The sequence below is a fragment of the Hemiscyllium ocellatum genome, chromosome 26, assembly GCF_020745735.1.
Source record: "Hemiscyllium ocellatum isolate sHemOce1 chromosome 26, sHemOce1.pat.X.cur, whole genome shotgun sequence".
Lineage (NCBI taxonomy): Eukaryota > Metazoa > Chordata > Chondrichthyes > Orectolobiformes > Hemiscylliidae > Hemiscyllium > Hemiscyllium ocellatum.
The window spans coordinates 46,045,212-46,173,983 of NC_083426.1; the positions used below are offsets into that span (position 1 = coordinate 46,045,212).

Genomic DNA, 128,772 nt, shown 5'->3' on the forward strand with positions numbered 1-128,772 from the left:
CTTTCACATTCTGAGGTTAAAATTAATTTCTGTTTGCAGCACCCAATTGAGTTAAGCTAACAGAATACAGACTAACATACCTCAGATGCAAACACAAGATATTTACAGCCCACAGCTTATGTTTATGTTTAGGGCAAAGTTGCAGTCAGTGCAATAGGCTGAAATGTGTCTATTTTAGCACAAAAGGTGTCATGAATAAGGGTGATGAACTTTGAGCATGGATCAGTATTTGGAGCTACTATGTTGTGAGGCATTACAGAGACCTGGAAATCTAAGGGGCAGGAATGGTTGTTGGATGTTCCAGGGTTTAGCTGTTTCAAAAGGAACAGGGAGGGAGATAAAAGAGGTGGGGGAGTGGCATTGCTCATCAGGGACAGTATCACAGCTACAGAAAGGAAGGTCGTCAAGGAGGGTTTGTCTACAGAGTCAGTATGGGTGAAAATCAGAAACAGGAAAGGAGCAGTCACTTTATTGGGAGTTTTCTATAGACCCTCCCACCACCCACCCAGCAGCAGGGACACAGAGGAGTAGGTTGGGAGGCAGATTGTGGAAAGGTGCAGATGTAACAGGGTTATTGTCATGGGTGACTTCAACTTCCCTACTGTTGATTGGAACCTCCTCAGTGCAAATAGTTTGGATGGAGCAGATTTTGTCAGATATGTCCAGGAAGGATTCCTAACTCAATATGTAGAGGGGAGGCCATACTGGATTTGGTGCTTGGCAATGAACCAGGTCAGCTGTCAAATCTCTCGGTGGGAGAGCATTTCAGTGATAGTGATCACAACTCCCTAACCTTTGCTATAGTCATGGGGAGGGATAGCAGCATGGGAAAGTATTTAATTGGAGGAGGGGAAATGACAATGCTATTTGGCAGAAACTGTGGAGCATAAATTGGAAGCAGATATTCTCAGGGAAATGCACAACAAAAGTGTGGAGGTTGTTTAGGGAGCACTTGCTGCGAGTGCTGGATAGGTTTGTCCCACTGAGGCAAGGAAGGGATGGTCGGGTAAAGGAATCTTGGGTGACAAGGAATGTGGAACATCTAGTCAAGAGGAAGAAGGAAGCTCACTTAAGGTTGAGGAGGCAAAGGTCAGACAGGGCTCTAGAGGGTTACAAGGTAACCAGGAAGGTACTGAAGAATGGACTAAGAGAGCTGGAAAGGGGCCTTAGGAGGTAGGATTAGGGAAAACCCCAAGGCATTCTACACTTATGTGAGGAACAAGAGTGAGGTTAGGGCCGAACAGGGATAGTGAAGGCAATTTGTTCCTGGAGGAGGTAGGGGAGGTCTTTAATGAATAGTTTGCCTCAGTATTCACTAGTGAGGACAGTGTGAAACAGACTGACAAGCTCAAACAAATTGACTTTAGGAAGGAGGACATGCGGGACATTTTGAAAATCCTGCTAGGTAAGTCCCCTGGGCCAGACGGGACATACCCAACTTTACCAAAGGGAGCAAGGGAAGAGATTACTGCTCATTTGCCGATGATCTTTGCATGCTCACTGTCTACTGGAGTAGTACCAGATGATTGAAGGGTGACAAATATTATTCCTTTGTTCAAAAAAGGGTATAGGGACAACTCTGAGAATTACAAACCCAGTCTTACATCAATGGTGAACAAAATCTTGGAAAGGGTTCTGAGAGACAGGTTTATGATTATTTGGAAAGGCAAAGCTTGATTAGAGATAGTCAGCATGGCTTTGTGAGGGGCAAGCCATGCCTCACAGCCTTATTGAATTATTTGAGGATGTAGCAAAACAAATTGATGAAGGTAGAGTAATGAATGTGGTGTATATGGATTTTAGCAAGGTATTTTATAAGGTTCCCCAAGGTAGGCTCATTCAGAAAGTAGGGAGGCATGGAATACAGGGATCTCTGGCTTGTTGATACACAATTGGCTGGGCCCTAGAAGACAGAGGGTGATGGGAGATGGCAAGTATTCAGCCTTGAGCTCAGTGACTAGTGTGTTTTGAAGGGGTCTGTTCTGGGACCTCTGCTCTTTGTGATTTTTATAAATGACTTGGATGAGGAGGTGAAAGGGTAGCTTAGTAGGTTTGCCAATGATACAAAAGTTGATGGAGTTGTGGATAGCGTACAGGGCTGTTGTAGATCACATCGGGACATTGACAGGATGCAGAGATGGGCTGTGAAGTGGCAGTATGAAGTGATTCATTTTGGAAGGTCGGATTTAAATGCAGAATACAGGGTTAAAGACAGGATTCTTAACAGTGTGGAGAAATAGAGGGATCTTGGGGTTCAAGTCCATAGATCCCTCAAAGTTGCCACCCAAGTTGATAGGGTTGTTAAGAAGGCGTGTAGTGTGTTGGCTTTTATTAGCAGAGGAATTGAGTTTAAGAGCCATGAGGTTATGCTGCAGCTCTTTAGAGCTCTGGTTAGACCACATTTGGAATATTGTGGTCGTCCCATTATAGGAAGGATGTGGAAGCTTTAGAGAGGGTGCGGAGGAGATTTACCAGGATGCTGGAGGGCATGTCTTCTGAAGAAAGATTGAGGGTGCTTGGGCTTTTTTCATTGGAGCAAAGAAGGATGAGAGGTGACTTGATAGGGGTGTACGTGAGGATGAGAGGCATAAATAGAGTAGATGGCCAAATACTTTTTCCCAGTGTGGAAATATCTATCATGAGGGGGCATAACTGTACGGTGACTGGAAGAACATTTAGGGGAGATGTCAGAGGTAGTTTCTTTACACAGAGAGTGGTGGGTGTGTGAAATGTACTGCCAGCGTGATAGTAGAGTCAAATACATTTAGGGACGTTTAAGCGACTCTTGGATAGGAACATGGATGATAGTAAAATAAAGGGTATGTGGGTTAGTTTGATCTTAGAGTCGGATAAAAGGTCGGCACATCATCAAGAACCAACAGGCCTGTATTGTGCTGCACTGTTTGAAGTTTTATGTTCTAAAGAGGAATTCAGCTGTTTTTGTTCAGACAGAGCTAACCATTTTGAACAAGGTGTTGGCTCATTGATCTAGAGGTATAATCCCTGCTTCGGGTGAATGTAGGGAGTGTGTGAGAGAGGCCTGGGTTCAAATCCTGGATAAGTCCTTGTTATGTTTTGACTCTGTCCTTTACAGGTTTGATGTGCCAGAAGACCCACTCCTGCTCCTATTTCAGAGGGCTACATGATATGGAAGAAATCACTAATTATAAACATATCTTGTGATTTGGTACAACTATTATTATAATTTTAAGGTTTATCAGGAAGGCAAGGCTAATACTGTCCAGAAAGAAATAGAACTTCCTCTACAGAATCTTTCTCAACCCAAAAAGTCCCAAAGTGAATGTAATAGTTTTGATGCGTAGTCACTGTTCCTTATATAGGCTTACACACAAGGTCCCACAAGTTTCAGTAGGTTAATGAGCAGATAGTTTGTTTTAGTGATGGTTGATTAAGGGATAAATGCTGGCTGGGAGAACATACCTACTTTCTTGCAATTAAGCAGTGGGGTCTTTTACTCTTACCTGCGAGGGCAGTCAGTGCCTGGTTTAGTGTCTCATCTGAATAATATGGCCACTGACAGTGAGGCATTCAGTATAGAGTCATAGAGTAATAGATTTGTACAACATGGAAATGTTCAACTAGTCCATGCTGACCAGATATCCTACATTAATCTAGTCCCACTTGACCCTATTCATGTACCCGTCCACATGCCTTTTAAAAGTTGTAATTGTACCATCCTCCACAACTTCCTCTGGCAGTTCATTCCATACATACTCCACCTTTGTGTGAAAAGGTTGCCCCTTAGGTCTCTTTTTCCCTCTCTCACCTTAAACCTATCTTTCCGAAATGTTGATTTTCCTGCTCCTCAGATGCTGCCTGATCTGCTGTGCTTATCCAGCACCACACTCTTGACTTAAACCTATGCCCTTGAGTTTTGTACTCCCTTACCCCTGGCTATTTACACTATCCATGTCCCTAATGATTTTATAAACTCTCTAAGGTCATCCCTCAGTCTCTGACACTCCAGGGAAAATGGCCCTAGTCTATTCGGCCTCTCCCTATAGCTCAGATCCTCCAACCCTGGCAGCATCCTTGTAAATCTCTTCTGAACTCTTTCAAGTTTCACAACATCCTTCCAATAAGAAGGAGACCAGAATTGAATGCAATTTTCCAAAAGTGGCCTAACCAATGTCCTATACAGCTACAACATGACCTCCCAACTCCTGTACTCAATACTCTGACCAATGAAGGAAAGCATACCAAACACCTTCTGCACTATCCTATCTACCTCCCCTTCAAGGAGCTATGAACCTGCACTCTAACATCTCTTTGTTCAGCAACACTCCCCAAGACCTTACCATTAAGTGTTATAGGTCCTGCCCTAACTTGCCTTTTCAAAATGCAGCACCTTACATTTATCTAAATTAAACTCTATCTGCCACTACTCAGCCCATTTGCCCATCTGATCAAGATCCCGTTGTAATCTGAGGTAACCTTCTTTGCTGTCCACTACACCTCTAATGTTGGTGTCATCTGCAAACTTAATAACCATACTTCCTGTGTTCACATCCAAATCATTTATATAAATGATGAAAAACAGCACTGATCCTTGTGTACTATAAAGGTGAAGTCACCATAGTCCTGCTAACAGAGAGATGGTGTTTTAATCTAAGAGTTACCACATTATAGATAATGATCATAATCATTATAAGTAATCTAATCTAATCTAACATCTCAAGCAACAGGAGAGTTCTTCATGGTAACCTCAGCAAGGGCAGGAACTAAACCCACATTGTTGATATTACTCTGTATTGCAAGCTAACTGTCCAGCCAACTTAGCTAAACTACCTACACAAATGTTGCAGTCGGGTATCCCGCATTTGGGGACATCACAGACGTCAGCACACCCGGAGTGCAATGGGATAGCCTCATCCTGGGAGAACCCACCAGGGTTGGAGGATCTGAGCTACAGGGAGAGGCTGAACAGGCTGGGGCTGTTTTCCTCAGAGCGTCGGAGGCTGAGGGGTGACCTTATAGAGATTTACAAAATGATGAGGGGCATGGATAGGGTAAATAGGCAAAGTCTTTTCCCTGCGGTTGGGGAGTCCAAAACTAGAGGGCATAGGTTGAGAATGAGAGGGGAAAGATATAAAAGAGACCTAAGGGGCAACTTTTTCACACAGAGGGTGGTACGTGTATGGAACGAGCTTCCAAAGGATGTGGTGGAGGCTGGTACAATTACAATATTTAAGAGGCATTTGGATGGGCATATGAATAGAAAGGGTTTGGTGGGATATGGGATGGATGCTGGCAGGTGGGATTAGATTGGGTTGGGATATCTGGTCGGCATGGACGGGTTGGACTGAAGGGTCTGTTTCCATGCTGTACATCTCTATGACTCTATGACCTCCATTTGCTACTACATTGAGGTGTTGGCACAGATGTTTGGGTCCAATCTCTGGAATGGTACTTTAACCCAAGCTAATCATCTAACCTGGAGGCAAACACATTGCCTCTGAACCAAATCATTGAAATATGTTTAATTATTTTCTTGTCAACTTTGTAGTGTGCTTTATGGTTCTGATATCTTTAACCTAGGCAAGATAAACTTATTCAGTTATTATGTATTACGTTAAACCCCAATTGGAAATCAATCAACTTTACTAGCTAGATCTTAGAAGAAAATGTCTTCACGCCCAGGGATATTCAGATTCCCAAAGGTATGTCAGAATAAAATATACTCATCAGATGGTACACAGTGTTGTTACTGAGCAATAGTGGTGGAGGGAGTGGACGTTTGTGGATGTGGTGCCAATCAAGTGGGCTGCTTTATCCTGGATGGTGTCAAGCTTCTTGAGTATTTTTGGAGGCAAGTAGGGAATATGCCACCATACCCCTTACTTGAGTGTTGTAGGTGATGAACTGGCTTTGGACAGTCAGGAGGTGAGTTACTCACCACAGACTTTAAATTTCATTTGAGCCCTCAGAGGTCAGATTTTGCACTGAAAACACATTTAGGTGTGATTCAAAGCCAAATACTTCCAACCCTAACAATTTAAATTGTAGCTCAGGTATTAGAGATAATGGTTGCTTACGCTGAACTGTACATGCAGATGTTTTATGGCCTAGGCAAATGCCTGAGCTGCACTGCACCATTTTCAATACAAGTTGTTGTTGTTATTGTTAAGGGGAAGCTGGATGCATACATGTAAGAGAAGGAATAGAAGGATTACAGTGGGACAGTGGCTAGCTCTGCTGCCTCACAGCTCTGGGTTTGATTCCGCCCATGGGTGACTGTCTGTGTGGAGTTTGCACATTCTCCCTGTGTCTGCATGAGTTTTCTCCCACAGAGCAAGGACGTGCAGGTTAGGTGGATTGTCCATGCTCAATTGCCCCTAGTGTCCAGGGATGGGCAGGCTAGGTGAGGTAACCATGGGAAATGCAGGATTACAGGGTTATGGTGGGTCTGGGTTTTATGCTCTTCTGAGGGTCAGTGTGGACTCAATGGGCTGAATGGCCTGCTTCTACACTGTAGGGATTCATTGAATAAACTATGATGAAGGGGAACAATGCTTGTGTAGTCCATTGCACCAAGTGGCCTGTGATTTTGATGTAGGCTGTATGTATGAATCAAATATCCTTCTTTATCATCTACCCTTAAGGACTGCAGTGAAGTCAGCTCCAAATCATCAAACAGGGACGTCAGCTCATTCCCCACTGTGTGAGTTTACTCAGCATCCCGTGTTTATTTGGATGGACTGAACGATGACTCAGTTACAGATTCATATGTGGGCTGTGGGATCTGCCAACTGTTTAATTTAATCCTCAGCTTTGATAGATCACCAGCCAAGTGGAAAATTTTCTCATGAAAGCAGCTTCTATTAGGGTCCAGTTGTTAAAATGCAAGTTACGTCAACCAATGATGATTGGATCTATATTTGAGTTAAAGATTGCATCATTTTGTCCTTATCTATTTGTGAAGCACAAGGAACTCTTCTCGTTCTCGTACATCTCCCCCAAAAGTACACGCTGTCAATACTGTCTGATGGAACATATCTGGACTCAGAGTTCATTCTTCGTAGATTGAACAAAAGTTTACATATTCCTTGTGAATTTCTCTCTTTGGTATTTCATGTAATGTGGTTGGCTGATTATTTTTATTATCCATATTTTCCAAAGAGAGTGGGAAATAATTTGGAAAGTTTATTTGAGCTCCTTGGAGCAATGTACTGTAATCTGTGGTCGTAGAGTGAAAATGGAAAGTTGAGTATTTTCACTCTCAGGTCAGACTTTGAGTTAATAACTTAGAAATTCAATTAAATGGCAGAGGGGCAATTGTGGTGGTGTGGGGGCAGGAATTGGTTCAAAACAGGTTTCGATGCAGAGTGTCGCTGAAGTGACAATGGAATAGTGGAGCATGAGGCTCACAGTGCTGTATGAGATTCTCTTGGGCATGAGACAGGGACAGGATGTGAGACTAACCTGGGCACGATGGAGCATGGAGTATGGAAGAGGGCTAGACTGTGAGACATACGTGGAGATGGCAGACAGTGATGTTCAACTGGGTATGGAGGAGTGTCAGACTCACCTGGGCATAGAGCAGTGTGAGACTCACCTGGGCACAGAGCCGTGTCAGACTCACCTGGGCATAGAGCAGTGTGAGACTCACCTGGCCACAGAGCCGTGTCAGACTCACCTGGGCATGGAGGCTGAAACGTCAACTCTTCTGCTCCTTGGATGCTGCCTGACCTGATGTGCTTTTCCAGCACCACACTTTTCAACTCTGATCTCCAGCATCTGCAGTCCTCACTTTCACCTGGTCATGGAGCAGTGTCAGACTCACCTGGGTAAGGAGGAGTGTGAGACTCACCTGGCACAGAGCCGTGTCAGACTCACCTGGGTATGCAGCAGTGTCAGACTCACCTGGGCATGGAGCAATGTCAGACTCACCTGGGCAGGGAGGAGTATCAGACTCACCTGGGTACTGGGCAATGTCAGACTCACCTGGGCGCAGAGGAGTATCAGACTCACCTAGGTATGGAGCAGCATCAGTTTCATCTGGGCATGAAGCAATGTCAGATTCACCTGGGCACTGGGCAATGTCAGACTCACTGGGTATGGAGCAGTGTCAGACTCACCTGGGTATGGAGCAGTGTCAGACTCACCTGGGTACGGATGTATAAGATCCACTTTGGTATGGCAGAACATGAATGTTTGTAACTGGGGGGTAGGTCAGACCATGAGCTAACAGTTCTGTAATTCAATAAAAGCACAGAGAGGGAGGTGGGATAGATTATGGTATTGACCAGAAATAGTTTAAAACAGTTTTAACTGGTCAATTACTGAAGTTACAACAGCAGAGTGGAGAGTGGAGCCTGAGGCTCACTTGGGTGAGGTGAGATAGAGTGTGAGATTCACCTGGACACAGTATGGCAGCAGAGTGTGAGACTCACCTGGGCATGTTGGAGGGACAGAGTGTGAGGCTTAGATTAGATTTGTTACAGTGTGGAAACAGGCCCTTCGGCCCAACAAGTCCACACCGACCCGCCAACCACCTAGACCCATTCCCCTACCTAACCTACACATTTTATTTTGGACTGTGGGAGGAAATCAGAGCACCCGGAGGAAACCCACGCAGACACGGGGAAAATGTGCAAACTCCATACAGTCAGTCGCCTGAGGGTGGAATTGAACCCAAGTCTCTGGTGCTGTGAGGCAGCAGTGCTAACCACTGTGCCACTATGCCATTTACTTGGATAGATCAGAGTATGACTCCCACATGGGCATGCTAAACTCTGTGGCTTACCGGACTATGGAAATACTTGCGCTCACCTGGGCACAGTGGAGAGGCAGAGTCTGAAGCTCACTGTAATGGAGGACTGATTTCTGCATTTCTGAAGAAGAGTCACTCGACCTGAAATGTTAACTCTGATTTCTCCCCACAGATGCTGCCAGACCTGCTGCGATTTTCCAGCAGTTTCTCAGTTTTTATTTCAGATTTCCAGCATCTGCAGTTCTTTCAGTTTTTTTATCTGATAACATGCACTTTTCCATGCACATTGTAGTCTAGTGGTATAGTTACTGATGGGACAGGCTTCAACAGATCATATGTTTGGCCCAGAAATCTCCCCTACTGTTACTTGTCTGTTGTTGGTGTGTATTCAAAGGATTTAAACGTTGACACTCAACCTGTTTGGCTGCTTAATGAATTTACATTTCTGAGCCATCATATCCTGTGGGGTGTGGGACTCAAATTCAGAGCATGTGACTCAGAAGCAAAGCAATTCCCCATGTGCTTCCAGACCTTATATGAACTTAAGATAATTGTTGTACTTTGTACTCTATACCTTTACTTATAAAGTTCACATTCCCGTATACATTACTAACTCCTTTGTCACCCTGTACTAACAACTTCAAACATTTGTTACACCATTGTTTTATCTCTCTATCCTTGCAACCTCTTTTAAACTGCAACACGTAGTTCATTTTATTACTTCTTTTCCTGCCAAACTGTGCTGCTGTATGTTTCTCTGCAACAGGTTTTCCCTGCCATACATCTTTATGACAGAAATGAGGAGGAATTTCTTCTCTCACCTCCCCCCTCACTTCCATCCAAGGCCCCAAGGGATCCTTCCATATCCGTCACAAATTCACCTGTACCTCCACACACATCATCTATTGCATCCGCTGCACCCGATGTGGCCTCCTCTATATTGGGGAGACAGGCCGCCTACTTACGGAACGTTTCAGAGAACACCTCTGGGACACCCACACCAACCAACCCAACCACCCCGTGGCTCAACACTTCAACTCCCCCTCCCACTCCACCAAGGACATGCAGGTCCTTGGACTCCTCCATCGCTAGACCATAGCAACACAACGGCTGGAGGAAGAGCGCCTCATCTTCCGCCTGGGAACCCTCCAACCACAAGGGATGAACTCAGATTTCTCCAGTTTCCTCATTTCCCCTCCCCCCACCTTCTCAGTCCCAACTCAGCACCACTTTCCTAACCTGCAATTTTCTACCTGACCTCCCCGCCCCCACCCCCTCTCCAGCCTATCACCCTCACCTTGACCTCCTTCCACCTATCGCATTTCCAACTCCCCTCCACCAAGTCCCTCCTCCCGACCTTTTATCTTAGCCTGCTTGGCACACCCTCCTCATTCCTGAAGAAGGGCTCATGCCCGAAACGTCGATTCTCCTGCTCCTTGGATGCTGCCTGACCTGCTGCGCTTTTCCAGCAACACATTTTCAGCTCTGATCTCCAGCATCTGCAGTCCTCACTTTCTCCTCTAACATATGAGAGGTCTGTTCAAACGTTTGATAACAGCAGGGAAGAAGCTGTTCTTAAATCTCTCTTAGTACACGTTTTCAGACTTTTATATCTTCCGTCTGATAGAAGAGGGTGGAAGAGTGTATAACCAGAGTGGGAGGGGTCTTTGATGATGCTTTCCCGAGGGAGCAGGAAGTGTAGCAGAGGCAATGGATGGAAGGCTGGTTTGCATCACAGACTGGGCTGTGTTCACAACACTGTAATTTCTTGCAGTCCTGGGCACAGCATTTGCTGTACTAAGCTATGACGCATCCAGATAGGATGCTTTCTATGGCACATCTATTAAAAATTGCTAAGAATCATTGTGAAAATGCTGAATTTCCTTAGCCTTCTGAGAAAGTAGAGATGTTGGTATGCTTTCTTGACCGTAGCGACAATGTGGATGGGCAAGGATAGATTGATAGTGATATTTACCCCTAGGAACCTGAAGCTCTCAACCACCTCAGCATTATTGATACGGACAGGGTCACGTCCTCCAATCTGCTTCCTGAAGTCGATGACCAGCTCCTTCGTTTTGCTAACATTGAAGGAGAGATTGTTGTATTTACACCTCACCACTGAGCACTCAATCTCTTTCCTGTATTCTGTCTCGTCGTTGTTTAAGATCTGACCCACTACTGTGATGTCATCAGCAAAGCTGTAGGTGGAGTTGGGGCAGAATTTGGCCACACTGTCATGAGTGTATAAGGAATATAGTGAGGGGCTGAATACGGAGCCTTGCGGGATTATTGTGGGGATTGTTGCCTATTCTTACTGATTGCGTTCTGCAGGTTAGAGAGTTGCAGGGGTGGGCAGAGTCCTGGGTCTTTGAGTTTGGAGATGAGTTTGGAGGAACTATGGTGTTGAAGGCAGAGCTAAAGTCAATAAATAAGAGTCTGACACAAGAATCCTTGTTATCCAGATATTTCAGGGATGAATACAGGGCCAGAGAGATGGAGCCTGCCCACCACCAGAGATATATTTCCTTCCCCACCCCTATCCACTTTCCGTAAAGACCATTCCCTCCGTGACTCTTATCAGGTCTGCGCACCCCCACCAACCCACACACCCCTCCCGGCATCTTCCCCTGCCACACAAGAATTGCAAAACCAGCACCCACACCTTCCCCCTCACCTCCATCCAAACCCCCAAAAGACACATTATTTACTGTATCTGTTGCTCCCGATGTGGTCTCCTCTACATTGGGAAGACAGAACGCCTACTCGCAGAGTGTTTCAAACAACATCTCCAGGACTTTCACGAACCACTGTTCACAGGAAAAAACCATCTCCGGGACACCCACACCAACCAATCCCACCACCGAGCACTTCAACTCCCCCCCCCCACTCCACTAGGACATGCATGTCCTGGGCGTCCTCCATCGGCACACCCTAATCACCCAACACCTGGAAGAAGAACACCTCATCTTCCACATTGGGAACCTCCAACCCCATGGCATCAATGTTTCCTCATTTCCCCTCCTCAACCTTGCAACACAGCACTGCCCTCATGACCTGTCCATCTTCCTTCCCACCCTCCTCTCCGATGCATCACCATTACCCCCTCCTCCATCTACCCTGCACATTCTCATCTACCTTTCCCCCCCCCCGCCCCACCTCCCTCCCATTTATCTCTTCACCCCCTCAGCTCACAAGCCTCATTCCTGATGAAGGGCTCTTGCCTGAAATGTCGATTCTCCTGCTCCTCGGATGCTGCCTGATCTGCTGTGCTTTTTCAGCACCACACTCTCGACTCTGATCTCCAACATCTGCAGTCCTCACTTTATTTTATTACGACAGTAGGTGAGATGTAATGGGTCATGGCAATCTGGGAGGCTGGTGTCAATGTGTGCCATTATTAACATCTCAAAGCACTTCATTATACTCTGTAGCCTGTAACCCTTGATTCCCAGACTGACCAGGAACCTATCTATCTCAGCTTTTAAGTTCACATAATGACTCTCCCCCCACTGCTCTCTATGACAAGGAGTTCCAAAGACTCACAAAGCTTTGAGGGAAGGGATTTCTTCTCATTTCGGTCTTAAATTGGCGTCTGATCTCCCATCCTTCTTTCTCCATAGCATGGACCTCTGCTGCTGTACGTATTTCCACTCTGCTCCCTCCCCTGCAATGTCCCATGGCTTCGTCTCAGCTAATCCCCTGACGCTGTGTCCAGTTTGAGATCCTGAGGCACACTGGAGAGAGAGAAAGGCAGAAACGTGTCTGTGAATTTCCAATCCCAATACAAAGTCTGGGTCGAGCTAGGGTTGCCCACAAGGTTGTCGCCCCCCCCCACAGTCGATGTGCCCAGTGCTAAGCATTGGTGTGACTCATGCACTGAAGTGATGGAGAGAAGCCAAAAGAGAAAATGCTGGAAAATCTCAGCAGGTCTGGCAGCATCTGTCAGGAGAGAAAAGAGCTGGCGTTTCGAGTCTCCCTTTGCCAAAGCTGGAGAGAAGGATGATTCCAAACTGTTTTATTCAGGTTTGGGGAAAGATGGAATGATGCTGGATAAATAAATGATTGAATTGAGGCACTCGAGGCAGGATTGTTTCCACTTGAGCAATGTGGAAGGGATTAAGGCAAGAGAATGGTACTGCCATCAACTTCATTGAGAGACGGGCTGAAGGGTCTCTTTCAGCGCCCCGTTGTAATTGGTGCCTTGATTTTCTCAGTTGCTGACCGTTCAGCTTTCTGGAGTGTCTTGGAGGGGGCGGTGAGAACCAGCGAGTGAGCAGGCTGATGGAGTGCACGGTATTGCCCCCCCCCCCCCCCCAACACTCGCTCCTTCAGCTGAAATTGTGGCGATTGTCCTGTTGAAGGTGGCGGCGGCGGGGCGGAGAGTTAAACTGCTCCTGCTGCTGCTGGCCTTTGGTTCCCTGCAGCCCCTGTGTGACTGGCAATGCCCAGGATTTTCTGGGCTACTTCCTGATTGAGAGAGATCCCAGCCCCGCCCTGGATGTGCAGAAGCAGCAGCCGGTGACGTGAACCTCTCCTCCCGGAGCCTGTCAAAGTCTTGGCCAAGTGAGGGACATTGAACTGCATCTGTGTGTCTCTGTGTGTGTGGGGGGGAGAGAGAAGACGTGAATCTTGTGGAGTTGGTCTTCCAGCGTGACCAGTCTGCTTCCTTCCCTTCACCCCCGGGCCAGGTTATCCGGTAATGTGCTGAATCTTTAGTACTTTTTATTTTAAACAAACTTTTGGCACCGTGCTGCTTGCCTGATCCAGTAACCCTTTCGCTGTCCCTCGCTTGCTTGCTTTCTCGGCGGTATCTCACTGGGCTCTGAGCTCCCTGGTGCTGTGTCTGAATGGGATGAGCTGAGTGAGGAAGGCTGTTAACCTTCTCAAAGGATGTTTACAAGAAACGTGGCAATCAGCGAGGTATGTCAGACAGGAGCAAGAAATGCAGAGAGAGAGAGAGAAATAACAGGAGGATGTCATTCAGGCCATCGTTTTGGTTAGAATTTATCCAACCTAGTCCTACTCTGAGCTCCTAATTAGATTCCCTACAGTGCAGAAACAGACCCTTCGGCCCAATAAATCCACACCCACCCTCCGAAGAGTAACCCACCCAGACCCAATTCTCTCTGACTAATGCACCTAACTTTAGGCAGACGTTACACGGTGGTCTTTCCCCACCCGCGCCTTGGCGGCAGCTGCCCCAAGCTTCAGCGCGTCCCTCAACACATAGTCCTGGACCTTGGAATGTGCCAGTCTGCAGCACTCAGTCGGGGTCAACTCCTTCAGCTGGAAGATCAACAGGTTTCGGACCACCCAGAGAGCATCGTTCACCGACCTAACTAATGCACCTAACACTGTGGGCAATTTAACTGCTAATTCGCAGAGTACCTCATGTATTTTTTATTTAAATATGAGGGTTCCCCTTTTACCAACTTCACAGTCATTTGCACATCCTCTTGAGGGGAGAATATTTTTCATCTCCTCGCCAATCTTTCAGCAAAGAATGATTTTAGATCCATGCTGCCTGATTACTGGGCTCTGTGACTGGTAACTGATCCTTCCCATGTTGGGAAAACAAACCCCAGCCAATGGCCTTGTAACTTTCCTTTAAACCCTCTGGAGTACAATCACATCCTTCCTGTACTGTGGTGACCAGTCATCAGCCTGTAGCAATGCAACAATGTGACAATGACCAGATAATCTGTATTTATTTTAGTGATCTTGGTTGAAGGATAAATATTGTGCAGGATGCCCCAGGAGGATTTTATTGCTCTTTATCACATTTGCCGTTTAATGTCACATTTGGAAGAGAGCTGCTCCATCAGTGTTGATCTCCTTCAGATCTGCTTCAGCGCCTGTATACGTTCTTGTGCTCAAGTCCTCGGGAGTGGAGTTTGAACTCATGGCATTCTCTAACTTCGAGGCAAATAGCCTGTTGGATAATCTGAATGCAAAATCCTGCTGATGCTGGAAATAGAGAGATTAAATGCTGGAGTATTCAGCAGTGTCTGTGACGAAGCAATACTTCGCACTTGGTTGTAATGGTCATCTGGTATTGTCACTGGGCTAGGAATCCAGAGGCTCACGCTAATGTTCTCAGCAGAGGCTGTAATTTTAAATTGGATAAAATAGATCTGGAATTATTAAACTGGTCCGATAAGAACACTGTCAACTGTTGATTGTTGTAAAAAGAAATCAGATTTGGGTGGTATGGTGGCTCAGTGATTAGCAGCTACCTCACAGCACCAAGGACCTGGGTTCAACTCCAGCCTCAGGGCCACTGTCTGTGTGGAGTTTGCACATTCTCCCTGTGTCTGCGTGGGTTTCCTCCGGGTGCTCCGGTTTCCTCCCACTGTCCAAAGATGTGCAGATTAGCTGGATTAGCCTTGGGAAATGCCGGGATAGGGTCTGGATGGGATGCTGTTTGGAGGGGTAGTGTGGACCTGATGGGCCAAATGGCCTGCTTCCACACTGTTGGGTTTCTATGATTTATTAATATCCTTTACGGAAGGAAATCTTCCATCTTTACCTGGTCTGACCTACATGTGACTCCTGACATGTGGTTGACTCTTAACTGCTCTCTGGGCAATTAGGGGTTGGCAATAAATGCCAGCCTCAACAGTAATATCCACATCCCTTCAATGAATTTTTACAAACGTTGACATGAACCGGAACTCTACTTCCCCTCTCAGCAACTTTAGCAGAACTGAGAGCCGGTAAACCAAACAGCGCCTGGGTTGTAGGAATAGTCTGTCTAATAAACACGCCTTCACTGAAATTGCTTCAGGTAATATCAAGTTGAAGAATTGAGATGTAGATTATTTCATAAGTGTGGAAAGGCTTTGGAAATCTGAAACACAAAGGGATTTAGGATTTCTAGTTCAGGATTCTCCTAAAGTTCAGTTGGCAGGTAAAAGGGCAAATGCAATGTGAGCATTCACTTCAAGAGGTATTGAATTAAAAAAAAAAGATCTTGTTGCTGAGGCTATATAAGGCTTTGTTCAGGTTTGGAATATTGTGAGGAGTTTTGGGCCCAATATCTAAGAAAGGACATGTGGGCCTTGGAGGGTATCTAGTAGAGGTTTATAAGAATGATCCCAGGGATGAAGGGCTTGTCATATGAGCAGCAGTTGAGGACTCTGTGTCTGCGCTCAGAGTTTGGAAGGATGAAGGGGGATCTCATTGAAACTTGCAGGATATTGAGATGCCGAGATAGATTGGAGGTGGAGAAGATGTTTTCAGTAGGAAGAGAGACTAGGAATCAAGGGCACAGCCTCAGAGTGAAGGCATGATCCTTTAGAACTGAGATGAGGAGGAATTTCTTCAGATAGAGAGTGGCGAATCTGTGGAACTCATTGCTGCAGAAGTGTGTTTAAGGCAGAGATAACTAGGCTCTTAATTAGTAAGGGGATCAAAGGTTCTGGGGAAAATGTAGGAGAGTGGGGTTGAGAAACATGTCAGCCAATGGCAGAGCAGACTCGATGAGCCAAATGGCCTAATTCTGTTCCTGTTTCTTATGGTCTTATGGATTGTCAATTTTCAGAAATAGTGCTTATTCTCTTGCACACATGTCTGCAGAACTGGAATGGCTGCACATTTTTGAAAGATAAATGCAAACATGTACGCATGTGTTAAACGAGAGAAAACCACGTTTTGTACCTCAATATGCACTTGGGAGAGGCTTAAACAGACACTACATGTTTGTTCAAATTATTTTGGCAATGCTCAGAAGAAACTCAGCCCAACGTCACTGTTCGTATAGTGTTCTTCCTCTGGGACTGCAGGTGTGATCTGCAACTGCCTTCTCTTTACCAGAACTACGGGTCGAAACGAAATCTCACTGACTCACTTCTGTCCATGTGACATAATTCTGAATCATGGATATGTGAAATGGCATATGAATATGTCATTATACATCATCCCTGCCCCGTCCCATCTCCCTCTGTCCCTCTCTTTCCTGATTAGGAGGTCGCTGGTTCATTTCTAAGTTTGTGCTTTGTGGTTAAGGTCAGCAAGAGCAAGTGTTGGCTGCTGTAGTTTGCATCAATGTCTCTGGTTAGAGAAGCATTTGTTGCTTTCTGCTGCAATCCATTGATTTTCCACCACATCCCTGGTGTTGCAGACTGGCAAATTCCAAGGTTCAGGTCAGTGCTGAGGGACAGACTAAAGTCTGGGGCAGCTCCCACCAAGGTGCAGTGGGGAAAGACCACTGTCTAAGGCCTTTCTGCTGATGTTAAATGGAGGTCCCTTCAGTTATCAGACTCTCCTAGTGCCTCAAATACATGTAAATATAGTCTGGTTCAAGTAAGAGATGCCTTTTTTTCTTTGTATATAGTCAAATTCCAGTGTTTGTTTGTTTCCTGATATGCTACTGTACAGAGCTGAACTGGTTTGTGACTATACATAAAGATTTTTTCTGCATAAAGTATATTTTGAAATGAGAAAAAAACATATCCCTGGTTGGGACACCGAGGACCAGCTACAACAGCTATGGGGAATAACACTCTGGCATTGCAAGTATTCACTCGCAAAGGAAGAGCAGTAGTTTTTCTGGAATTAATAGTGTGTGGCTGACACCACCTGGCACTGCTGTGTGCTGGAGAATGGACAGAAGCAAAAGGGAAGTAGAGGGGAGGAAACTGGAAGGCAGTGGAATGGGTGGAGAGAGGGATTGAATAGGAGTTGAATGTTATGGAAATAATTTAAAAGGGATCTGATTGGGTATATGAATAGGAATGGGGCAGGCGCTGACAGGTGGGACTAGATTGGGTTGGGATATCTGGTCGGCATGAACAAGTGCAGTCTGATTCTGTGCAGTACATCTCTATGACGATGACTATAAATAAGTATCCAAGACATAAGTGCAGTTTTAGACCACACTGAGCATGCACACTCCATTCCCATTAGATATAGTGTTGTGTTCAGTTTTTCAGTGCTTGAGAGTTTAATACCTGATCTATGTACCCTGCATTTGATTTTCTGAATCTGGGTGTTGATTGAAAAAAGGATAGGAAGGATATTATCAAGCTGGAGAGGTTTCAGAAGGGATTTACCAGAATGTTGCTGAGTATGGAAGGTTTGAATTATAAAGAGAGGCTGGATAGATTAGATTAGATTAGATTTACGGTGTGGAAACAGGCCCTTCAGCCCAACAAGTCCACACCGACCCGCCGAAGCGAAACCCACCCATACCCCTACATTTACCCCTTACCTAACACTACGGGCAATTTAGCATGGCCAATTCACCTGGCCTGCACATCTTTGGACTGTGGGAGGAAACCGGAGCACCCGGAGGAAACCCACGCAGACACGGGGAGAACGTGCAAACTCTACACAGTCAGTCGCCTGAGTCGGGAATTGAACTCGGGTCTCAGGCGCTGTGAGGCAGCAGTGCTAACCACTGTGCCACCGTGCCGCCCCAAAGGCGGATAGGATAGGCTGGGATCATTTTCACTGGAGCGTAGGAGGTTGAGAGGTGACCTGATTGAAGTTTACAAAATAATGAGAGGTATAGACAGAGTTGATGGTAGTTGCCTTTTCCCTAAGATGGGGAATTTCAAGACTAGGGGAAAGTTTCTAAAATGAAGGGTCAGAGATTTAAAAAAGTCATGAAATAAATTTTTTACACAGAGGGTGGTTCGAGTGTGTAATGAACTTCCTGAGGAAGTTGTGGACACAGGTACAATTATAATGTTTAAAAGGTATTGGGCTGGATACATGAATAGGAAAGGTTTGGAGGGATATGGGCCAGGGACAGTCAGGTGGGACTAGTTTGATTTGGGATGAAATTTGGCATGGACTGGTTGGACAGAAGGGTCTGTTTCGGGGGGTGCTCTAGGATTCACTGGCTCTATGACATCACAGAAATTGGAAGTTACTCGAAGGGGGACGGTAAAGAATTTGAAGCATTGTGTAAAACTCTTGTACATTTCCTTCACACTTAGAGACTAGTGCCTTGTCTGCATTGTCTGGAGACTAGTTGAATATCTAAAATACACAGCACTGAGCACTCCCTTTCGTGGCTTACAGTGTGTTAGAATCACACTCTCTTATCTTGCCTTGTACAATCTTAGTCAATATCACCAACATTGGGAAACATTAGACTCACCACTTTGCTGTGTGTTTGTAAATGGTGAAACCAGCTTATTAACTCATGCTGGAGCACAGTTCACCAGAGTCTGTGGGTGTAAAGAGTGAATGCCAGCTATTCCACTATTGAGGCATCATAGCCAGTCAAGTACTGTGGCAGAGGGAAGACTGAGGTGGAGATTTCAGAATATCCCTGGTTGGAAGCACACCATCCCAGTAAGGAATGGTGCACGTTACTCACAAGAACATGGTAAGAATTTTGCGATGCCTTCCCATGATGACCTGGTAAATACCCACTGCTGGGAGTACGGAATTGACCTTTGGTATCTGTGGATGTCAGGTAAGACAGTGAGGCTCTTCACTGTTAAATGTTCTGCGCCCTCACTCCTCTGGGCTGATAAACATAACCAATTATGTTTGGGGTTGGTAAGTCTGGTTGATTGAACAGCTGGGTTGCAATGCAGAGTGACACCAATTCAATTCCCACACTGGCTGAAGTTACTACAAAGGTCCTGGCTTCTCAACCTCACTCCTAACCTTAAGCACGGTGACCCTTGGGCCAAAATCGCCATCAGTCATCACTTTGTAGTGAGAGAGCAGCTCTACAGTCTGTTCATTACCTTGCAAGTTAGCTCAATAAACAGTGCAACTTATTGTTTCCTTTGGGAACTGGCATTTCTAGGACAACTGAAATGTGTGTAGGCCATTCAACCATTAGAGCAGTTCCGTCATTTAGTTAGATCATGGCTGACCTGATCTTAACTGATTAAGGTGCTTTGGATCCAGAGCTCTTTTCGAACAGAAAGGTCAGACTTAGCATTCATTCTCAACTGTGAGAGCTCTGAAAATACTGAATGGACTCTGTCACTAGCTGTAACAGTTTTAGATACAGCTGACCTTTAGCAGGAGGTAAAACTAAACGCAGAATGCCTTGGGGTCACAGCTGGGTGACCTTACCACAGGACTGAGCTTGACTGCTGGAAGAGTTGTCCTGGAGTCAAGAATCATTCCCATGACTTGTGAAACATGGCTGGAAGAAGGACACATTTTGTCAAAGCGCGTTATCTCCCACTCGCCAGGACTACTAATCGGAATGGCAATTAGAGGGGAAAGTTAACAGTTATACCACAAGAGAGGAGAGTGTTGGCAAGTGGATTTTGACTGACAGAGACATTGTCATAGAGAACATTGGTTGGTCCCTTGAATTGATATTCTTGTGAATAATCCTGGTGAGTTCAAGGTAGAAACACCAATAAAACGTCTTTTTTCAGCAATACTGAACCCTGAAGCAATCTATGCCCTCCTCAGGAAAAGCTGCCAACTAAGCCTTGCAAGTTATATTCATGTTACAGGAGTGCCAGGTAATTACTATCTCCAACAAGAGAGAATCTAACCATCCTCCCTCGTAAAAGGCATCTGTTTGGATACCTGAATAGGAAGGATTTAGAGGGATATGGATCAAATGCTGGCAGTTGGGACGAGATTAATTTAGATTACTTACAATGTAGAAACAGGCCCTTTGGCCCAACTAGTCCACACCGACCCTCCAAAGAGCACCCACCCAAACCCATTCCCTTACATTTACCCCTTCACCTAACATTACAGGCAATTTACCATGGCCAATTCACCTAACCTGCACATTTTTGGACTGTGGGAGGAAACCAGAGCACCCAGAGGAAACCCACACAGACACAGGGAGAATGTGCAAACTCCACACAGACAGTTGCCTGAGGCGGGAATTGAACCCCAGTCTCTGGTGCTGTGAGGCAACAGTGCTAACCACTGTGCCACCATGGACAAGTTGGACTGAAGGGTCTGCGTCTGTGCTGTACAACTCTGTGATTATGCTTAACATTGCTGAATCCTCCAATATCAACATTCACGGGGTAACACTTTCTCTTTGTTACTCATTCATGGACGTGGTGTCACTGGCTGGCCAGCAACTGTTGCCTGTTCCTAGTTGCCCTTGAGAAGGTGATGCTGAGCTTCATTCTTGAACTGTTGCATAAATGTGCACTGAGTTGTCCTTAGGGAGGGATTTCAGGATTTTGACCCAGCGACACTGAAGACCAGCGAAATATTTCCCAGTCAGGATGGTGAGTGGTTCAGATGGGAATTTGCAGGTGGTGGTGTTCCCATGTATCAGCTACCTTTGTCCTTCTAGATAGAAGTGGTCCTGGGTTTGGAAGTTGCTGTCTGAGGAATTTGTGGTGAATTTCTGCCATGTGTGTTGTAAATTGTCCACTCTGCTGCTACTGCGTGTCAGTGGGGGAGGAATTGGATGTTTGTGGATGTGGTGCCGATCAAACAGGCTGCTTTGTCCTGGATGGTTGTTGGAGCTGCACCAGTCCAGGCAAGTGGGGAGTATTCCATCACAGTTCTGACTTGTGCCTTGTAGATGGTGGACAGGCTTTGGGGAGTCAGGAGGGGAGTTACTCGCCACAGTATTCCAAGCCTTTGAACTGCTTTTATAGTCACTGTGTTTATGTGGTGAGTCCAGTTGAGTTTCTGGTCAATGGTAGCCCCAAAGATGTTGACAGTAGGGGATTCAGTGATGGTAACAACACTGAATGTCAAAGAATGATGGTTAAATTGACTCTTGTTGAAGATGATTATTTGTGTGGTGTGAATGTGACTTGCCATTTGTCATCCCAAGCCTGGATATTGTTCGGATCTTGTTGAATTTGAAGATGGGCTGCTTCAGTATTTGAGGAGTTCTGAATGATTAGATTACTTAGTGTGGAAACAGGCCCTTCGGCCCAACAAGTCCACACCGACCCGCCGAAGCGCAACCCGCCCATACCCCTACATTTACCCCTTACCTAACACTACGGGCAGTTTAGCATGGCCAATTCACCTGACCCGCACATCTTTGGACTGTGGGAGGAAACCGGAGCACCCGGAGGAAACCCACGCAGACACGGGGAGAATGTGCAAACTCCACACAGACAGTCGCCTGAGGCGGGAATTGAACCTGGGTCTCTGGTGCTGTGAGGCAGCAGTGCTAACCACTGTGCCACCGTGCTGCCCACCATGAACAATGGTGCTGAACATTGTTCAATCATGGCAAATATCCCCTGACCTGCTGATGGAGGGGAGGTTATTGATGAAGCAGCTGAAGATGGTTGGGCCTAGGACACTACCCAACCCTGGAGAGTTGTCCTGAAGCTGAGATGACTGACCTCCAACAACCACAACCATCTTCCTTTGTGCCAAGTATGACTCCAACCGTTGGTCAACAATTGACCACAAAATGGACTGAACTATCTAAATACTGTGGCTACAAGAATAGGTTGCTGTGTTGAGTAGCTCACTTTTGATCACCAAAGCCTGTACACCATTGACAAGGCACAGGTCAGGAGTGTGATAGAAACCACCTGCCTGGATCAGTTCTGCTGCAAAACTGAGAGCATGTCAAAGGCTAGTAAGTCTTCTGGCTTCTCTGACGTACTTGACAATATCAATCCATCAACCAACATCACATTGTGCGATCTTGCTGTGCACAAAATGGCTGCCTTGTGCCCTCAATGACAACAGTGACCTTCAGAAGTCCTTTGTTGGCTGTGAAATGATTTGCGACATCCCAAGGTCCAATGCGATACAGAAGGGGACTGAAGGCGTCACTTAAAAAGAGAAAAACTAGGAGCAGGAGGAGGCAATTCAGCTCCTCACGACTGCTCCACCATTTGATGCGATCATGGCTGATCTCAATTCGTCCACATTTTCTGCTCCATCGTCCTTCAATCCATTACTAATTAAATATCTGTCTATCTCCTCAAATTTACTCAATGTCCCAGCATCCACTGTACTCTATAGTAGTGAATTTTATAGATCCATGGGCCTTTCAGAGATGTAATTTCTCCTTGTCTCCATCATGAATCTGTTATCCCCTTCCACCAACTTATGGCCTGTTGCTGGAAGTGGAGCAGTGACTAACAACCAGGAGATTCTTCAACCACAGCGTCTCCACCTCAGAGCTGAATAGATGGCAGGGATGGATGGTGGAAGTCCAGCTGAATGGTTAGGCGTGAGCTAAAATGCTTTGGACCGCACTAACAAATAGTGCCCAGGGGGTATAAGCTAAAGAGAGCAACATACTGCAGATGGTGGAAATCTGAGTTCAGCGGAGAGGCCAGAATCTTTCTTCTTCGAGCCAAGAAAGTTAGGAGAAGATTTGACAGGCGTGTTCAAAATCATGAGTGGTTTTGAATTCATAAAAAGAAACTGTTTCAAATGGCAGAAAGGTCAGTAGCCAGAAAACATAGATTTAGGATGACTGTCAAAAAGAGGTGGCAGGGGGCGATCTTTTATTTTACTCACATTGGACAGTGAGTTGGCATCAGTTGCCTGGAGGGCTGGTAGACGTAGATCTCAACTAATTTTCAGAAGAGAATGGAACACATAGAAAACAAGATTGCATTTATACAGTGACCATCAGATATCTCGAAGCACTTTGTAACTGATGAAGTCCGTTTATTTTTAAATGTGGAGTGTAAGGAAGTGGCAGACAGAAGGCTGGAAGAAGACAGCAAGCTGGGCAGCATCAGGAGGTTGAGAAGTCGACGTTTCGAGTATAACCTTTCTTCAGGAAGTGCAGCTGCCTGTATAAGTTCCCACTAATAGTGGTAATGACCAGGTAATCTGTTTTTGTGCTTTCGAACGAGGGATAAGTATTGGCCAGGACACCAGGGAGACTGCTATGTTCTTCAAAATAGTGGCATGGGGTCTTTAGTATCTGCTAGAGAGGGTGAAAGGCATTTCCCATGGATCACCCACCTAAGCTGCACATCTCTGCACTGTGGGAGGAAACCTGAGCACCGGAAGGGAACCCACACAGACAGGGGGAGAATGTGCAAACTTCAGGTAGATAGGATAGTGGAGAAGGCGTTTGGTATGCTTTCTTTCATTGGTCAGGATATTGAGTACAGGAGTTGGGAGGTCATGTTGCAGCTGTACAGGACATTGGTTAGGCCACTGTTGGAATATTGCGTGCAGTTCTAGTCTCCTTTCTATTGGAAAGATGTTGTGAAACTTGAAAGGGTTCAGAAAAGATTTACAAGGATGTTGCCAGGGTTGGAGGATTTGAGCTATAGGGAGAGGTTGAATAGGCTGTGGCTGTTTTCCCTGGAGCGTCAGAGGCTGAGGGGTGACCTTATAGAGGTTTATAAAATCATGAGGGGCATGGATAGAATAAATAGACCAAGTCTTTTCCCTGGGGTTGGGGAGTCCAGAACTAGAGGGCATAGGTTTAGGGGGAGAGGAGAAAGATATAAAAGAGACCTAAGGGACAACTTTCTCACACAAAGTACATGGAATGAGCTGCCACAGGGAGTGGTGGAGGCTGGTACAATTGCAACATTTAAGAGGCATCTGGATGGGTATATAAATAAGAAGAGTTTGGAGGGATATGGGCCAGGTGCTGGCAAGCAGGACTAGATTAGGTTGGGATATCTGGTCGGCATAGACAAGTTGAACCAAAGGGTCGGTTTCCATGCTATATATCTCTGTGACCCTACACAGATAGTTGCCCGAGGGCAGAATAAAACGCAGGTTCCTAGCACTACAAGGCGGCAGTGCTAACCACTCAGCCACTGTCATGGTGAGACATTAGCCTGCATCTCCAAAGCATTAGCCACAACCTCTGGATCATTAGTTCAGTAATATTAGCACTCCACCACTGTCTCCCTCTGCTGCTTTCAGTACTCTGTTCATTGTTCCCAAAAGCAGTTGTGTTGACTTCCTGTTCATATCTCGGAAATGTATCTGAATCCAAGAACAAACATCTAAATAAAACAAAAGCAAAGTACCAAAGAAGCTGCAAGTCTGAAATAAAATGGAAAATGCTGGGAATACTCAGCAGGTAGCATCTGTGGAGGAGCAACAACAGTATTGATTTCAGGATGTTGACCTTTCACCAGCACCAAGGAAACAGCACCTCGTTCAGGTCCAAACAAGGTGTGTCCCCTTTAAATCATTCCCATCAGCAGTGCGGAGGTACACTCCAGTTCTGAAGGAGATTCTTAATGCACTCCAGCCACTGCAGACCTGCTGAGATTTGTGCTTCCTGTGTCCGTGTAGGATTACAATTTGTCCTCCAGTAACATGATTACAAACAGGAAAGTAGTGTCACTCGAAACCATATCAATATTCTGAATGAAATCTGTGAGATACTGACAATGAGCCAGTGTGAGAGCAGCTCATTTTTTCCACAGTCTATAGTTGTGACTTGCAGGAAAAGATTTAAAAGAGACCTGTGGGGTGACGTTTTCACACAGGGTGTGGATATATGTGGAATAAAGTGCTAGAGGAAGTGGTAGAGGGGAATACAATTACAACATTTAAAACACTTTTGGACAGGTACATGATTACACGATATCTGGTCGGCATGGACAAGTTGAATTAAAGGGTCTGTTTCCGTGCTGTTCCTCTCTGACTATATGAAACAATGTGGGCCAAAGACAAGCAAATTGGACTCGTTTCATTTGACAAACTTGGTCGGCATTGACAAATTGAACTGAGGAGTCTGTTTCTGGGCTGTATGACTCTGTGTTGCACTCAGACATTAACAGGAAGAGGGTGTGGGGCAGGAAATTGAGGGGCACTTTTTACTAGCCCCAGAAGTGTGTAGGAGAAATGTCATTAACGGATTAATTCTAAACCAGAAGTCCAGGCAGTTGGCTATTGGATGTAGTCTATAGAAGTCTATCCAAGGTCATTGCCAACCAGGTCAGGTATGCTCTGGAGTTGAGGATTCACCCCAATCAGACCAAGCAGTACAAGTCAGGAAGGGTTCAGAGAACCTCATGTTACTTGGGCTGCAACTGGGGAGGGAAATGGGGGCTTGGGGAGTGGTGGGAGTGGGGGCAGATGGGGTGGGATGCTGTTGACAGGAAAAGTCCTTTGACAGAAAACTGCGCAGCTACATGGTGGACGTGCTGTCCATAATGGGAAGGGAATGTGCAATTGGGTCCAACTGCACAATGCAAACATTAGCAACACAGTTACAATCAGTCAGAATGCTAGATGCACTAACCTCAAGACAAAGGGGCAGCATTATGCTCAAAATCAGCTTCATCCTGATGTCTACCTTCATGTGTAGTTGAATCTCACAGTGCAAAGATACTCAGTACACAACCACCATTGAGTTCATACCTGGTCCTGGTTTGCAAAAGGTGGGTCTGGTCACTTTGTTGTCAAAAGTTCCAAGCAGTTGGACCTCTAGTCCCTTAGGGGGAACATTATGCAAAGAAAGATTAGATTAGACTTACAGTGTGGAAACAGGCCCTTCGGCCCAACAAGTCCACACCGACCCGCCGAAGCGCAACCCACCCATACCCCTTACCTAACACTACGGGGAATTTAGCATGGCCAATTCACCTGACCCGCACATCTTTGGACTGTGGGAGGAAACCGGAGCACCCGGAGGAAACCCACGCAGACACGGGGAGAATGTGCAAACTCCACACAGTCAGTCTCCTGAGGCGGGAATTGAACCCAGGTCCCTGGCGCTGTGAGGCAGCAGTGCTAACCACTGTGCCACCGTGCTGCCCTTAAAGATCTGAGACTACAAGTGATGAACCCTCACAATGCCATTTGGGAGGGATTTTTAGCCAGTGATAGTGAAGAAATGGTAACATAGCCCTCACACAGCACTGGATTTGGAGGAGAACTGAAAGGTAATGGTGTTTCCAAATATCTGCCTTTGTCCACCATTGGTCAGCATGACCATGAGGGACCCTGTCAGAGGGCTCCCTCAGCAGATTGCCAATGTCATTTGGAAGGATGTCTCACAGCCAAAATTTGCAAACAAAGGCCAAGCTGTAGCTTGAATACTGATGGGGTAGACCTTTCCCCTCAGATCCTTTCTTCATGTCTGCAGTCTCTGCACATTGCCTTCAAGGTGGCCATGATGGCAAACAGATCATTGTCTACCTCCTTGTGGAATGTGCCTTTGTAAAGGAGCCTGGATGCTATGGTTTTTGTCAAGGTACGTCCAGCTCTGTAATGCAGGACTCTGTGCTTTAGGAACTGTTCCTGGGACACCCACTGAGACAAACACCAATTGTTCCTGGAGGACCATGAATTCAGTGAAAGATGCTCTTTGGTCTGTCCAAAACCTGCTTGCCTGAACCAAATGTTGCAAACTGGTTCAGTCCAAGGTCCAGGACTTTGTGCTGAGGGACACACTAAAGCTGGGAGCAGTCGCAGGAGAGGTACACTGGGGAAAAACCATCCTTGAAGGCCTTTGAGCTGAGGAACTAGAAACGGCCAAACCCCTGAGGTGATGTTCCTTGGGAAGATGTGAAGAATCACGAATAATGAAACAGTTTTGAGGCAGAGTGGAACATGGTGTAGAGAGAAATATTTATGTTCATTCCATGTTGCATACCTTTCACTTGGAAGTGTTTTGCCCTTGGGCTGTGTTTTTGACATGACATGTGTTTTGCAAATATTAAGAATAAAGCAATTATATTGAGGCACTTTAAGTTTGGAACATGTTGTATACGGACAAGTTGAGTTTAATTGCAAATATTTCTTTTTATTTACCCCCCAAGATTTTGGGTGTGATTGGCTGGCCCAGCACTAATTGTATGTTCTTTACCGTTCTGGTAAATGGGATGGTGAACTGCCTTCTTAAACTGCTGCAATCCATGGGGTGTTATACAGTCACGATGCTCTTAGGGAGGGAGTTCCAGGATTTTTAACTAATGATAGTGAAGTTAATATTGCTCCAAGTAAGCATTGTCTATGACTTGGAGCAGGTGGTGGTGTTTCTAAGTATCTGCCTTTGTGTCTCTCGGAGGTAGAGGTCAATGGTTTGGACAAGGCTGTATTGAGGAAACTTGCTGGGTTTTGTGTTACTTCTACTGGGTGGTACACACTGCTGCCTGCGTGTGCTGGTGGTGAAGGGTGTTCATGTTGAAACTGGTGGATGGGTGTCAATTAAAGGCCTGCTTTGTCTTGGATGGTATTGAATTTCTTGAGTGTTGTTGAACCAGCACTCATCCAGGCAAGTCCATCACACTCCTGACCATCAGATGGGGGACAGGCCTTGGGGAGTCAGGGGGTGAGTTACTCATCACAATATTCCCAGGCTCTGACCTGCTCTTTCAAGTGGAAACGTTTTGAACTGTATTTTGACCGATTTTACATATAAAGTATATTTTACGGAAAAAAAATGAAGATACAATATGAGACTGCTGTGGTCTACCAAGCATGCAATTTGGAAGGTTTTCAGTATGTTAGCCTTTATCATGAGGTTTTCAGTAAAAGAGTAAAGTCATCCTGCTGCGATTGCGGAGAGAGATTGCACCGAGTATTACCTGCAGTTCTGGTCCTCCTGTCTCAGGAGGATATGTTTGCCGTCACAGGAGTACAGGACAGATTTGTCAGACTCATTCCTTGGTTGATTGGACTGCGTGATGAGGATGGGCTTGTTTTTGTCCAGAGTTTAGAATAATTAGAAACTTACAAAATTTGAAAAAGACCAATCAGGGTAGGTGCGGAAAGAATGTTTCCCCGGGGCTGTAGGATCTAAAACCAGGGACACAGGCTCAGCACTAAAGGCAAGTTGTTTCGGATTGAGATGGGGAGAAACTCTTTCTCTCCCAGGGTGGTGAATCGTTAGAGTACTCTGCTTCAGAAGACTAGAAATTCAGTTAATAACCAAGTCTAGGGCAGAAATTGATAATTTCCTAATTAGTTAATGATATCAAAGGAGACCGGGACAATACAAGAACAGTGCTTTCAGGTAGATGATCAACCTAGATGGTCTAGAATGGCACGCTTGTTTTGAGGGGCTGAATGGCCTTCTCTTCTCCTATCAGAGAAAAACAGTTTGAGCTTAGGTTCCACAGGTATGTGGTGGAAGTATAGAGGATTGGTGCAGCTTATGACCCTGGGGCACTCATGTGTAGTGGATGAGTTACGTGTTCATGGTTATGTCTACCATGTGCAATTTGGAGGTGCTGGTGTTGGACTGGGGTGTACACACAGTTAAAAATCACACAACACCAGGTTATAGTCCAACAGGTTTAATTGGAAATACACCAGTTTGACAGTCACCTGATGAAGGAGCGTCGCTCCGAAAGCTAGTGTGCTTCCAATTAAACCTGTTGGACTATAACCTGGTGTTGTGTGATTTTTAAATGTGCAATTTGCACTGTATTGAACTGACAGAAAGAGCACAGAATCTGAGAGTGAGGTTTCGGTGGGGGAGGGTTTGGACAGTATTGTAAGTCCCACTCCACTGCCAGATGTTCAGTAGAATGCAGTGGAAAACCAGAATGGGATTTTGATTTTTTTTTGTCTGACTAAGGGATATCTGAGAGGCATTTCCAAGTCAAGGCTCCATCATAACATGAGGTAGAGATGGCAGACACGAGGTTGTGTGTGAAATTAAACTGGGGGTCCTGCTACAGTATGTAAACCCCAATAGAGCATAGCTGCAGAGGGTAGAGCAGGACTATACTGTTCACTTCAGCATCAGTGATCCAGGAAGGAAAAATTAAACCAGGTCATTGCTCCTCATCACTGCCAGGTGATCCCTGCTGACATGGGAAAGATGTCGGGCTAGAATTGAGGTTGAATTTAAGCTCATCTTTGGCCGTTGGTCACATTTCTCACCATCCAGATTCGTGCGTGTGGAGCACATTCTTCGGTCTAGATACAGATCTTGTGTTTCCTTTGAAGCTGCCTCACGCGGTTGAACCCACAATCCTGTCAGTTCACTAAAATAACTGAAGTGGATACTATGGCATTCATGTGTGGTTTTCTCAGTGTCATCCACCCAGCAGAAAGATGTGCCAGAATTTCCTCTCCTCGCTGTGCCAGGCTCTGCGTTTCAAGCTTTTTCAGTGCGAGGTGTGATGAGCTGTCGTAATGCTGTTGCATTCAGTGATGCATCTTGGTCTGGCTGGTAAGCTGGGTTTAGATCTTGCCTGCTGCTGAGAGGTTTAAAGTGAAAATGTTGCTTGTGATAATCATGTATTTGCAGTGGGATGTGTGATAGAATGTTTTGGCACCTCTTGCAAATGTTTGAAAGCTACAATGGCAAAGGTTAGCTTTTTTGATAGCATAAATGGGAGACTTACTAGCACCAGCTTTGCAATGACAAAAGAAACATTTGTAAGGAAATTGGAGAGCGGTGTAAGCATTATAGAGCTGTTGAACTTTAATTACCCACAGAGACTGGAATAATGCTGGTGTTAAGGACAGAAAGGGAGCAAGTGTTCTTAGGTTATGTTCTGGAGAAATTCTTATAGTTTACGTGTCCACCCCAACAAGAAAAGAGGTGGAGCTAGACCTGGTCCTTGGGAATGTCACAGGCCAGATAGATCAAGTGGGAATAGGGGAACGTTTAGGAGACAGTGATCATAAGGTTTAGGATGACATTAGCAAATACAAGAACAAAACTTCTGGAAGTGGCAGCTTACCTGCCACGTTGTACAGTATTCCACTCCGTGTAACTTGATTGGCCAGGATCTTCTGGAGCTGTATGTGCTTTCTGGCAGGTACCATGTGCGAATGCATGAGGAAAGGTATCATCACCCTCATCTACAAGTGGAATGGGGTTAGAGAGGAAATCAGGAATTGGTGACATGGGCTCAGATCTGCTCTGGGATCAGTGAGTCACCCTGACCAAACCTGTACGATTTCTGAGATCTTTGCTCTCCTCAGAGATATGTACAGGACAGTGGGGTGGATATCTGCCTCATTAGCCTGGACCAGGAGAAAGCCTTTGACAGGATATCGCACATGCAAGTGTGGGAAGTGGTATCTAAAATAGGCTTTGGGAAGGGAATCTGCAAATGGATCTGTCTGCTGTACACCAACATCGTGAGTGCAGTTTCAATCATTGGGTGGGAATCAGAAAGCTTCCCGCTCAGATCCGGAGTCGGCAGGGCAACACACTCTCTCCTGCCTTGTTTCTGTGTTGTATAGAGCCTTTTGCTGAGTCCGTCAGGAAGGGTGTGAGCCTGAGATGGGTGACTATTCCAGGGAGCAGAAGCCTGTAGGTCAAAGCCTCCCTGTACATGGATGATGTTGCTGCTTTCTGCTTGATCTGCTGTCAGTGCGCAGACTCATGAGTGTCTGTGACCAGTTCAAACTGGCCTGGGGAGCCAAGGTAAACCAAGGCAAGAGGGAGGTCATGGTCTTTGGGAACGGGGCTGACTGATCCCTTATCCCCTTCATTGTCAAGTTAGATGACCTGAAGGTGCTGGGAATATGGTTCCGAGGGACCAGGTCATATACAAAAACTTGCGACGTGCGTATCACCAAGGTGAGGCAGAAACTGGGCCTGTGGGAACACTGCTCACTCTCCATCGCAGGTAAATGCCCGGTCATCAGATGTGAGGCATTCTCTCTGTCATTCTACATAGTGAAAGTTTGGCCCATTCCCCGACCCTATGCTGTTGCAGTCACCTGAACCATCTCCCACTTCATCTGGAGCTTGAGGTTGAGTGGTATGTGCAGGGACACCATGTACAATCTCTGACAGAAGAGGGAAGAATGTACCCAATGCTGCCCTCATCCTGATGCCACCTTTGTATGCAGCTGCCTCAGTCTAGGTATTTGGACCATTCCATATCATCTGTTCTTCATGGAGAAATTTACAAAGGAAAACACCCTTGACCACAAGTTCATCAGGAAGTGGTCAGCACGTAGCATCCGCAAGACCCTGCGGGGAAAGGAGAGGGTGGATCCTGCCACGTGGTTCCCTGCCTCATTACCAGAACGTTCCAACAAGCACCAAGACATTGCTTAGCTGGTGGTGAGAAGGCCACTGCCTGTTAGATCCTTCACGTAAAACTGGTCTGTCTGTGCCACTGTAGGCTGGCCTTGAAGCAGTTCTGGGGCCGAGAGACTGTCGCACGTCTCCTTCTGGAATATTCTCTTGTAAAGAAGGCCTGGAGTGAGATGCAGGGTGTTTGTCAAGGTTCGTCCCAAGCAGCTCTGTGATGCAGGACTCTGTGCTCCCTGATCCGTTCTAAGGGACACGCACAATGATAAACATCAACTGCATCTGGGGGATCTTAAACTCAATGAAAGACAGTCTTTGGACTGCCCGAATCTTGATGGTCTCCCAGAGCAAGGGGTTGACCCTGACTGAGGGTTGCAGACTGGCACATCCCGAGGTCTAGGACTACGTGCTGAGGAACACATTAAAGCTTGAGACAGCTGCTGCCAAGGCGCAGTGGGGAAAGACCACCATCTAAGGCCTTTCTGCCCTGATATCCCAAGTGTCTATTTACTTATAGAACCCAATGTCGTTTGTATTGAAATATAAATCATTTCTGTTCATATTTAGTAAATGTCCCAATCTTACATTTGAATGTATTGAAGGCAAAACATTCAACGTCATCAGAACCTCTATTTAAACACCTGTCCCTAGAATTGAATGCTGTGGCTGCTGTGTATTTAACCATTCAGAATGCTTGTCTTGACCATCTAGAACAGGGCTTACCAAAACGGAGCTTGGAATATTGCTTGCAATTATAAAGTCATAGAGTCATAGAGATGCACAGCATGGAAACAGACCCTTCAGTCCAACCTGTCCATGTGGATGTGTTGTGAAACTTGGAAGGGTTCAGAAAAGATTTACAAGGATGTTGCCAGGGTTGGAGCATTGGTGACTTATAGAGAGAGGCTGAGTAGACTGGGGCTATTTTCCCTGGAGTGTCAGAGCTAAGGGGTGGTCTTATAGAGGTTTATAAAATCATGAGGGGCATGGATAGGGTAAACAGACAAGGTCAATCCTTGGGGTAGGGGAATCGAGAACTAGAGGGCATAGGTTGAGGATGAGAGGGGAAAGATAGAAAAAGGACGTAAGGGGCAACGTTTTCATGCAGAGCAGGGAGAGGGGAGAATGAGCTGCCAGAGGAAGTGGTGGAGGCTGGTACAATTACAGCATTTAAAAGGCACCTGGATGGCTATATGAATAGGAAGGATTTAGAGAGATATGGGCCAAGTGCTGGCAAATGGGACTAGATAAGGTTGAGATATCTGGTCGGCATGGATGAGTTGGACCAAAGGGTCTATTTCCGTGCTGGGCATCCCCATAACTCTATCTAAGAATACAATGGTCAAATGTAAAATTTGATTTTTTTAAAATTGGATTTTCAGTAATGATAGACTTGGATTGTTTTGTAATGTGCGCTTAAATAATTTGCGAAAAGAGTGTATTTTTGCCAAAAGAAATCCAGTTTGAGAAATGTAGTATTTAGCTCCGTCTGTTTCTGCTTACATTGTGTTGCCATTGCAGACTATTGTCTACATTGCTGAATCGTGTTTGTGGGTAGGACCAGCTAAAGGAAGCCTGCCCTGCTGAGAGGTTAATCCCAACAAATGGAAATTATCTAAAGATGGATCTTGAACATTTCAAGTGATGAGGCTGTGACTGTTCCCATTGACTTGGTAGCTCAATGGTTAGCCTCACAGTGCCAGGGACCCACGCTTGATTCCAGCCTTGGGAGACTGTGTGTCTGTACGGAGTTTGTACATTCTCTGTGTGAGTTTCCTCCGGGTGCTTTGGTTTCCTTGCACAGTCCAAACATGATGTGGAGGAGCCTGTGTTGGACTTGGGTGGACAAAGTTAAAACCCGCACAACACCAGTTTATAGTCCAACAGGTTTATTTGAATGCATTAGCTTTTGGAGCGCTGCTCCTTCATCAGGTGGTCAATGATTGAATCTCAGCACTCCCAAAGCTAGTGCTTCCAAATGAACCTGTTAGACTATAACCTGGTGTTGTGTGATTTTTAACTTAGTCCAAAGATGGGCAGGTTAGGTGGATTGGCAATGCTGAATTACCCATAGTGTCCAGGAATGCGTAGGGTAGCTGGAGTAGCCATGGGAAATGCAAGGAGAGGGTATTGGGGGTGGGTCTGGGTGGGATGCTCTTCAGAGGGTTGGTGTGGACTCAGTGGGCTGAATGGCCTGCATCCACACTGTAGGGATTCTATGGCAGCTTGTTCTAGTGTGGGATTGAGCTTGTGATGAAAGACTGTTCATACACTCGCTTAGAAACAGTTGGTTTAAGTGTGTGACAACTTTGTGTTTTGTTATTGGCTGAACAGTTCTCCAGTATTTTAAGAGATTGTTGCTTTATTTGACTCTTTGTCCTGCATCCTTTTAATGATACCTTTGTCCCTTATTTCTAGGGTGGCTGTAGAAGAGCTGAGCCAAGGAGACTCCCTTAGCCTATGTATTTTGCTCTCCTTCTACCTGCTCTTATGGTCACCAGCACTTTGGCCCAACCCCTTCCCCCATCTCTCTGGTGACCAGCAAGCCCTAGCAACACCCCTGTCCCCTGGCTGATAAATTCCTTATTTTTGTTTATAAGAGCTGATTATCCTGGGTAACACATGACAAGGTCCTGTGTGTGTGTGCTGTGGTCTAGTCAGTGCATCCCAAGGCACTTAGAAAGCACCAGTTGCTCACGCCGGATACAAATGGAGAAGGACATTGTCGAGAGGTAGTTTCCTGAAAGAGGAACAGAGAGCCGTTACCGTATAAGAGTGACTTGAAAATCAGTGAGCTTTACCTTGCCACAACGGTTTCTTTGTGTCATGTTCTGTCTGGTTAATAACAAAGCCAACAGCAAGCAGCCAATGCCCAATTGTAATAGAACATAGAACAATACAGCACAGAACAGGCCCTTCGGCCCACGGTGTTGTGCTGAACATTTGTCCTAGCTTAAGCACCTATCCATGTATGTCCTGTCTTTGCTTGGAACTGGATGCTGAAATCAGGAAGAGGGTTAAAACAGGGGACATATGGAGTGAATTCATAAATCCTATTCATGAAGAACCAGTTTAATTTAGTTAAATTCACTTGATGTCTTCCTCATTGCAGATGTGGCCAGAAATGAGAACTGTTGATGTTGTTTCTCAAATAATCTCAATTGTTCCAGGCCAGGGAAGGAAAACAGGAACTAGGGATCCTGCTCCATGTTGATCTTAGATTAGATTAGAATCCCTACAGTGTGGAAACTGGCCCTACAAGTCTACACTGACCCTCTGAAGAGTAATCCATCCAGACCCATCTCCCTCTGACTAATGCACCTAACACTATGAACACTTCAGGAATTCCTGAAGAAGGGCTCATGCCCGAAATGTCGATTCTCCTGTTCCTTGGATGCTGCCTGACCTGCTGCGCTTTTCCAGCAACACATTTTCGACTCTGATCTCCAGCATCTGCAGTCCTCACTTTCTCCACCTAACACTACGGGCAATTTAGCATGACCATCCACCTGACCCGCACATCTTTGGACTGTGGGAGGAAACCAGAGCACCCGGAGGAAACCCACGCAGAGACAGGGAGAATGTGCAAACTCCACACAGACAGTTGCTTGAGGCTGGAATCAAACCCATGTCCCTGGTGTAGTGAGGCAGCAGTACTAACCACTGAGTCACTGTGCCACTCTTACCACTGTGTGCCCCACAGATCCTGATGCCTGATTTGCAATTCTGTAACGTGAATGGGTTTTGAGTTAAAATTTTATCCGGACTGCACCATGTGTGAACTCCAATCAGATCTTTCATGTTCTAACGGAACAGCAATCTGATTTCTGCTGTCGGGAGCTCGCAAGGAGTCGCCCAGGGTCGAAGCCAATTGCAGTACCCACTTCTGCCCTGTTTGTTTCAGTTGGTTGGACATCTCCCTTGCAATCAACTAGGCGAAAGTGAGGACTGCATATGCTGGAGATCAGAGTCAAGATTGGAGTGGTGCTGGAAATACACAGCAGCTAAGGCAGCATCCGAGGAGCAGGAAAACCGACGTTTCCGGCAAAAGAAACTGAAAGAAACAGTCAAGTGCAGTGCTGTGGGTGTGTGGTACTTTGGAAGATGCCATTGTTCAGATAAGATGTTAAACTAAGGCCACATCTACTTGGATGGATATAAAAGATCTTATTTAGGACAAGAATACCAAAGGTATCTGAGGTCTGGTCACTATTTATCCCTCAGTTAACATCAGGTTATGAAAACAAATTTATTGGAAATGTCAGGTGCAAATTGGCTGGTATGGCCCCTGCATGACAACATTACAACTGACTATTTCAGGAGTAGGAGTGGACTGTCCAGCTGGCTCTGCTCTTCAAAGGCGCGAAGCTAATTTAGCTTGTGACCTGGACATGCGCTTTTTCCTGAAGTAATTTGTTGGCTTGCAAAGTGCTTTGAAATGTTCAAAGGTGTATGAATCGCTATATAAATGCAGGAGTAAACTGCTGTGGCTGCCGGAATGTGTACTGAACTCACAGCGGGTCAGGCAGTATCCATGGAGAGAGAGGAAGCTAACGTTTCGAGTCGAGATGACTCTCCCTCAGAGCTGAGGTAAAGCTCTGACCTAGACTGGAAAGGTTAGCTGCAAATGTGTTGCTGGTCAAAGCACAGCAGGCCAGGCAGCATCTCAGGAATAGAGAATTTGACGTTTCGAGCATAAGCCCTTCATCAGGAATAAGAGAGAGAGAGAGCCAAGCAGGCTAAGATAAAGGGTAGGGAGGAGGGACTAGGGGGAGGGGCGATGGAGGTGGGATAGGTGGAAGGAGGTCAAGGTGAGGGTGATAGGCCGGAGTGCGGTGGGGGCGGAGAGGTCAGGAAGAGGATTGCAGGTTAGGAGAGCGGTGCTGAGTTGAGGGAACCGACTGAGACAAGGTGGGGGGAGGGGAAATGAGGAAACTGGAGAAATCTGAATTCATACCAAGGTTAGCTGGCTGTCTCTGCGTGGATGCTTTCTTACGCATCCCTTTATTCCACGTTGGGGAAAAACAAACAGATTTTAGATTTTGTGAAAAGTAGAACTCCTTTCCCCCAGATAATACACAAAAGGCATTTCATTTTAAAAAAAAACACAATCTAACTGGTAATATATTCACATTTAAATAGTTCCCATAATCATCCAGATCACAAGTATTCATTCAAGGACTTTTCCATTTCAAGCCATCTGTGTTTTTTGTATAATTCCCTAAAGCCTTCCTAACAGTGATGGCTATGTTTAACAGAAGTTACCTCTCCTTTGTTGAGACCTTCGCACCTACTTACACATTGTGTGCATCAGGACTGTCAACAACCCCTTCCCTGCTCAACCTGTGTCATTTAAATTCTTAATGGTTTATGCCTGAGTAACAATACAGACAGACCATCAGGTCATCATCAGAACATCTCCTCATGTATACTAATACCGGGGACTAGAGCAGAATAAACTAGGGCTGAAAATGTGTTGCTGGAAAGGTGCAGCAGGTCAGGTCCTGCTCCTTGGATGCTGCCTGACCTGCTGCGCTTTTCCAGCAACACACTTTCAGCTCTGATCTCCAGCATCTGCAGTTCTCACTATCTCACTGAATAAACTAGGGACCATTTACAGGTCTGGGCGTGTTACTGCGTTACACAAAGGGGTATAAAATGCAGGCACACACGAGTCAAAATACCAGGCAAGTTTAAAAATTCCACCTCGAACTCTGCTTCTCCCTCCACAGATGTGACCGGACCGGCTGAGTTTCTCCAGCATTCTTTGATTTTATTTCAGATTTCCAGTATCTCGTTCTGAGGTGAAAATTCGTCAGCTAAATGTCAAATGTTGCCTGCACTATCCTCATTCATGCCTTTCAATACATTGTTCAAAGTTTATTTATTCTGGGTGTGCAAAAGCACGCAGTCACTTTTCGGTTAGTTTAAGAAACGAGCGTTGCATTTTCCAATCTGAAACTGACTGTAATAATGTGTCTCTTTGTCAGGGTCTGATGCACTTTCACGAGGAGAGGCCGCTTCTGCAACCGATTCTCAGTCAGTTCAGAACTCCTTCAGCATTGACCAGGTGAGGTGAGCTGCAGATCCCGGTCATTTAGCTAACACTGCACTGTTTTAGGATCAAAGATTCTTCCCTCAGCTGCTGAGTCTGTTTGTAGAAGTACCAGGATGCAAATGCTGCGGAGCGTAGGATTCCAGAACATCAGAGGGATTGAGATTTTTAAACCCATTGTTACTCGCGTTCAAAAACAATGGCGTTCAGGAAAGTAAAGTTTTACCTGAGAGTTACTGCAGAGCTCTGTGAGGTAACATCACAGCTACAATACAAAGCTGCAAACCTGAAAGTGTAGAGCAAAGTGGGAAGGCCATTGTCCCATTGCCCTTAGTTGCTGATTATGTTGGTAAACCTTACCTACTGTGTTTCACTGGCAGTAAAATGGCTGCAGGCATTTTTCACACCACATACCTGCTACTAGAAACTACTGGGAGAAAGTGAGGTCTGCAGATGCTGGAGATCAGAGCTGAAAATGTGTTGCTGGAAAAGCGCAGCAGGTCAGGATTCCTGAAGAAGGGCTTATGCCCATAACGTCGAATCTCCTGTTCCTTGGATGCTGCCTGACCTGCTGTGCTTTTCCAGCAACACATTTTCAGCTCTACAAACTACTGCCAATGTTGGAAATTGGAAATACAAAGAGAAAATCAGGGGGTCTGGCAGTATCTGTGGAGAGAGAAACAGCTAACATTTCAAATCAAATGAGTTTCCCCAGCACTTTCAGTTTTTCACATATATTACTACAGACGAGCTGAATCTATGCCTTTCTAGGTACAGAGTTTTACTTTTCTCCTGGCTTCCTGTATAAACTGTTCATCGTGTGTAATGCTTTACATTACAATCATTGAATCCCCACAGTGTGGAATGGGCCATTCAGCCCATTGATTCCACACTGACCCCCCCCCCAAAACATATCTGACTCAGATCTACCTTATCCCTGCATTTCTCATGACTAACTCACCCAGCCTGCACATCCCTGGATACTTCCCCAAGGCCAATCTGCCCATCTTTGTGTGGAAACCCACAGAGACACAGGGAAGACTGTCACCCAAGGGTGGGCTTGAACCCGGATCCCTGGCGCTGTGAGGCAGCACTGAGTCACTATGCCTCTCACATTCAATCAGTCACAAGAATGGCCAACAAATGGAGAGAAAAATAAAGGAACAAATGGGATGTTTTGAAATCTTGATGTTATCAGTATTGTTTATTTCAGCTCAGAATTTTACACCAGGTCATGTCTTCCTATGTTCATAGTAAACATTGAGGGAGAATAAGTACTTGATAAACTAAATTAACATTAAATTTGAAATACGTGCACACACATTAACATGTACAAACCTCTTCATCTCCTGTTTTTAAGTTAAATTTTTCCAAGTTAGGGTGAGGGTACAGGTCGTGATGAGGAAGCAGGGAGGTTGCAGAAGGACTTGGGACAGGCTAGGAGAGTGGGCAAAGAAATGTCAGATGATATACAGTGTAGGAAAGTGTGAGGTCCCGCACTTTGGGAGGAAGAGTAAAGGCTATTTTCTAAACGGGGAAGCTGAACGGGACTTCAGCCTCTGCGTTCCTGTTTGTGTGAGTGTGTGCTGTGTGCCAATTGACTGATGCCTTTCTTACATTGCAACTCTCTTGAAAAGAAAAGCACTCCATTGGCTAAAAACGCTTTGAAACATTGCGTAGTAATGAAAAATGCTATAAAAATGCAAGTTTTTCATTGTTTGACCATGGGACCCAGAGAGCGCACTGGGGTAGGAATAGCCCTTTTGCAAAAAGTGGGTTGGTGTGTGGTGAATGCAGTTCCTATTCACAGAGGGCAGAGTGGGAAATCTCTGGGTATGAATGGCCTCACGTCAGGTAGGGGGACCTTTAGAGTACACCCAGGCCTTGACAGACCTACATTTATGGAGTTTTCTGTTTCCTGCTGGACATTATGCATTTTTGAGGACTGAGTTGGAGTTGATTCGTGATACCCCGATATTTGAATACGTTGGTGACATTTACACAAGACCGACATTGTACTACTATACAATGGGCATGCAGGCAAGCACCAGGTGTATCCTGGAATCATATTCCTGCAGTAGTCAGCAGCACAAGGCGGGAAGTGCATATAAACATTTGCTTCTATCATGTGGAAAAAGTCAGTCATGGACTAAATTATGAGTAAGTGGATCAGGAAATTAGCCGGGAATGTGCATAATGTCCACTCTCCTGTTTTCCAGCTTTCAGATGTGCTGACTGGAACAACGCCAAAGGATCCTGTCAGACAACCAGGAGTGACAGTTCTTACCACGATGGACAATGAGGTCCACAGTCTCTTTGACAAGTTCCTGCAAGGAAAGACGTGTAAAGAGACGTTGAGCCTATTCCACGAGCTCTGCCACGTCCTGCAACTGGACCCTGTCGACTATCGCAGTTTCTACCAGAAGTTAAAAGGCAGCCTCAATTACTGGAAGGCCAAGGCTCTGTGGGTTAAGCTGGATAAACGAGCATCGCATCCAAATTATGAACAAGGCCAAGCTTGTGCTAATACAAAGGCAAGTGTCATCCTGCATGATGAATGTGAAATGCATGCTTGGCAGTCATTGTGCCATAGCACAGATGCAGTCTTTGAATTTAATCACCTTTTCAATTTATCAGCACTGCAATTTTGTTTTAATTTTCTCTTGTGCTCCCAAAATGCAGTCCCCCGCTGCAGTTCTGAGGATTCAGTTCTGCTGTCATTGTCGAATTATAGGTTTGCAATTACAAATTGAAATAGGTTATTGGAACAGGACCATAACTTTTTGTTTTATAACCACAGCTTTTACATTGATCTCTTACATTGTATGTTTGTTCTTTTAGAAATTGATCGTGAATTTCTTCCCAGCTTGTTCTTCCCAGTAACTACTCCGATACAGTGGTTTAATTAGATTAGATTCCTTACAGTGTGGAAACAGGCCCTTCGGCCCAACCAGTCCACACCGACCCTCCAAAGAGTAACCCACCCAGAACCATTTCCCTCCTAACACTAAACACTACGGGCAATTTAGCATGGCCAATTCACCTGACCCGCACATTTTTGGATTGTGGGAGGAAACCGGAGCACTCGGAGGGGAAATGTGCAAACTCCACATAGACAGTCGCACGAGGCTGGAATCGAACCTGGGACCCTGCTGCTGTGAGGCAGCAGTGCTAACCACTGAGCCACCATGCCATCCTTTACCAGAAACAAACAAAAACAGAAGTTGCTAGAAAAGTTCAGATGTCTGGCAGCATCTGTGAAGAGTAATCAAAATTAATGTTTCAGGTCTATTGACCCTTCCTCAGAACTGATGGTAACTCAGAAAATGTTGGCTTACATGCAGAAGATAAGGTGGGGGGAAGGGATAAGGAGTAAACGATAGGTAAGGATAGAGTCCAAAGAGTGAGAAGAACAGTTGGACAGACAAAGGAACCGATAACAATCTGGCTAGGAGGGTGAATAGCTGTAAATGAAGACTGTTAGTGGCTAACAATAGGTAATGGGTAATGGCACTCTGTGGTAACAAGGCCTGGTGTGTGGGGTAGGGGGCGAGGACATGGGGGAGTTCAGGCCCTAAAATTATTGAACTCGATATTACATCTGGAGGGCTGCAGGGTCCCCAAGCAGAAAATGAAATGTTATTCTTCCAGCTTGCACTGAGCTGGTCAGGTGGATTGGCCATGCTAAATTGCCCATAGTGTTAGGTAAAGGGGTAAATGTAGGGGAATGGGTGGGTTGTGCTTTGGCGGGTCGGTGAGGGCTTGTTGGGCCGAAGGGCCTGTTTCCACACTGTAAGTAATCTGTAAGTAATCTAATCTTCACTGGAGCACTGCAACAAGCCTGAGACAGAGATATTGGCCAGGGAACAGGGTCGGGTGTTAAAGTGGCAGGCAACTGCAAGCTCAGAGTCTTTTTTACAGGCAGAACATAGATGTTCTGCAAAGTGGTCACTCAGTCTACCCTTCATTTCCCCAGTGTAGAGAAGGTCACATCATGAGCAGCGAGTGCACTAGACTAGATTGCGTTAAATGCAGGTAAAGTGCTGCTTCACCTGGAAGGTATACAAAGAAAATTTACCGCCCAGGAACAGGCCCTTCGGCCCTCCAAGCCTAAGCCCTTGGACCCTTGGATACTGAGGAGGGGGGCAGTAAATGGGCAGGTGTTACGCCTTCAGTGGATGCAGGAGAAGTATCTCTGCCAGTTCTTCTGCTTGCCCTCCCTTTCTCTGCCTTACTATTTACCAGTCTTCCTCACATGGATTTACTCTCTGCTATCTGTTGCCTGTCTCTTCCCCCTCATAACCCTTATATCTGAGCTCCATCTACCCTCACCACTTCCTGTTTTTTTATTTGTGACAATTTTATTTTCAACTTAGGATGTTGCAAATTCTAATTTGGTAATGCAGAACTTGAGTATTGCTGAGAAAAGAAACATTTTGTGGTGCATTCGTCAGGATACTTTGCAAGAACACCAACTGAATGGGAAAACAAACATTTATACAGTATGAGAGGAGAATGCTAATTGGTTGTCATCTGGACTCTTGATTGTAGAGGCATTGACATGGAGAGTGCACCAGTTAGATGATGACTGATAGTCAACTGCCAAGCTTTGCTAAATTTAAACTGGCAAATTGGTCAAAGTGTTACTCTGTGGATAAACTAGAGAATGGCTGTTCCCTGCTTTAAATGAAAGTGTGTGTGTACATGTCCTTTCTGTCTGTGAAGAGCACAGCCTTCTGTGTTAATGTACGGGGGTGGGAGGTGGCGGGGTGGGGGGGGTGGGAGTGGGGGTGGTGCTCCCAGGACACACAAGTGCACAACACAGCGAGCCAACTGGCAATCCAGAATTGGTTGTCAGTGGAATTCTTTGCACAGCCTTCAGTGGATGCAGGAGAAGTATCTCTGCCAGCTCTTTTGCTCGCCCTTCTGGTTTCCTGAAGAAGGGCTCATGCCCGAAACGTCGAATCTCCTGCTCCTTGGATGCTGCCTGACCTGCTGCGCTTTTCCAGCAACGCATTTTCAGCTCTGATCTCCAGCATCTGCAGACCTCACTTTCTCCTCAAATTCTTTGCACACTCAGGAACGTGTCCTGATGCGTACAGAACAAAAAAAACAGCAAGTGTCTTTTTCAGTAATGCAGCAAAGTTTCACTTCCAGTGAGGCTAACGCAGCAACTGCATCTCAAACCTTTTACACTCATCTGCAATGTTAACGATTTTCAAGGGAACAGTGCAGAAAGAAGCTGGGCTCCCCCTTTGATTTGCTAAACATTTCTCTCTTTTTTGATCAATTCATCATCAGTTTCTCTTAGATTAGATTACTTACAGTGTGGAAACAGGCCCAACAAGTCCACACCGACCCTCCGAGGAGGAGCAACGCACCCAGACCCATTGCCCTATATTTACCCCTTACCTAACACTACGGGCAATTTAGCATGGCCAATTCACCTGACCTGCACATTTTTGGACTGTGGGAGGAAACCGGAGCACCCGGAGGAAACTCACGCAAATACGGGGAGAATGTGCAAACTCCACACAGAGAGTCACCTGAGGCAGGAATTGAACCCAGGTCTCTGGTGCTGTGAGACAGCAGTGCTAACCACTGTGCCACCACGCCGCCCATATTGCTATCTAATTGCAGCAAGTATAGAAACCAGAACGAGCTTCAGTTTGCAGAAGCTCAAAACTTTCAAGTGAGCCTGAAAGATTGCTTTCAGATGAGAGAATTTATAAGGAGTGCTTTCCCCAACTTTGAATGTTCTCAGATTATTTATAGCCATGGTTTATTAATACTGATGCTATTAGTTGTTTGACAATTTGTGGCCTCCATCTCCTTGAGCTGCTGTTTTGATGCAACTGAGTGGATAGCTCAGTCACTTGAAAGCATGGCCTCAGAAATAGAGTAAGTAATGTGCAGGATTGAACCCTTAATCCATGTTCTCATTGACCTGAGTGTTAGGGGGTTTGCCCTCATGTTACCAGCCCTTATTAAAGGTTTGGACACTCTGGTGGCAGGAAACATGTTTCCGCTGATGGGTGAGTGCCGAACCAGAGGACACAGCTTAAAAATACGGGGTAGACCATTTAGGACAGAGATGAGGAGAAACTTCTTCACCTAGAGAGTGGTGGCTGTGTGGAATGCTCTGCCCCAGAGGGCAGTGGAGGCCCAGCCTCTGGATTCATTTTAGAAAGAGGTGGATAGAGCTATCAAGGATAGTGGAATCAAGGGTTATGGAGATAAGGCAGGAACAGGATACTGATTAAGGATGATCAGCCATGATCATATTGAATAGTGGTGCAGGCTTGAAGGGCAGAATGGCCTACTCCTGCACCTATTGTCTATTGTTTATTGTTTATTGGCTCCTTGATGATCGGTCTTGCATCCAGACACACACTTCATCAGTCATTGGTGCCAAACAATGGCTGTTTAGACATTTCAGATGGAAATAATGACAACTGTTTTGTTCCTCTAGCAAGTGAGGTGGGTCAGGTTTAAACAGACTGGAATGGACTTGTCTTGAGTTGGGTCAGACCAGGTCTAAAGTCAAATGTGACAGTGATGACTGTACAAAATAAGATAGAAGTAGGAACAGCAGTAGGCCTTAGGGCTCTGTGAGCCAGCTCTACCATTCAACATGGTCATGGTAGATCTTCTACACCAATGCCACCTTCCCTTCACACCCCCTATGATGAGTGCAGAAATCTTTACTAGATGACATCCCACTTTTGTCTCATGGATTATGCCTTGTGCCAGCAATATGGACCATGAGCAGGAGGCCCACACCATTTGGAGTTCTGCTGGTAGTGTCTACCCAAGCCCTTATGAAATGAAGGATCCCTTTCCTAAATCCTGCAGGTTTGTTTTCCCTTGTTGTGTTTCGGTGGTGCCTCACATTACAGCTCTTGGTGCTGTCCTTAGTCATTCACTTTCACTTACTGATCCTGTAATGGGAGTCATCAGGTGTAGAAACACCTTGGACATCTCTCACTTTCTGTTAGAGTGTGAAACTAGTGATTGTAGATTTGCATTGCGTTAGAAACAGACTTTTTTTTATTCTCCCTTGGAGATTTTGTTGGTCTTCTGTTAGGTTTCTGACCTTGCGATTATTGTTCTTGCAGTCGCTGGTCCTAGGAGCCGGTCCCTGTGGGCTCCGCACTGCCATCGAGCTTGCCTTTCTCGGCGCCAAAGTCGTCATTGTGGAGAAGAGGGAGAGCTTCTCACGGAACAACGTTCTCCACCTCTGGCCGTTCACCATCCACGACCTGCGAGCTCTTGGAGCCAAGAAGTTCTATGGAAAATTCTGCTCCGGTTCCCTTGACCATATCAGTAAGTTCATAGAGACAGACGGTGTGAGTGGGGTAAAAAATTAGGAACTTAGGGTCTATAAAAATGCAAAATGTTTCCCTAAAATTACCTCAGGATGTCTCAAATCTTTGTGTGGCTTCAGAACATTAGTATAAGAGTAACAGGACTATGTTCCTGAATTTGACATGTTATGCACAGGGACTTTACCTGTAGTATATTGGGCTCCCTGTATATAGAACATAGAACAGTAAAGCACAGTAGATGCCCTTCTGTCCTCAATGTTATGTTAGCCTTTTATTCTACTGTAAGATCGGACAAACCTATGTACCCTCCATTGTACTAATATGGAAATACTGCATTAATTCTGTAGAGGGTTACTGCCAGTAGCTTATCTTCCTCATTACTGAAAACCTTCCAGTGATTGACTCCAATGGGTAACCAACTTTCCAATCCCTCTGTGACAGGCATCCGGCAATTGCAGCTAATTCTGCTGAAGGTGGCTCTCATCCTGGGTGTGGAAGTCCATGTCAACGTGGAATACAAAGGACTCATAAAGCCTCCGAAAGATCAGAAGGAGAAAGGTACAGACGTGGCGTGATAGGCAGGGAGCTTGCTGCACACCTCCAGTGATGTGAGACTATGTGGTGGGCATCATTAACCCATGACCGTTCCCACTGATCACAGAGCCCATTCATTACGAATGGATGGCACAGGACAAGAACTCAATGTCCCATTGGTAAATTAACCCATGAATGAGGGGAGGAAAGGCAATTGTGAGACAAACATGTAATAATAATAATTCATACATGGTAGAATATCTAGTACATGGTAGAGGGAAAGCGCTGGGGAATTAAACACACGTAGGAAGTAATCTATGCATTTTAGCTATTTTATTGCATACCATCTGCACTCTCTGTCTGCACTGGGTCCATTATAAGACACAGCCCTTGATATTCATTTCATAAATCAATCCCAGTGTATTTCTTTGTCTCTGTTTTACAGGGATTGGATGGCGAGCTGATCTTCTGCCAACTGGCCATTCGCTGTCCAAGTATGAGTTTGATGTCTTTGTTTCAGCTGGTGGAGGCAAATATGTCCCTGAAGGTAAGACCACTCAAAAAACACAACTTGGATTGCTGACTCGCCCCTTGCATACATTTCTTGAAATTTGTGTCCAAGACCTTGAAAATAATAAAGAATGGGTCAAGAAATAAATGTGGAACAAGAGGCAGATTGTCCGTAATTGCTGAGTTCCCTGAACAAATGCATTTGGAATGAAAAATGAACTTCAATTTATATGGCACTTCTTATTACCTCAGAATATCCCACTTGATAACCAGTGAAATACTTTGAGGTGTAATCACTATTGCAAAAAAAAAGCATTAATTTCACCCAAGAGGCTGAATATCTGTAATTTACACTTAAAATTGAGAAGGAAAGGTCAAATTGAAAGTTGTATATTTGTTTGTTAGAACATAGGACACAGTTTGTTGTAATGATCTACCTTGGGATAAGTTCTATTCATCCTTCTACACTTCACAGGCTTGTTTTGAGTTGCCAACAAGAGTTTCCCATTTCCAATCTGACTGAGGAAAAAGATGCATGAGGCGATTTCCTATTGTCTGTCTCATCTGTGCTGAAAGGAAACACTGAGTTCTCTTTCTGAAAGGTTCTCTGCCTGGAAAGACAGGTCCCTTAAGGTTCTAGCCCTTCAATCACTACCACAGAGAATCTGATATTCCTGCTATTGGCTAGAGCTTAAAATCCTGAGCCCGGGCTTGGTCCCTGGTCCTGGGCGATAGTATAAATGGAGGGATGGTCACTTTAGGTCTCGAATGACAGTGTCAGCCTTTGTGCTTAGACCACAGCTGGAGATGATGGTGTAGTGGTACTGTCAATAGACTGGTAATCTGAGAACTACAGGCTGGGCAGATTAGTTCAAATCTGCCACAGATGGGTGATGGTGAAATTTGAATTCAATAAAAATTTCTGGATTTTAAAACACGCCAGCCTACATGGTAACCCTTGTCAAAACCCCTAATATCCTTTAAGGTAATAAATGGCTGAGCAATACTCATATCATAAGAATGAATTAATAAAACACAGTATTGAGCTGAAACCTTGGTTATTATAACTGTTCACAGCAGAATAGTGCTGATGGATTTTTTCAAAAATTCTCAACACAACAGTGGCTGCTGTTTAGCAGAATATTGAACATGTTACACAGGCACCTGGTCATCCAGCTGGCTGTGTGCAGTACCACAAGAAAAGCAGTTTTACTGAACTTAGAGATGCTCAAACAACATAAGGGGCTGAGTGGATCTGCATGTGTCCTGTGTGAATCTGCTGAAGCATTGATGTGTGATAGCTTTAGTGAGACTGTTGGATAGGAAGTGACACACAAACCGCACTTTCACCATGAGTGGGGAAGTAGTGCTTGATAAACCTTGCAAAGTATGGTGCAACTTGTTCAGTAGTTAGTTGAGCACTGTAAACTTGCAAAGGGGGTGGGGGGGGGGGGGGTCAATACATACTGCTTGTATGGAAGAGGATTTGTATTTTGAGTGCGGCAGTGTCACACACTCCAAGCTGAAATAGTTATGTTTGTTGTGACTCTCCAGGCAGAGAGACAGACAGAGAAGGTATTCTGGAAGGTTGTCAGCTCCTGTTGAGCCTTAATCCCAATGAGGGAAGAAGCAGAGACCAGGAACTGAAGGTGACAGTGGCTGTGAGACATTGGGTCTTCAAGTTCACCCAGATCAGCTGATCACAGCACCCCAGTTACTATCAGGCACTGAGACCTAACACCCTGGGCACATTACTATCTCTGTTTCTGTTTCCATGCTTATAAATTGTCATACGCACTCTGTCCCTGGATGAGAAGGTGGAATCCTGACTCTGATACTTCTGCTGCTGAAGTCAATCAACTCTGTAATGGCTGAGAGTTTAAAAGTAAGATTGCACATTGATATAGCTCCGTTCATGAACTTAGGGTACCCTGAGGCAATTTACAGCCGATAAGTGGTTTTGAAATGTTGTGCAGCAATAACATAGTGGAAAACAAGTTCCCATGTGATGACGAACAGATATTCTCTTCCAGTGCTGTAGAGAAAACGAGAAAACATTCATGACCACCTTGAAACATTGACATGGGATCTCTGAGATCCACCAGGCTGGAGTGGCAGGTTAGTCTGGACTGAGACTTGAGCCCACAGTCTTTTGTCTCGGAGGTAAATCCTCTACCAACTGAGCCACGACGAGAATGGGTGCCCACTCGGTTGGCACTAGATTTCGCAGGCACAGTGGAAGTGTGCCATGACCCACTAAGGGGTAGTCAGCATTGTGCCATCCAAGTTACACATTTGAAACAACAATTCAGGTTGTCTCAGTGAGTTCTGTTTGTGAAACTTGTAGGGTTCAAGAAGAAGGAGATGCGAGGGAAGTTGGCGATTGGGATCACGGCTAATTTCATCAACTACAACACCACAGCAGAGGCCAAGGTTGAGGAAATCAGTGGAGTCGCTTACCTCTACAACCAGAAATTCTTCCAGCAGCTTCGCAAGGACACAGGTCAGGAACCTCGACCCCACAAGGGAGTTCACTCACACTCCACCCGCCCACTGACGGCTCAGGGGAGTTAAACCTATGTCTCTCTCACAGCAGCAGCTGCACTGACCATGTTGAGGTTCCAGTTGTGTGCCTTAAGATTCATCCCACAACTAGAATGGTTAGCTTTCAGCCCCAGGTTGGGTGAACAAGGCTTCTGTTCGCTTGTATATAGAAACTCGAGAGATGAACAATTTGCAGTGTTTAAACTAATTTAAGGAGCGGTTAGAGAGAAGTTACTTTTAGAGGACAGTTTCCAGTACAAGGCCCTTAGTTTTAAAATTAGAGTTGGGCTTTTCATGGGGTAATGGCAGGAAATACCTCTTCACATGAATGGCAGTGAAAATCAGAAACTTTCCACTCCTCGAAAAGCCGTTGAGGCTGAGTATTTTGAGAGTGGGGTTTGATAGATTTTTGTTGGGCAAATGAATCAGAGCAATTAGGCAGAGGTCGCTCCAGCTATAATTGAATAGTAGACTAGGTTTGAGGGCTGAATGGCCTTCTGTTCCTACTTGCCTGTAGTGATTCTCAGTTCAATCGCTTGGCTTCTTTCAGAGATTCCTGTTGCCCGCTAACACAGTCATCACTCAAGTACATCTCTGTCAAAGGTGCCCTTTCTGCATATCTCCATTGCCTCAGCTGCCGTGATAACCCTTATGGAATCTAACTCCTCAACATGTGACGATCATTGCTGAATCACCCAGTCTACTGTTATCATTTGATGATGTCTGGGTGATCTTCCCTGACAGAAAAGGAAGCTGGCAGTTGCTGGATTTTCAACTTCACCTTCTGAGCAGAGAATAGTTACCGGGGCGGGAGGGTTTGAGTGATTAGGGGAGGCTGGGTAGCCTGGGACTCTTTTCACTGGAGTGTAGAAGGTTGAGCAATGATCTTATAGAGGTTTATAAAATCATGAGGTGAATAGCAAAGGTATCTATCCTAGGGTAGGGGAGTCCAAAACGAGAGGGCATAATTTTGTGATGAGAGGGGAAATATTTAAAAAGGACCTGAAGGGCAACTTTTCCACACCGAGGGTGGTCCATATATGGAACGAACTGCCAGAGGAAATGGTAGGTATGGCTACGGTTACAACGTTTAAAAGACATTTGGACAGGAACATGAATAGGAAAGGTTCAGAGGCCAAATGCAGGTAAATGGGACTGGTTTAGTTTGGGAAAGTATAAATAAGCTGGACCGAAGGGTCTGTTTCTGTGTTGTATGACTCTATCAAAGGAGTTTGAACTAATATCAGCTATGACCATACCCGTCCCATACCTCGACCGTCCCAAATGTGGCACCTGCTCCTTCCTTCCCAGCCCCTGCAAATAGGATACCCAACAGTTGCCCACACAATGTGTCTTCTGTACCATGTGACACTTGCCCTTACTTCCTAAACTGCGACACTCAGCACTCACTCCCCCTCCCAGTGCAATACCCACCCCACCCTTGCCTGCTACAAATGTCCCACTCGCCCCCTCACACTCACCAACATGACATTACCTCTTGTCCCTCCCCACACAACACAGCACCATTTTCCTCACTCCCCATTACCCACCCAGCCCCTCCCTACCTTCTTGCCCTCTGAACATTCATCATCCTACCTCATCCTCATAAACCTCATGACCATTGCCAGCCTGTACCCCAATGCATTAAAGCCCTGCCTTTCACTTGGCATCTGGTACATTGGTAAACCCATCCCATCGTTCTGCTGCTGATATTTTCGATGGTCACAACACTCTGTGAGACCTGGAGGCTGGGTGCCGAGGGCAGGGAGAACGTGTGATTATTCATGGACCTCAGATACATTACAAATGTGAGCTGGGGGATTATGACAAAAACAACTTGGAATTTTACCCTCTGCCCACTCCAGATCTTCTGTAATCAAAAGGTGCAATAGAAGGGGTACGGGTCAAGTGAGTATCTTAAAGCTATGAGTGATGGAGCTAATTGAAAACTGTGTATCCCTCTGGCAAGTGCTGGGCTGAGTAGATGAGGCATTCTCATTGACAATGCTTGGACACCTTGTCCATGTGAGAGCTGAGAGTGAGAATTTCCCATCTGTGTACACGACTAAAAACTGCAGCTAGCTCTTCAAACTAAACTGGTTTCTGTTTGAAATATGTGAGATATTCAAATTAACCCTCCCCTTCCCCACACCTATCCAGTGTACACCATGAGTGGTTTTAAAATCATCTCCATTCACCTTCAGGGATTGACTTGGAGAACATCGTTTACTACAAGGATGACACTCACTATTTTGTGATGACTGCAAGGAAACAGAGTCTGCTGAAGTGTGGTGTCATTGAGCAGGTGAAGCCTATTTATTTTCATGCGTGTTTGCATTGAGGGTCTCCATCTGTCATAAAAGTTGGGAATCTGTCACTGGAAGATGGTACTGTAAGGGTTGATGATTCTTTCAGCCAGCAGTGTTGATTGAGTGATGGTAAATTGGCCACTCTTTTCGATTTGCTCCAGTTGTTTCTCAACAAAGTGTGCCAGACCACTGTTGCCCATTTGTGTTATTGCCTGAGAACAACTGTCTTGTGGTGCTGCTGCCTTTTCCTGGTGTAGGCCCTGTAGGCCTGTACACCTACCTCAGGTACACAGGCACACCTTGGCACTGAGACATGCTGGGTTATTTGACTAGGAGGACTGCAGGTGCTGGAGATCAGAGTCAAAATGTGTGGTGTTGGAAAAGCACAGCCAGTCGGGCAGCATCCGAGGAGATCATTCCTGATGCTCAAAACGTCGACTCGCCTGCTCCTCAAGTGCTGCCTGACCAGTTGTGCTTTTCCAGCGCTAAATACACTTTCTGACTGAGTTATTTGACCACGGGGTCCATTATCACCCATATTCAGTTTTATCCTCACCTGATGATGACCTGTCCAGTGATACAGGAGCTTCTGGCTTCTTCTGGCCTGTACTGACGGTTCCTTTCATGATGGTTGAGTAGATTATCTTGATGGGAGTGGTGACATATTTTGGGGGCTTCATCCTCTCAATATTGTCCATTTCAATAGCAGCGATGCAAAACAGCAGTGAGCAAAAGGTCAACTTTAGAAGGATAAAATGGAAGCCGAAAAAGATCATGGAGCAATTAATCTAGAATGTTCCTCAGAATTTTCTTTTTGTGCCTATTTAATCTGTTATCTCTCGAAACAGCCTCGAGCATCCCTTCCAACCCCTTGGAACCTTCTGTGAAGGCACTGTGGTCCAAATTGCCCAAAGATGTCAGAGGTCTCTAGCACTGTCCGTTATATTGGGAGCCCTGGAAATTGTCAGTAAGCTGCCCTGAGAGCGCTGACCAAACTTGGTTGAAATCCTACTCAGCATCTCATCTTAATGGCATATATGAGTAAAGATAATGGTCAGTCACCAACTGGAATTAATCAACACCGACCCTGATTCAATTGGCTTTGAGCAAATCCCGGAATTTACTCACATAATTTAAAAGGGGATGTTCACAAGGCCAGTAGTATCCCAGCAATAGACTGGTGGTAGCTGCTCCCCTCCTCAGTGATGTCTAGTGTGTGCCAGGATGCCACTGATGAAGGCCATACATGGACAGATGCTTCCCCAGTTCTATCTTGATGCCAGCTCTTAGTCATGGCACCAAAGGTTTTGGTAGAGGTATCACTGTGCCCCACTATTGCCAAGGGGGTTATAGATTATGGGGAGAAAGTGGAAAAATGGGGTTGAGAAACCTATCAGCCATGATCGAATGGCGGAACAGACACGAAGGGCTGAATGGCCTAATTTCTGCTCTTATGGTCTGATGGACCACACAATGAGTATTTCACCAATGGCATCCCTGTACCAGCTTCTCTTTGCTCAGTAGAGGGCGAGCCACACTGGCTCATTTATCTTTTACCAGCTAAAGCAAACAGACTGAGGACAATGGTATCGCCCCCTTAGGTTCAGCTGAGGCTGATCTGTCTGGCTCAGTTCTGAATTTGTGCAGAGCCCCCTACCCACCAACCTATCAGCCACAGCCCTTTGCTGTACTTCTACTGGTGATTTGGCAGTTCTCAATGGAATAACAGTCCCTGACTAACCAACCTCACTTTGACAGGACAAGCAAGACGCAGATTCCCTGCTGTCGCCACAGAACGTCTGTTCGAAATCTCTCCTCTCCTATGCCCAGGAAGCTGCCAACTTCGCCACCAAGTACCAGCTTCCGCACCTGGAATTTGCCCAGAATCACCGCGGGGAGCCAGACGTGGCCATGTTTGACTTCACCTGCATGTACCGGTCAGAGAATGCCGCCCTGGTGAAGGAACAGCACGGGCGCCGGTTACTAGTCGCCCTGGTGGGAGACTGCCTGGTGGAGGTGAGTGCTTGCTGGTTACAATAAGGTCTTATATTGGGGCTACCCACTGAGCTTTATATGTCTACTGGAGTTGGTCTGTCCTGTGGGATCAATCCACGCAGACAGACTGATCCGACAAGTCACCACTGGTCTGACTGCATGCCATTACAATCTACCATGTTCAAAACAGGGCCTGGGTTTAAAACAGCTCTGACTAATCTTCTTTGTTCTTCAAAAGGAATTTCGTCTTTGCTGGGTTGTGCTTTCATATGGACCAGTTGCCCTCTGCTACCCCCATGTCAGTATTTGAGGGCAAATACGAAGGGCTAATCCCCCCAGTGGAAATCTAACCCTTGATATTGTGTGCTTCGTAATATCTGTGTCTCAACCTCCACCACCCGATCTTTCAGAAAAATCAAAAATCCAAATCAAAGCAAGCAACATTTTGGGGAAATTCTTCTCTGAATCTTTTCTTCAGGAATAGAAACTAACCGAGGAGCTGGTGACTGTACGAGTCAGCAGCCTGTTCCTGTACTCTCTAGGACAGGGGTACTTACTCATCTGGAATGTGGATCTGACTTTGTGCTATTGAAATTTGCACCACTTTCTCCTCCCTAGTCAATTTAAAATGAACAACAATGTCAACTCAAAACGTATTCGATTTTCTTCATTATCTTAAAAAAAACTTTGTTGAAATTCAACTTAAGTCTACGCTGCTTTGAAATAATATCAACTCTTTGGTCCCATCTTCAGACCTAAGCAGTCGGCCTGGTGTTCCTCCCCTTTCTAAAGCTCATGGCCAGCCAGTGTCAGACGGTATTGATCAAGTTAATGGTTCTACCAGCAGGCACCGACACACACCTGCATTCTTGCTCTAGCAGGCCGTTTGGAAACCCCCTTTCTGCAGGTCCACAATTAGCTTTCCAGGCAGGTTTATTCTACAGACGTAACAGCCTCTTGCTAACTTGCCCCCGCCATACTATCCTGGCTGAGGTCAACTTATAGGTGGGGTCTTCACAGAATTTGTGGACTCAGTCTGCAAGTTGAAACAGTTCTCCACTTCCCTTTCTGAGTGTAACTTGGGAAGGGGGTAGAGAAAGCAGAATCGTTAATTCCTTGTTACTTCAATGACACCAGCCCAGTTTTCAGCAATGTCTTCAGTTCAAATCTAAGACAAAGGGACCTGAGACATGTTGACAATAGCACTTTCTGAGCCTTCACAGAATCCCTACAGTGTGGAAGCAGGCCATTTGACCCACTGAGTCCAGACTGACCTTCCAAAGAGTATCCCACCCAGACCTACACTCTATCCCCCTGCATTTCCCATGGCTAATCCACCAAAGTAGCCGCTATGGATAATTTAGCCAGGCCAATCCATAACCTGCACATCTTTGGACTGTGGGACGAAACTGGAGCACACGGAGGAGGAAACCCACACAGACACAGGGAGAATATGCAAACTCCACACAGACAGGCACGTGAGAATGGAACCGAACCCAGGTCCCTAGCACTGTGAGACAGCAGTGCTGACCACTGAGCCACTGTGCTGCCATGTTCCTAGTCTTTCTGTAGTCTGTCATTTATCTTGACAAGATGAACACACAAATTGCAGAGTGTAAATGAATGAATTACCACATGTTCCTGCAATTCCTTTTATTTTCAGCCCTTCTGGCCACTAGGGACTGGCATTGCACGTGGATTCCTTGCGGCGTTTGACGCTGCATGGTTAGTGCGGAAGTGGAGTATGGGGACCACCCCTCTGGAGCTCCTGGCTGAGAGGTAGGAGTGAAACAGTTTTGAACATATTGTCACTTGTATGCTTTCCATGCTGTTTAATTTTTCATTGAGCTGATGGTTGCTTTCATTAACGTTTGGATTTCTTGCCCACTGTGAATGATGGGCATGTAGACTAGGCTCAACCCAAGACTCAGATGACCTTGTGTCTGCATGTGGGGTGGGCGAAGGGGAAGTGAGGGAGAGTCTCCAACAACAGACAATCTAGCCATTGCCCCATAACATACAATGACATTACCAATCCACCACTATCAATATCCTGGGAGATTATTATTGACTCAGAACTGAACTGGACTAGCCATATCAATATGGCTGCAAGAGCAGGTTAGAAGCTGGGAATCCTGCAATGAATAACTCATTTCCTGACTCCTCAAGCCCTGTCAACCATCTATAAGGCATAAGTTTCTTTTATTCACTCATGGGACATAGGTGTCACTGTCTGCCCAACATTTATTGCCCATTCCCAGCTGTCCTGGAGAAGAGGGTGGTGAGCTACCTTCTTGAACCGCTGCAGTCCATGTGCTGTGGGTTGACCCACAATGCCATGAGGGAGGGAACTCCAGGAGTTTGACCCAGCAAGGAACAGTGATATATTTCCAAGTCAGGATGGTGATTGGCTTGGAGGGGAATTTGCAGGTGGTGGTGTCCCCATGTCTCTGCTGCCCTTGTCCTTCTAGATGGAAGTGGTTGTGGGTTTGGAAAGTGCTATCTTTGGTGAATTTCTACAGTGCATTGAAGGCACACACGGCTGTTATCGAATGTCAGTGATGGAGGGGATGGATGCTTATGGATGTGATACCAATCAAATCAGGAGTGTGATGAAATATTCCCCACTTGCCTGGATGAGTGCAGTCCCAACAACACTCAAGAAGCTTGACACTATCCAGGACACTGCAGCTCACTTGATTAGTAGTTCAATTCACCATCTTCAACATTTTCTCCCTTCACCATTGACACACAGTGCAGCAGGGTGTACCATCTACAAAACACACTGCAACAACTCACCAGTGCTTCCAAACCTGCCAACTGTGAAACCAATGGCTGCAGAGGTATAGAAGTATCACCATCTACAAGTTTCTTCAGGGATGCTGGGCCAAAATCCTGGAACTCCCTCCCTAATGGCATTGTGAGTGCTCCCAACACCAAGGACTGCAGCAATTCAAGAAGTTAGCTCACCATTAACTTTCCCAATTAGCACTGGACAATAAATGCTGGCCCAACCAGCGATGTCCACATCCTGTGAACAAATATTAAAAGAAATTGTGCTCCTAAACTCTCCATTGGTGTTTGTGAATGTTGGGTGAGTCAGGCTTGGGTTATCTTGTGTATCTCAGTACAGTTGCATAGCCTACCAAACACAATAATGTGAACTACTGCAGTCTTAGGGTATAGAGGCACCAACAGTGAGGTTAGGGCAGAGGTTCCTGGGCAATGACTCAGCAACACTGAAGAATGTTACAAGTAATTATGTTCTTACGCACCTCTGCCCTTGTCTACCTATTGACTGCAGGTTCAAGAAGGCAGCTCACTGTCACCTTCTCAAGGGTAACTAGGGACAGGCAATAAATGCTGGCTCAGTCAGCAATGCCACATCCCATGAATGAGTTATAAGAAAGGTACTGTGCTCTCCACTGTGTATATGTGATTGTTTGACCATGTATGTCCCAGTCATCACCTTTTGACTGCTTTAAGGGATATTATGTTCCTTTGTCTAACTCCCTTATCATCATAAAGGGTGGTTCCCTGGGGGAGGTGCTGAGAGCACCATTTATGAAACCAGGCAGTGAATCTGTAGTTGTGGAAGAAATGAAATGGTATTGGAAAATCATTGTATATCAATAATTACTGGCTCAGACCATAGAGAAGCAACACCAAAGCTTCTCAGCTCTTTATGAATAGACAAGAGAAGTTGCATTGATATAGCACTTTATACAGCCTCGAGGTGTGTCAAAGCACTTTACAGCCAATGAAGGTCATTGTTGCAACATGAGGAGCACAGCAACTGAATTCGATCCCCAGTGAGTATCACCAAGTGATAGGGAGATCATCAACTCTAACTGGTGGTCAGATCATATTGCATCTAGTGGGTAATCTATCCTTCCACCTCCTGAGGGGAGAGAGTTTTATGGGTATTGATCAGGGATAATACTGATTAGACAAGGTGATGAGATCTCGGATCTCAGAAATGGAGAGTACACAGTCACTGTATCAGTCACTGAGGAAATGAGGCAGAGTTATAGCTGTCCTTTGAGCCTGGAAAAGGAGACCTCATGAAAAATGGGAATTGAGCCTGTCAAAAGTCAAATACTGTTGGCTGTGTTTTGTTGCAAGACCTTGGTCCATTTAATCTCACAAGGTTTCAAATTGCATTTCAGAGATGATGGAGCAATTGTGTGTTTGTAAGAGGACCAGGTTCAATCTCTGGGAACAAGATTCAAATCCTGCTATGTCTTATAATTTTCTTAACATATCAGGAATTGTAAAGCTAGTCTCAGTAATCTCGCAAAGCTAAAGTTAATTGTTGTTAAAAGCCTTCTGGTTTACCAACATTCTTTAAGGAAGGGAGTCTGCCATCTTTACCCGTCTGGTACATCTGACTGCAGACCCCCAGCAATGTGGTTGACTCTGAACTGCCCTCTGTAAAGGCTGAGCAAGCCAATCAGGTCAAAGACTATTGGGGATGGGCTGGACTTGCCAGCAAAGTGCACATTCTGTGAAGGAATAAAAGAATTCTCATCTTGTATCCTCTATGATTGAGCTTTATAAATCCAGCAAATGTCTCCTCCATGAAGTGCAATCTTTATTGAATGTTCTTCTCCAGGGAGAGTATCTACCAGCTGCTGTCACAGACCACGCCTCAGAACACAAACAAGAACATTAGCCAGTACAGTATCGATCCACTCACCCGCTATCCCAACCTCAACCTCAGCTACTTCAAACCTGCCCAGGTATGTGCCTTGCACCGTGTTCTGACAATGCTCATCAATCACGTGGGGTCAGTAATGGACAGTGGGTGTCTGCGGCTTGTGAGATGCGGGAGGAGGAGCACCATCTATTTGCAACTGAGGACATTCCTGTCACGTGGAGGTTTCTGAATCTTTGGAATTCTCTTTCGGAAGAGGGCTGTGGATGCTCAGTTGAGGAATCCATTCCTGGTCGAGAATTATAGGTTTTTGTACTTGAAGGGGTTCAGGAGATGTGGGGTTTGCACTGAGAAGTGGGGCTGATCCAGGAGTTCAGTCATGATCTACTGAAAGTTAAACGAGTCTGCCTGGTGAATGACACATACTGATCCATGTTGACTTCAAAATAGCAGTACAGTATGATCTCTTCATTTCCAGGGATTACTATGTTTTTTACTGGTGTTTCCCCAGGGAATGTCCCTCTTGAGAGTCATATTGCCTGCTCTTACTACTTCTATTCCCATGACTGTAAGTTTATAAAATGGCAGAAGCTCCTATAATGTGTTCTTTGTCTCCTCTGATTGGGTCTGCATCGTAACTTCTTCTGTCCGTGGGACTGGGTCAAATAGAAGTCAAGAGAGGGACATTAACAATTAGGCCTTGAAGAGTTACTGCTATCCAAAGACACCTCGGCTGCCCTCACAGGTCAGTGATGCTGTGTAATCCAGGGAGACCCACACACAATGAGGAAAAACAAAGTGCACTATAAAAGCAGCAAAGTGCTGTGAGTGTGGCACTGACCTCTGTGCCCATAGGGAGCTGGCAAGCAGCTTACTGTGGTGTTCCTTGCAATTGCTCCACAATTCAGCTTCTCCCTGACTGGGCAGGATACAATAGCCAGATTCGGTGACCTTTGACCTGCCCTGAATGTCCTTATTGTGGTGCATCCATTGAAAATATTTTGCATTAATTGCAAGGACGGGCTGCAGGCTTGTGAATTGATAACTGACATTCAGGTCTGATGGCAAGTTGAGGGTTTATACCATCAAGGCATCCCAGGTCAGGCTGTACCTGCGGAAGGGGACATATTTTGGGTCTGTGACTGTTGAATTATGTTACATCCGAGACACAGAATAACTTATCAATTAATTTATCCGCTGAAGGTGCAGCATCTGTATGATGTGGGAAGGAGCACAGCTACAGAGAAGGACACCAACCAGACAAAGGGGAAAATGCTACACAGTGGTAAGACACAAAGTGAAACCATCTCAGATGGAACTTAACAAAATGGTCTGATTCCCTCACTTTTATTTTAAAATTATATACTTCCTGACATCGTATTATACCTGGCCTTTGACAGTTTGTGTCGATCTATTATTCTGTCATAAAAGCCTGGCACTGTGCTCCTTTTCCAGTGATAGTCGTGGGGTATTATGGAGGAGGATGAAACCTGGGTGACTTTTCCTGTGCTAACACAGTGACTGTTAACAGAGCAGGCTCATTATCTACTACCCTCTTGAATCAAATTGTTTTTGTCAAGGAGTTTCTCATTTCTGAGATGGAAGGTTACAAGGGAAATTTGAAAAGGTTAGATTGACAAGTGTAAATGAATGACAGCGGATTTTATCACAGCGCACAAGAGGGGATTAGACAAAGTGGATACAAGGAGGATTTTTTTTTCTAGGGGAGGCTAGAACTAAGGGACACAGGCTAAGAATAAGCGGTCTTCCCTTTTAAGTCAGAGGTGAGGTGATTTTTTGTTCCTCTGAAAGGGGTTATTGTAGTGATTGGAACCAGGTGGATCTTGTTGACTATGAGATCCTTAACTGAGGTTGTTAACCAGTTAGGGAACCCTGGTTGACAAATATAACCAGGAGATTCAGAATCTCCCTAGTTGAGGGGACTGACTCTGAACTGGCTGGCAACAGCCAATGTACTGTGCACAAGTAAATAAGGAGTGACTTGGTGACAGGATACCGGCCTCAATGCAGTTATTTCAGTTAGTACATGAAATTTTCTTCCCCAGAAAATACTGGAAACTGCGCCCTTGAGTTTTCAACTGTTGTTTGATCGACAAGGATTGTGGGGAAGGGGGTGTTGCTGGGGCAGGCAGGAAAGTGGAGTTGAGGCCACAATCCGATCAGCCCTGATCTTACTGAGTGCTGGAGTAGAGTTGACAGAAGGACCTAATCCTGTTCCTAGGTCCTAAATTCAGTTGCACTGCGGACCTTGCTTCATATTGTATGTACCAGTGAGGAATAGAGCTTCAGTTTCAATGCTTCGTCTGTGCTGAGTTCACCAGTATAAACCAGAATGGGAACTACTGCAGTGGGCCTGTCACTTTTGAACTTGTAAGCAGTGAATGGGAGGTGGGGTAAGACATTTGGCTCCCTCAGATGGGTAAAGGTGGTGCTTGTGAGTCAAGAGCCCATTACTCTCTGCCTGCTTTTCTGTCTGTTGACTTCAAGTATATAACCAGTTGCAATTCATTATTGCCAACCAAGGTGAATTTCACCTGCTGTGTGTATGTGCATGTGTGTAAAATATGCACATGAACTTCCATGTGCACCTTTGTGTACTTGTGTACATCTATGTGATATGCAGTTACAATTCCTTTATCTACCAAGGCAATGAAAAGATGTGAAAAAATGTTATATGTAATTCTTCGTAAGGTGTAGAGGTTTAGAGAGAGATTGACTAGGTATCAGTCAGCACCTGGGGGGATTGTTGACTGTCCATGCTGTTCTCAGACTGTATACTGAATGTGACCGTGAGTGCTTCTTGTAGATTCCTGTGTGGGTTACGAAGAGCTCCTGAGCTGGTGTCAACAGCACACAAGAAGCTACAGGAATGTAAAAGTCGTTGACCTAACCACGTCCTGGAAGACAGGCCTGGCACTGTGTGCTCTGATTCACCATTTCCGCCCAGACCTTATGTGAGTAGCAGCAAGATAATAACGAATGTTATATTTTTGACTTTGTCAAAATAGTCTGCCCTCGGTGATGTGATGCATCGAAGTTTCAACAAGCCCAAAGGTCAGCAAATCACATAACCCAGTGTTCTTGACCAGAATTCACTCCTCAACTGCCATTGTCGAATCACACCTTCTCATTAACCTGAGGGTCATTTGTGGGATCTTGCTGTTCCCAGGTTGGCTTACATGTGAGATTACTACCACGGCAAGCATATTTCTAAAGTTGTAAGGCATTTAGACTGCCCTCCAGTTGTGAGAGGCAATGGGAATGTTGTCATTCCTCGTCTATGTACCTGGGAGACACAACAACGTACAGACCTGTGCTCCATACAGCTGATATTCCTTTGCTGTCAACTCCATCTCAGAATTAGTTCAAATACAGGGGGGCAAATAGTCTGGGCCTTGCACTCAGCTCTTTTCCTCCTTTTCCAGTGACTTCGAGAGTCTTAAAGAAGAATCTGTTGCTGAAAATAACCAACTGGCATTCAATATCGCAGAAAAGGAATTTGGAATCTCACCAATAATGACCGGGAGAGAAATGGAAGTAGCTACCAGCCCTGACAAGCTCAGTATGTTCATGTACTTGACCCAGTTCAATGAATTCTTCAAGGACATTTCTCCTGGTGGGTTCGCGTTGAAGTATCTATTGATCTCAGAATATTCCTAAATTACACAACCAGGTCGCTGGTTATGTGTAAAATTTCCACTCCTTTTCTCTCTCAGAGCTTCATGATGTCAATAAAAGGAAGATGATGACCCTGTCATCAGCCAAGTCAGCCCTCTTGTTCCTGAGTACCCTCCGGAAAAACGTGGCCAACAAACGAAGTTCCGTGGTAAAAAAGAAACAGTTAATGTTTGGGGGCTTTTGAGGCCTAGCAACTGCCAGAGGCCATGATGCACAATTAATGGTCACTCATGCATTTGTGGTTACTCATTCCTCAGTGGTGATGCCATCTCCTGCTGCCATGGAGGGCTCACAGATAGGTATGCCTCTGCCCAAATGCAACTCCATGGCTTCCCATCACAACATCCTTGCAACCCTCTCTGGGGTCTTCCTGACTGACCTTTACTAGCCCCACTCCAGCCTTACCTTCCAGTCTGTCCTGCAGTTCCAACTATGGCCACAGATTCTGGTGGTGCTGTTGGGACTGGAGAGGTGGCTTCCAGCTGATTGGCTGGCAGCTTGAGGAGAATTGGGCATGGAGCTGCTAGCTTTGATCTCAGGCCTCTGGCAGTGTATAGTTTCATGACCGTGAGCTGGAGCGGTTCAACAAGGTGGCTCACCACCATTTTCTCAAGGGCAATTAGAGAGAGGCAATAAAGCTGACCCAGCCATTGATGCCCATATTGTGCACAGCAATAAAGAAAACAAATTCTGGTTGTGGTTTCCTGAGCTCGAATATTTAACAGGTGGTGGGGCTGGGTCATCACCTGATGTGTAAAATCCAACCCAATGTCTTGGTAGATTCAATGACTAAAACCTCACATTGAAAAAAATCTCAATCTGTGTTTAGTCAGATGCTGGATCAGAACAATTACTGAAAGAAGATCCAAATGAGACTTTGGCTTCGCCATCGTCGGCACATTCACCACAAGAGAATGAGAGCAGCAGCTCACAACCAGAACAGTTCCAGGAGAACTCCAATGTGGAATCAGCTAACAGACAGGTCAGTGCCTCAACATCCAATGCCTGTAACCTCATCTAGATCCAATCCCTGAGCCTCGGGATATGTCAAACCTATCGCCCTCTACTCTCAATGTCTTGGTCCACACCATGTGCGTACCTAATGAAGTCTTACAGAATAGGACGCCACTTAATACGTCATGCCTCCCCGAACAACAGATGCAATCATTTGCAGGCACTTTCCCCATAAGGTCTACAATTGTTTCCTTTTCAGGTGTACATCCAGTTCCCATGCATTGGTACAACTCATGCCTTCAAAAAAAAATCTCTTCATTGCCGCTATAGTCCATTTGCTATTTGTCTTAAATAGTGCTCTCTAGTTACCGACCCAGTTAAAGTGAACAGTGTCCTAAATACACACCTTGGCAGAAACTGGAGCCAATGTCCAGTTCAAACTGGTTGGTGACATTACCTGTATCTAAGGTGCCAAATGGCATGTGTGTGATCTATTGGCATTGTATGGTATTAATAAGGGAAGATACACAGTCTTTGATCACGGGGTGTATTGTATATATATATGTATTAGATGCAAAGCACAGATCCCAGGGTGTATTATATACATACATATAAGATGCAAAGTAGCCCTTTATTGATCTTGTTCACTGATATGGCGTGTGCATTGTACTTCTGTATCTCAGGGCTCCCTCAGACAGGCACCAAGCCCCAGCAGCAGTGAGGTTTGCTACTTTTGTAAGAAGCGTGTTTACGTGGTGGAACGCTTCAGCGCTGAGGGTCAGTTCTTCCACCGCGGCTGCTTCACATGCCACCAGTGTGGCACCACCCTACGGCTCGGGAACTACGCTTTCAACAGCAGAGATGGCAAGTACCCATTGAGGCCATTTTCAATACTGGTCTACAGTGTGATTGTTGAGGTGAAAGAACCGCAGCACATCCCAATACAGCTACCCAATGTCCAAGGCAAGTGGGACACTGTGAATGTGAGAGTAAAGGTGCCTTGGCCTCACCCTCACCCGCCCCAATCTGAGGTAACTGGCTCGCTGCACTAGGAGATCATTTGTCATTCCACGTCCGATTGTCAGCACCATGTCAGTTTTGTACTATAGGACCATGCCTACTCGAATCTGAATTCTAATCACCCAATTTCAATCCAATTGCAATACTTACCACTGGAGGAAGCTTTGACCATGCCACACAAGGCTACATTTAAACATTGACTCCCATGATGGCAGACTACCATCTAACCCTTGCCCAGCCTTGTAATTTACAAGTATATTCTATTTTGGAGATTGAGCATGATGGGTGATTCTAAACTTTGTAAGATTTGACATTTCTGGGGATTATTTTCACTTGCCCAGTGTCAATCTTCAGCACTCTCTGAGGTCACGAGCAGCGTAATTTTGATGGAGAGAAAAGTTTCCTGCTCTCATCCTCGACAGGATTATTGTCACTTTCTCAAATACAATACCAACGTTACCAATTTTATTTTCACCTCCATGAGGTAAACACGGTCTAAATTGTGGACTGCAGTGGAAACGAAGTTGACCGTACTTGGAGAGAATGAGGGCCAATGTGGATAGTGAGGCCTACAGAACATCATCAGCCTGACTCTGATTTCTCGTACATTCCTGGACCATCAGCAGTTTACAGACAACCAAACATCCAGAAAATTCCCCATCTGACTGAACCTCTTTCTAGGGGCTGCCCTGTTGAAGGTGGCATTTAGTTCAAATAAGAAACAATATTAGTTGGAGATTTCCCAACTGGGGGTACATTCCCAACTGGGGGTACATTCCAACTGGGGGTAAAGCTCTTCCCTCCCTTTTTGTCTTCTCCCACCAACCTGCATTTTTTTTTTTGCTGGGCAAATTGGATAATTATTTGAAAGAGTTAGCACATGGACACTGGGCCGAATGGCCTGTGCTGTGTCATTTTATCATTTTCAATGATTTTGGAGAAAATCACGGTGATGACTGATAGTTATGAGAGCCAATCACAAACACTGATCAGCAAAGTACAATAGGAATTATCAATGTTAAGGAATCCCTTAAGTAACTTTTAAAAGAATTCACTCATGAGAGGTGTGTGTCACTGGCTGGGTCAGCATTTATTGCCTGTCCTTAGCTACCCTTGAGAAAGTGGTGGTGAGCTTCCTTCTTGAATTGCTGCAGTCCATGCCCTGTAGTTAGACCCACAATTCAACGCAAATCAGTGCAGGTATCCCCCGCTTTTCGAAAGTTCGCTTTATACCACTTCACCTTTAATGAAAGACCTACATTAATTCCCGTTTTCACCAACGGAAAGAAATCAAAAGAGGATTTTCACTTTTACAAGAAAAGGTGAAAAGCAGGTAATTGCTTCTTCACTTTACACCGTTTCGGCTTACATAAGGTTTCATAGGAACGCTCGACTTTCGGATAGTAACTGACTGGTGTTAGTCCATGTGCCCTTGGTTTAAGTGCAAAGCCAACACTGAGGGCAGGATTTTCAGTAAATGAGGCTCAAGTTCGCAAACCTTGGCAGTTTGGGTGTTTCTTCACCCTGTTTGTGGTGTTGGTCATTTTTTGAGTTTGGGGCTAGCAGGACTGCAAGCAAGCAATGGACAGCCAACTAAGCTCGTTGGGACATTTGTTAAAGTTGAGTTCAAGAAATTGGGACTTTTCAGTCTGCCTCCAGTTTCCCAGTGTGAGTGCAGACAGGCACATCAAGTCAGGTCAGTGTGCCAATGCTGCAGGCACCTCTACGCAACTTGCTCGTGGTTAAGGGTACAGCATAGGGCTTTCCTCTATAGCTCACCTATTTCCAGCGTCTCACCCAAGCTGCTTTTGGATTTTTTTATAGTGGCTGAGAGGCTAAATTGTTTTTGCTTTTTTAAAATATTTGTTCACTTTATGTGAGCGCCACTAGCTAGGCCAGAATTATTGCTACTCTCTCTAAACGCCCTCAGGAAGGGGCTGGTGAGTTGTATTCTGCAGCTGCTGCGGTCCATTTGATGTGACAGCACCCACAATGCTGTCAGACAGGAACTTGTTAGATTTGCAGCAGCGACAATGAAGGAACGAGGAGACTGTTCCAGTCCATGGCCACTTCCTTACCATTCTCTCCAGCTGGGTGCACATCTGAACCTGGGATGCCTTTGATTGACCCTCCAACTGCAAGAGCCTATCCACTATTCTCATTGAGACAGATAAGTGGCCTCCCTGATAATTGAGAAGGAGCTCTGGTCTAAAGTTCAATGAGAGACAGCTTCCTCTGGGATGGGGCTTGGATATTGAAAACTGTCCTGATCCTTGTTTCCCCTACCTGCAGACTGAAACCTCTCTCTCCCTGGTTCAGACTATTTGACAAGGTGAGTGGGGGTCAAAATCTCAGCTTTGTCCGACCAATCTTCAACAACATGTGGCTGTTCCGTGGAGTTTCCTGAGTAATACTCAGGAGGGGGTGGCGGTGTGACATCTTGCATGCCTTGTGTACCTAGCTCAGTTCTAGTGAGTAATTAGAGCTGGGTCCTGTCTGGTTTATACATCTCTGACTCTCACAGTAGAATGCACCCATTCCCCGAATCCTCACAGGATGAAGATATGGAGGCTGATTTGCCTAACTGAGCTTTGCAAAGGACATTTAGCTTTCTGAAGAAAGGATTAATCACTTACTCTTTTCCCTTAGGTAAATTTTACTGCACACTTCATTACACCAGTTTGCTTGGAACCAATCAGAGTCATTTGGATGAAACAGCTCCAAGTGTTGTAAAAGAGGTAATGTTTTAAATTATGAATTATAATTTCAGAATGAGTTATCACAATCTGTTTTAAATTACAAACCATTCTCTGTCTGGCTGCTTTCCTTATGTAATATTTGTGCCATAACATTTATTATTTTTGTGAGAATTTAATTACACAGGCCCTGTCCACCAGCTAAAAGAGTTCTGACCAGAGTTGGTCCGTCTACTCAATGTAAAAGTGAAGAGCTGTAAGTGCTGGAGGTTTTGAGATGTAACCATGTTAGGAATGCACAACAGGTCAGTCGTTACAAATATAGGGAACGTTCAGGTCAATGTTTCAAGCAGATGTACCCTGGCACTGCTGAAACCTCACCTTGGCAGTTCCTCTACTCGCCACATCGGGGCATTTCAATTAAAAAAAATTAATGATGCTTCAGAGTGTGAACCCAGTATATGTACAACACACAAGAAGCTTGTCACTGTAGAATAAAGCAGCCCACTTAATTGGCACCACATCCACAAGCATCCATTCCCTTCCCCACCGATGCTCAGTAGCCGCAGTGTGTACTGTCCACAAGCTAAACTGCAGAAATTCACCAAAGGTCCTCATACAGAACCTTCCAAATCTATGACCACTTCCATCTAGAAGGACAAGAGCAGCAGGTACCACCACCTGCAAGTTCCCCTCCAAACCACTCACCATCCTGATTTGTTGCTGGGTCAAAATCCTGAAACTCCTTCACTCAAGGCATTGTGAGACGACTTACAACAGGTAGAATGCAACAAGGCAGCTGACCAACACCTTCTCAATGGCAACTAGGGATGGTCAATAAATGTGATGCTCACGTCCTGCCAGTAAATAAAAAGAAGCCGTGGTATAATCTTAAGTAGTCACACGATAGAATGGGAACTACCCTGAACCAGTGTCTGGGGAAAGTAACTGCCTGTCAGTGACTAGTATCATGCTAGACTGTGGTAAGACCTATTCCCTGCACCTTTTACTCAGATGGTACCAAGTCAGACCAGTAGACTCAATTTTAGATGAGTTTAATGTAAAATTAAAGCAAATATGTTAGTTAATAAAAAGGATTTATATTGGTATGTTTTTGAGTACCTTTATTTTCTCTGAAGCATACTCTCTGTTAGGTAGGCTAGTTCAACTTTCAATCTGAACACAGCAAGATCCCACAAGCAAAAGTGAGACTGATGACCAGGCGAATACATTCGGGAATAAATGCTAGCCAGGGCTCTGGGAACACTCCATGCTTCTTTCGTAAAATCTGTAATGGAATCACTACCTAGACCAGGCAGATTGTACCTCATTTTAAATTCTCATCTGAAAGCTTTTACCAAGGAATAATTCTCATAAGATGCTATGTATGATCTACTTTTCTCATACGCTTCAGATAAATGGGCAATGAATAAAAATCTCTGGTTGAAAATGGAAACTTTTGAAATGTGGATGCTAAGATATACTAAAATTTCAATTTATAGACCATTAGGTCAAATTAAGTCTCACTGGAATGTAGAAGACTGAGAGGCTATCTTATTGAAACATGCAAAATGCTTAGGGGAACTTGATAGGCAGAAATGGTAGCTTCCCCTTGTGGGCGAGTCCAGGAGCAGATGGCAAAATCTCAGAATAAGGTGTTTCCCATTTATGTCAGAAATGAGGCGGAGTTTCTTTCCTCTAAGATAGGATTTACTGTTCATGTATTTGGAGAGGCAAGGAACGATTAGGTCTAGTGAGCGTGGTTTTGTGTGAGGGAAATCGTGTCTCGCAAACTTGATTTGAGTTTTTTGAGGAAGTAATCAAAATGTTTGAGGGCAGAGTGGTAGATGTTGTTTACATGGAATTTAGTAAAGGTTCCGTATGGTAGACTAATTAGTAAAGTTAGATCACGTGGGATTCAGGAAGAACTTGCCAATTGGATACAAAATTGGCTTTGTTGGTCGGAGACAGAGGGTGCTGGTGGAGGGTTGTATTTTTTTGGACTGGAGGTCTGTGACCAGCAGTGTGCCATAGGGATTAGTGCTGGGTTCACTTCTGTTTGTCAGTTAAATAAACAATTTGAATGAGAATATAGGAGGCACAGTTAGTATGTTTGCAAATGACACCAAAATTGATGCTATAGTGGACAGTGAAGAAGGCTGTCTAAATTTACAGAGATCTTGATCAATTGGGTCAATGGGCTGAGGAATGCCAGATGGAGTTTAATTTGGATAAATGTGAGATATTGCATTTGGGTAAATCAAACAAGGCAGGACTTATACAATTAATGGTAGGAAGAAAGAATGAGTGGTTCAAGTACATAATTCTTTGAAGTTGACATCACATATAGACAGGGTGGTGAAGAAAGCATTTAGAATGCTTGCCTTCATTACTCAGACCTTTGCGTATAGGAGTTGAGACGTTGTGTTGAGGTTGTACAGGACAGTGGTGAGGCCTCTTCTGGAATACTGTGTGCAGTTCTGGTTGCCCTGCTGTAGAAAAGATATCAAATTGGAGAGGGTTCAGAAAAGATTTGCGAGGATGTAGCTGGAAATAGAGAATTTGACTTATAAGTAGAAGCAGGATAGGCTGGGATTTTTTTCGCTGGATATAAGAGGATGTGAGGTGACCTTATTGAGGTTTATGAAATCTTGAGGGGCATAGATAAAGTGAATAACAAAGGTCTTTTCATTAGGGTTGGAGAGTTCAAAATTAGGGGGCATATTTTTAAGGTGAGAGGAAAAAGATTTAAGAAGGACATAAGGAGCACCCTTTTTTTTTACACAGAAAGTGGTTAATTTGTCCAGAAGAAGTGATGGATGCAGGTACAATTACTACATTTAAAAGACATTTGGATAAGTACATGAATAGGAAAGGTTTACAGGGATATGGGCCAAGCACAGGCAGGTGGGAATAGTTTCGTTTGGGAACATGGTTGGTGTGGACGAGTTGGACCGAAGGGTCTATTTCATGATGTGTGACTCTATGACTCTCAAGAGAGAAGTGAATCTGTGAAACCTGTTGAGGTTGGGACATGAAATATTTTCAAGGCTGAGATAAATAATTTTTTAATCAGTAAGGAAATAATGGGTTATGAGGAAAAGGCAGAAGGTGAAGTTGAGGATTATCATATCAGATATGATCTCATTGAATGGCGAAGCAGACTCAATGGGCTGAATGGCCTTAGTTCTGCTCCTACAGCTTATGGTCTTAATTGGATGATGCTTGTCACAATGAGCACAGATGAGCCACAATGGGCATGTGAGGATGGTACAAGATAGACAAAACATGGGATACCATGATGATAGATCTCCTGGCAGGAGTTAGTTATAAGCAGCAGCAAAATCTTTGAGAGTTAAGTGATGCCTTACATTGTGTATTCATGTACTGCAGTGAGCACTTCCTTCTTTGGAATGATTCATCTCTGGACTGACCTACTCGGTCTTGAGATAGAAATAAAAGCATCTACAAAATGGAACTCAACAGTGGGCTTAGAGTTTGTAGGGAACGGAGAAGATGGATCCAGTGACAGAGTCAGAGTATCAGAGAAAACAGCTTCACTGGAGCATGAGAATACTGGAAAGATCAAACTTCAGTTGGCATATTAGTTACGGGACAGCAGTACATGAATGGGAGAATTAAGGCACTGGATGCATGGGATCTGGAGTACCAGACAGATTTTTCTTATCCATACGTTTTCTTATCTTTTGTTTTGATTTGACAGGAAGTTTTGGACGCAGAAGAGATGCAAGAGAGTCCTGTGAAAATGCATGCAGGTAATTGACTGTTCCTCCATAATAAATGCCAGATAGTATTAGCATGTGATTTATTCTGATGAACAGTAGTCTATTGAAGACATTAGCCATTTTTCAGACCTCACTGCAATTATCTGTCACCTTCTGATTGGCTGACTAGTTGAATGGATGATATCCAAAGGCACAGAGAATAGATGTTCCCAAATCGGAATTACACAGAGAGCTGACCTCAGCTGAGTAGGTACTGGAGTTAGCCTCTTTGATCTCCCCTAGTGCTAGTTAATCAGGATCATGGCAACAAGGCCTGCTCAGTACCCAATGCCCCTCTCTGGGAAATGCCCATGAGTTAATAGGGGCTGAGGTCAGGATGAAGTGTGCATTGCCTCTCATTTACCAACATTACTGACTTTCTGAAATGACATTTAGAGAGTGACCACCTTGAGTTAGCCAAAGGATAGAAACAAAATGCAAATACATTCAGGAAAGAAAAATTAGCAAATGCCTCCCAGACTCCTCTTGTATCCGATTGAAGGGAACTTTAGGTGAAAAGTGGAAGTAAAATCTAAATTTGTAACATTTGAGAGTAAACAGATTCAGTGCTAAATGTCTGAACCAATGAACTGACTTTATGAGGCACCACCTTCCAATGTAAATGATGACAGCTTAACCATCACCCCCCGGGTTTACTCACTGATATTAGCTCACACCGTCTCCAGTTTGAAATTTTCATCCGTACATTAATTCTGGCAATGCCTCAGGTTGAAAATTCTAATCCTTATTCTGACAGCCTTTCAAAACCTCCACCCCTATCTCTGTAATACCTCCTTCAAATCTACAACATTCCCTGTCTCTTAACCTTCTCCAAATGTACATCTCTCCCTATCTCTGTAAGCTCCACCAACTCTCTAATCCCCCACCTCCATCATCTTTGTAATCACCTATAGCCACACAACCCACTATCTCTGTGGCCTTCTGCAGCCCTACAACAGTTCCTGTCTCTAACTTTAAATAACCTACACCCTTCCTTGTCTCTGTAACCTCCTCCAGCCTCTACAACCCTCACTATCTCTTAACCTCCTCCAGTCTCTACAACCCTCACTATCTCTGTAACCTCCTCCAGCCTCTACAACTCTCCCCATGTTTGAAAAATCCTTCAGCCTCTACAACCCTCACTATCTCTGTAATCTCCTCCAGCTTATATAACCCTCACTATCTCTGTAACCTCCTCCAGCCTCTTCTACTCTCGCTATCTCTGTAACCTCTTCCAGCCTTGACAGCTCTCCCTATCGCTGTAACCTCCTCCAGCCTCTACAACTCTCACTATCTCTGTAACCTCCTCCAGCCTCTACAACCCTCCCTATCTCTGTGACCTCCTCCAGCCTCTGCACTTCCCACTATCCCCTGTAACCAACCTCTAGATCCTACACTCTTTTGTATTTCCATAACTTGCCCCAGCACATTTCTGTGACCTCCTCTGGCCGTTTCTCCTTTCCCAAGCCCTGTTAACCTCTTCAAGTCCTTCCCAATCTTTGTGCTTCTCCAATTTTGACCTGTTTGTGCAGCCTTAATTCTGCCACTCCCCCGCTGCTACTGTCTGCTCAGTAATCTCGGCTCCAGGCTCTTGACTTGATTTTGCTTCTTCATCTCCTCCCCTTCCACCATCTTAGTACATTTAGTTGAAAAGATGCTATATGAATGTGAATTTTTGTTGTTGACATAAATCGACTGTGCTCAATGTATAAGGCCATGAATGCATTGGAAGCTAACACACTGCATGGGCTCCTCGTGTTCACAGATCCCAACCCAGCAATGGGCAAGCATGGAGATATCAATTCCAGGGTTGTTTCCGAAGATCAGATGGACAATGAAAATGAATGGGAGAGAGGCATTGATGATGAAGAGACAGGACTGATGAGAGAATGTTAGTCCAACAAGATCACAAGGAAACAAATACCCTAAAGGATTGAGTGGGTGGGGGAGGGGAGGCCACAATGATAGTCCATCAGCCAAGGCCCTTTGACTTCTTGCCTCAGTGACCCACCTGCTGACCCCATCACCATTGGCCTGATTTCAATTGGCATTTCCACAATTTATTTTCCAGAAGCAATGTGCTTATGGATCCAATTGGGAGAGCACCACAGGGCAGTTATTCCACAAAGAATTGTGAGGAGTTGGCCAATATCTTCACGTCAATCCATATCCCACTGACAGATTTAGAATATTACAGGATGCGTGACAAGCCAGGGGCAGGATATGTTCAGAAAGGTCACCAGCAATAAACGCAGAGATTATTCTGTAGTACCTTCAAAACCCAGTACCTCGATCATCTCAAAGGGCAGCAGATGCATGGGAACCCCACCAGGCCCGCACTCTTTCTGTGTCACCACTCAGAAATGCATCACCCCCTCGCTTGTCACGAAATCAGGAACCTGGTATTTTCTACCCCCCCACCAGCTCAACTTGTTTCTACAGTGCAGGGAGCTGCCTTCTTTAAGGGTAAAAGGATGGGAATAGACTGCCAATCTTACCAGCAATCCTTATGTCCTGACAGTGATACCCATGGAGCTCAATCATCCAAAGAAGTCTGTAATTCATCTGTTATGGTGACCAGGTATTTCACTAGGACAAACCAAACTAGGAAGCATAAACAAAATGCTGCAGATGCTGGGAACTTAAAATCAGAATGAGAAATGCTGAGAATCTCACCAGGTCAGGCAGTGTGAAGCAGAATTAATGGGGCTACCTTGTGGTGGTGTTTGAGAGGAAGTCAGGGGAAGGGGAAATCTCGCCTGCTGGCTGATTATCCTTCAAGATAAATCTTAGCTGTCACTTTAGGGGAAAGCCCAATGAATGACGCCCTGATCAGGCAGCAGCGGGGCCACCATGGGTCTTCCCTTAGAATCAAGACCACAAGGGGCTGGAGGACTCACTTAACTAATCAGAGGCTGGAAACTTAGTGAGGATGCCATGTATGCTGCCTAAACTCCCTCAGCTCCACCTTGAATCCTAGGGTCACAGAGAATCCAAGTCCCAGGTAAGTAACGTGGCGGAGGGGGAAGGGTGGGGTTTTTGAGGGGTGGGGGCAGGTCATTTGAAGAGGGAGGGTTGGAAGCTAGGGCAGGGTTTGGGATCTCATCAGAGCCTGTCCTCCCTGATGTTCAATACCGCGATCAAGCTGTTTGGGGATTCTCCCTGTCCTGTGTGTGTCACCCATCACTGTCGGGGGTTTTGGATTTGAGCTTGTTTGGTAACATATATTTAAAATTTAAATGATTAAAAAAAAGCTAAATGACGGAGTCCCTGAACTGTCAGTTAGATACATTAGGTGGATATTAGGTTTCTGTGGATGGATACTTTAAATGGCTGAATGGCTCTGCTTTATCCTTGTAGGCTTTGTCAACATTAACTAAAAGAAGAATGGTGAAATCTGCTAGGACTTAAAATTGGTGTCTTCAGATACTGAGGCGAACGCATTGCGCTAGGCTAGCCTTCTGATCTTTCAGAAAGCCATTCTCCTGATCGACTGGGTGACGTTTATCCCAAGCTACCAGAATGTACAGCACTTAAGATGTCTGTTTCAGTGCACTGTATACCATCTTCAGCAATAATTCTTTGTGTATTTTCTTATTGTTTTATAGACAGCGAGGAAGATATAATTGAAGGTCTTCAAGTCAAGAAGGAAGACGAAGGGCGAGGAGTGGAGAGCTCTAGCCAAGACAATGAAGACGCGATATTGATGGAAACAGGTGAGTTCTGCAACACAAGAAGAACTGGATCACATTCAGATCAAACTAACGCACAAGGGATTTGATGATCCAGTCTGATAACTGACCTTGGAACGGCATGTGAGCTTTATGAGTTGATGGCCAAGGTGTGATGGTCTTTAGAAGCTAGGGGTCTGATTGATACTCAGTAGACTTTACAATATAAAGCTGGTAATTGGGGAAACCATCATGACTTATTGTTTGGCCAGGTAGGGACTGACTGCTTCAAGATATTATTGAAGATTGCAGCTCAATCAAATGTATTGTTTGAGACAAGAGAACATTAATACTTCAGTCAGCCACTTCTGTGAGTGTATCAGTTGGGTTTATGCACAGAACAGGTCTACACTTTCAGAGTAAATCAATTCAGTGGGAGTTCATAATGAGGTTTGTTCTCGCTTGTAAGACACAGCATGTTATTGGTACTGATTATGGAGGAAATGATGAACTGTTCCTAAGCCAAATTGATAAGGTCAATCGTTTATAAAAGCTGAATTGAAAATTTGATGTCAAAACCTTATTGAATACTCTCACACACCGAGTAAAGAGCTTTTAAACGTGAGGAATCTGCATGAGAACAAATTGTATGAAGCCAATGATTAAGCTCCAATCACAGCTTCATCCCTCATATCAAACCCTCTCTCTCTCCGCACCATCCTGCGTGTGGCATGGAGAATTGGAAGATTGGAGACTGTCCCACTTGTGCCACAGCACACATTTTCTAAGCCTTTTGTTTTGCTTTCAAAACTGCCGTACATCAGTTTTGGAAGTAAAGCTGGCAACGTTTGGCTGAGAAAAGAAAATTAGATGGGGTATTCAGTCATTTGCCATCACCAGTTTTCCATCACTCATCTGCCATCTGCCTCTTGTCACAGTTCAGGCTTTCACCCAAATTTATTGGTTTTGTGTTTACATTAAAAATAGCAGTTTACTCCCCTGAACATAGAGCTGCACTGCAATATATGTCTTAATATTATAGTCACACAATCACCTTATAACTCTGGTAAATCACACACTGTGGTAAATCACACTAAAAATCCCATAAAATGACCACTGCATTTTCCTGTCTAATTATTCCAAAAACCATGAATATTTTGCCACTAGAAGAACATATTGCAGGCTAAAACTAATCATGGAATTTATTTGCAAGTGATACCATTAGACAGATATAATTAACTATCACAATGCTGACATTATAATTAAAAACAAAGGTGGCATCAAATCTACGAAGGATTGCAGTATTATTTCTTAAGTAGTTTTTGTTAGATTTCTGCTGGGATTTGAACTCTGTGCTAGCCTCAAAAATGGCAATCATTTCACCCACAATGGCCGCCTGCAATGTGACTTGTGATTTGGGCACTCTGTTTATTTGTCACTGTGTAGTGAAGAAAATTGGAATCATCAGGATATACAGCAAGGCTGAGAACAAGGGAAATTGCCATTTTGCCTGAGCTGTGTTGCTTCTTTCATTTGATATTAATAAACCTAAGGATGTCACTTATAGTCCTAGATTAATATAAATCTTCTGCACTCAGCTTATGTGGTTGGCTCTTCTATAGATTTTCATTGCTTCTTTCATGCTCATATGTACTCCTATTGCTGGTTATCGTTTCAGAAACCTACCACCATGAAAGAAACCTTCATTAAATCCCCTGTAAACCTCCTGTTCCTGGTTATTAACTCCTCAACAGAACTAAGAGGAAAAGCCTATTTCTATCCACGTACCACATAATTCTGTATACCTCAGTCGGGGGGTGGGGGGGGGGGTGGGGTTGGGGGTTAGGGGTTGGGGGTTGAGGTATATCCAAAGTAAACAACTGAAGGAGCAGCATTCTGAAAGCTTGTGATTTCAAATAAACCTGCTGTCATGGGATTTCTGACTTTGTCCACCCAAGTCCAACACCAGCTCTTGCACATCATGAATAATATTGTGTCACTCCATCATTCTTTCGTACATAACTTGAGTATTGCCGGAATGAAAATATTGAGATCATTAGTGGTGAGTGTGAATTAGTGACACAATAGAAAATGTGGCCATTTTGAAAAACAGTTTGAAATGGGATAAAACAAATTTATTGTTTGTGGAACAGAATTTCTGGTTTCTATGGTTTCCAGAGGACACTGGAAATCCCAACGACTTATCCTGGCGAATCTGTTAAAAAAATCAGAACTGGGACTGATGTATTTTTATTTAGCAAAGTGTTACAGAAGGCAGCTGTTGGATGCAGAGCAATCACAGTTTCATTCAATGCTGAAGGGACTGAATAGTTTTCTCATGTTCTAGTGACCTTGCAGACTGATGTCAGTTCATGGTGATATCTAATTCGGAGTTTCAGTTAAAGAACACAAAGTTTGTTCTGAAACCTTTATTTTGAATACTGATCTGTTCATTGAATCCAAGTGCAGCTATAACTTTGCTCTTAGCTGAGAACAGAATTCCTGTTTTGTTTTAATGAGATACTTTATCTTCCTTTCCCTTTTCTTGGACAACCCAATGACTGAACCACCCTCAACCAAGGAGTGGGTAGTTAATTCGTTCCTTGCCATCGGAAAGCAGCTGCTAGAATTTGTCTAGGAGCAGTCTAGTGTCACATTCACACAGTCAATGGGCATCTGCACATCAGTACAGCTGAGATCAGTAACACAGAGAATTGAATATTGCAAGATCACACCTACCTCTCTAGAGCAACAGCACACCAGAGCTCCAACTGCTGCACTGGCTATTATTCTATGACATTACAGTTTCAAATGAATATGAAGGTATAAACTAAGTTTCCCCCTAACGTATTCATCTACCTTTGTGATAATGTGCAGAACATAGCAGAGTGCCTATCATGAGGCATCTTACATCACCTGGCAAGAGCCCTGCAAGGGATACGGATCAGGTACCATCTTATCATTCAGCTCTTGCTATTCTTGTGTCAGGATGCTTTGCAATTCAGTGTACTGCTCAGAGTATTAAACTGGGTCCAGTAAAGTACTTTAGACAGCAAAGTACGATCCTTGTAAATGAAGCGTGTGCTGTGATATGATTGAAGTGATGCTAACTGTGTTTTACAGAATACTAACAATTGAAAAGCCATTATAATGCCCGCCACTTAAAAATTACCAGCTGCTTATATTAGCCATCAGTTACTTGCATTAACATCAAGCTTCTACTCAAAGTGTGTCTTGTGTTCCACTAACATTAGGCAAAAGGAGCTGTGTTTACTTTTTATTTCACATCTTGTTAAAATGCTCTGAATGCATAAGTCATATAATTACAAACACAATGTAATTAACATCTCGGTTAAATAAGATTACCTTTTTCGTGTATTTAAACCTTTCTAATTTGCTTAAATTAGCCTGCATTGTTTTTCTCCTGTTGTAGACAGACTTATGAATCTCCTATGATATGGAGGTATTTTTAATCAACCTGCTCAGAAAGGTGGGACTTGAAACTGGGCTCCCCAGTTCGGAAGTAGGAACACTACTGCACAAGAGCCCACCCCTATAACTTATAGGTGGTCCATGATTTTTGGATGCAATTGAACAGTATGATAATTGTGTTAAATTGTTAGTCCTATGATTGAATTCAATGCACAAATTGTGATTACACCCCGATACAACAAGTAGTGGGGAACTGCACTTTCTCACTCCAAATTGAAACAGAGAGAGATACTCTATCACGTTGTGGAGTTTGAATGTCTTTCTGAGGTTGCTAGCGTGATCATCTTGGAACAGAACGTTTTGGAGAAAGTCGCTCTAGGAATTGAACTTAGCCACTTCCTTATGTGTCAAAGATGACTTTGAGCCATTTCCCAATTAGTTAGTACCGCTTTCTGAGAATGTAGGCCAAGTACCAAAACAGCAAAATTGTGAATGTTTTTAAAGAGACCACAACCATTAAGTGACACTTACTAGGTTACATTGCTGCATCTCTTACAATATCTGAAATGTATAGTAAATTAAAGAAATTTGTGTGTTTGAGAGGAGGTTCACGCATCTGAAATACTACTTATTCTAACTGCAAGAAGATTACTGCACCTTTCTTCAGCGTATCTCAACCGTTGTCAGATCCTAATTCTGAGTCTTGTCTGCTGATTGTTGTATTGTGCAGTATCATGCCTGGTGCACTCCTGAAGAAAATGCAAGATCCTGTTTGTTCACTGATAACCCACTCTGTTCCCACTCCAGCTCCTCAGTCCTCTGTCTGTTGCAAACTTTTTGTGCCTCACTTTGTTTTACTTCTCTTATTCTTCCAAGTAGAAAGTTTCATTCCAGAATTGCTCCTTCTCGTTTCCACTTTGACCTTTTTTCTTCATTAATTTCGAGATCCAAACTACAAAACTCATTCCTTCCCGCAATCCTTGCTCTCTATTGCACTGTCAGACTTTAACACTCAAATGTGGCAATGCTTTGTCATTCCCTTTTTTTGTCCTCTTTTCAACTTTTTACATTCTGTCGTGGAATCCTGCACAATGGACTCGGCTCCTCCTCTCGACCTGCTAACTCAAACGGCTCAATGTTCCTAATGTCAGGAATACGTGTGAATCCCATCTCAATAAAGGCGAGTCACTGTTTGTAGTGAGGTTCACTAAGTCTGTTTGGAAAATTGGATGGAAGCCATTTGAAGAACTTTACTGGTGGAGTACATCTGATTATGAATCAACTTCCTATTTATCTTCCACATTTTTCATATTTACCGATATTATAATTAATCACTCGCCTAGAACATATTTACCATTTTATTGTTTAGCAATGCTGTCAATAGTATTGCAATAGGTTTTTCTATCAAACTGCCCTTAAGCCACTGTTTTAACCCATTGCTCAGATAACCTCCGCATTGTCAGTCTAACTCTCTGATACGCCACAAGCTGTCCTGAATGAAAGCAATTTCACTCACTCTGGAAAAGTCCCATTTCTAATGAAGCGTTTTTTTTGTCATCTTTCCATTCTTGTAAAAATCCACAGGCTATTGTATCTCATCCTGTGGTAAAACAGCTGTGGTCCACCAGTGGGATGCCTATGAGAGATGGATCTAACACTGACTCCAACTTTACTGCAGGATCTGAAAGGAACTCAATGGATTACAAAAAACCAACCAGTGAAGCCGAAGTGGCAGGTTATAATGACGAATCACCATTCTCAACAACTAACAAATTTGCATCTTATCTCAGTGGTATAAAAAACACACCTTTCTCACTTAAATGCCTGGCAGTACTTAATAGTAAAGACATTCCAGCTGATAGCAACACTGAGAAACTTGGTGTCTCTCAAAGGAGTTCAACTCCTGATAAAACATCCATGCCACATCTGGAGGTCTCTGAGGCAAATGACACTGAGAGTCTGCCTTTGGATCCTGCCAAACCCTTGGATCTGGGAGATGCCAACAGGACAAGGGATGCTGCTGAGAGTAAAGGAGCCTTCCCAAATGGAAGGATAGGTGACATGCCGGAGGATCGGAATAAGAGCAAGAAGCTAGAGGATGTTGAAGGGCAGTTAAAATTAAGCTATCTTTCCAAGGAGCTTGCTTCAATGCATTTTGAAATGAATAAATCATCCACGGATGAGGAGGAAAGCATTTGCAACAGTCCAATGAAGAAACTGGGCCTTTCAGCATCCCTCAGACGTAAGCTAGCCAGACTGAGTGTAAGCTCAGACACTGACTCAGAAAGCCAGGAGGAGAGGACACAGCCCAGAACTCATATTGATGACACCATGATTTCCGAGGATACGAGGCTTTATCTGGGAAAAGGAGAAGTTTACGCTGAGTTTGAGCCTGGGGACTCAGACAAGGAATGGGAAATACTGGATCATCCCTCATCAGTGTTGAGCAAAGAACACAGCAGAAGTCTCAAAGAGCAGGAGATAAAAAGTCAGGTGTGCTGGGACACATCCCAGCCTGCCCTGACGGAGATACCCGGTCCGAATTCAGCTCAACTCACACACAGCAAGACCAATCTTGAAAACCCAAAGACTAAACGCAGAGGGGAGTTAGAACCCAATGGAAAACGAACTGGGAAAGACTCGGCTTCTGAAACACCAAATAAATCAAAATTGAAATTTTTCTCTTTACCCAAACCATTTTCTCGTTTATCGAGAAGAGAGAAGAAAAATGAAGAAAAACATGCAAATTCTACTCTGCCTGAGGCAAAGGCAGAGATACCAACGATCCAGGTATCATCTGCTCAGAAGGGAGGTAAGGATTGTTATGGCCTGTTTGTATTCCATTTCCTGGGAATAAGGGACAGCAGGGAAAGACTGCTCTGGGAATCTGTGCAGTGATACTTTAAGTGATTTGATGAAGAACATGTTCTTGTTGAACTGGTTTGTGACTTCATATGAATTCCTTACCAGAGGATATCTTGAAGCTACATTTATTAAGCTACTGCACACAGCAAACGGAGCAGGTTTTCCCAGCACCAATCAGCATGAGTAACAGTAGGATTGAATGTCTGTTTATTAAGCATTCAAAGGCAATGCTGTTCTGCTTAAATGAAATTTCCTGTGCCTGTAGATAAGAATAAGTTCACAGACCGCTTCTTAAAATGCAGGGTATTTGTACAGGATGGCGATCAGGAAGCAACCATATTGTGTAATCAGGCTCATCTTTCAGGAATCTGGTTATGCAATTTCAATCAAGGGAGAGCTGTGTGTTGCCGCAATGTGTCTCTATCGCCAACCTTCAGTCTCTCAGCTCGATGTTGTGCAGAAACCAGGCACTCAGAGAATGCACCCCACAGAGCACACTGTCAATGGTACCTCCCAGATCTTCCCCAAAGAAACCCACATCTCCCAGGGCTGACCCCAGAACCCCGCATCCTCCAAAAGTGCCCCCCCACAGAGCTGCCCTCCTCAAAAAGGTGTGCCTGATGTTGAGCAGTGCCCTTATTTATAACATATCCTCCAGAATAATACTCTGAATGCCCATACTTATTAAACATACAATAATTAAAGGTACATTTAACAAAAACACTTAGAACACAAAGTTGTAGCCAGTGGACCCAAGACATAACCATTCCCAACTAGGGGTTCCTCATCGATCAGCCCTTAATCAAGTTCCAAAGTATCTGCTCCAAATTCCACTGGGAAACATGCAGTCAATTAAAGAAAACAGTTACAATCAACAGTTATCGACCAACACTGGTTTATTTGTTTCACCCTCAATCATTTTTAACGTGATAAATTCACAAATGTGTCCTCTTTCCCAGACAGGAGCAAGTCAGCCTTTGAGGACCCCCTGTTGATGATGGAATTAAAGGACCTTTTCTAACTCTTGTTCTGTAGTTTTTTTCTTTGAATCGAGTGCAATTTCAAATTATTAATCTGTGCTGTTCCATCTCAATTTCCTACTTCTAAAAGGGATAACATTCTCTTCTGCAGAGCATTTTCTGAACTAATTAAAGCCTTCTGTAAAATATGCACAGGGGTATTCTTTAGTGAGGTTGGCTGGATTGTTTAAACTGACCACTTTAAGGCCAGTCTGAATCCAGCAGTTAGATGGTCCCTGCACCTAAAGTGACTCCCTCACTGATACAAAACTACACATTACTATCTCTACACAATAAAAACAATTCAGTAGCATGTAATTTTAACAAATTTAAAGGTTGCATGAATACCCTGCATTTAGAATATTCAATTTTATGTCTCTGCTTGAATTATCTGAGTACAATCCAGATAGTTTAAATAGCAGAGAAACAGTATATGTTTGCATGTTAACTATGTCGTCTGTCATGTGACTAAGTGTTTCCGACACCAGTTATGTGTTGCATCTTCATCACTTCATCATGCGTCCCTCACACAGATTGATATACCAAGACAATGTCACACATGATGTCAAGCTCATGCCAAACCTACACATTTAAGGCTGTCTTTGAGGGAGATTTGAGAGGATGGGTGTGTGGAGAATGACATCTGGAGCTGATTTTCTGATATTGAGGCTGGTGGCCAAGTAATCAAGCTCAATATTTTATTGCTCAGGGAAGACAAGGACACAGACATCTCCATCAGAAAACTATCCATGAGATATTCTTCACTTTATTATCTTTTGGTAAATTGTGTGGTGCTGGAAAAGCGCAGCAGGTCAGGCAGCATCCAAGGAACAGGAGAATCGATGTTTCAGGCATAAAGGGCTTATGCCAACAAAGTCGATTCTCCTGCCCCTGGGATGCTGCCTGCCCTGCTGTCCTTCTCCAGCACCACACTCTTCAATTCTGATCTCCAGCATCAACAGTCCTCACCTCCTCCTATTGGTAGATTGTTCACTGATATCAGATTGATATCGTTTGGTGAAACGTGCAGATGATGTGTCACTCATGCACTCACTCCTCTCTTCCCAAATGTCTTCAGTCCATACATTATGCAGCTTAACACTCAGCATTGTGCAACTAGGGCGTATCAGAGGGTTGGCACACAGAGAGCGACAGCATGGATTATAGAACTGAAACCAAGTGGAGCCTGTGATTTCCTTGCAGTGATGATTCTCTGTTGTGTAAAGTTCTGCGTCGGAAATTCTTTTTCGCAAGGTACAGTCCTATTTGCTAGGCTGTGATTATCTGAGTAATCTTCTTGATTTTCTTCACCCATTTTCTCTGATGTTCTGTTGAAAGTGAGCAAACCGCAGAGGTACGGAGGACTTTCTGCTTATGTTCATGTGCACACCTTGACAGTTCTTACCTACTGGCTCATTGATCCCCTAGATATCACAATGGATCTTGGTCTTGAGCTGATCTTAGATCCAAACACACAATGCTCCCCTGAAAGGTGATTGCACATTGATCCAAAGCAGGAACAGGAGCGTATTTATTCCCAGCCGAAACCAGAGATACTCCAACAAAGTTAGGAAGGCAGTGGTGTAGAGGTAATGTCACTTGGCTAGTTACCCAAACCCCCAGGCTAATGTTCTGAGGATGTTGGTTCAAATCCCACCATTGTCAATTGCGAAATTTGAACTCAATAAAATCTGAATTAAATGACAATTATGTAACTACTGTCAATTATTGTAAAAACCCATCTGGCTCACTAATTCCCCTCCAGGGGAGGCAATCTTCCTTCCTTAGCTGGTCTGACGAATGACCCTTAGCAATATGGTTAACCCTTTACAGCCCTCTGGGGCAATTAGGGATGGGCAATAAACATTAGCCATGGTCATGTCTCATGGAATGAGTAGAAAGGAAGGAATTAGAAACCCTCCAACAACGATTTCTACATAAGGCCTCGAACATAAAGAAATGGCTCAAGGTTTTTCACAGAATTGTGAAACCTGGCACTGATAGATGACATTAGGTCAGATGACCAGAAATCTGGTATAAAGATGGGTTTGTCCTAAAGGAGGCCAGTGTGGTGGAGTGGTATAGGGAGAGAATTCCAGTGTATGGACAACAGATAGCACACAGCCACCAATGTCAGGGCGATTAAAATTGACAGTACTCAAGTGTCCGAATTGGAGAAACTCATCAGGTCTAGCAGCATCTGTGGTGAGAGAAACAGAGTTAAAGTTTGAATCGAGTCTCTGTGAACACTGTATTAGGAGCACGTGCAGTGAATGGTTGCTAGAAGTAAACAGTGAGCTGGAGTTTGGTACCAGTCAATGTATAGTTTTGGAGTTAAATGCTCCAGCTAATACCCTTTCTTAAAGCCACAGGAGATTGTGTTCAGCAGCTCTGCAAACAGGGCTATTTCAACTATTCATAATGGCTGACAAATCACCTCTGGTTGTACCTTCAAACCTATAAGTGTTTTTGGTGCTCTCTGCAGCTAGTTAAAGTTGCAAAATGCAGCAGGAAGTGGTGTGGCAAGTGCTGAAGGAGTGTTTGTTGATGTCACAGCATCTGCATATAGTTGCTCCCAGAGATGGGAGGGTTAGTTGATACACTACAGCATGATTTGGTGAATAAATAGAGGTCACACAGAGCTGTTAGAAGAGGGGGAAGGGCACTTAGGCCGTATCTGTCCAGGGGTTACTGGGAGAAAATTCAGGACTGGAACGTTGACAAAGTTTGAGTGTGAGACTTGAATAAAGACACCTTGTGTCCGCTGCTGTTCCTGTAAACACAGAATGGTTGCTAGAAGTAAACAGTGAGCTGGCGTTTGGTACCAGTCAATGTATAGTTTTGGAGTTAAATGCTCCAGCTAATACCCTTTCTTAAAGCCAGTGTCTCGGAATGTGGCTGGGGCTATCGACTTTTACTGACTTCTTCCTGGCTGGAACTCGGAGGTTCAGCCAACCATTGCTACATGAGGGAGTTCTTGATGCCTCAGTTCAATGATGGCTAACTCCATCCCAGTCTCTCTTGCCAATGTAAAACAGGCAGAGCGAATATGTGGCTTCAAAAGGATTGCAAATGTCACCAGGATGCAGGACACCGTTGGTTAGACCCGGATAGTTTTACGGGTGGTATTTGTCCACTTGGCCCTCTATCACAACGGAGGGGGATTTCACTTCCTCAGTGTCTGACTCATGTGTCCAGGCATAGTGAATCCTGACAACAATTCGCCTGCTTTCAGTGGGTCACTCAGTGGCTGAAAAGCAACTGGCACACAGTCTCAGCTATTGTCCCATTCTGCAGGCATGGCCAGTGACAGCACGGGTACACTAAGAGGCAAGGTGTTACGTGGAGTCTGAGAAAACAGCTTTCTGACAATATTTCCACTGCCTTCCCTGCTCTGGGGAAACCTTGCTGCATTCAACAGAGTAGGTGTTAAGGTGCACGTTGAACTCTGCCGAACCTTGTTAAGAGTGGGCAGCCCCTTTCCACTCACTGAAAACACGGATGCCTACATGTAACCCTTCAGACCACACACCATCCCTGGCCGTGCTATTGCTTCACTGTCGAAGTCCTGAAACTCTCTTCCCAAACGGCACTGTGGGCGTGCCACATGCACCGAAAGACACCTCAGCGTCACCTTCTCTTGGGCAACTGGGGTCAGTCAATAAATGTGAGCCCAACCAGTGATGCCCATATCCCACAGGTGAATAAAAATGCACTGTGGGAACTCAACACCAATTCATCATCCCAGTAGAATGTTGGCCCTCCTGGGAGAGATGCAACGCCAGGGGCAGATGCAGTTCCTAATAGTGGCTGTACACATCGTTAAAGACACAAACTTCCCTCAAGCGAAAAGCTTAAGTTAGACTTCCCCATGCTTGCTCATTTCAGTTTTTCTGAGTAAAATTGCACATTTGTGGTTGTGAGCTGTGACCAACTTTGGACTGTTTTTATGTCAACAAAGTTTCGAGTCTGCCAAGCTCTCGAGGCTTATGTGTGACCAAAGCATTTCGAAATCTCTAGCCACACATCCACGCCCCACCTCCCCACCCCGGACATTATGGTCAATTCTGGTAGGCCAGACCTTCGCGTACACAAGGAAGACAAGGCTTTATGAGTAGGGAGGGGGGTGAACAGGAAAATGGAGTTGAGACTACAACCAAATCTTTATAAAATGACAGAGCTAGCCCAAAGGGGCCAAAGAGCTCCTGTCCGTAATTCATGTGTTATTCTGTATATATTAAGGAGAAACCAGGAAAAACCTCAGGTTCAAATAGGGATCAAATCACAAACATAATGACTCTTTTTAACTATTTCCAGGCCCATACATGGATCCTAAATCATTGTATATCACATTGCTATGTGATACAGTGGGCACAGGGTCAAATCTGAGTATTCACCTCATAATAACATCTACCACTAGTCTGTGCGTCTCTGTCTCATTGTGTCTCAATGTATCAGTCTGTTGTGTCACTATAAGCAGAGGAAGCTAACAACAAATAGAAGCTCAAATGAAGTTGGTCATGGAATAATGATGTTCATTGATCTTCAGTGATATGATAACTGTGGCGTAGTAATATCTGTCTAATTCGTATAATGCCCCTATTTGGAAAGTGTATAAAAACTAGAGTTGGCCTACTGGCCTGTTCCACTTTTCAACAAGATAATGGCTAGTCTTTGAATTTTACCCCTACCCACACAATGCCAATATGATGGAAATATGAACTAAAAACAAATTGCTGGAGAAACTCAGCGGGTCTGGTAGCATCTATGGGGAGAAAGCAGTCAATGTTTCAGGTTCCAGCAACCTTTCTTCAGAACTGATTATAGGTGGGAAAATGTTGTTATGTATTTTGAAGATGGGGGCATGGGAGGGGAGGAATAAGCGACAGGTGGCGATGGTGCCCAGAGAGAGAGAGAGAGAAAGCAGCAGTCGGGATGACAAAGGGATGCAGAATGGTGAGACAGGGAGAAAAGAAAGCTGGTAATGTGGACCATCAGAGGGTGAGATTGGATTGGCTGTGCTGAAAGCAGCCCATGTGATGACAGGGCCTGAGGTTTCAGGATGGGGAAAGGATATGGGAAAAGGTGCTCAGACCCTGAAGTAATTGAACTTGATATTGGGTCCTGAAGGGTCCCCATGTGGAAAATGAGATGCTGTTCCTGAGCAACCCTGAAGCACTGCAGCAAACCCGAGACAGAGACGTTGGCCAGGGAACAGGGTGATGCGTTGAAGTGGCAGGAAGCTGGAAGCTCAGGGTCATTTTAGCAGACCATGTTCCCTGGCCAACATCTCTGTCTCAGGCTTGCTGCAGTGCTCCAGGGAAGCTTAACAGAAGCTGAGAGAATCTTCCGTTTGGGAATCCTCCAACCTTCAGGACTCAATATCAAGTTCAATAATGTTCAGGTTTGAGCACCTTCTCCCATGTCCTTTCCCCTCCCCCACATTCCATGCCCCGTCATTACATATCAGTTGCTTTCAGCATAGCCAATCCGTTCTAACCCCCTGATGGTCCACATTAGCAGTTTTCATCTCTCCCTGGTTACCACTAGCCATTCCTTTGCCTGGCTGATTGCTGTTCTCCACCTCTCTCTCTCTGGGCTGTGTCTCCACCTATCATTTATTCCTTCACCTATCACCCACTAACCCTATCTTCAGTCTATAGACCACTTTTCCCAATTATAGCCAGTTCTGATGAAGGGTCACTTGACCTGGAATATTGACTCTGCTTTCTCTCTACCAAACCTGATGAGTTTCTCCAGCAACTTCTGTTTTAGTGCCAATATCCATTCATTGATCATTTCTTGAATGTACTCAGAGGGTGAGTAGACATGCTTCAAATCTTGATCCAACTTGGCTCACATTGAGGATCAATTGTAATGTGCTTCATCTCACACGGAGTCAGGTATCTGATGGTATGCTTCTGTGTTTATGTTATCCAGTAAAACCGTGCAATGTGAGTGGTGATGAACAATCAGATGATGATGAAGATGAGTCCCTTAGCGAAGATGAGATGAAATCTAATACTGAGCCAATCAAAACTGTGAGTACAAGTTGCTAGTGGTATGTTAATTCTGTGGTTAAAATGCATTGGTGATTAGCATTATTTCATAACGTATCGAGAGTGCTTTTTAGTGCTGTTGTGACACAGTGGGTAGTGTCTGAGCCAGGAGACCCCAGTTCAAGTGCCACCTGCATAGAGATATGTAATAACATCTCTGCAATGTAATATCTCTGAACAGTTCGATTAAAAAAAATTCCCTAGAAAGGGGCAGCATGGTGACTCAGTGGTTAGCACTGCTGCCTCACAGCGCCAGGGACCCGAGTTCGATTCCACCATCTGGCAACTGTCTGTATGGAGTTTGCATGTTCTCCACATGTCTGTGTGGGCTTCCTCCAGGTGTTCCAGTTTCCTCCCGCAGTCCAAAGATGTGCAGGTTAGGTGGATTGGCTGTGCTAAATTGTCCATAGTGTCCAGGGATGTGCTAGGTGGGTTAGCCAGAGAAAATGCAAGGTAATGGGTCTGGGTGGGATGCTGTTCAGAGAGTTGGTGTGAACTTAATGGGCTGATTGGCCTGTTCCCAAGCTGTAGGGATTCTCTTAACACTAGTTACAAGAGATTGGTATCCCTGTCTCTGGGCCAGAAAGTCCAAGCTTAAGTTATTTCTCAGGTTGTGTTACAATGGAGCTGTCTTATAACACATCTATAAAGGTTGATTAAAATAGTGAAGAGGAATCTTGGGGAGGTAGGAAACAGGTATATATAATGCTGCATTCTGTCAATGAACCTATTGTCTGAAAAGCCTAGTTCCACACTTAGAGTCATAGAATCATAAAGATGGTCAGCGCAGAAATAGACCCTTCAGTCCAACTCGTCCATGCCTACTAAATATCCTAAATTAATCTAGTCCCATTACTTAGCACTTGAGCCATGCCCCTACCTATTAATGTACCCATCCAAATGCCTTTAAGTGTTGTAATGATGCCTAACTGCATTTCCATCTGGTAAAAAATGAGGTCTGCAGATGCTGGAGATCACAGCTGAAAATGTGTTGCTGGTTAAAGCACAGCAGGTTAGGCAGCATCCAAGGAACAGGATGAAGGGCTTATGCCCAAAACGTCGAATTTCCTGTTCCTTGGATGCTGCCTAACCTGCTGTGCTTTAACCAGCAACACATTTTCAGCTGCATTTCCATCTGGCCATGTGGTGATGGCTGGGTGGCTCAGTGGTTAGCACTGCTGCCTCACAGCACCAGGGATGTGGGTTGACCTTGGGCTTTGGATTGAGTTAACACAAGTGAATGTTCACCTGAGAGATGATGACTTCTCTTTCTCTATTTTCCATCAAAGCTGCATATTCGGGCCTAATGTTGGAGGCAATTTTAACCAAACTGCCAAGAGGGAATTTCAGGAATCCAGAATAATACTGTATTTGTGTACTGTTACCGCGGTGACCTCAGTGGAGAGCTAGTCCACTGTGCAAGTTTAGATTAAAATAGTGAGCCTTCAATCCTGTCATGCACCAGAATTCAGCCCATTGTTCTACTCCTCTCCTAGTGCCAATCTCCTGCCTTTTCTCTATATCCCTGTACTCTTATTCCATACAGATAATCACTGAATACCCTCTGAATGCCTCCATTGAACCTGCCTCCACCAGATTTCCAAGCAGTGCATTCCACACCCTGAGCCCAGTGAAGACCTTACTGTCAAATGATGTAGTTTATTACAATATTTTGTTATTGGACTCCTATCTTTGAAATCTGGTAATAAATCCTGGCAGTTATAGTTAAAATTTAGGTCAGTGGATATATAATGGGAATGGTGGAAAACAGACTGCTGACAAACACACTAAGGCAGAAAGGTTCACTCCCCCACCTCCTCCTCTCCCGGCCAACCCTGCATTCTGATCCTGCCCAGACTGACAGGGTGCAGGTGCCTTCTGCTGTTCATTGTAAGGATTCTACATAAAACCACAGTTTCCGTCAGCTAAGGGTCACAAGGTCACAGCATTCAACTCTTCAAAGTTGAATAACAATTGGCATTACGTTGCCAACAATTCAGCGAGATTATACTGTGCTGATTCTCACTGCTCTTTTCCATTCTGACTATCAACTTTAATTTCATTACTTTATTGCATTAATTGATACTTATTTTATCTTATATTGCTGTCTGTTAGGGGTCGGTTAGGTCAGTTGGCTGGATGGCTGGTTTGCAATGCAGTGTGATGCCAACAGCATGGGTTCAATTCTGTCACTGAGCTTAACATGATGAACTCTCCTTCTCAACCCTCAGGTTAAACCACCACCAGTCGTCTTTCTCTCTCTCTCTCTCTAATGAGATGGCTGTCCTATGGTCTGCTCGGACCTGTGGTCACTTTACCTAACTGTTGTTTTTCTGTCTCTTACTGACATCAGCATCTTCCTGATTTAGTGGTTAAGCTGAACAGAAGGAAATTCATGTCCGGCATTAAGAAAGAGAAACACATCTTCATAATTGCTCTTATTGAATTCCTGTGGGGGGTATACAGGGTGACCTGGACATAACGTGGTCATATATCCTGCTGATATTGTCCAAATATGGCCATGTGAGGTCAGACAATGGAGAGACATGGATTCCACAAGACTAGACTTGGTATACAAATGATTTGGCTGTGAATATAGTCCTGAAGAAGGGCTTTTGCCTGAAACATAGACTCTCCTGCTCCTCAGATGCTGCCAGATCTGCTGTGCTTTTCCAGCCCCACACTTTCAATTCTAATCTCCAGCATCTGCAGTCCTCACTTTTGCTCTGTGAGTATAGGAGGTGTGGTTAGTAAGCTTGCAGATGACACCAAAATTGGGGGTGTAGTCGACAGTGAGGAAGATTACCTCAGATTACAACGGGATCTTGATCAGGTGGGCTGAGGAGTGACAGATGGAGTTTAATTTAGATAAATATGAAGTGCTGCATTTTGGAAAAGCAAATCAGTGCAGGATTTATGCACTTAATGGTAAGGTCCTAGGGAGTGTTGCTGAACAAAGAGACCTTGGAGTGCAGGTTCATCGTTCCTTGAAAGTGGAGTCGTAGGTAGACAGGATAGTGAAGAAGGTGTTTGGTATGCTTTCCTTTATTGGTCAGTGTATTGAGTATAGAGATGGATGGTCATGTTGTGGCTGTACAGGATATTGGCTAGGCCACTTTTGGAATACTGTGTGCAATTCTGGTTTCGCTGCTATAGGAAGACTGTTTTGAAACTTGAAAGGGTTCAGAAAAGATTTATAAGGATGTTGCCAGGGTTGGAGGGATTGAGCTATAAGGAGAGGCTGAACAGGCTGGGGCTGTTTTCCCTGGAGCATCGGAGGCTGAGGGGTGATCTTATAGAGTTTTAATCAAATCATGAGGGACATGGATAGGGTGAGTTGTCAAGGTCTTTTTCCCAAGGTTAGGGAATCCAAAACTAGAAGTCATAGGCTTAAGGTGAGAGGAAAAGATTTAAAAAGGACCTAAGGAGTAAATTTTTCACACAGAGAGTGGTACGTGTATGGATGAGCTGCCAGAGGAAGTGGTGGAGGCTGGTACAATTGCAACATTTAAAGGCATCTGGATGGGTATATAAATAGGAAGACTTCAGAGAGATATGGGCCAAATGCTGGCAAATGGGACTAGATTTATGTGGGATATCTGGTCGGCATGGGGGAGTTTGACTGTAGGGTCTGTTTCCGTATTGTACATCTCTATGACTCTAAGAGTGCTTTCAGGGAATGTCTAACGAGCTGACTGACCTGCAGTGGACAGTAATTGATGTGAGGCTTTATCTGGTACACATCAGTTAGATGACCTTCTGTACACAACTAACATTTAAAGGGCTATAAACTGAGGTTAACTGTAAGAGACATTGTTCCCTTTCTCCCAGAAGCTGACTCCAGAGGAGTTTGCAGCAAAGAGGCAAACGTGGAAACTGAGAACATTTGAACGGCGTGCGAGACAGGAAGAAATGGCGAGGTTTGCGAAAGCACAGGTAATGTGGGATATTAGCTACGTCCTCGATTGCTAGGCTATCCCAGGCTGCCCCACTGCTGTCCCCCTTCACCATCGAGTCATTTCACTGAAACCAACAGAGGTGAGGCTTCCCTCCTGTGCCCACATAGGTTTAGGTTTTTTGTTGAAAATGATGGAATCGGACCATGCAGCAGTTGGATCACACTGTGTTGGATTCTGCGTCCATTAAACCAATTATGTCTCAGTTACTGGCACCATTAGTTTGTAAACGTTACTTTACCTGATTCTGGAGCAGGCTTAAGTTAATGCTGAAAATCCCTTACTATTTACGTTCAACTTCCTGTTGACCTGAGGTCATTGCTGAGTCATGCCACTTGCAGGATGAGTGATTCCTTTGAGATCCTGTGCTCCACGGTTCCCTTCATGAACCCTAATCCTCACCATCCCCCCCCCCCCCCCCCCCGCCATTCAGACTCTCCTCACACCTACTGTTTGGACTACACATAGGGACAACACCTACTGTGCTGTCACTTCTCTGCCTGCTTCCCTCCCTCCATGGAGGCAGAATAAGGACAGACCTGTGATGTGACACTCCCAGGACCACATGCTGAGTTTGGCCTCACTTCTCCTCCTCCCCAGCATGTGTCTCCCCATTTTACAGCCTATGTTTTCATGGTGGGGGACGGTGTTTTCATGGTGTCAAGCCTGTGTTTTCCTGATGTAGGCCTGTGTTTTCATGATTGGAGCCTGTGTTTTCCTGGTGTGGGGGCCTGTGTTTTCATTGTGTCAAGCCTGTGTTTTCCAATTGTAGGCCTGTATATTCATGGTGTCAAGCCTGTGTTTTCATGGTGCCAAGCCTGTTTTTCCTAGCGTGAAGCCTGTGTTTTCCTGATGTGTATCTGTGTTTTCATGGTGTGGGCCTGTGTTTTCATGGTGTGGGCCTGTGTTTTCCTGGTGTGGGCCTGTGTTTTTCTGATGTGGGCCAATGTTTTCATGGTGCCAAGCCTGTGTTTTCTGGTGTTAAGTCTGTGTTTTTATGATTGGAGCCCGTATTTTCCTGGTGTGGGGGCCTGTGTTTTCATTGTGTCAAGCCTGCGTTTTCCAAGTGTAGGCCTCTATATTCATGGTGCCAAGCCTGTGTTTTCTAGTGTAAAGCCTGTGTTTTCCTGGTGTGGGCCTGTGCTTACCTGGTGTGGGCAAATATTTTCAAGGTGTCAAGCCTGTGTTTTCATGGTGTTAAGTCTGTGTTTTCATGGTGCCAAGCCTATGTTTTCTGTTCTGAAGACTGTGTTTTCCTGGTATGGGGGGCCTGTGTTTTCATGGTGTCAAGCCTGTGCTTTCCAAGTATAGGCCTGTATATTCATGGTGTCAAGCCTAGTGTGAAGACTGGTGTGGGCCTGTGTTTTCATGGTGTCAAGCCTGTGTTTTCCTGGTGTGGGTCAATGTTTTCATGGTGCCAAGCCTGTGTTTTCATGGTGCCAAGCCTGTGTTTTCATGGCACCAAGCCTGTTTTTCCTAGTGTGAAGCCAGTGTTTTCCTGATGTGTGTCTGTGTTTTCATGGTGTGGGCCTGTGTTTTCCTGGTGTGGGCCTGTGTTTTTCTGATGTGGGCCAATGTTTTCATGGTGCCAAGCCTGTGTTTTCTGGTGTTAAGCCTGTGTTTTTATGATTGGAGCCTGTATTTTCCTGGTGTGGGGGCCTGTGTTTTCATTGTGTCAAGCCTGCGTTTTCTAAGCATAGGCCTCTATATTCATGGTGCCAAGCCTGTGTTTCCTAGTGTGAAGCCTGTGTTTTCCTGGTGTGTGTCTGTGTTTTCTTGGTATGGGCCTGTGCTTACCTGGTGTGGGCCAATATTTTCAAGGTGTCAAGCCTGTGTTTTCATGGTGTCACACCTGTGTTTTCATGGTGTTAAGTCTGTGTTTTCATGGTGCCAAGCCTATGTTTTCTGTTCTGAAGACTGTGTTTTCCTGGTATGGGGGGGCCTGTGTTTTCATGGTGTCAAGCCTGTGCTTTCCAAGTATAGGCCTGTATATTCATGGTGTCAAGCCTAGTGTGAAGGCTGGTGTGGGCCTGTGTTTTCCTGGTGTGGGCCTTTGTTTTCCTCGTGTTGGCCAATGTTTTCATGGTTCAAACCTGTGTTTTCATGGTGTCAAGCCTGTGTTTTCCTGGTGTGGGCCTGTGTTTTCATTGTGTCAAACCTGTGTTTTCATGGTGTCAAGCCTGTGTTTTCCTGGTGTGGGTCAATGATTTCATGATTGGAGCCTGTGTTTTACTGGTATTGGGGCCTGTGTTTTCTTGATGTCAGTCCTGTGTTTTACTGGTGTAGACCTGTGTTTTGATGGTGTGAGGCTGTGTTTTCATGGTGTCAGGCCTGTGTTTTCATGGTGTCAAGCCTGTGTTTTCCAAGTGTTTTCTGAAAAGACCACTCCCTCCGTGACTCCCTTGTCAGGTCCACACCCCCCACCAACCCAACCTCCACTCCCGGCACCTTCCCCTGCAACCGCAAGAAATGCAAAACTTGTGCCCACACCTCCTCCCTTACTTCCCTCCAAGGCCCCAAGGGTCTTCCATATCCACCACAAATTCACCTGCACCTCCACACATATCATCTATTGCATCCGCTGCATGCGAAGTGGCCTCCTCTATATTGGGGAGACAGGCCGCCTACTTGCAGAACGTTTCAGAGAACACCTCTGGAACACCCGGACCAACCAACCCAACCGCTCCGTGGCTCAACACTTTAACTCCCCCTCCCACTCCACCAAGGACATGCAGGTCCTTGGACTCCTCCATTGCCAGACCATAACAATACGACGGTTGGAGGAAGAGCGCCTCATCTTCCGCCTGGGAACCCTCCAACCACAAGGGATGAACTCAGATTTCTCCAGTTTCCTCATTTCCCCTCCCCCCACCTTGTCTCAGTCAAATCCCTCAAACTCAGCACCGCCCTCCTAACTTGCAATCTTCTTCCTGACCTCTCCGTCCCCACCCCACTCCGGCCTGTCACCCTCACCTTGACCTCCTTCCACCTATCACATCTCCAATGCCCCTCCCCCAAGTCCCTCCTCCTTATCTTTTATCTTAGCCTGCTGGACACACTTTCCTCATTCCTGAAGGAGGCTTATCCCCGAAACGTCAATTCTCCTGTTCCTTGGATGCTGCCTGACCTGCTGCGCTTTTCCAGCAACACATTTTCAGCTTTTCCAAGTGTAGGCCTGTATATTCATGGTGCCAAGCCTGTGTTTTCTGTTGTCAAGCCTGTGTTTTCATGGTGCCAAGCCTGTGTTTTCTGGTGTCATACCTGTGTTTTCCTGGTGTGGGCCTGTGTTTTCCTGATTGGAGCCTGTATTTTCCTGGTGTGGGTCCCTGTGTTTTCATGGTGCCAAGCCTGTGTTTTCATGGTGCCAAGTCTGTGTTTCCTAGTGTGAAGCCTGTGTTTTCCTGGTATGTGCCTGTGTTTTCATGGTGTGGGCCTGTGTTTTCCTGGTGTGGGCCAATGTTTTTCATAGTGCCAAACCTGTGTTTTCATGGTGCCAAGCCTGTGTTTACCTGGTGTTGGCCAGTTTTTTCATGGTGTGGGCCTGTGCTTTCATGATGTCAAGCCTGTGTTTTCCTGTTGTGGGCCTGTGTTTTCATGGTGTTAAGCCTGTGATTTCATGGTGGCACACCTGTGTTTTCATGGTTTTAAACCTGTGTTTTCATGGTTGGAGCCTGTGTTTTTCTGGCATGGGCCTGTGTTTTTCTGGTGTGTGCCTATGTTTTCATGGTGTCAAGCCTGTGTTTTCTTGGTGTGTGCCTGTGTTTTCATGGTGTGGGCCTGTGTTTACCTGGTGTGGGCCAATGTTTTTCATGGTGTCAAGCCTGTGTTTTCATGGTGCCAAGCTTATGTTTTCATGGTGGGAGCCTGTGTTTACTTGGTGTTGGCCAGTGTTTTCATGATGTGGGCCTGTGTTTTCATGGTGGGAGCTTGTGTTTACTTGGTGTTGGCCAGTGTTTTCATGATGTGGGCCTGTGTTTTCATGGTGTTAAACTTGTGTTTTCATGATGACAAGCCTGTGTTTTCTTGGTGTGGCCCTGTATTTTCATGGTGTCAAGCCTGTGTTTTCACGATGTCAAGCCTGTGTTTTCCTGGTGTGGGCCTGTGTTTTCATGGTAATAAGCCTGTGATTTCATGGTGGCACACCTGTGTTTTCATGGTTTTAAACCTGTGTTTTCATGGTTGGAGCCTGTGTTTTTCTGGTGTGGGCCTGTGTTTTTCTGGTGTGGGCCTGTGTTTTCATGGTGTCAAGCCTGTGTTTTCATTGTGTTGAGCCTGTCTTTTTATGGTGTCAAACCTGTGTTTTCCTGGTGTGGGCCTGTGTTTTCATGGTGTCAAGCCTGTGTTTTCATTGTGTTAAGCCTGTGTTTTTATGGTGTCAAACCTGTGTTTTCCTGGTTTGGGCCTGTGTTTTCCTGGTGTCAAGCCTGTGTTTTCCTGGTGTGGGCCTGTGTTTTCATGGTGTCAAGCCTGTGTTTTCATTGTGTTAAGCCTGTGTTTTTATGGTGTCAAACCTGTGTTTTCCTGGTGTGGGCCTGCGTTTTCATGGTGTCAAGCCTGTGTTTTCCTGGTGTGGGCCTGTGTTTTCATGGTGCCAAGCCTGTGTTATCCCAGTGTTTTCTCTTTTGTGCCACAGATGATTCAGAGACGGTTGGAAGAGATTGAACAGACGTTCCATGACTTGGAGCAGAGGGGAATTCACCTTGAGCAGGAAATGCGTAATAGTAAAGGTAAAAGCCACAATTCAGTCACACAGCTTCTCCTTATAAGACTGTGTTTGGGTGAGGAATGTGATAAGGATTTCCCCTGGTGTTCTGAAAGTCATTCATGATTTAACATCCCAATGAAATCTGGCTCTTTTCCAGCCATGCCTTTCTGTGGAAACTCTGTCCTGTCTTAAAGAGAGGATTAAGTCTGTCAAAACTTACGCATTCAAAGCACTTAATCGATTTGATCATATATAACAAAAAACATAAAGGTGACTGTCTCAAAGACAAAAGTGAAACATCATTTGCAAAAGCTATGTGTTTATTTAGAGCACTTCCTGTTTGGGAAATGCATCTGTACATAATGTACTACCTGGCTCTTCATATTAATTTTATCTTTATCAGTTAGAACTTGCTTTCACTTTAGCTTGTGGTAGCGATCAAGCACATCACTAGAAGTAGAAAGCCGGAACTGTGCGGCTGTAGTTGAGAGGGTTTTCAGAGCTGGAAAACAGCCAGCTGCTGTGAACAAAAACACAAGGAAGAATTCAAACCACAGCCTGCAACTTCTTAAGTGCTGGGTGAGTCAGATTGGTCATGAATTTTCCATTCCCAGCTGCTGTGGAACTAAAAGGAGTCATGAGATTGAAATAGCATGTTTACCACTGTCTGTGGCAGAACTCTAAAATAGCTACAAAGTGTGTGGCTCGTTGGTCTAGGGAAATGATTCTCGCTTTGGGTCATCTTCGACACAAACGGACGAGAGATCTGGGTTCATATCCCAGACGAGCCCACGTTTCCTGACTAGTGCAAGGGCAGCACGGTGGCACAGTGGTTAGCACTGCTGCCTCACAGCGCCAGAGACCTGGGTTCAATTCCCTCCTCAGGCAACGTGTCTGTGTGGAGTTTGCACATTCTCTGCGTGGGTTTCCTCCAGGTCCTCCAGTTTCCTCCCACAGTCCAAAAATGTGCAGGTTACGTGAATCGGCCATGCTAAATTGCCCGTAGTCTTAGGTGAAGGGGTAAATGTAAGGGAATGGGTCTGGGTGGGTTGCTCTTCAGAGGGTCAGTGTGGATTTGTTGGGCCAAAAGGCCTGTTTCCACACAGTAAGTAATCTAATCTAAGCCGTGTTTGCCATAAGCAGAATGCAGCCACTAGATTAAAATGTATTTGTGGGCGGCACGGTGGCACAGTGGTTAGCACTGCTGCCTCACAGCACCAGAGACCCGGGTTCAATTCCTGCCTCGGGCGACTGTCTGTGTGGAGTTTGCACAATCTCCCTGTGTCTGCGTGGGTTTCCTCCCACAGTCCAAAGATGTGCGGGTCAGGTGAATTGGCCATGCTAAATTGCCCGTAGTGTTAGGTAAGGGGTAAATGTAGGAGTATGGGTCTGGGTGGTATACGCTTCGGCAGGTTGGTGAGGACTTGCTGGGCCGAAGGGCCTGTTTCCACACTGTAAGTAATCTAATCTTAACTAATAAGACTGTGCAATTAAGAAGAGCAACCCTTTTGACAGTGGAGCGGAAAGCTTACTTAACTTGAAGATTTCACTGAAGAGCAGAGAACCTTGACAGGAAAGATTTTGAAGATATACTTTAACCCGGTATTAATGCTACTTATGAAAGTACTTGTATTCAACATCACAACTCAAGGAGAAGGGAAACTGTTGATCAGATAGTGACGGCATTGACACATTGAACAGAATCCCGAGAGTTTGGATAATGGAAAGATAATCTCATCAGAGATAGGATCTAACCGTGAGAGCATGTCTACTGAGACAGGAGGCACTCATTCTCAAGTCAGCTGTCAACATGTGTTAAAACACTGACAGTTCAAAGTTTGGGAGAAGATTTGTAGCTCGGATGCTTGTTGTTGTGGTTCTGTTCGCCGAGCTGGGAATTTGTGTTGCAGACATTTTGTCCCCTGTCCAGGTGACACCCTCAGTGCTTGGGAGCCTCCTGTGAAGCGTTTCTGTGACGTTTCCTCCGGTATTTATAGTGGTTTGTCTCTGCCGCTTCCGGTTGTCAGTTCCAGCTGTCCGCTGCAGTGGCCACTCAACAACTCACCAGGACAAAGGACCCGATACCCAGTATGAGCAAAACCAACGTAGTGTACAAAATACCATGCAAGGACTGCACAAAACACTATAGGACAAACAGGAAGACAGCTAACGATCCGCATCCATGAACACCAACTAGCCATGAAACGACACGACCAGCTATCCTTAGTAGCCCCACACATTCAGATGACAAGCAACATGAATTCGACTGGGACAACACTACTATTATAGGACAAGCCAAACAGAGAACAGCCAGGGAATTCCTAGAGGCATGGCATTCATCCACAGATTCTATCAACAAACACATCGACCTGGACCCAATATACCGGCCTCTGCAGCAGACAGCTGGAACTGACAACCGGAAGCGGCAGAGACAAACCACTACAAATGCCGGAGGAAAAATCACAGAAGCGCTTTACAGGAGGCTCCCAAGCACTGAGGGTGTCACCTAGACAGGGGACGAAACGTCTGCAACACAAATTCCCAGCTCAGCGAACAGAACCACAACACTGACAGTATTAATGGAAGTATAGGTAAGGCTTTGCATTATATCGCAAGACATTCTAGGCCCAATGAGAACAACATATTGAAAAGAAAAGGAAATAATGTTCACACAGGGCCAGCAGAGAGTTGAAGGCAAGAGGACAATATTGCAGAGGACAGCACACAAAAGAAATGAAAGCATGTCCATTGTAGAGGAAACAGTTCTCTAACCTGCAAGAAGGTGATTACTTCACATGTAAGTGTTTTAGCTACAAAGAGGCAAAGCAAGCTAATGAAAATGGCTGCTGGAGAGATGTCAGCCAATGGTTCAAATGAATCACCCTGCACTGCACAACAGATAGGCATCCTCAGGTCTAAAGGCAACCAATGGGGTGTGACTGTTAGAATGATTATCAAGTAAGTGTGAAGTATAGGGTGGCATGGTGGCTCGGTGGTTAGTACTGCTGCCTCACAGTGCCAGGGACCCTGGTTTGATTCCATCCTCAGATGACTGTCTGTGTGGAATTTTCACATTCTCCCCGTGTCTGTCTGGGTTCCTCCAGGAATGCGCAGGCTGGGTTGGTTAGCCATGGGAAATGCAAGGTTACAGAATGGGATGCTCCTTGGAGGGTTGGTGTGGACTTGAATGGCAGAATGGCCTGCTCCCACACTGTAGAGATTCAACCATTAGGTGGACACCAGTGCTAATTGTGCAACACATATGAGCTTTGCAGGTGCATACAAAGGTAAGGTTCAGGTTATATGATGGAGTGATACTTACTCCGAGGGAACGAATGAAGCTGGGAGCCCAACACAATGGGACGAATGCAGACCCCGAGAATGATCTGCTTGTCTGTGAAGGTGGAGACACAATGCAAGAAGCCATCACACACTACAATCACTATCGGGTGCAACTGCGACAGAGAACTCACCAAATGAAACCTGAAGCTGAACAAGGAGATAATACAATTGAAGGTGCTTGAAGTTGCAAACATAGGGTATGTACTGACCGCAAAATGGCTTTGCCTGGGTCCTGACAAAATGAGAGCTGTCGCACAGATGCAACAACCGACAGATGGGAACACAGTCGAACATTTCATTGATTTTGAGAACAATGTAGCAAAGTGTTTGCATTATTCATGATCAGGGTGCAAACCTCCAGAAAACTCAGTGTAGGAATAGATGAAGATTTACTAGAAACAAATAACAAGTGACAATGACACCAGGGCTGAGGGTCCTGTGATGTCAGTGATGATGTTATCCTGCAGTGTGATTCCAGTGAGACAGAACTTGGAGCAACACATATACAGCAAGGACAACTGACTGCATTTAATGTAAATGTACCAACGCTGTGGACCGATTATTGCCGTTGTTTGTAAGTATATCAATCATACCGATTTGAGACAGATGAAGTGACAGTGGAGACCAACCTCAAGCCATTTCAAAGCATGATCCTCAGGGCTACTTCTATTCAGTCAAAGAATCTGCAATGGGACATCATTTGTTTTGCAGAGATATTATCTGTACACGACAAATTAACAAGAGAAACAGATGTACATTGCTGAGAAGCTGTGGGGAGCAGCACCCGCTGTGAGAAAAGTTGAGAATGCTAGGGTGGAGTGTGAAATCTTTCAGAATCAATGAAAAGCAACAACCTGACTGGATTTGGAAATCTTCACCCAGCAGAGACACGTCATCTGAAAGACTTGCTCTAATCAAGCAATTGGATGCAACTCTGCAAATCTTGCGGGAATTAGTAATGAAAGGATGGGCTGGAAGTCTTTAGGAAAGACCTGGTATATAGGGGAGTATTAGACAGACAGAGCTCAAAGGTAGAAGACAGAGGGTGGTGGTGGAGGGTTGCTTTTCAGACTGGAGGCCTGTGACCAGTGGAGTGCCGCAAGGATCGGTGCTGGGTCCACTACTTTTTGTCATTTATATAAATGATTTAGATCTGAGCGTAAGAGGAATAGTTAGTAAGTTTGCAGATGAGGTCTTGCCTTACAAGTCTTATTGAATTCTTTGAGGAGGTGACCAAGCATGTGGATGAGGGTAGAGCAGTGGATGTAGTGTACATGGATTTTAGTAAGGCATTTGATAAGGTTCCCCATGGTAGGCTTATGCGGAAAGTCAGGAGGCATGGGATAGAGGGAAATTTGGCCAACTGGATAGAAAACTGGCTAACCGGTCGAAGTCAGAGAGTGGTGGTAGATGGTAAATATTCAGTCTGGAGCCCAGTTACAAGTGGAGTTCCGCAGGGATCAGTTCTGGGTCCTCTGATGTTTGTAATTTTTATTAATGACTTGGATGAGGGAGTCGAAGGGTGGGTCAGTAAATTTGCAGATGATACGAAGATTGGTGGAGTTGTGGACAGTGAGGAGGGCTGTTGTCGGCTGCAAAGGGACTTAGATATGATGCAGAGCTGGGCTGAGAAGTGGCAGATGGAGTTCAATCCTGCCAAGTGTGAGGTTGTCCATTTTGGAAGAACAAATAAGAATGCGGAATACAGGGTTAACAGTAGGGTTCTTAGTCAGGTGGAGGAACAGAGGGATCTTGGGGTCTATGTACATAGATCTTTGAAAGTTGCCACTCAGGTGGATAGAGCTTGTAAGAAGGCCTATGGCGTATTAGCGTTCATTAGCAGAGGGATTGAATTCAAGAGTCGTGAAGTGATGTTGCAGCTGTACAGGACTTTGGTTAGGCCACATTTGGAGTACTGTGTGCAGTTCTGGTCGCCTCATTTTAGGAAAGATGTGGAAGCTTTGGAGAGGGTGCAGAGAAGATTTACCAGGATGTTGCCTGGAATGGAGAATAGGTCGTACGAGGATAGGTTGAGAGTTCTCGGCCTTTTCTCGTTGGAACGGTGAAGGATGAGGGATGTCTTGATAGAGGTTTATAAGATGATCAGAGGAATATACAGAGTAGACAGTCAGAAACTTTTTCCCCGGGTACAACAGAGTGTTACAAGGGGACATAAAATTAAGGTGAAGGGTGGAAGGTATAGGGGAGATGTCAGGGGTGGGTTCTTTACCCAGAGAGTGGTGGGGGTGGGGGCATGGAATGCGCTGCCCGTGGGAGTGGTAGAGTCAGAATAATTGGCGACCTTTAAGCGGCAATTGGATAGGTACATGGATGGGCGCTTAATCTAGGATAGATGTTCGGCACAACATTGTGGGCCGAAGGGCCTGTTCTGTGCTGTATTGTTCTATGTTCTATGTTCTATGATACCAAAATTGGAGATGTAGTGGACAGCAAAGAGGGTTACCTCAGATTACAACAGGATCTGGACCAGATGAGACAATGGGCTGAGAAGTGGCAGATGGAGTTTAATCCAGATAAATGCGAGATGTTGCATTTTGGGAAAGCAATTCTTAGCAGGACTTATACACGTCATGGTAAGATCCTAGGGAGCGTTGCTGAACAAAGAGACCTTGGAGTGCAGGTTCATAGCTCCTTGAAAGTGGAGTCACAGATAGATAGGATAGTGAAGAAGGCGTTTGGTATGCTTTCCTTTATTGGTCAGAGTATTGAGTACAGGAGTTGGGAGGTCATGTTGCGGCTGTACAGGACATTGGTCAGGCCACTGTTGGAATAATACATGCAATTCTGGTCTCCTTCCTATCGGAAAGATGTTGTGAAACTTGAAAGAGTTCAGAAAAGATTTACAAGGATGTTGCCAGGGTTGGAGAATCTGAGCTACAGGGAGAGGCTGAACAGGCTGGGGCTGTTTTCCCTGAAGTGTCAGAGACTGTGGGGTGACCTTATAGAGGTTTACAAAATTATGAGGGGCATGGATAGGATAAATAGACAAAGTCTTTTCCCTGGGGTGGGGGAGACTAAACGGCATAGGTTTAGGATGAGAGGGGTAAGATATAAAAGAGACCTAAGGGGCAACTTTTTCACACAGAGGGTGGTACGTGTATGGAATGAGCTGCCAGAGGATGTGGTGGAGGCTGGTACAATTGCAACATTTAAGAGGCATTTGGATGGGTATATGAATAGGAAGAGTTTGGAGGGATATGGGCCGGGTGCTGGCAGGTGGGACTAGATTAGGTTGGGATATCTGGTCAGCATGGACGGGTTGGACCGAAGGGTCTGTTTCCGTGCTGTACATCTCTATGACTCTAGATGAAGTGACAGCTCAAGATGGCATCTTGGACTCATCATCTCTAAGGAGTTAAAACAAAAAGATGCTGACATGTATCCACATAACTGTCAAGGGTTACATCCGAAACATTGACTTCTCCACCTCCTGATGCAGCCGGGCTTGCTGTGTTCTTCCAGCCTCCTATCTGTCTACCTTGGATTCCAGCATCTGTAGTTGTTTTTTGTCTCTAAGGAAGTGCACCTTACCTGAGTGCTGCACTGGCCAAACATCAGCAATGAGATTAAGGACTACATCAGCAAACCAAAATAAGCTAAATTTCACTTTGATAAAGCCACCAGCTCATGACCAGACTTTAGCATTGGAGAGTCAGTCAGAGCACAAACACTCAATGCCCTTAACAAGGGGCAGTCCACATGACAGCTTGGTACCATGCAGAACAGTTATCACCTTGCTCCCACTCAGTGAACATGAATTATATTATTGTCTATACTATTGTAACTATAGGTATATACATACAACTAGGACAGCTGCTCCTTCTCTGTAGATGGCTAGAAGAAGATGTGTCACCAACTGCACAGAATGCAGTACAACCATCAGAACCATGAGTCCACTATCTCTCAATGAGGACGATGCATCAGTAGTAACACTTGGCAGGGGAACACTGCCGTCTGCATAGAGAACCTCATCCCAGGACTGGCAAAGTTCCTGATGAACTGTCAATGACAATGTGTACCATTACCAAGACCTGCCCAAATCATAGAGGACGTTGCATATCATTTGCAGAGGATGACAGAAGTGGGACTGACTCAAATTAATAGAAGTTTGTTAGTGAATGGTATATATTGCTGTTGACCGTGGATAACTTACAGTTGCAAATAGTTGTGTTTTCAAATTATTATTTTTGATGAAAAGAGGGTGAATGTTTGGAGAAAAACAATTATCATTGTCACTCCAACTGGCCAACATCTATTTTTAAGAATCTCCAATATTTTTAAATAAACAATAAGTAATAGCTGGCTTGCTATAGTCATGTGACCTGTATTCTGCTTTGTGTTTTACCTCAGTAATAGCAGCTATTAAGCCCGAGATGTGAAATATCCAATGCTGCTCTTTGTTCATGCTGGGTTGGGATGTATTTGTGTCATTTAATTGGTGCTGACTTCAGCTTCTTATCCTAGGATGACTCAATCAATGGAAAATGTATTTTCCTTCACTTGTAAATAACTTATTTCTACATGTGATGTTTCATCCTCCCAGACCACACACTCTCTGAAAACGGATTGTTGTATTAAGAATGGCTTATTCTGATTCTCACTCTGAATTTACACTCCTCCATGCCTTCCCTCCCATTAGTAACATAGGGACGAGGAGGAGGCCATTCGGCCCTTTCAGCCTGCTCTCCCATTCAAAATGTTCATGACTGATTCCCTGTCTCAATTTTACTTTCCCAATTTTTTTCCAATGGTCTTGATGCCTTTAAAATCTAGAAATGGCTTGATCTCTTTGTTGAATATATCCAGTGATTAGGCTTCCACAGCCTTCAGGTGTCGAGAATTCCACAGGTTCATTACCCTCAGAGTGAAGAAATGCTTCCTCTTCTCAATCCTAAATCGTCTACTCCATATCCTGAGACTGTATCCTCAGTTGTAGACTCTCCAACCAGGGGAAACATCTGTCCTTTATCAAGCCTGTTCAGTTCTGTTAGAATTTAATTTGCTTCAATCAGATCCCCTATCATCCTTCTCAACCCTTATAGCTAGAATAGGGAGCCCATTAGTGCGGGAAATGCCAAATCTGCAATGTCCACCATCTAGAAGGACAGAGCTGAAAATGTGTTGCTGGAAAAGCGCAGCAGGTCAGGCAGCATCCAAGGAGCAGGAGAATCGACGTTTCAGGCATAACCCCTTCTTCAGGAATTATCAACTCATGCCCGAAACGTCGATTCTCCTGCTCCTTGGATGCTGCCTGACCTGCTGCGCTTTTCCAGCAACACATTTTCAGCTCTGATCTCCAGCATCTGCAGTCCTCACTTTCTCCTATCTAGAGGGACAGCCCACCTTCAAGTCAAATGGTGTCCTGACTTTGGACAAATGTTACCATTGCTGCTGCATCAAAATCCTGCTATCCCCTCCCTAACGGCACTATGGGTGAAAACCTTTTGATAACGGTGGTTCAAGAAGGTGGCTCACCCCTGCTGTTCCCTCAGACATCACTTTGCAGCGCATTATCTATTTGTTACATGATACGTCCCCTTTAAGATTGTTCCATGGCCAGTCATGTGACTATCTTAAACGATATGCTGTACACGCAGCCTGTTTGTTTGCTGTATGGCCACACTTAAACACCACTGTCTTCTCAAAGGCAATCAGAGCTGTGTAATAAACGCCAATCACACCCACAACCTGAAGTTGAAACTGAGAAACTGGGCTCAAGGGAAACTTGAAAGGGTTCAGAAAAGATTTACAAGGATGTTACCAGGGTTGGAGGATCTGAGCTAGAGGGAGAGGCTGAACAGGCTGGGGCTGTTTTCCCTGGAACGTCGGAGGCTTAGGGGTGACCTTATAGAGGTTTATAAAATCATGAGGGGCATGGATAGAATAAATAGACCAAGTCTTTTCCCTGGGGTTGGGGAGTCCAGAACTAGAGGGCATAGGTTTAGGGGGAGAGGTGAAAGATATAAAAGAGACCTAAGGGACAACTTTTTCACACAGAGGGTGGTACGTGTATGGAATGAGCTGCCAGAGGAAGTGGTGGAGGCTGGTACAATTACAACATTTTAAGAGGCATTTGGATGGGTATATGAATAGGAACGGTTTGGAGGGATATGGGCCGGATGCTGGCAGGTGGGACTAGATTGGGTTGGGATATCTGGTCGGTGTGGACAGGTTGGACCGAAGGGTCTCTTTCCGTGCTGTACATCTCTATGACTCTATTATTCCTTTAACTGGCATGGACAGTGGGAATTGAAGACATTGGGTCTGTTGCAGGGAAGCTTTCCTTCCAGCAGAGGGCCCCAGCATTCCACAAACAGCAAACTTCTATTTGTTGAAAGGTTACGGCTATAACGCCTAGAGACATCTCCTGCAAGTGTACACTCAGCCGCATTTCCAGGACAAGGTGGAGCTGGGAAAGAATTGGCCAGAAACTGTGACCTTCTCCTTTCTGTACGTATGTTCCTGTGATAGCAGCATGAATGCTCAGGGAGATATCAGCTCTCAGCTTCCACCCCTTCTGGTCAACCAACCATTTTTATGCATCACCAATATTTTTCTGACAATCAATGGGCAGAAGGGTTTGGCAAAAATGAAAGAGAAACCAAAATTTTAAAAATAGCACCATGGTCTGTCTTCTGTGCTCTTAGCTCCAGAGTCTGGGAGTTTAACCTTTAATTTCTGGTGACTCCAGGATGAAGTAGAAGGGAGGGGAGATCTGCGGTGCAGTGGCTCTCTCTTTGAGGTGATTGTTCTGTCCTGCTGCACGAGATGGTAAAGGGTTGGAGGCAGGGTCACACACAAACTGGGCAGGTCGCAGGGTGAACCTGAATAAAGTGCTCATGGATTATCACGTGCATCCAACCCAAGGTCAACAGTTCAGTCCAAAGTGAGGTTCAATCATTTCCACACACACGCTGTACATTTACACAGTGGGCAGCACGCTGGCACAGTGGTTAGCACTGCTGCCTCACATCGCCAGAGACCCGGGTTCAATTCCTGCCTCAGGCGACTGACTGTGTGGAGTTTGCACATTCTCCCCGTGTCTGCGTGGGTTTCCTCCGGGTGCTCCAGTTTCCCCCCACAGTCCAAAAATGTGCAGGTTGGGTGAATTGGCCATGCTAAATTGGCTGTAGTGTTAGGTGAAGGGGAATGAGTCTGGGTGGGTTGCGCTTCGGCGGGTCGTTGTGGACTTGTTGGGACGAAGAGCCTGTTTCCACACTGTAAGTAATCTAAATCAAAACTCTACTATCTTGAGCTGTGTTAAGAGGAGGTTTGAGGGAATTGTGAGGAAGAGATGCTTGGGAGGATTTGTTCAGCCAGGGAGCATCAAGGTAAGTTCATTGATAAAGGGACAGAAACAGATATGGGTTTAGAGGCAGTCCGATACAATCCTGTCCACTTGCTAAAGCTGAGATCTACTAATAAAGTGACAGGTTTGTTCAGTTTCTAAACATTGTTTGTCCTACAGGTGAACAGCAAGATCTGATGCAATCCTGGATCACACTGGTGCAAGACAAGAACCAACTCCTGAGTGAAGAGTCTGAGTTAATGATACAGTAAGAACACTTGCTGCTCTGCTCTCCATGATGATCTTTAAACCTGATCAATCCTCAGTAGTGTGGTGTTGCAGGGTGACCAAGAATGGGGACTTTACATGCTGGAAGAAAAGGCAAAAAGGAGGTGGAGTGGCTTTGTTAATAATGGACGGTATCATGGTAGTAAGTGGTGATAGAGATGCTATAGAATATGATTTGGAATCGATTTGGGTGGAAGTAAGAAATGGCAAAGGAAAGAAAACATGGCTGTGAGCTATCTCCAGCACCCTGAATTGCTGCCTCACTGTTGTTAAAGGTATAAATCGGTAAATAATGGAAATATTGAAGGAGGACACTATAATCGCCATACATGATCTTAATCTGCATATTGACTGAATAAATTGCATGGGCAATGGTGACATGGAAGGTGAATATCTAAAGCACATGAGCAAGTGTTTGTAAGAGCAGTATGTTGCAGCAACTATCTGGGAACAGGCTACTTTAGGACTAATCATGTGTAATAAGGCAGTGTAAGATCACATAGTTCAGAATCCTGTCGTGGGGAACAATAACAACATAGTGGAATTGAGGGAGACCAACTCAGCTCTCAAACCACTGTCCTCAACTTACGATGACAGAGGGATGAAGGAAGAGTTGTGTAAAGTGGAAATAGATTAAAGGGAAGGTCAGGAGATAAACAAAAGCACAACCTTTTAAAACTTGTGTTGTCTCTAACGCGATTATAGCGCCAACACTAAGTGGTGTTTCTAAAGCGTGACTTTTCTATAACACACGGTTGCACTAGAACCCAACCATAGCGTTATGTAACGACCTGTATTTCATGATGCTCAGTAAAAACTTATTCCAGCCAAAATAGGACTAGATAAGAAGGAAGAACCTGCAGTCGAGGAGAAAATCCAAACAAAAACCTAAGGCATGCCAAGCGATCAACACAGATGTAGTTAAACACAGAAGACAGGGAGTCAGGATGAGTAAGTTTTCTCTGATTTTGGGAAGATACGATTGTTGGAGTGTCACAAGGATCAGTCCTAGGGTCATGATTATTTACTTTCTCAGTTAATCATTTGGAGGAGAGACAGACTGTAATGTATTCACACTGGCTGATTATACAGAAACATCTGGGGGAGCACCTTGTCTTAGCAATCTGCAAGGGGATACAGGTAGGCTGACTGAGTGGGCAAAACCTTAGCAGTTGGAGTTTAATGTAGGAAAATGAGCTTGTGAGGGCAGGAACAGAAGGATAGGGCAGATGAATGCATGGCTGAGGAGCTGGTGTATGGGAGAAGGATTCACATTTTTGGATCATTGGAATCTCCTTTGGGGTAGAAGTGACCTGTTCAAGGAGGACGGATTGCACCTAAATTGGAAAGGGACTCATATACAGGCAGGGAAATTTGCTACAACTGCTTGGGATGATTTAAACTTGTAAGGTGGGGGGGGTGGTGGGGGGCGGTGGGGGGGGGGGGTGGGACCCAGGGAGATAGTGAGGAAAGAGATCGATCTGAGATGGGTACAGCTGAGAACAGAAGTGAGTCAAACAGTCAGGGCAGGCAGGGACAAGGTAGGACTAATAAATTAAACTGCATTTATTTCAATGTAAGGGGCCTAACAGGGAAGGCAGATGAACTCAGGGCATGGTTAGGAACATGGGACTGGGATATCATAGCAATTACAGAAACAGGGTTCAGGGATGGGCAGGACTGGCAGCTTAATCTTCCAGGATACAAATGCTACTGAAGGATAGAAACGGAGGCAAGGGAGGAGGGGGAGTGGCATTTTTGATTTGGGATAGCATTACAGCTGTACTGAGGGAGGATATTCCCAGAAATACATCCAGGGAAGTTATTTGGGTGGAACTGAGAAATAAGAAAGGGATGATCACCTTATTGGGATCATATTATAGACCCCCTAATAGTCAGAGGGAAATTGAGAAACAAACTTGTAAGGAGATCTCAGCTATCTGTAAGAATATCAGGGTAGTTATGGTCAAGGATGTTAACTTTCCAAACATCGACTGGGACTGCCATAGTGTTAAAGGTTTAGATGGAGAGGAATTTCTTAAGTGCGTACAAGACAATTTTCTGATTCAGTATGTGGATGTACCTACTGGAGAAGGTGCAAAACATGACCTACTCTTGGGAAATAAGGCAGGGCAGGTGACTGAGGTGTCAGTGGGGGAGCACTTTGGGGCCAGCGGCCATAATGCTATTTGTTTTAAAATAGTGATGGAAAAGGATAGACCAAATCTAAAAGTTGAAGTAATAAATTGGAGAAAGGCCAATTTTGACGGTCTTAGGCAAGAACTTTCGAAAGCTGATTGGAGGCAGATGTTCGCAGGTAAAGGGACGGTTGGAAAATGGGAAGACTTCAGAAATGGGATAACAAGAATCCAGAGAAAGTATATTCCTGTCAGGGTGAAAGGGAAGGCTGGTAGGTATAGGGAATGCTGGATGACTAAAGAAATAGAGGATTTGGTTGAGAAAAAGAAGGAGGCATATGTCAGGTACAGACAGGATAGTTCGAGTGAATCCTTCGAAGAGTATAAAGCAGTAGGAGTATACTTAAGAGGGAAATCAGGAGGGCAAAAAGGGGATTTGAGATAGCTTTAGCAAATAGAATTAAGGAGAATCCAAAGGGTTTTTACGAATGCATTAAAGACAAAAGGGTAACTAGGGAGAGAATTGGTCCCCTCAAAGATCAGCAAGGCGGCCTTTGTGTGGAGCCACAGAAAATGGGGGAGATACTAAATGAATATTTTGCATCAGTATTTACTGTGGAAAAGGATATGGAAGATATAGACTGTAGGGAAATAGATGGTGACATCTTGCAAAATGTCCAGATTACAGAGGAGGAAGTGCTGGATGTCTTGAAATGGTTAAAGGTGGATAAATCCCCAGGACCTGATCAGGTGTACCCTAGAACTCTGTGGGAAGCTAGAGAAGTGATTGCTGGGCATCTTGCTGTAATAGTTATATCATCGATAGTCACAGGTGAGGTGCCGGTAGACTAGAGGTTGGTTAACGTGGTGCCACTAAGAAGGGCAGTAAAGAGAAGCCAGGGAACAATAGACCAGTGAGCCTGACCTCGGTGGTGGACAAGTTGTTGGAGGGAATCCTGAGGGACAGGATGTACATGTATTTGGAAAGGCAAGGACTGATTAGGGATAGTCAACATGGTTTTGTGTGTGGGAAATCATGTCGCGCAAACTTGATTGAGTTTTTTGAAGAAGTAACAAAGAAGATTGATTAGGGCAGAGCAGTAGATGTGGTCTATATGGACTTCAGTAAGGCATTCGACAAGGTTCCCTGTGGGAGACTGATTAGCAAGGTTAGAGTTCATGGAATACAGGGAGAACTAGCCATTTGGATACAGAACTGGCTCAAGCGTAGAAGACAGAGGGTGGTGGTGAAGGGTTGTTTTTCAGACTGGAGGCCTGTGACCAGTGGAGTGCCACAAGGATCGGTGCTGAGTCCTGTACTTTTATAATTTACGTAAATGATTTGGATGTGAGCATAAGAGGTACAGTTAGTAAGTTTGCAGATGACACCAAAATTGGAGGTGTAGTGGACAGCGAAGAGGGTTATCTCAGATTACAACAGGATCTGGACCAGATGGGCCAATGAGCTGAGAAGTGGCAGATGGAATTCAATTCAGATAAATGCAAGGTGCTATATTTTGGGAAAGCAAATCTTAGCAGGAGTTGTACACTTAATGGTAAGGTCCTAGGGAATGTTGCTGAACAAAGAGACCTTGGAGTGCAGGTTCATAGCTCCTTGAAATTGGAGTCACAGGTAGATAGGAGAGTGAGGAAGGCGTTTGGTATGCTTTCCTTTACTGGTCAGAGTATTGTGTACAGGAGTTGGGAGGTCATGTTGCGGCTTTACAGGACATTGGTTCGGCCATGTTAGAATATGACGTGCAATTCTGGTCTCCTTCCTATCGGAAAGATGTTGTGAAACTTGAAAGGGTTCAGACGGGTGACCTTATAGAGGTTTACAAAATTATGAGGGGCATGGATAGGATAAATAGACAAAGTTTTTTCCCTGGGGTCGGGGAGTCCAGAACTAGAGGGCATAGGTTTAGGGTGAGAGGGGAAAGATATAAAAGAGACCTAAGGGGCAACTGTTTCACGCAGAGGGTGGTACGTGTATGGAATGAGCTGCCAGAGGATGTGGTGGAGGCTGGTACAATTGCAACATTTAAGAGGCATTTGGATGGATATATGAATAGGAAGGGTTTGGAGGGATATGGGCCGAGTGCTGGCAGGTGGGACTAGATTGGTTTGGGATATCTAGTCGGCATGGACAGGTTGGACCGAAGGGTCTGTTTCCATGCTGTACATCTTTATGACTCTATGACTGGGAGGAAGAATCAAGCAACATTTAACTGGAGAGACTCCAAAAACGAGTAGCACAAGGTTCTGGATGTTGTTGTGCATGAAACACAATATGTTAGTGTGCAGGGGCAGCCAGTGATGAAAAAGGCAAATGGCAATTTAACAGAACTGTGCACAGTTTTGGTCAAACAAGGTTTACTGATATTGGAGTCAGTTCAAAAGAGATTGACAGACTGATTCCTGGGATAAAGGGTTAGCTTATCGAGAACAGCTAAACAGGTTAGCCTTTACTGACTAGGATTTAGAAGACTGAGAGGTGATCTTACCGAAACATACAGGATTCTGAGCTGGGATTAAATGTTCAGAAAATGTTAGTAGTGGGGGAATCTCAAACTCAGGGACATAACTATAGAATAATGGAACACTGTTTAAAAACTGGGATATGAACACATTTCTTTTTGATGAAAGCAAAAGTCTTAAATTGTCTCCAACGGAGACTTGTGGAAAGTCGGTCACTTCCTGTAGTTAGAGGAGGGAGATAGCCACCAACTGCCCCATATCTCGCAAATCTGTCAGATTGAGAGGGGAGTTCAGGTCTCAGACAGATCTTGTTGACAGGCAAGGCGGACATGAGGGGCCGAATGGTCCATAGGCTCCAACATAGATCGATGTTTGAAAGTCTGAAAATGACGGTGTCACAGCGAAACACAGCCCCCCTCCCCTCCCCGTGACAGGTGTCACAGTGAAACACAGCCCCCCTCCCCTCCCCGTGATGGTGTCACGGCGAAACACAGCCCCCCTCCCCTCCCCTCGACAGGTGTCACAGTGAAACACAGCCCCCCTTCCCTCCCCGTGACGGTGTCACAGTGAAACACAGCCCCCCTCCCCTCCCCGTGACGGTGTCACAGTGAAACACAGCCCCCCTCCCCTCCCCGTGACGGTGTCACAGTGAAACACAGCCCCCCTCCCCTCCCCTCCCCGTGATGGTGTCACGGTAAAACACAGCCCCCCCACCTCTCCCCGTGAAGGTGTCACGGTAAAACACAGCCCCCCCCCCCCGCTCCGTGACGGTGTCAGTGAAATACAGCCCCCCTCACCGCCCACTGACGGTGTCACAGTGAAACACAGCCCCCTCCCCTCCCCGTGACGGTGTCACGGTGAAACACAGCCCCCCTCCCCTCCCCGTGACGGTGTCACGGTGAAACACAGCCCCCCTCCCCTCCCCTCGACAGGTGTCACAGTGAAACACAGCTCCCCTCCCCTCCCCGTGACGGTGTCACAGTGAAACACAGCCCCCCTCCCCTCCCCGTGACGGTGTCACGGTGAAACACAGCCCCCCTCCCCTCCCCTCGACAGGTGTCATAGTGAAACACAGCCCCCCTTCCCTCCCCGTGACGGTGTCACGGCGAAACACAGCCCCCCTCCCCTCCCCTCCCCTCGACAGGTGTCACAGTGAAACACAGCCCCCCTTCCCTCCCCGTGACGGTGTCACAGTGAAACACAGCCCCCCTCCCCTCCCCGTGACGGTGTCACAGTGAAACACAGCCCCCCTCCCCTCCCCTCCCCGTGTCACGGTAAAACACAGCCCCCCCCCCCCCCCTCTGCTCCGTGACGGTGTCAGTGAAATACAGCCCCCCTCACCGCCCACTGACGGTGTCACAGTGAAACACAGCCCCCTCCCCTCCCCGTGACGGTGTCACGGTGAAACACAGCCCCCCTCCCCTCCCCGTGACGGTGTCACGGTGAAACACAGCCTCCCTCCCTGCCCCGTGACTGTGTCACGGTGAAACACAGCCCCCCTCCCCTCCCCGTGACAGGTGTCACGGTGAAACACAGCCCCTCTCCCCTCCCCGTGACTGTGTCACGGTGAAACACAGCCCCTCTCCCCTCCCCGTGACTATGTCACGGTGAAACACAGCCCCCCTCCCCTCCCACTGACTGTGTCACGGTGAAACTCCCCGTGACGGTGTCACAGTGAAACACAGCCCCCCTCCCCTCCCCGTGACTGTGTCACGGTGAAACACAGCCCCCCTCCCCTCCCCGTGACGGTGTCACGGTTAAACACAGCCCCCCTCCCCTCCCTGTGACGGTGTCACGGTGAAACACAGCCCCCCTCCCCTCCCCGTGACGGTGTCACAGTGAAACACAGCCCCCCTCCCCTCCCCGTGACGGTGTCACGATGAAACACAGACCCCCTCCCCGTGACGGTGTCACAGTGAAACACAGCCCCCCTCCCCTCCCCGTGACGGTGTCACAGTGAAACACAGCCCCCCTCCCCTCCCCGTGACTGTGTCACGGTGAAACACAGCCCCCCTCCCCTCCCCGTGACGGTGTCACGGTTAAACACAGCCCCCCTCCCCTCCCTGTGACGGTGTCACGGTGAAACACAGCCCCCCTCCCCTCCCCGTGACGGTGTCACAGTGAAACACAGCCCCCCTCCCCTCCCCGTGACGGTGTCACGATGAAACACAGACCCCCTCCCCGTGACGGTGTCACAGTGAAACACAGCCCCCCTCCCCTCCCCGTGACTGTGTCACGGTGAAACACAGCCCCCCTCCCCTCCCCGTGACGGTGTCACGGTGAAACACAGCCCCCCCCCCCCTCCCCCCAGTGACAGTGTCACAGTGAAACACAGCCCCCCTCCCCTCCCCGTGACGGTGTCACGGTGAAACACAGCCCCCCTCCACGCCCACTGACTGTGTCACGGTGAAACACAGCCCCCCCTCCCCTCCCCGTGACGGTGTCACAGTGAAACACAGCCCCCTGCTGGTTGCTTTTTACTTGGGGAGGAAATGAAAGGAGCATTCTAAGTACCAATGACCAAAGTAATTTTAATGCAGAGTGGTTTAACAAGAGAGAAACAGACAGCGTTTGACGAGATATGTGCCTTAAACTTGGTGTACAACTGTAAATGAGGCTGCATTTGATCTGAAGAAAACCAAACTTTTTTGTGTTGAATTACTTAGGGGACGTGAGCTGGAACTGGAGGATCAGAAGAGTAGGCTGGAACAGGATCTCAGGAGGTACATGAATATGAATGGTAGGTGACACTCCATAAACATCTCTCCTTATTTCCCCACATTCCTTCTCCTTTCTCTGATGTGTCAGTGTTTTTTTTACTGTGTTGTGAGTGGTGCAAGAGCACTGGAGCACAGGGAATGTTCTGGATTAGTGGGTAGGGATGGGGAGAAAGTAGCATAGAGTACAATGGGTGAGTGGGGGAGGGGATGAAGGTGATAGGTCAGGGAGGAGAGGATGGAATGGACAGGTGGAAAAGAAGATAGGCAGGTCGGACAAGTCATGGGGACAGTGCTGAGCTGGAAGTTTGGAACTAGGGTGAGGTGGGGGAAGGGGAAATGAGGAAACTGTTGAAGTCCACATTGATGCCCTGGGGTTGAAGTGTTCCGAGGCGGAAGATGAGGCGTTCTTCCTCCAGGCGTCTGGTGGTGAGGGTGCGGCGGTGGGCCTCCTTCACCAGCATCAGCAGTCATTCTTTTTTAACCACAGGGAATGTTCCCCCGTTACAGAGAACAGTTACCACCAGATGGCGGTGTTGAGAACACCTTTCAAAAGCAATTCCCCAATTTCCTGACCTTCCCCTTTTCCTGTTAACCCACTTTGCCAGCTTGGAGTCCGATTGCCTGAATCTGCCTTCACTCAACAGCCACTTGGGTCATTGATACGGAGGACCACTGCCAAGTTATTGGAAGCACGAAGGCTAACACTTTGCCGACCTTGCCAGCAATACCTACATCCTGTACAGATTATCACCCGTGCACCAGCCTTTCTCTGAGTGTATGAGTCAACTAGTTTAGAACATTGTAATGTTCTATGCAGTACAGGCCCTTCGGCCCTCAATGTTGCGCCAACCTGTGAAACCAATTTGAATCCTATCTAACCTACACTATTCCATTTACATCCATATATTTATCCAAAGACCATTTAAATGCCCGTAACGTTGGTGAGTCTACTACTTTTGCAGGCAGAGCATTCCACGTCCCTACTACTCTGAGTAAAGAAATTACCTCTGACATCTGTCCTATATCTATCACCCCTCAAATTAAAGCTATGTCCCCTTGGGCTAGCCATCACCATCCGAGGAAAAAAGATGTCACTGTCCACCCTATCTAACCCTCTGATTATCTTATATGTCTCAATGAAGTCACCTCTCAACCTTCTCTCTAACAAAAACAGCCTCAAGTCCCTCAGCCTTTCCACATAAGACCTTCCCTCCATACCAGCCAACATCATACTAATTCTCCTCCGGACCCTTTCCAAATCTTCCACATCCTCCCTATAATGCAGTGACGAGAACAATATGCAATACCCCAAGTGTGGCCGCACCAGAGTTTTGTACAGCTGCAACATGACCTTATGGCTCCAAAACCCAATCCCTCTACCAGTAAAAGATAACACATTGTTTGCCTTTTTAACAACCCTATCAACCTAGGTGGAAACTTTCAGGGATCTGTGTACAGCGACACCTAGATCTATCTGCTCATCTACACTGCCAAGAGTTTTACTATTAGCCAGTACTCTGCATTCCTGTTACTCCTTCCGAAGTGAATCACCTCACACTTCTCCGCATTAAACTCCATTTGCCACCTCTCAGCCCAGCTCTGCAGCTTACCTATGTCCCTCTGTAACCTGCAACATCCTTCAGCACTATCCACAACTCCACCAACTTTAGTGTCATCCGCAAATTTACTAACCCATCCATCTACATCCTCATCGAGGTCATTTATAAAAATGACAAACAGCAGTGGCCCCAAAACAGATTCTTGCGGTATACCACTAGTAACTGGACTGCAGGATTAACATTTCCCATCAACCACCACCCTCTGTCTTCTTTCAGCTAGCCAATTTCCAAACTGCTAAATTACCCTCTATCCCATGCCTCCCCATTTTGTACAATACCCTATTGTGGGGAACCTTACCAAATACCTTATTGAAATCCATATACACCACATCAAATGCTTTAACCTCATCCACTAAACAGATCACCTTCTCAAAGAACTCAATAAGGTTTGTGAGGCATGATCTACCCTTCACAAAACAGTGCTGATTATCTCTAATCAACTTATTCCTTTCTAGATGATTAGAAATCCTAAATCTTTTCCAACATTTTACCCACAAAGGGGGTAAGGCTCACTGGTCTATAATTAGCAGGATTGTCTCTACTCCTCTTCTTGAATAAGGGGACAACACTTGCTATCCTCCAGTCTTCTGGCACCTTTCTTGTACACAATGATGACATAAAGATCAAAGTCAAAGGCTTGGCAGTCTCCTCCCTAGCGTCCCAGAGAATCCTAGGATAAATAGATAAGCCCAGGGGACTTATCTATTTTCACACTTCCAGAATTGCTAACACCTCCTCCTTGTGAACCTCATTCCCATCTAGTCTAGTAGCCTGACCTCAGTCTTCTTCTTGACAACAAATGAAAAATATTCATTTCACACTTCCTCTATCTTCTCTGACTCCATGCACAACTTCCCACTATTATCCTTGATTGGCTGTAATTTTGCTCTAGGTATTCTTTTATTCCTGATATACCTATAGAAAGCCTTAGGGTTTTCCTTGATCCTATCTGCCAACAACTTCTCATGTCCGCTCCTGGCTCTTCGTAGCTCTCTCTTTAGGTCTTTCCTGGCGAACTTATAACTCTCAAATGCTCTAACAGCCTTCACGTCTCATCCTAACATAAGCCTTCTTCTTCCTCTTGACAAGAGATTCAACGCGTTCAACTCCTCTCTCTCCCTATTCCTCACCTCGCTAGCACGTGGCATGGGTAACAAACCAGAGGCAACAACTGTTTATTCTAACTAAGCTTCCATCCTAGCTCCCTGAATTTCTGCCTTAGACCCCCATCTCTCTTCCTACCTATGTCATTAGTACTTCTGTGAACCACGACTTGGGGCTGCTCCCCCTCCCCCTCAAGGATCCTGAAAATACAATCAGAGACATCACAAACCCTGGCTCCTGGGAGGCAACACACCAACCGTGAGTCTCTCTCATTCCCACAGAACCTCCTATCTGTCCCCCTAACTATGGAGTCCCCAATCACTAATGCTCTGTTCCACTCCCCCCTTCCCTTCGGAGTAACAGGGCCAGAGACCTGTACCCCAGGCTTACCCCTGATAAGTTAAACCCCCAACAGTATCCAAAACGGTTTACTTGTTATTGAAGGGAACGGCCACAGGGGATCCCTGCACTGTCTGCTGGTTCCCTTTCTGTCCTCTGACTGTAACCCATCTGCCTTTTTCTTGTACCTGAGGTGTCACTACCTTCCTGGAACTCCTCTTAATAACCCTCTCCATCTCCCGAATGATACAAAGTTCATCCAGCTCCAGCTGCAGTTCCCTATCGTGGTTTTTGAGGAGCTGGAGTTGGGTGCACTCAGATGCAGTCAGCAGGGACACTAGTGATGCCCCTTACCTCCCACATACTGCAGGAGGAACATTCAACTGCCCTAACCTCCATTCCCACTATTTTAAATTCCCGAGACTACTGAAAAATAAAGTAAGTATAAATAACTAGTTACCTTACCAATCCAGTGTATAGACCTTTTTTTGGTTGGAGGAGGAGGATGGGTGGGACTGTTCCAGGCAACGCAACCGCCCAAATATATTACTTCACTTGCTCAGCAGTCCCGTGTCTGCCCCTGCTCGGCGTGCACTCTGCCATTCTATGAGGTAAGTTTTAAATCAGTGATTCACCTTTGTGTCATCGCTCCCGCTCTTCTGTCCAATGGCCTTCTAACGTCACCTGTTGAGAATGCGAGGGCATTTTCCCTGGAACAAGCTCTTTGCTCTGGGGAGGTGTAGCAAGGAGGCGAGACAGTGAAGATTCAGCGATGTACTCTGTCTGCAGGACTAAGAAGGACAAACCCACGTTCTGGAACTGGTTGCGGGGGGTGGATGGGCGGTGGTGGAGGAGAGAATGGGAGAAACTCAGATTCTAGTTGGTGGAGGGTTCCAATTTCTGAGGTGCAGGATAATGCAAAATTTCACTTTACAAAGTGTTATCGCTTGAAATCTTGCTCACATATTGCCTGCACTTCTCCCAGTGTCACTGAAGACAAGTAAGGACCGTCTGGAGGAGGAGAGGATTTTTAAGGAGATGATTGAAGTAGTCAAAATGAGAGACAAACTGGTCACCTTCCTGGAGCAGCAGAGACTCCGGGAACAAGAACAACGCGCAGTTGTGGTGCCTGGGGCTGCGGCCAAAGACCTCACCCAAGTTTCCACCATTACCTGGGAATAAAGACGATGCAGTACTCAGAATATTCCAGCAGGAGGTGCTCTCCTGCATTGCACTTTTCAAGGGCTTCACCTTTGAGTATTTGTGGAGACGACCTCCACTTCCATATTTATTAAAGAAAGTGATGCAATATTGCTGAGAACATCCTTTTTGTAATTTTATGTTAGATTCAACCTTTGACGAAGATCACTGTTTCTGGCATATTCAAATAGTGAGCAACTGAGTTTCTCAGGGCTTGGTCTTGGATCCTTGGTCCCCTCATCCCCTTCACCCTCTCCATTTATTTTGACGCAGTCACCAAACTGAAGAAGATAGATCCTGTAAATTAGTTTTTGGTTGTTGTAACAATGTTTTTAATTTTGTTTTAAATACATTTCGAACAGATTGTTTTCCGATCACAGATACTCAAAATGCTTTAAATTCCGTCGGGGGCCTTTCTGCACAGGTTTGCGATGCTTTCTATGACAGACATGAACTTGTCAAAGGAGGATGAGTCTGTGTTGTATTGGAGCTGATGCAAGCATAAGGGCACAGCCCAACCTCTGGGAAGGTGCTCATATAACGGCATACCATGTACCTTGCCACGAGCATAAGAGAGCCCCTTATCTTTACATGCACTGAAATCTCAGAGTAATTCACTTTCACACAAATCAATTGCCAGCTTGTGTTCATGATGTATATTCCATTTAATCATGTGCTACTGTTTTTAAAAAAAAGGTTGGATTCTGTATCAACTGCACTGAGACTTGAATGATTGATTATGGAGAGGTGTGCATCATAACTGGTAAATAAAAAGGAACATTGCAGTCTCTACTTTGAGGAATGTCTTACGGTGAAGGTGTGATAGTGACCTGTCATGTGATCTTGCAGGAGGGAGACACAGTCGTTTCGTTTTCAAAATGTCTCCTGCAGCTCTCAGGGTGGGGGAATTAAAAGAGACTTTTCTGTGACGGAGGGGAAGAGGGATTGCAACAATCTTCATTGATGCTGAAGGAACTCTGAAAACTGAAGATAGCCACTCACAGTTACTACTCTACAAAACGGGAACAACAAAGCTAAGGGCAACTATGGACAATAACTCTATGGAGAATGCAATGCGTAATACGTATAAATGGAGAATATCACAGTCTGTCGTTTTATTTAAGTCACCTAGAAAAAGTCAATTGTTTTCAGTCAATAGCAGTTTTTAGTCATTTGGTTCATTATTGGAAGTTTAAATTTTGTTTGAAACAACCTCCTGGCCTCCATGTGGCTTGCTGTGTAACCATAGCGACAGCAGTGACTACTGGTGGAAAGGACATCATTGGGTATAGAGTGCATTGGGGCATTCAGAGGTCATCAAAGCTGCTACAAAATGTAAGTCTTCTACCAACTGAACTGGCATGATATCAACTTCGAAAACACCGTGACAGAGGTGCATGGCAGGGGGAGAGAGAGAGCGCGCGAGAGAGAGAGAGACACCCTTCAGTCCAACCTGACCACATTCTTTTCATAAATAAAGTAACGGCCACATCAGTCCACATTTATACACCTATACGTAGAGGTGCATGAGTTTTGATTTACCCATATGTTCTTGAATAGGTAAGATTCATATCTCTTTACCTAGATTAAATTAAGTATGGTAATTGGGAAGCAAATTCAGTCCACGTTCCATTGCCAATTCCACACAGCCTGAGGAGAGCTGTAAGAGTCTACATTGACTATTGGATCAAATCATAATTTTACAGCATAGCTCCTCATGAAGGTTGAGAGAACAATACAGTTTCTGTGACAATCAACATCATTAAACTTTTAATTCCAGATTTTTTTTTTCATTTGAATTCAAAATCCATCATGCACTGTGGTGGGATTCAAATCCAGGTCCCCAGAATATTTTATAGGTCTCTGGTTTATTAGTCCAACAATAAAGCGATTGATTAGATTCCCTACAGTGTGGAAACAGGCCCTTCAGCCCAACAAGTCCACACCGACCCTCCGAAGAGCAACCCACCTAGACCCATTCCCCTACATTTACCTCTGACTAATACACCTAACACAATGAGCAATTTAGCATGGCCAAGTCACCTAACCTGCACATCTTTGGACCACACAGCAGTGCTAACCACTGAGCCACCTTGCCTCTCCCTGTGGAGCTACTTCCCTTCGTGAGCAACAAAAACGGCCTGTCCTCAGTTTTCCAACTGAGAATGCAGACCCTACAAATAAAAACATGTCTGGAATCATTACTGAGCTTCAGCTCCAGATTCACCCCAGCGGGCTCTGAAACAGGTTTAACACCACCCACAACTTTGTTTCATAACCTTGCTTCTGCAACCAGTTGGACTTTTCCGAGTACAATCATTACCAGGATTAGAAATGGCACTGCCACTCTAAAGGACAATCACACATCACCTCCTCCAGCACAATCAGCAGGTGCAGTGTTGCAATGACTTGCTGCAGTCCCTGGGTTGCTGCTCCTACTAACGATGCCCTTCGATAAGGCCAGGCAAGAGCGGCCAGGATTACTGCCACGTATAGTGACCACATGTATAACATACAATGGAGAATGAGAGAGCGTGAGTGAGTGTACGCGCATGCGAGTGAGAGTGAGTGTTGGATAACCATTATGCACTTGCTCATCAATTACCCATTTGCTGGTTTTAGCATCTTACATACTCAATTCATTGAGCATTTGTTCACACTTTGCACAGGAGAACAAATAAAAGTACCATCCCCAGACTGTAACAGCAATAAAGATGCAAGAGTTTTATTTTGAAACCAATTAGTTGTTCATTTGCATACTCCTCTGTGATTTATTAGCTGGCCTAATTAGCCCAATGTGGAACCAGCCTGGAACACAGTGTTCTTTTAATTATGTCATCTGTTAACAAACACTTCACAGCAGCTTTCAAAATCAGATTAGAAAGCACTGGCCAACCACCCCAGTGGTTGCACTAAGATATTCCAAACAAATATCGTCCAGAATGTGTCAGAAATAGCAGAGGAAATTAAAAGCAGTCTTACCAATGTATTATCCGCCTTTGGATACAAGTTTTGGCTGGAATTTGAAAAGAACAATGAAATCTAAATGCTCTGAGAATAATTTCATTCAGCCAGTGTGTAGACAAGGTTACTGAGGAATAATGTGTTGACTTATTGTGTACTTTTTAAGTATTACTTATTTCCATCATTACCTCAGAACCAAAATGGCTGACGTCCTGATAAACTGCACAATGGCTGGGGTGGCATCTTAAACAGAAACAGTTTAGACAGAACGCTGTCATTCTGGATCTGGATCCAATGCTGGCAGATAGGCTGCATATCCCACTCAAGATTTCTCATCATCAGTTTGAAACCAAGACATGTTGGATGTGTAAGGTGACAATTAACACCACCTCCAACAGGGAGATTACTGACTGAATCACCTACTAAACACCTCACTAAGAGCTGGCAGGTTTCTTGACATTGCAGGATGGAATCCTGACAAGTAGTTTAGATGGGAAAGAAGCTAAAATGGAATTAGAAGTTAAACATTAGAAGTGAATCTGGAAGGCAGGGCAAGCATAAGCTAGTTAAGGAAAAGGAAAAGGTTAGCAAGGCTAAATGGAATATATTTTCATGCAAGGAGCCTGAGGGATACGACAAATGAGCTGATTGCAGAGATATGCATGTTGGAGTGTAATACCATTGTCTACCTGCCCTACAACTGTCTATTCTGCATAGACCTGCAAGGTCAGTGTATGACAGTGACCTTCGAAATGAGAAGTCAATGCTGCAAACAGTATGATCCGTGTGCTGACCCCCACAGTGACTGTGCAGCCTCACAACTTCGAAAGAACATCAGTCACAGCTTCTGATCTATTTCGCTATCCCGTCCAGAGAGGTTTAGAAACCAATGAGGGGTCCAGACAAGATGAATGGCAGGTGTCTTTTCCCTGGGGTGGGCGATTTCAAGACTGGTTTGTTTAAGGTGAGAGGAGAAAGATTTAAAAAAGACAAGGGGCTTTTTTTAAAAATACAGCAGCTCATGTGTGGAATGGACTTCCAGGGGAAGTGATGGATGCAGGTACAGATCCAAATGAGTACATGAAGTAGTAGTGTTTGGAGGGATATAGGCCAAGCACAGGCAGGTGGGGACTAGTCTTGTTTGGGATTATGGCCAGCACAGACTGGTTGGGCTGTATGACTCTATGCATCAATGTGAAAGAATAGGCTTTCAGACCACAGCATGGAAGGGTGCCCAGAAAAGTGACCTGTGCTGAAAAGGAATCCAAGCAGGTTTCAAGCCAATGGAAGCAGTAAAGGAACCTTCACGCACTCCCTGAAGTTGCTGCAACCACTGAGTCAAACTATAGAATCACTGAATCCTTACAGTGGGAGACAGGTCATTCAGCCCAACAAGTCCACACCGACCCTCTGAAGAATAACTCATCCAGAACCATTCCCCCTAACCTATACTTACCCCTAACTAATGCCCCTAACCGGAGTCGTACCTGAGGACTGGAGAGGCGCAAATGTAATTCCTCTCTTCAAGAAAGGAAATAGGGAAATCCCTGGCAATTATAGACCAGTCAGTCTCACATCTGTCGTCTGCAAGGTGTTAGAAAGGATTCTGAGGGATAGGATTTATGACCATCTGGAAGAGCATGGCTTGATTAAATGCAGTCAACACGGCTTTGTGAGGGGCAGGTCATGTCTCACAAAACTTAGAGTTCTTTGAGGATGTGACTAGAAAAGTTGATGAGGGTCGAGCTGTGGATGTGGTGTATATGGACTTCAGCAAGGCATTTGATAAGGTTCCCCATGGTAGGCTCATTCAGAAGGTCAGGAGGAATGGGATTCAGGGGAACTTAGCTGTCTGGATAGAGAATTGGCTGGCCAACAGAAGACAGCGAGTGGTAGATAAGGAAAATATTCTGCCTGGAAGTCTGTAGTGAGTGGTGTTCCACAGGGCTCTGTCCTTGGGCCTCTATTGTTTCCAATTTTTATTAATGACTTGGATGAGGGGATTGAAGGATGGGTCAGCAAGTTTGCAGATGACACAAAGGTTGGAGGTGTCGTTGACAGTATAGAGGGCTGTTGTAGGCTGCAGAGGGACATTGACAGGATGCAGAGATGGGCTGAGAGGTGGCAGATGGAGTTCAACCTGGATAAATGCAAGATGATGCATTTTGGAAGGTCGAATTTGAAAGCTGAGTACAGGATTAAGGATAGGATTCTTGGCAGTGTGGAGGAACAGAGGGATCTTGGTGAGCAGGTACATAAATCCCTTAAAATGGCCACCCAAGTGGACAGAGTTGTTAAGAAAGCCTTTGGTGTTTTGGCTTTCATTAACAGGGGGATTGAGTTTAAGAGCCATGAGATCTTGTTGCAGCTCTATAAAACTTTGGTTAGACCGCACTTGGAATACTGCATCCAGTTCTGGTCGCCCTATTATAGGAAAGATGTGGATGCTTTGGAGGGGGTTCAGAGGAGGTTTACCAGGATGCTGCCTGGACTGGAGGGCTTATCTTATGAGGAGAGGTTGACTGAGCTCGGACTTTTTTTTCATTGGAGAAAAGGAGGAGAAGAGGGGACCTAATTGAGGTATACAAGATAATGAGAGACATAGATTGAGTCGATAGCCAGAGACTATTTCCCAGGACAGAAATGGCTAACATGAGGGGTCATAGTTTTAAGTTGGTTGGAGGAAAGTATAGAGGGGGTGTCAGAGGCGGGTTCTTTACACACAGTTGTGAGAGCATGGAATGTGTTGCCAGCAGCAGTTGTGAAGTGAGGTCATTGGGGACATTTAAGAGACTGCTGGACATGCATATGATCACAGAAATTTGAGGGTGCATACATGGGGATCAGTGGTCGGCACAACATCGTGGGCTGAAGGGCCTGTTCTGTGCTGTACTGTTCTACGTTCTACACATCTCTGAAATCTACGGGCAATTTAGCATGGCCAATCCACCTGACCTGCACATAGCTAGATTGTGGGGGGAAACCAGAGCACCCGGAGGAAACCCTCACAGACATGAGGAGAACGTGCAAACTCCACACAGACAGTTGTCAGACACTGGATCAAACCCGGGTCCCTGATGCTATGAGGCAACAGTGTTAACCAGAGCCACTCTAAAACCACAAAGACAATTTAACTTCAGATGCTCTCTTTAAATTCAACCCTTCACTGCAGACAACCAAAATCTCCCGTGCAAGCTGCTGGTCTGCAACGATATCCTAAAGGAATGTCAAACCGAATGTAACTGTTAAAAGTATCTTATCCTTCCTTTTCATCTAATCCTTGTAACTTAATTTATAAAAGTTGTTCAAGGTAACTTACAGCAGTGCTTGCTAATAAAAAAATCTTTCCAGTGTTTAACAGCTTCACGGCTGGTTATTTTAAATTTAATTACTTGAAATTAATCGGGTTTACACATAACCCCGGCACGGTGGCACAGTGGTTAGCACTGCTGCCTCACAGCGCCAGAGACCCAGGTTCAATTCCTGCCTCAGGTGACTGTGTGTAATGTTTGCACATTCTTCCTGTGTCTGCGTGGGTTTCCTCCGGGTGCTCCGGTTTCCTCCCACAGTCCAAAGATGTGCAGGTGAGGTGAATTGGCCATGCTAAATTGCCCGTAGTGTTAGGTGAAGGGGTAAATGTAGGGGAATGGGTCTGGGTGGGTTGCTCTTCGGTGGGTTGGTGTGGACTTGTTGGGCCGAAGGGCCTGTTTCCACACTAAGTAATCTAATCTAATCGAATCTAAAAATCTACACACACACACAAATTCTTAGTTCACAGACTACTAAAGGAAATGCCTTGCATGTGGTTGTGACACAAATTTCATAGAATGAATAGTTTACAATATGCTAAGCTTCAAAGGAGTCGATATATTTTAATGTAAAAGGTAGAGGGTATAAATGAAGAAAAACAATATGCAAGGGCAAGGCAAGGTTATAGAGTCATACAAACACAGAAACATACCCTTCGGTCCTAACTCATCCATACCAAACAGGTTTCCAAAACAACACTTGCCCGACTTGCCTGCATTTGACCCATCTCCCTGTAAACCTTTCCTATTCATGTAACTGTCCAAATATCTTAACTGTACCTGCATCTACCACTTCCTCTGGCAATTCATTCCACATGCAAACTACCCTGTGTGTGAGGAAAGGTTGCCCTGTGGGTCCCTTTTAAATCTTGCCCCTCTTACCTTACAACTATTCCATCTAGTTTTGAACTCCAACACCCTAGGGAAAAGACCTGTGCAATTCACCTTATCTAAGCGCTGAGGAGAAACTACTTCTCCCAAAGGGTTGTGAATCTGTGGAATTCACTACTCCAAAAGTGTGGTGGGTGCTGGGGCAGTGAGTAAATGTAAGGAGTTAGACAGAGCTTTAATTGGTAATGGGTTGAAGGGATATGGATGGAAGGCAGAAAAACAGTGGGGAGGAGCATATCGGTCATGACTGAATAGCGGAGCAGACTCGATGGGATGAATGGCCTAATTCTGCTCCGATAGCTTATGAACCTCTAAGGTAACTAAAATATCTGCCTTGAAGTCACATGCTAGTGAGATCCCCAAGAAGTCATTTACCTGTGTATTCAGTGCTTTATAATCACTGATTTGCTGTGGTGCTGTCTGTGTGGTTATGTTGTTGACATATTACTCACTCACTGGAGACGTTTTGTTGCAAGCACCCAGTTGAGCTTGCAGAACTCCGTTCCAAATCTGCCATTAAATAGCTTGAACAAGCCAACTCCACCAGAGGTAACAGAAAGAGAAACACAATGTTGAATTTTAGAACTTTATCTCATATTCTTGCAAGCTGCACATCAATTTATTATAGCAAATAAAAATCAGTAAGATTGCAGCTGTTACAAACAAATCAGAAAGAATGGTTTCTTTCACTCTTTCTGAGATTAATAAGCATTTACTAAAAACTAGCCCTCAGCATATAATTCACGTGGAATGGGTCCTCAATTTCAGAGCACTCAGAACCTCTGGAGTTACTAATGATTTAATAGTTTTGTAGCATTAGTTCTAGACTTTCTGGTCAGTTCAGTAACACTGTGACCTATAATTAATTGTAGAGGTTGGAGTTTGGGGGGAAATGAGGGAATCTCTTTTACAAAGAGCTGCTTTGTGCTCAGTCATACATGTTACAATTAACAGCCAACAATTCAATTTACATCCAAGGTCATTGTTCTTTCTCCTCCTGCTGGGAGTTTTGTCCGGCAGTGTGGAAGGAGTTGGTTACAAATCAGGCCTGCTCACAGCCTTTCTCACAGGCCCAGCCTTTCTATTTTGATGACCACTTTAGCTGAAAGGGCTCTTCAGTGATGTAGCTTCATGGTCATGTCATTCAGTTTCTACTGTTTGAAAAAGGTATCTAACATGTCATGAGTCATAGAATCCCTACAGTGTGTAAACAGGCCGTTCAGCCCGAGTCCACACCGACCCTCCGAAGAGTAACCCACCCAGACCTATTCCCCTACCCAATTACTCTACATTTACCCAACTAATACACCTAACCTACACACCCCTGAACATTATGGGCAATTTAGCATGGCCAATCCACCTGACCTGCACATCTTTGGACTGTGGGAGGAAACTGGAGCAGCCGGAGGAAACCCACACAGACACAGGAAGAATGTGCAAACTCCACACAGACAGTCGCCTGAGACTGGAATCGAAACTGGGTTCCTGGTGCTGTGAGGCAGCATTGTTAACCACTGAGGCACTGTGCTGCCCATGAAACTGGCAATTTCGCACAGCGATGACGAGTCTGAGGAATGGAATAGGCTATGCAGCAGTAAGGGATATTCCGTGATTGAGGATCGTTATTGGGGCAGGGAATAACATTTCTCTAAAGCAAGTGTCCAAAGGCCAGCCCTGGGTCTGCTTGAGGAAAACACTTAGCACCCAAAATGGCAAGTGCTACATTCCCCAGCACCAACATCCATCTCCCCGACAATGTGTAGAAACACAACTCAAAATGGTGGAGTTGAATGTTAAAGCATTCTCTTTGCCTGTCACTATTTTAGAACTCTTATGCTCAAAAGTGGCCGATGAATGAGGGCCATGTCACTCACCTAGGAGATGGGCTGGGGACAAGACAGAAACTGACCAGTCACAGAGTCATACAGCACAGAAACAGACCTTTCAGTCATTTCATCCATGCTGACCAAACATCCCATCTGACCTGGCCCCATTTGCCAGCATACCCCTCTAAACCCTTCCTAAGCATATACCCATCCAGATGCTTTTTAAATGCTGCCATTGTACCCACTTCCACCACCTCCTCTGGCAGCTTGTTGCAGCCACCCACCACCCACTGCATGAAAAAGTTAGTTAAGTATCTGTTGAACCAACCTCAATGTTTCAGCCCGCAGCCTTAATTGTTTATGGTCCAAGAGCCACTGGGGAGACAATACGCGAAAGGGGATATATTGGATGGATTGTTCCAGAGTGGTTAGTGCTACAAATAATTCAGCAGCTTTGAATTAAGAACAATATTTTATGATACTTCCATCAGCTAGTAACCTGTGCTTGCAATGTCCGGATCTGAGCTGTTTCACCCACAACCACATGGTCCCAGTAGATTCTGTTTTATGGCTGCTTCCCTAAATCTTACCCAAGACTGTAAGCTGCAGTTCCCATTTCTACCCAGAAAGGTCACGTGGCAGAAATATGCAGCGTTTTAAACTTACTGATCAGCTTCTAGTTATTGAGCAATCATTTCTTCAGGTCCTGATTCAAGGGGAGCATGGTCCATTCAGAAGCTCTGCTAACACACACAACATAGGTTTCTTTTACCATCCATGATATTACATATGGAATACAAAATGTAGACACATTAGAGCAAATAACATTTCTTCAATGCATTGCTTCAAGCAACCCAACACTGCAGAATCCATCACATGATCCAATATAAAATTCACTCAAAATAAATACTTCCACCATACAGGCTCCATTTCACTAACAAATTATAATTCAGCAAACATTCATAAGTTTTACTTATCAAGAAGAAACAATTCCAATGAATTCCCGTTTGTTGACGAACTCAAGGGCACACTGCATCTTGATACAGTTGAAGTTTATGGAATTGGAGAATAAAAGAGTCTAATGATTTAATATAACTGGCAGGGATGTGTAGTGCATTCAGTTGAGAATGTGTTGCTGGGAAAGCGCAGCAGGTCAGGCAGCATCCGAGGAGCAGGAGAATCGACGTTTCGGGCATGAACCCTTCTTCAGGAATGGCCGAAACGTTGATTCTGCTGCTCCTTGGATGCTGTCTGACCTGCTGCGCTTTTCCAGCAACACATTCTCAGCTCTGATCTCCAGCACCTGCAGTCCTCACTTTCTCCTAGTGCATTCAGTTGCCAACTATCCAGGGTATTCCGATAGTCTCTAGGAATTAAAGATTAAATTCCTGGAGACTACTGCAAGCAACATGAGGACAAAACTATAGAGGCATCTAAGTTATTTTCATGTTTAAAAAAATTATTAAAAAATAATATTGGCTGTTAAGATTAGTTCATCGACCATCAATCTTTCAATGGGATACATCTTTTTCTTTATTCTGTTCCAGGATATGAGTACCACTGGTAGGTCCAGCATTTATGGCCCAACCTGATTTGTCCATGAACTAAACGGCTTGCTATGATCATTTTGGAAGGCAGTCAAGGGTCAACCACATTGCTGTGGGCTTGGAATCACACGCACAGCAGAACTGGCAAAGATAGCAGACTTTTTTCCTCAAAGAAAATCAATGAGCCAGGTGGCTTTTTTAACAATGATCTAAGATGGTTGCCATGACCAAGATGAGCTTTACATTTCAGATTTATGAAGTGAATTTAAATTCCACCAGCTACCATGGTTTATTTGAACCCAAAGCCCCTGATAATTAGCCTGGGCCTCCAGATTAGT

General features: G+C 45.1%; 1 protein-coding gene across 4 annotated transcripts; it reads left to right on the forward strand.

Moving 5' to 3' along the window:
* The first annotated feature begins 13,205 nt into the window (after positions 1-13,205).
* Positions 13,206-119,038, forward strand: mical1 (microtubule associated monooxygenase, calponin and LIM domain containing 1). 4 transcript variants are annotated; one of them, XM_060845580.1, is made up of 29 exons: positions 13,206-13,430; positions 37,559-37,638; positions 39,843-40,157; positions 44,742-44,949; positions 45,393-45,509; positions 45,931-46,032; positions 48,343-48,498; positions 50,744-50,844; positions 52,607-52,864; positions 54,507-54,622; positions 57,459-57,585; positions 58,704-58,785; positions 60,328-60,475; positions 60,947-61,137; positions 61,238-61,347; positions 62,029-62,181; positions 62,837-63,017; positions 65,823-65,911; positions 69,594-69,645; positions 71,420-71,545; positions 73,263-73,370; positions 76,203-76,273; positions 78,342-79,569; positions 86,582-86,682; positions 90,532-90,636; positions 95,290-95,383; positions 106,193-106,280; positions 113,583-113,656; positions 117,684-119,038. In XM_060845580.1, exons 3-29 carry the CDS (start codon positions 39,915-39,917, stop codon positions 117,878-117,880), a joined length of 4,626 nt encoding a protein of 1,541 aa, XP_060701563.1. In that variant the 5' UTR covers positions 13,206-13,430; positions 37,559-37,638; positions 39,843-39,914; the 3' UTR covers positions 117,881-119,038. The 4 variants fall into 4 exon arrangements, with proteins under 4 accessions (XP_060701563.1, XP_060701565.1, XP_060701566.1 ...); XM_060845582.1 differs by having other exon boundaries at positions 90,535-90,636; XM_060845581.1 differs by lacking the exon at positions 13,206-13,430 and adding an exon at positions 37,287-37,372.
* The last annotated feature ends 9,734 nt before the right edge of the window (positions 119,039-128,772 follow it).

What these genes read in the sequence shown, in the direction of transcription:
- mical1 (XM_060845580.1), top strand. Translation starts at nt 39,915, where the DNA reads ATGGACAATGAGGTCCACAGTCTCTTTGACAAGTTCCTGCAAGGAAAG. An exon ending in CTCCAAGTGTTGTAAAAGAG is followed by an intron (nt 65,912 to 69,593) that starts GTAATGTTTTAA and finishes TTGATTTGACAG; the next exon opens with GAAGTTTTGGACGCAGAAGA. An exon ending in ATCATCTGCTCAGAAGGGAG is followed by an intron (nt 79,570 to 86,581) that starts GTAAGGATTGTT and finishes TATGTTATCCAG; the next exon opens with TAAAACCGTGCAATGTGAGT.